The 144,179-nt window shown below is 41.3% G+C and overlaps 6 protein-coding genes and 1 long non-coding RNA gene across 16 annotated transcripts; 3 read left to right on the plus strand and 4 right to left on the minus strand.

The window, feature by feature from the left end:
* The first annotated feature begins 1,671 nt into the window (after positions 1 to 1,671).
* Positions 1,672 to 20,818, plus strand: apbb3 (amyloid beta (A4) precursor protein-binding, family B, member 3). Of its 2 annotated transcripts, XM_038300699.1 has the most exons (13): positions 1,672 to 1,999; positions 7,208 to 7,371; positions 7,455 to 7,513; positions 8,197 to 8,245; positions 8,492 to 8,641; positions 10,160 to 10,287; positions 16,560 to 16,565; positions 16,692 to 16,806; positions 18,665 to 18,746; positions 18,832 to 18,915; positions 19,119 to 19,234; positions 19,310 to 19,489; positions 19,869 to 20,818. In XM_038300699.1, exons 1-13 carry the CDS (start codon positions 1,687 to 1,689, stop codon positions 20,115 to 20,117), a joined length of 1,695 nt encoding a protein of 564 aa, XP_038156627.1. In that variant the 5' UTR covers positions 1,672 to 1,686; the 3' UTR covers positions 20,118 to 20,818. The 2 variants fall into 2 exon arrangements, with proteins under 2 accessions (XP_038156627.1, XP_038156628.1); XM_038300700.1 differs by lacking the exon at positions 16,560 to 16,565.
* Positions 20,819 to 35,478: 14,660 nt separating this feature from the next.
* LOC119793455 (GTPase IMAP family member 8-like) lies at positions 35,479 to 38,797 on the minus strand. Its single transcript, XM_038300675.1, has 3 exons — positions 38,773 to 38,797; positions 37,983 to 38,617; positions 35,479 to 36,495 (listed from the first exon to the last, which is right to left on the minus strand). The coding sequence occupies exons 1-3, from the start codon at positions 38,795 to 38,797 to the stop codon at positions 35,875 to 35,877; spliced, it is 1,281 nt and encodes a 426-aa protein (XP_038156603.1). The 3' UTR covers positions 35,479 to 35,874.
* Positions 38,798 to 52,668: 13,871 nt separating this feature from the next.
* LOC119793456 lies at positions 52,669 to 119,765 on the minus strand. Its single transcript, XM_038300676.1, has 16 exons — positions 119,612 to 119,765; positions 118,678 to 119,484; positions 114,343 to 114,705; positions 110,557 to 111,321; positions 94,046 to 94,950; positions 89,970 to 89,994; positions 87,525 to 87,647; positions 73,638 to 73,708; positions 73,307 to 73,562; positions 67,382 to 68,166; positions 60,082 to 65,339; positions 55,671 to 55,869; positions 54,886 to 55,118; positions 54,515 to 54,805; positions 54,340 to 54,446; positions 52,669 to 54,218 (listed from the first exon to the last, which is right to left on the minus strand). Exons 1-16 carry the CDS (start codon positions 119,631 to 119,633, stop codon positions 53,983 to 53,985), a joined length of 10,446 nt encoding a protein of 3,481 aa, XP_038156604.1. The 5' UTR covers positions 119,634 to 119,765; the 3' UTR covers positions 52,669 to 53,982.
* LOC119793465 lies at positions 56,731 to 58,304 on the plus strand. Its single transcript, XR_005282099.1, has 3 exons — positions 56,731 to 56,767; positions 57,377 to 57,466; positions 57,678 to 58,304. It is a non-coding gene; the product is annotated as an uncharacterized LOC119793465 (long non-coding RNA).
* On the plus strand, positions 69,924 to 87,897 carry LOC119793463 (cysteine-rich and transmembrane domain-containing protein 1-like). Of its 9 annotated transcripts, XM_038300689.1 has the most exons (6): positions 83,661 to 83,730; positions 85,691 to 85,848; positions 86,500 to 86,610; positions 86,759 to 86,802; positions 87,250 to 87,397; positions 87,472 to 87,897. In XM_038300689.1, exons 2-6 carry the CDS (start codon positions 85,788 to 85,790, stop codon positions 87,582 to 87,584), a joined length of 477 nt encoding a protein of 158 aa, XP_038156617.1. In that variant the 5' UTR covers positions 83,661 to 83,730; positions 85,691 to 85,787; the 3' UTR covers positions 87,585 to 87,897. The 9 variants fall into 9 exon arrangements, with proteins under 9 accessions (XP_038156619.1, XP_038156620.1, XP_038156618.1 ...); XM_038300691.1 differs by lacking the exons at positions 83,661 to 83,730; positions 85,691 to 85,848 and adding an exon at positions 69,924 to 69,948 and having other exon boundaries at positions 86,499 to 86,610; XM_038300692.1 differs by lacking the exons at positions 83,661 to 83,730; positions 85,691 to 85,848 and adding an exon at positions 69,924 to 69,944 and having other exon boundaries at positions 86,499 to 86,610.
* On the minus strand, positions 110,321 to 111,558 carry LOC119793462 (GTPase IMAP family member 9-like). Its single transcript, XM_038300688.1, has 2 exons — positions 111,448 to 111,558; positions 110,321 to 111,321 (listed from the first exon to the last, which is right to left on the minus strand). The coding sequence occupies exons 1-2, from the start codon at positions 111,467 to 111,469 to the stop codon at positions 110,516 to 110,518; spliced, it is 828 nt and encodes a 275-aa protein (XP_038156616.1). The 5' UTR covers positions 111,470 to 111,558; the 3' UTR covers positions 110,321 to 110,515.
* A 5,990-nt stretch (positions 119,766 to 125,755) lies between the features above and the next one.
* Positions 125,756 to 130,142, minus strand: taf9 (TAF9 RNA polymerase II, TATA box binding protein (TBP)-associated factor). The gene is made up of 7 exons (XM_038300672.1): positions 130,009 to 130,142; positions 128,176 to 128,257; positions 127,931 to 128,067; positions 127,714 to 127,848; positions 127,558 to 127,639; positions 127,373 to 127,486; positions 125,756 to 126,105 (listed from the first exon to the last, which is right to left on the minus strand). The coding sequence occupies exons 1-7, from the start codon at positions 130,042 to 130,044 to the stop codon at positions 125,948 to 125,950; spliced, it is 744 nt and encodes a 247-aa protein (XP_038156600.1). The 5' UTR covers positions 130,045 to 130,142; the 3' UTR covers positions 125,756 to 125,947.
* Positions 130,143 to 144,179: the final 14,037 nt, after the last annotated feature.

Here is a 144,179-nt window from a genome sequence, read left to right on the forward strand (position 1 = left end):
TATAATGCTTGAGAAATAATAGAGATAGATTAGTGAGCCATTAAAAGCAATTACTGAGTAAGCCGACCCTTGTTGGCCTGTTTGCCAAAGTTAGCTTAACTGCTCCTTACCACTCATTACAGGGATCACCTGCTGTTGTTTGGCTTTATTAAATCAGCACCAACTAACAGAACCTCCCACACACACGAAGAACTGCATGTCATGTTGTCTAATAATTATGGTAAATACCAAAAGCCGACATTAAAATTGCACATGAATACCAACTCATGTCGTAATTTCAATTGGAAAGTTGCGAGTTGCCAGGATGAGGTAAACTTTGACCTTTCAACATGATTTCAACGTGCGGTGACATGATTCTGTGTGGTGAATCCACTGATCTCTATTTATTTACTGGATTGCTGATTGCCCCCAAAAAAGTGAAACCAGCGCCCGCCATGATGGTACTCCCCACTCCCACCAAGACACGCAGTAAAAATGCCTATGTGTGTAGCAAAAACAAGCAGTTTGCTGGCTCTGGGAAGATGTTTCACAGGTAACTTTACAGTCAGTGGATGTACTAACCAAGAAAATACATATATATGCCAATGTGTCCTATAGTAGAGTGTGTAGTGTAACATCAGTCTGGCTATTTCAGACATTGACTGAGTTCGCCATTGTGTCTAAGCATAGAAAATAGAAAGAGTAAATATAAAGTAATTCACTGTGAAATGCAAACAGTAATTCTTTATTAAGTGGATGACGCTTTTGCATTTGCAGTGTTTGATATTTTTCATTGTCCATTCGTCATCCATCAGACCAACATGCTATTCTTTAGCAAAGACAAACCAGATATGGCTATCCCAATGTCCTTTTGTCCTTTTAAATGCTAATAGGTGTTTAATGTAAGTCTTTCCCCTCCATGTCTGTATGCTCATACCAGCTTCATAAGATGCTTCCCAAGGACATGATGACTTAGATGGACAGAGCTGGGGTTCAGACCGGCACCTCTCTCTACAGCAAGTGATCCAGCTTTCATGAACAGCACAGTTTTGTTTAGAACGAATCAGGAGGTCCAGAATTCTCTAGACAGAACCATAGGAAGAACATTATGAGTACAAAGAACATATGATAAAAAGGTCCATTATCCTTCAGTCACCCTTCAGACAGGTCAGACCTTCATCAGGTCCCTCAGGTTCAAAGCTACAGTAAACAGCCATGTTTTCAGTCCTGATTTAAAAGAACCAACATTTTCTGAACATCTTGGGTTTACAGCCAGGTTCTTCCAGAGTTCTGCAGCTGAGGAGGGAACCAGTCATTTGGATCAGGTGTGCTGTATGGAGCAGACATGAAGATTTTGTTTTGTTATAGGTTGGGGATTAATTAAAGTTCAACAATAAAGCCCATAAATGAAAAAGTCAGGTGGTGGAATTGGGCTGTAACTTGTTTTCTGAACATTTTGGTGAGAACCTCATTGTTCCTGATCTTATTATCCATTCATTTCCTGACCCAGCATCTGGTTTATTTTTGGGCCCAGGTGTTGCTAGACTCTCCTCCTCCTCAGAAAGCAGCAGCTGAATAAAGACTGAATCCTTTTCCTGCCTCAAATCAACAGAGTGGCAGTACATCAGCTCAATTTTCCTCAGCGTGAGGAGTCATCTTTTACAGTGGAGGGCGAGCGAGGCAGAGGGGCAGAGAAGGAGGGGAGTGATGATGTCATCAGGAGGAGGAGGAGGAAAGCAGCATCCTTCATCAGAGGAGAGAAAAGAGGCAAAGAAGAGGCAGAGAAAACGCTGGGACAGTGAAGAAAACCAAGGAGGGGAAGAAAGACCGATGGTGTCTGAGAGGGGGACAGACAGAGGGACAAGAGACAAAAACAGACAAAGGAGACAGGAAGAGAGAGAGGCTGTAAAATCCATCCTGTGGGCCGGAGCCGATCAGCTGACTGCAACTCACCGGGGAGGAGGAGGAGCCATGATGGGCAAGGATTACATGCTGGCTATCATCATTGTCAACTATGATGGTGAGACACCCCCCTCACATACACACACACAATGTGACAGGTTTTCCTGGGTTATGAGGTCTAATGGTTCTGATGTTTAGGAACTCCTGCAGCTATAGATGCAAACTTTCAGCTTCAGCGTGACTGACCCAAATAAGTTCCTGCTGCCAGTTTCATAGGTCTGCATTTCTCTGTTACCGTGAACCCACAGAGTTCAGGTTGTCTTGCTTTTTCCAAAGATTTATATAAATAAAGTGAATCTAATATCAGTTATTTTGAGGAACTGTGGCAGAATCCTGGAGGAACTCCGAAAGAACCTCTAGAAAAACCTTGAAGGAACCCTAGCAGAATAGCTGAGGAACCCTGGAAGAACCCCTAAGGAAGCCTGGAGGAACCCCAGTGGAACCTTGAAAGAACCCTGGTGGAACCTTGAAAGAACCCTGGTGGAACCCTGAAAGAACTCTGGAGTAACCCCAGCAAGAACCCCGAAGAGACCTGGTAGAACTCTGGAGGAACTCTGGAAAAAAACTGGTAAAAATCTTGTAAGAACCTTGTAGGATCCCTGAAGGAACCCTGTTAGAACCCTACAGGAACCCCCAACTGAGGGGATTTGTGGTTCCTTCTTCCTTAATGTGCTTCATCTTTCTGCTGAGGAACGTCTCATCCAGCTTCTATCTTTGACCTTCCATCAGGTTTATCTATAGATTTAACCTAAATGAATCTGTTATCAGTTTCAGAGCTCTCATCAAAGGGTTATTTTGGAACCAACAGATGTTCCTCCAGGCTGGACACGTGAGGAAGAGGAGGACATGTCTGTGTCCTTTCCAGGGTCATCTTGCAGAGGACAGCATGTGGACACACATCCATCTCTCCTCAGTCTCTCCCTGTTTCCACCATCAAATGAGAACATCTGCTGGTTCCTTCCTGTAACTGATGATGAAATCAAAAAGTAGAAAAACAATTTTGATCAGACATTCTGCAGAACGCCTGGTTCCGTAACATTATCCAGAACCTGGACCTGAGCCCAGCCGCTCAGATGATCCGAGGCCTCATTTATTATTCACAGATTCTCTGCTTTCATGCCTCCCAGCTCAGCAGTTTGACCTGATCGATGGAGCTGCTCCTCATGGACACATGGTGCCATCATCAGATAAGCAATATTATCCTCCTCAGAGAGCCTCTGCAGCACAGGGAGAGCACAAACCCACCAGAACAGAGTCAGAAAGAAATGAAAACAGAACCAGGATCATCCAAACTCCTGACCAGCCTAGGCTTTGGGTCAGACAAAACTCTGGTGCGTTTGGGTAATTTTTAATTAAGGTTTGGTTCACATTTATAGTTAATAATAAAAAAAGCAACAAAAAAACATCAGAATCACTGAAGGTGACATGAGGAACTTGGGTTCCTGAGACTGTCTCAGTCCAGGACATGAACGTCTTCACAGAAAGCTTTGGAAACAAAGCTAACTGGATGCATAATCACTTGAGGCTTCCATTTACAGTCAGGCCACGCCCATTAAGGTTAGTGGGATGATGTCACAAAAACTGGGACGTGGGACAACCAACAGATTAGATGACCCCTCCCTGAAGCTGAAAGCCTGTCCACTATACCTTTAATCAAACAGCATACATGTGTAGATCTGTGTGTTAGTGTGTTAGCTAAGGCTTTAGGAAAACCTGGTTTATCTTCAGTGATTTATATGAATACGATGGATATTGTTCATGTTCCGTTGGTACACTGTGATTGGTGCAGATTGACTCTGAACTGGTTTAGCCCCATCAGTGAAAATTGGCCTCTGTCTCCGAAACCTCTACAAAAACTATCTGGCTATGCTACTGTCAAAGCAGAAGAGGTCTTCATGATCAGAGCTGTCTGAACAGTGCTGCAATGAGGAGGGAGGGGGGAAGATGGAAGATGTTATATAGGAACTTACTGACATTCCTATCGCTCCCATTTGAGCTATAATAAATCCCATAATCTTTTGCCTGAAACAGCCTACCTCGCAGAGTTCAACAGCAATGTATAATTTATTCCCTGTTTTCTGTGTGACTCATGCTGATGTTTACATCTTCAGGTGTTAATGTTTGAGAACAGGGAGTTTCAGATGTTCACTTCTTTTCCTGAAGACTGTAGTCCCATTTTTTTCCAGGATCAACAACGTGCATTGTTATTTAATACTAGCTTCTTATCTAGTTAATTCAAACTTTCTGTTAAGTTAACCCTGACTTCCTATTACGGTACTCCTAACTTTGGGTCTACTGGAACACTACAAATTGTAGCTCCTAGCTCCTGTTCCCTTCACCTTTCCTTGGGTCTACCGTATATATATCTTCTAAGGGCCAAATAACAACGTCAGGAGGTTCCTTCATTAAAGGAGCTCTGACTGAAAGCATCCTGCTTCCTCTTTAGGCATTAGTTATATAAAACACTGATCATTACCTGTTTGTTTCTAGTCATCACTCTGTTATTGGTTAACTGTAACCGGTTACCTGTGTATTATTGTTTAGCTGCTTGTAACTGGTTATTTATTTATTGTTTGTTTACTATTACTTCTTACCTGTTTATTAGTGTTGACTGGTTAGATTTTTCTGTGTATCTGTTTATTATTGGTTAACTGTTTGGAACCGGTTAACAGTTACAGTTTGTTATTGGTTATGTCATAATGGGTGAAGGGCTCTAGCCCATATGCAGAACCACTCGGAGTCAGGGTAAAGTTTAAAGGTTTATTTAAAGGAATGTTAACTAATAAAACAAGTCCTGGGTTTGGGAAAGTGATCAGGATTTGGTTCCCCGCTGGTCTGGGGATGGGCAGAGGTGCAGGGGGGGGGGGCTTGTGGATCCAGAGGCTGTTGGCAGGCCGAGGGCTGAGGGCTAGCAGAGCTGAGTGCTGACAGGAGGTGAACTAATAGCTAGGCTGAGACAGTCCGAGTGCTGGCGGGCAGGTTTCTGGTTGGGAACCTTGTGCTGGCAGGAGGAGAACTGAGAGCTGGGCAGAGGTTGTCAGAATGCTGGCGGGCAGATTCCAGGCTTGGCTCTCTCTCTCTTCCTCTCTCTTGAGGACCAGGCTGAGGTGGGTGACCTTGAGGGTCCAGAGGCTGTCGGCAGGCTGAGGGCTTGGCGGAGGCAGAGCTTGGTTGAGTGTTTGCTGATTACTCTTTTTGGGTTTCCCTTCTTGATTCTACAGAGAGCGGGCAGGCAGGTCCTTGGCAGGAAAGATTCTCCAGGGTTCTTCAGAGATCAGGCGGGCAGATTTCCTACACAGAAACTCTTCAGAGTTTTCAGGTTTTCAGGCAGGTTCAATTATAACTGGCAAACACTCTGGCGCTGGAGTGTAGCTCTCCGCCTCCCTAAGAAGGGACCTCTTGATGAGCAGATGGAAAGCAGGTGTTGCAGGTGAGCACCAGCCCTCAGGAAGGGATCCTTGGCGCCCTCTGGTGGGCAAGCCTCTGGATCCCAACAGGTTACCTGTTTATTAGTGGTTAGCTATTTATTCTAGATACTGATTTGTTACTAGTTATCAGGCTGTTATTAGTTAACTGTTACTAGCTACCTCATTAGTCAGTAAGCTACATGTAACTAGTTACCTGTTTGTTGCCTGTTACCTGTTTATTCTGGTTAACTGTTACTGGTTGCATGTTTATTGCTGGTCAACTGTTTCTGTTTATTCTGTTTAACAGAACTTGTTTCCTGTTTATTAGTGTTTAACAGTTTGTTACATGTTATTTGTTACTGTTATATGTTCATTACTGCTTAACAGTTACTGGTTAGATGTCAGGTAGCAGTTACCTGTTTTTTCTGGTTAAATGTTACTGGTTACTTTTTTTAGAGCTAAGTAGCCTGCTTGTAACTGGTTATCTGTTTGGTACTGGTTATATTTTAAAACTGGTTAACAGTTAATGGTTACGTGTTTATTAGATTGAAACAGTTTTTAACTGGTTATCTTTTTATTACTGGTAAACGTTTATGGCTTATCTGTTAATTCTGGTTAAGCATTGCTGGTAACATGTTTCTTACTAGGTAACTTTTAACATGGTTACTGGTTACCTGTTAGGGTAACCAGTAACAGGCTGCTAAACACCATTAGTGTTTAGCTGTCTGTAACTGGCTACCTGTTTGTTTTGCTTATCTGTTTATTCATAGTTAATTTTGTATATTTGGTTAACAGTTACTGTTTGTAACTGGTTACTTGTTTATTCATTGTTACATGTTTATTCTGTTACCTGTTTGTTACAGGTCAACTGTTACTGACTACCTGTTTATTAGTGTTTAGCTTCTTGCACTTGATTAACTTTTACTGGTTTTCAGTTTTTTTTTTACCAGTCAATAGTTACAGTTAACCTGTTATTAGTGTTAAACTATTTCCAACTGGTTGGCCTCTATGTCATTGTTTATCTGATCATTACTGGTTAACAGTAACTGGTTACCTGTTTGTTTTGGTTACCTCTCTAATGTTTCCTGTTTGTAATTGGCCACTATTTAATCTGGAAGAACCAATAGGTAACGGGTTTCCCATTTATTACTGGTTAAGTGTTTGCTGCTACTTACTGGTGTATTAGTATTTTTTGCTACGAGTTAACTGTTAATTTCTTGTTACCTATTTTGTTTGTTACAAGTTACCTGTATGTTAGTGATTACCTGTTTGTTTAAGGTTACCTGTATTACTGATTACCTGTATGTTACTAGTTACCTGTTTTTTTTTGTGTGTTTATGTGTTTTGTTATGTGTGTGTTATGGGTTACAGTTTTATCTCATGTTATGTGTATGTTACAGTTCAATACCCTTAATGGTTACTAGTTTTATGTTCAGTTGTGTTCCAATTCTATTCCCCCTTCCTTGTAAAACATTTGATGTATATCAAATATCCTCTAAAATATAGGCAGGCTTTCAAATCAATGCTATGTCAATAGTTTCCATTTGGCCGGCTATGTGATGTAGGTCATTTTTCCCTAGATCAGCTTTCAAGCATTATTTGAAACCTGGTGAAGGTTGTAGAAGCAAATTAACTTTTTTTGCATCTGCATCTTAGTTTTCCTTTAACATCTTAAAACTGCTTCCTTGTGTTTTAGTTTGTGCTGGAACTTTCTTGATTCATATAATCTTAAACTTTTTAAAGTTATGTACAATTTTCTAACCTGCATGTAGCATTATAATATGTGCGGGACCTTACAGTGTAACTGTGACACCAAAATGTTGGAGTTTAGAATTTATTTATTTTTTATGTCCATGCAGATAATATCTGGACAGACCAGAACCTACTTCTGGATCCAGATCTTCCCTCTGGCTGGAGGACCATAAAAGACTCCACTGGGACCTACTACTGGCACATTCCTACTGGTACCACCCAGTGGCAGCATCCTCGCCTTACTGGGATACCAAAGCCTCTTGAAACACAAGTGAGACACAGTTCATTTACTACATGTAGCTTTTTCAATTTCGCCAGTGTGGCTCAGTCTGCTCTTCTTCTGTGGTGTTTCAGCAGGAAGAGGCAGTAGAGCAGAGCTGCAGTACAGAGGCACAGGGAGCTGCTGAGGAATGGTAAATGACTCTTAATGTATATCTGCTCATGTTAGGTTCTCTGGTGGTAAAACACCTTCTGAAGTCTAGCAATATAATCCCCGTCCTCATGACAGAGAAGGTTCCGTTCGAAACATGACAGTCCAGGCCAGCGTCTCACCTCACCCATGTCCATGTGGTCCCCTATGGATTTTGGAAGTTATCTGGCTCTCAGGAGCAGATCCTCAAGTCCCCTTTAGCAATGGCTCCAATATGCCCAGTTCTGCTCCATCCCACCAACTTTCAAAACTTTGCATGACTGCTTCCTTAGCTGATACTAAGGAACTGGCCTTTTCTTTGGCTCTACTCCTCTCTGATCATACTAGTACTAGTACTGAAGAAGCAGTAATGAAAATATTTGGAAATTTATGTGGTGGATCAGAACCGGGCCAAGTGGAACTGGTAGAAAATGAATCCGCCATGGTGAGAAAGATGACACAAAGTTAGGAAAGGTTGAGAGTGCTGATTGTCAGCGTTCCCAAAATTTATAGGTTGTAATCGAGGCATGGCTCCATATGACCTCCTGAGCAAAACAGTTTTTAGGTCCTAACGAAGGAGAGGGGGAGTCTCAGTGCAATGAGGACATGTACATGTTCCACAGTAAATGAGGACCTCTGGTTGTCACCCCGTTCCTGTAAAATTCACATTAACTTGTTTTCTCTCAGGTCTTCATTCCAGGATGATTACCTCAGCAACCATGACCCCGACTCTAAGGTGAGTGGAAACCAGAATCTCTCAGCCTTTAAACGTTGCTGTTTTTCTTGTCTGAAGTTCTTTCATTCCTTTTATCAAACTGGAAGTAAAATTAGAGTGATGATAAAGGACATGAGGTCAGAATAAAAGTTAAGGCCCTCCTCCACATCAGGATTTAATCTCACACTTTAATCTTTTCTAATCTCTCCCCCTCTCTCCACCGCTGCTTGATGGAGCTGTAATCTGATTGGTTCTGTGTCTCTGCAGTGCTTTGCTGTCCGCTCTCTAGGCTGGCTGCAGGTGGAGGAGGAGGATCTTTCTCCCGGGCGCAGCAGCTTAGCTGTCAGTAACGTCATCCAGCAGCTGTCTCACTGCAGCAGTCCGGAGCAGAGAGACAGGTCGGGGGCCTGGGGGGAGGTGAGAGTTCAGTGCTGCCCCCAGAGGCAAAGCACAGACACAGCAACTATATTTATCCAGGTGTTTTACTGAGTGACGTAGTCCCAGTGACAAGAGTTCCGCAGGTGTAGAATAACGTTTCCTGAATAAGTTTACAACTATAACAAGAAGCTCCTCCAAAAATGAAATTTACTTAAAGGTGTTGTAGGAGATCTTGGAGAAACAGTTCCAGCAGGCTATATTTTTTAACGTACACAACCATGCCTCTCCCTTCAGACCACCCCTTTAAAACACGCCTTCAAAACACATGAACGCACGTGCTGTCTGCTGAGGTGTTCAGATGTTTCCGAGGTCAAGAACAAAACAAGCCGAGACCGAGAGCGGCTAAAGCATTACATTGACAGCATGGGCTTTGAGGGTCAAAGCCATGTTTACTTGAACATACAGTTCTTACTTATCAGAGCCGGAGAATGAAGCCAGAATAGCGGAGAGGGATGGAGGTGGAAAGGGCTTAAAAAGCCCTTGCTGCTGTATGTGTCGTTTTTTATTAGTTATTGTCATAACTAATAAAAAACACACAGGAATCATGATTTTTACCGTATAGAACTAATGTGACAAAATGTTTAGATGCACGACATACATAGCTTTCAACTAGGCAACGGACTGAGTTCACGTGACATCACTGGTCCTTGTGCCTGCACGAGCATTGGGGGTCGATTCATTCATGTGTCAGAGTACCCGCACGGGGGGAGGGAGAAGCAGATGACCCTGATTGATGGGTCAGGAAACAATATTTGACCACTGACGCTGTTTTGTGATTAGTGGACGTTACTCATTGATTTAACACTGTAGCTGGGACTATTTTTTTTTTTCGTTTCACTTCCATACCTTCTATTTCACTTCTTACTACGCAGCTTTGGGGAGATCTTCAAGATACATGGTAAAAAAATTGTCAGAAAAGATCTCCTACTACACCTTTAAATGAACAGTGGAGAAGATTCTCCTGAGATGTTCTAGCCACCAGGGGGCTCCTTTACCTTCCACTGCACTTTAATTTAGATAGCTTCTGACCAAACACTATTAATTCATTTTATAGTAAAACCCATCTGTATATTATGCTATTGTACATAACTGTAAAAACCTTTTTTTTAATAGTAATATCCATCTGTATATATTATATTCGGTACATATCCAGCTGTAAATTTAGTTCATAACACTAGTGATCTATATATTATATTCATTATTTATAATAGTATTCATCTCTATACTCATTCAGTAGAAAACCCATGTCCCGTATTTATGGAACCATTATTTATTCTGCACTTGCTGCTATTGCACTTCTGGTTAGACCTAAACTGCATTTCGTTGCCTTGTACCTGTACATGTGTAATGACAATAAAGTTGAATCTAATCTAATCCTTTGGCAAATACCTTGTATAGCCAGGAGGAGAGGAAGAATGGAAGTTAGAGAAACTGACCAAATAAAACCTCTAAAGAGTTAACAGGATTTAGCATCATAATATTTTATCTCATCTGCAGGGTCGGGAGATGATGCTGGTTCTAAAGAAAGATACCTTGACCCTGTTGGACCCATTAGACCACACCCCTCTCCACTGTCAGCCAATCATCAACATTCGTGTGTGGGGGGTGGGCTGTAACAATGGCAGGTGAGTCAATCAAAGGTGGTGGCTCGTTTACGTGATTCAACCTCTAATAACTCTAATAACTCGTAGTTTGGTACCAGCTTCAGCTTCAGCTGCAGCTGAAACTGCAACTTTACTGCAGAATCCCAGCTGGGTAGAGTTTGCAAAAGTTTTAGTTCAGTTTACAGGAAAATCGGCACAAAATCCTCTTAGTGTCAGAGGGGAATCCACTCAACCTTGGTAGCTGACAGACATGGACCCAGTCAGTTTGTGCAAACAGATCAATGCTCCAGCTGCAAAGAGATGTGGGTAGTGACTAGGGGTGTAAATAATAATCGTTTTGAATCGATGCATCGATCCAACAGCCGACGATCCGATGCATCGATACGTCCGCAAGAGTATTGATTCATGTTTTTTTTTCCCTCCGGTCTATTTTTATCCATTTGTTCCTGGGCGTAATTCTCCCTCCCATGCTGCAGTGGCGCCAAACCTATTTTGCCCTCCTATCTCGCTTCCTGGTTATACTCCTGCAGCAGTGTGTTGCAGTGAGCTTGACACAGACAGTTTTTATTTATGCTTAATATGGAAGCGTGGTCTGTGCTACACACTGTGGGTCTAGATACGGCCGAGGCGGTGAGGAAGTGGGGGCGAGTTTGTCCAACAACGGAGGGACATGAGGGCCAAAAAGAGCGGAGATCCAGGTGGAAAAAGGGTCCTAGCGTTCTTGCGCACCTCGCTCTTCTAGCGGGTCAAACTTCACGAGTTGTTTTCCACAATTTCGGTCATAAAAACAAAACAAGCCGGCCTCCTGTCTGCGGTCAGCTACAATTTGGGAAAGGTGCAGCGGAGTGTCTGTGGAGGGGGCGGGGACGTCTGGAGCCGAGGTATTGCATTGCACTCATTGCGCTGATTTTGTGCAGTATTTTTTGATGCGAGGCCTTTCAGAATCTATAACGCAGGGGTATAATTATTTTTCAGTGAATGAGGTTTTAATAGGAATAGGTGGAGTGAAACTTTTCTACTTCTGTTATTTGCTGTTGTTTAAAAAAAAAAAAAGCATAACGTTATTGCAGCTTTCATAGATTTTTTTTCAAATTTGAAACATTGTCTAGCCTGTAAGGTGTAAACCAGTTAATCGAATCGAATCGTATCGTGGCGTATTCCAGAGTATCGAAAATAATCCAATCGCTGGGTCAGGAAATCGATACTGAATCGAATCGCCATGATAGGTGTGATATACACCCCTAGTAGTGACTGAATGATAGAGGCTCAAACAGCTGAGAGTTAATTTGTAAGAAGAACACATGCAAAAAAAACAGCAAAATATGGAGGGAAACCTAAATAATTACTGCAGTGATGAAAACACAAATACTAGAATATTTAAGACTAAAACCATAAATACGGAATTATATGGTTTAACTAAATGTTAGTTTATTTATTTAGACTTGGTTCTGTTAATGAAAATTAACCTGTAACTATGTGACTTACATCCAATATCGGATCAGGAGCAATATCCCAAAGGATTTTTTTTACACAGCTTTTGTTTTCATTTCATTGTCACAAGTACAGAGCAACAAAATTAACTCTCTGCATTTAACCCATCAGCTTGTTGAGCCGTGGGCTGCCATTGTGAGATGCCTGGGGAGCGATGTGGGGTTAGGGTCTTTGCTCATGGACCCAGAGTGTATTCTGTGAGTTTTGGGCTCAAACTCAAGGCTCAGTCAATCAGGAAAAAGAAGCAGAACTCCCTTGTTTTCACCAGATTCTGGTAGATTTGCTCTTAGCTCTCATAGCTGTGCTATAAGAACAGGATTTGCCCACAAACACTTTATTACCGTCAATGGTTACGCATGGACCATGTCTCCAATCCCAGGCTTTGTTCTTGTTTTGGGAATTCTTAGAAGCCGATGGGCCTGGTTTTTAGTGAAAAGAACTATGGATCTTTGTGAAGGAGAATCTCTAGGTTTACGCCCAGCAAAGGATGAGCTTCTCTGGCCGAGTCTGGTGGCTGTGTGGCCTCTAGTTGTTACCATAGCATGCATGCAGACAGGGCTGGGTGCCGGCTCTTAATTGTGTCCAGCTGAAGCCAATCAGCAGGGTTCTGTTGACTGACGCTAGATGGCAGCCGGCTCTCCGTTTTGGAGGTAATTTTCCATGGGTGAGACACTTGTCTTCCCTCTTTGCCATGCTCTTCTCATTACCATGCTATGGCATCTAAGGAAAAATCATGGGATTATTAACCTTACTGAACAAAAGCTCCTGCTGGCGCTTCAGGGTGAATGTAAGATTCGGCTGGTGTTCAGTAGTGTCATGCAGCCACAGTCATGGGAGGATGGATCAGCACATGCAGGTGGGTCACCCTGAATTCTCTGGGTCTGAGAGGAAAGAGCTGATGCATTTTCTGGGAAGGGAAGCAACTACTGCCCATTTGAATGGACTGCAGAGGAGCAACCCTTTTCCCCGCTGTGGTGTGTACCTTTGGTTTGAAGGAAAGCACGGTTGGACTAGGAATCAGGTAGTCTGGAAGTGGGTGAGGCTATGGGACCATAGAAATGGGTCAGAGTGCTGGCAGTTGCTGGACAACATAACCAGGATTTATGAGTGAGAATGCTTATTTTGTGTGGTGTTTTTTCTTCCGAAGTATCATGGTTCCATGGTACCTTTTCATTGGTGGCGTTCATACCTGTTGCATTAGAGCAAGCATGTCCCCACAGTGTTTCAGCACCATGTTTACCAGTACATGGTTTACATGAAAAAAAAAACTCAGCGGGCTGCAGGCTTTCTCAGTCCATATTTGTGAACATAATCTGTTCCATACAATGCAGTATGCAATGTGTTAGGAGGGACCTGATTTATCATCATCTGATGGTAAAGCAGGCCAAGGAAGACCGTGCCATCCAAAAGGAGAAGCTGGTCCAATGCGAACAGCTTTTCAAGGTCAAAATATCGATACTGTTGGAGGAGCTGACAAAAGAACCATCCTACCAGTTGAGGTCCCTTTTTTAGGTACTTTAGTGCATTCATCTCTTGCATATTTAACTACAGGCTTGGGGTCCTAAGAAGTCCTGGATTGGAAGCCAAAAAGGCTTTTACCTAATAAATGTGCGAAACAATAACATGAAAAATACTTTTGAGATTGCGCAGATCAACCTTAATGAAGATGAGTTCACTAGCTGGAGAAGTTGTTGGAGATCTGTGAGAGGGACTCCCCATGCAGTGTCCTTTGTGTTCTGCCTTGGGAAAAAATCTACCTAAAATTACCTGGTCCGCTTCCTCCAGCAGGCATGGGTGGATATGGGCTCGGATGAAAAAGTGACCTTCACAACCATCCGGACCATCGTTGCTAACGGGGCCAAAGAGGCCCACTCATCTGATGTGCGAAGCCATTATGCAGCCTTCATTTGCCATGATATTGAAACAGTTTAAAGGTTTTGTGTACTGCACTAGAATTTTGCTCAGACAGCCCGGCTGAGACACCTTTTCGAGGGGTTTACATGTGGTGACAATATTTCCCCTGTGATTATGTCTGCTTAAAGCAGGGCATACATTGTACGAGTGGAAAGGAAGGTGAAATGGACCTCTGGAAATTTAAAATGTTTAAAATAGTTTAGTTATTTATCCTAAATTTTTTTGATGTGCAACACCATATCAGGGTCACAAAATTTGGTAAAACTGTTGCAAAAGATGTTCCCAGAGAGCCAGGACCACTTTGGCCCACGGTGGGATAGGTTAGATGTTTTTGTGTGAATTTCGGCCTAGAAGTGCTACTTCCAGGGGCTGGCTCCCAGGGGCCATGCCAGGCCTCCTATCTAGCTAGGGTTAGCTGTGGTTTGGGAGGAAATCTGGCCCTTCCCCTGGCTTCCCTGAAGGTTGTTGTGGTTAAGAGAAAAAGTATGAACATTCTGGACCCTAGTATGGTATTGAACGTTTTTTTTTCAAATTGTCAACACCATACCATATGTTCAAATTATTTGTGTGAACCCCATACCAAGGTCAAAGCTCTTCAAAATTGTGAATGTCGTACCAGGGTCCCGAATTTCATAAATTTTTCTAAGTCTCCTTGCTATACACTAGGGGCCTGGACAGTCTGCAACGCGTGTTGCTTGGTTTAGTCCATGGGGGTTGTTTAAGAGGACCGGCTCGAGATGCTGGTTAATGGAGGAACCAGGGAGGGGGAGCTTGCCCCAAACAATGCCGAGGGAGGAGCCACTCTGTTTAGGCAGAGCCATGGAGAAGGCAGCCCCCCTGGAGGTCTGCTCAGGCAGAGTGCTCGCGAAGGCAGCAGCCTCCCCAAAGTTTATTGCCTCACCAGGCAAAGTTCAATACCTGGTGAGGCATTGAACTTTGGGGGTAGTCATGAGAGGCTAATTACCCCTCCTTACCCCCTGTATGCAACACAACGCAGGACACACGATAAGGGGAAAATTCAGCTAAATCCAAAAAATTCCCGCACTACTGGGAATTTGCACGACTAGAGAATTTGCCCACATAGGGCAAAAACTCATACAGTGTATGCCTGGCTTTAAGCACACATAATCACATGGCAAATAGTGTCAGAAAGACTTTGACTTTCAGCTTTATCTTATAAGAGGAGACGATGGCTTAAGGTGGGACAGGGGCGGTACATGAGTTAAGTGGATTTCCAAGCAGTTCTTCCTGAAAACGCCCTAATATTCCTCAGTAAGTAGTGCTTTACTTCGTCTTTAGTGATGTCTTCAAGGGCCAATCATGAGAAGGTTCACAGAAGACGTATGTCTCCGCCCCACCTGTCAAAACACATTTTGCTTCGAATTAGGAGAATATCAGCCTGAGCACAAAGGCACTTTCGAGAGCGAGGCCATCTGGAAGGGAGATGATTATGACAGAAACTCGTGCTTGTGTAGAACATCGTAGCACACACCTGGTGAGGTCACAAGTGTGCATGAGGAGTTAGTTCTACTTCCGAAGCTGCAGTTTCTAGCGCGTGTGGGATTTTTTCCGTGACAGCTGATGGACTCATGCTCAAAAGTAGTTTAATATAAACTATATATTTATTTTGCTGTTGGAGGTTTTGACATAAATGTGATTCAATATATTTGTACTTGCGCTGCTTAGTGTCGCAGTGGGTTAAATTCCTAGACCGGGGTCTTTCTGCATAAAGTTTGGGGCGACAGTGGCGTCGGATGTAGGAGTTTGCCCTGGAATCGAAGGATTGACGGTTCAAGCCCCGGCTCCGACTTTTAGTGTCGTTTTGTCCTTGGGCAAGACACTTTACCTGCATTGTCTACTGATGGTGGTCAGAGGGCCCGATGGCGCCAGTGTATGGCAGCCCCGCTTCTGTCAGTGAGCCCCAGGGCAGCTGTGGCTACAATGTAGCTTGCCACCATAAGTGTGTGCGTGAACATGTGTATAAATGTAGTGTAAAGCGCTTTGGTCAAGTCTCCTGACTTGAATAGAGGCGCTATATAAGTACATGCCATTTACCCTTTACCAAAGTTTGCATGTTCTCCCTGTGCATGCGGTTCTCTCCGGGTAATCCAGCTTCCTCCCAGTCCAAAAACATGACTGTTAGGTTTATTGGTTTCTCTAAATTCTCCTTAGGTGTGAGTGTGTGTGTGAATGGTTGTTTTTCCTGTTTGTCTCTGTGTTGCCCTGCGATGGACTGGCGACCTTTCCAGGGTGTACCCCGCCTTTCTCCCTAGACAGCTGGAGATAGGCACCAGCACCCCTCGCAACCCCAGCTGGGATAAAGCGTGACTGAAAAAATATATATATATTTGTACTTCTGAAGTGGTTAGGCTGTTGCTCTCTTAAAAAAAATCTGCTTAGAAAACTCCCATTCCCTTTCTCTTTGTGACTTTATCAGAAATAATACACAAATAAATGATTTATATGCTCTCTATAGTGTCTTCTGTTTGCTCCCCCTACTGGCTGTCCTGTGCGGCTGTCAGTGTTTTCAGAGAGCTTGATGTGCTCAGTTTTCTTTAGATTTCCTGATTCATCTTCCTGTCCAGGATCACCAGTCTTTCAGCAGTGAAACAGAAACCAGTTTGACCATTCTTCCTGCTTCAGAGCTGTGCTCTGAGACGCCACCATATATGTTTCACCTGCCAACATGAGACATACCTGATGCTGTTTCAACAGAGATTTGGTCTCTGAAATGTGTTTTTCCCAGTCTTTGCGCTAAGCTGTTCTCTCTCCTGCTTTATAGATCCTGCATGTTGAGAAGTTAAATCAAGCTCACCTCTATGTTTTCCCCTCCCACTCTAACGCTGTCGCTCTCTGTTTCTCTGCCACGCCCACCCTTACCTGTGCAGGGACAGGTAAATCCCCTCTACACTCACACTGTTGGCACACAACTAAAAGTCAGGGTCATTTATGGACTTGGTCCTCTGATCATCACCTTCTCTGGTTGATCAAGCTCTTTTTTGTGTTTGTGGTGCTTTCAGGGACTTTGCCTTTGTGGCTGGAGATAAGGACAGCTGTGTTCTGAAGTGTCATGTGTTTCGCTGTAACGCTCCAGCCAAAGCAATCGCATCAGCTCTCCACGAGATGTGCTCAAAGGTGGGAGCCTCCAAACACTCACAGTAAACCTTCTTCTGTTCTAGTAGAACTGACTGGGATGAGACCTCAAGTCATTGTAAAAACTAAGTCCATCACAGCTGCTGCCTCCAGCTTAGATATAGACCCTGGAGCTCCTAAATAACAGCAGTAGCTGTGGCACATTGATGCAGTGGTTGTCAAGCCTGGTCCTCAAATACCACTGCTCTGTATGTTTTAGATATCTCTGTTGCAGCACGCCTGATTAAAATTATTCCATGACCTTCTCAGCAGCCATCATGTGCTGCAGAAGCCTGTTAAACATCCCTTCATTTAAGTCAGGTGTGTGGCACCAAAGAGACACCTAACACTTGCAGGACAGTGGTACTGAAGGACCAGGATTGAGAACCACTGGTCTATCTATCCAGTTCCAGTGTCCTGCACATTTAATCTGTGTCTCTGCCTACACACACCTGGACACAATAATGCCCTTATCATGACTGTGGAGAATTTTTCAGAATACGGGAAAATGTGGGAGTTTTCTTCACCTTTCATGAGGTCAAAACTAAAACTATGTCCAGGGTAGGAAAGGACCTGCAGACTGCGGTGCTGAAGCCAGACAGAGAAGGTAATTTAGACATTTAATGCAGGTGTGTCGAATCAGAGAAATGGTGAATTGAAGACTCCTGCTCTGCCGCATCTAGGTGGGTAAGAACAGTGCTAGAGTAAAAAGGCCTCAGAAATAACATTGAAACAGCAATTGTAGGGGTCTAACAATGTAGGTAGGGTTATAAGGTAAGTCCAGACCATCTTACGTTCATCATTCAGCAGAGAGAAACAGTTATACAGAGACGAGAACATCTCAGACATCATTCAGAAGTGGACTTCCCAGAAGATTCAGTCAGAGGTCAGAATTAGATGAGTTAAATGAGCAAAAAAACAAGAGCTCCAACCCAGACTCTACAGCAGGAATGCTCAAAGTCGGTCCTCGAGGGCAGCTATCCTGCAGGTTTTGGAGGTCTAAATGCTTTAGCACAGCTGATTCTGATGATTGCAGTTCAGCAAAAGCTTGTAAATCAGCGTTCATGAAAATCAACTTTGCCGGAGCAGGGCATAGCAGCTTTACAGGTTAGCTGGCTAAAGGTCAAATTCAGTAGAAAAAACAAGTGCACCCTCTTTGAGGCTGTCCTTTTATTGGCTGGAAAGTTTGCTGGGAGGTGATCCGACTTCAGTCTGAGTGTGAGAGAGGGAGTTAAGAAAGTCCTCAAGTAGAGCTGACGGGTTTGCGAGGGTATCTCTGACTTGAGTAGAGACTCCTTTGGGCCCGAGGACAAGGGGAGGAGAGAATATCTGTGCTAGAAACATCTGACCTGAGAGCAGAAACAAAGATTTGATGGAGAAGGGAAGAGATTTGAGAGAAAGCAGAAGTTTTGAATGTGAGGATTACAAGTTTTAAATGCAAGTAGATGAAATCCTGCTCTCAAAAAGAAAATGTGTGCTCTTTGTTTTTGGTAGGACAAATCTTCCATATAGCTGAGCTCTGGAGTATGGTAAAGGAAGGATGATGATGATTGTTATGAGCTGTCATTGAGTAGACCTAGGACAACCACAGTAATCAAGAGTCCAAAGTGAAGAGAGTCAGAGCTGAGCGTAAAAGTCTGGTAAAGGCAAGTGAGATTCCTTACAGCTCCTTTGTGCCCGACAGGAATGTCAGGAGGCCCCAATGCTGAAGGTTTCTGAGGGAGGGCACCTCTTCTAGGTCATGGGGTGGACTCAGTTTTTCTCCTGACTACACTGAACATTATAAGAACATCATTCTCCTCCAGACTTCAGTGTTGATACCATCAGTTGGGTTCTGACTGAAACCTTTTTTTCCATGTAGATGATCTCAGAGAAATCCGTGATGAGGCCTTCACGCTCTCTCACCATGGAGAGTATCTCACCTGAAGACCTACCCAGACAAGGTGACGCACCTGCTGAGGCACTCATCATCTAATCTCATCTCATCTCATCTGTTCTCAGCTCTGTATTAATCATCTGTCCTTTCAGTGGAGTTTTTAGATGCAGTGCGGCAGCAGGTCCAGAAGTTTGAGGTGCAGTACATCGGAAACCTTCCAGTGTCCAGAGCTATGGGTATGAGAGACACCTGGTACCCTGAAGTTAATCCTTGGACAGTCAGAGGGCTCCCCTATGTTCTCTATGTCTTTGCCTTAGTTTCTAGACAAACAAAACGAAGAAAAAATATTTGAACAAGCAACTCCTCAGACCCAGTAGACAGTGCTCTGACAGACGGGAGGTTCTGTAACTTACGAACTGGTCTGCTTGCTTTTTCACAGGGATGGAGGTTTTGAACAGAGCCATCGAGAGCATTATGAACTCTACAGACCGGGATGACTGGGAGCCAACAGTGATTCACATCAACGACAAAGTTCTTTCTCTGTGGAAGGGGGAGGTACCGTCCTCATCATTGCTGGAGCTCAGGTGAAACCTCCTTCAACTGTGACTAACTGTTACATCTTCCTGGCAGGCTGGAGACCAGCCCCTCTGGGAGTGTCAGGTACGTTTCCTCACCTTTTTGGGCGTCGGGCACGACAGCCGCACCTTTGCCGTGATTGTTGATGCCGGCACACAGCAGTTTGAGTGTCACGTGTTCTGGTGCGAACCGGATGCAGGGATCATCTCCGAGGCTGTCCAGGCTGCCTGCATGGTAAATAGAGTAAGCCTTTACAGGGAATCATGACACGACTGGTGCTTTGTGCCATCCACGTTAAACAGTTTATTTTGTACATTTGAAATCTCTTTGGAATGACAGAAAACAGCAGCTAGAATTGGCCTTCTTTTTGTGTCTGCTTCCTGTCTCTCCATCCTCAGTTTGAATGACTGGGTAGGGGTTTGGGCCAGTCTCTTATGAACGGCCTCCATCTGCCGTCCCCAACACCAGTATATTTAGTTTTGTCCAGTGATAGGATCTATGTGTTCTCAGTACTCAGCTTCTAACTGTCATAAACTATGTGATATTCAAGCGTTTTTAGGCCATGGTGTTGCTGCCCACTACTGCCGGCTCACCATTTGTTTCCTTCCATTAGGTCCAGTACCAGAAGTGTCTGGTGGCTCAGACTCCACCTCCTAGAACCAAATCATGGCGTGTGACTCCATCAAAGGTGAAACGAGCAAACTCGATGGATGGAGCTGCCTTTCCGCCACTCTCATCGCATCACATCAGAAGCAGCAGCTCCAGCCTGATGAGTGCAACCAAGGGCGGCAGCAACAATGTCAGGAAAGGGATGATGGCATTCTTTGAGACGTTCCGCAACAAACAAACTGCCACCTCATAGTGATGGGGGCAGGACCGCTGGATGCTGTCGTTCCAACTGGACTGAAACCCCCAGGCCAGCATCTAAACCGGCTGAAACTCTGGGGCTAGGTCCACCAGAGGAGCAGCTACTTGATGAATGTCTGCAGATGTCTGACCAATCAGAACCATTGAGTCCTGCACTTCTTCCCTTATAGAGCAAACCAAACTGTAGAAAGAACATAAACTGAACTGACTCAGGGTCTTCAGGTTTGAAATGTGAATTAAAAAAACCTCTCCTTGACAAAAACAACTATGAACCTTTTGGTGAAGTGATCAGGAATCAGAAGGATTTCTGCATCTGATTTTCCTGAAATGATCTTAAAAGCAGAAATGAGGAATTAGAGCAGACAGATTTAGTTTGTATGTTTGCCCATGCTTCAACTGGAGTTGGACCTTAGACTCAGTCATAGAGCTAAAAGAAGCAGGGAGGGCTTCTGTCCACCAGGGGGCAGGAATTAGCCTGAAGTTATGGCACCATTAGGGCGGCTGACATAACAATAGAAAAAGCTGTTTTTTCTCCTGGATGGTTGAAGGTTTTGCAGGTTTAGTCTGTTTTTAGGTTTCAGAAAGTTATAAGCTGTAGAGGCTTGTTTTGTCTGTAGCTAAGATCAACCAGTTTAGCCCAGAAACATTTAATGATGTCATGTATAAAATAACCTGAATAAAATAAAATAAAAAGTCCATCACCCTGCTCCTGGAGCAGTTTATGTCTGCTTCTTTTTTGTTATTCTTTTTTTTTTTTTTTTTTTTACTTATTTATGACTTACAGATATTGGCGCACAGGGGTAACATTCAGCATAGGAAGCAAAGGAAGATAACATGAGGCAGGTCCGCAGAAGAAATCCGATTTAAATACGACAACCAGAGGGCTTATACAAGACATGCAGCCGATCATGTGACACCAGCTACTCCTCCTCATTGGACACAACCAGCTGCTGTTCTCTATTTTACCTTGAAAACTCCAACAAAAACATAGTAATCTGATGCTTAGCTTATGTGTGAACCACCTGAAAAGGAAGGAAGGACAGCATCTTACTTTATCGCCTCTCTAAAGCCGGGCATACACTGTGCGATTTTTTTCAATCGCTGCACACAGCTACAGCTAACATTGTACGACGACACTACAGGTTGAGTTCACAGCTCACGATGCATGTTCTCACATTGTGTGGCCCGACGCTCTGATGCGATCTACTTGCTCACACTGTTAGTGTAAAAACCACGTCGGACTCAGATCCGCAGTGAGATGGCGCTATCAGACTCGTCAAACGATTAGAAGAGGAATATGAAGCTCACTGGAGTGAACCGCGCTGCCTTGGTAATTTGTGCAATTTTGTGCTGAAAGCCCTAAAAAGAAAAGGCAACGACGTATTTGGACAAAGACATGGCTGAGCAAACGTGCCTACTACGGTCTGTCAATTTTACAGAAAGAACTCCATTTCACTCACACCTCCACCATGCTTCCGTGTTTTTATCTGAGAGGAAGAAGAATGAGAAGAAGAATCCTTGTTTGTGCATGCCTACTGAGCCGACTGAATGCCGACTGTATTTCAAACATGTTTGATTTTCTTCTGACCTCACAATTCCTGATTAGGAGGTGGTCGGGAGAGACTGATCGCCCCTCGTTACCCCCAGTACACTACATGACGCACGATCAGACTGAAAGTGGGCCCAAAAAGGGCAAAAAATCATACAGTGTAAGCCCGGCATGAAGACCCAGAAAGGTGAGTCCTTGGCCTTAAACGGCCACAGATTCTAGCAAAGCAGTAGTATTCCTTGCAGTTTCGATGGTCTAACTTTTCATGTAGTGTTGATTGAAATACTCACGCATAAGTAGCAGCCTCCCCTTTCTAGCTGGCTCCATACCTATCATCTCCACTATCTCCAAGCTTCTCTATCCAAACACTCAACTGACCACAATTCTCCTGCAAACGCCCATCTTGATTGAATACTGAGCTGTGTAAACACCTGTAATGGTTCATGGCCTACCTGAACCACTTCCCGAAGCGGTCATGTGGTATAGCCGATTAGCAAGGTCTCAGACATCATCAATTTCAGCTCCACCTCTACATTTAGTGGGGAGTGGCAGGCTTGGATTCCTGAGGTTGTGAGTTCAAAACCCAATCCCACAGACTGCCACTCTGGGTGACTGAGCAAGACCATTATCACCCTATTGCTCCCTGGGCACTGCTCAGTGGCAGTCCACTGCTCCCCAAAGTGGACAGGTTAAATGCAGAGAGTTAATTTCTCCATTGTGAGATCAATAAACTTTAATCAAGCAAGCCTCGATAAGTGCTTTTTCGAAACGGCCTGTGCATTCCCCAACACATGCTACGAAGCTTCGGCTCATCTCATAACATCACTGCAAACATCTGTTTTTTCGATCTAACAAGTCAACCAAACATAAAATAAGTGAATTTAATGTCTACACATTAACAGACAGGAAGGCCAGTCATGCTCCACAAGAACCTCTCAAAAATGTCTAAACAGAACTACAATAAAGAACTCAAACCACACTACTTTCAACATTGTCTTTACAACAACAGTTTGGTTTCTGCAAGTATAATAACTGTTCCCTTTGTCTAAGTTTTCATTATAGCGTTGCCTGGTAACAGCGACCTAATACAGCTTTCGACAATGCCACAAAATATGCCCTTCAGAACACTACAAACCAGGCATCAATCCTGCATCTATGACCGGCAAACCCTGCTGGAGCTACTGTCACAAAATGCTTTAAATACAGCCACTCTTGACTGCTTAAAAAGCTGTGGAGTGCTACAGACGGATGTAAACAAAATAGCGTGCGAGCTCAGCAGGTCAGGTCAGAGAAAGCAGGGTGCTAGGCGGCGTAGGCAGGGCTACAGAGGCAGGCTAACAGTGGGGCTAAGAAGGAATCCCCACAAAACACTGATCCCATTAATCCTGCTCTCCGACATCTGCTCACTGGATAACAAAATGGGTAATATCCAACTCGAACTCTCTTCCAAAAAGGATATTAGTAACTGCTGCGTCATCATTCTGTCTGAATCTTGGCTTCATTCAGTGATACCGGACAATGCTAATAGCCTGGAGGGCCTAACATTGTACAGTACCAATAGAAACAAAGAACTAAGCTTGGAGGGGTGGGCTCTGTGTGTATATTAACAGCAGCTTGTGTAAAAATGCTAGATTGGTCGCCAGCTTCTGCTCACCAGACATGGAGTTTCATCATCTGCCCAGAGATTTTAGTGTGGTTAATATTACTGCTGTTTACGTTCCCCGCAGCGCTAATACAAAAGAGGCCATGAAGACTATATCAGGCTATCTCTGAGCTTCAATCTGCATACACGGAGGGCATTGTCCTCATTGCTGGGGATTTTAATCAGGCTAACTTCAAGAGTATTCTCCCTCATTTTATACCAACATGGACTTTGGACCTTGGGGTGAAAATCCTTTAGACCTACACAGGTCACCTCACTCAATGACAACCGGCCTGTCGCACTGACTCCAATCATGATGAAGTGCTTCAAAAGGCTGGTTAACGAACACATCATCTCCAATCTGCCGCCAGCATTCGACCCGTTCAAGTTTGCCTACCGACAAAACCGCTCCACTGAGGACGCCATCTCTGGCCTGGCACACCTGGAGGAGAAGAACACCCACATGCGGATGCTGTTCCTGAACTTCAGTTGAGCTTTCAACACCATCATCCCACAGCATCTGATAGGAAAACTGGAAGAGCTGGGATTCAATACATCCCTCCGCCATTGGCTGCTAGACTTCCTCACCAATAGACCTCAGTCAGTCTGGGTCAGACAGAACACCTCTGATGTCATCATCCTAAGCACAGGCTCCCCTCAGGGCTGCGTCCTGAGCCCCCTGCTGTTCACCCTGATCACACATGACTGCGTCCCCAGATTAACCACCAATCACATCGTGAAGTTTGCAGATGACACCATCAGTGATAACAACAACCGGGGTACAGACAGGAGGTAGAGCAGCTGGTGCAGAGACAAAAGCCTGATCCTGAATGTGGAGAAGATGGAAATCATCTTGGACTTCAAGAAGAACCGTCCTAACCACAGTCCACTGGTCATCAACAGCTGTAGAGGTGGTCAGCAGCGCATAAATCCTGGGGGTGCACATCACAGACACCCTCATCTGGAATGTATACACCACCTAACTGATCAAAAGGGTAAAAAAAGGGCATTGACGGGCAGGGCCACGAGCAGATCTGACCGCCCAAGCAGTTCTGGTACCTACACTGGTTCTCTTCTGTTCAGCAGCTGCTATGTGAAGTTGGATACTGTGTTTTCCCGGTAGGAACAAGGTAGGTTTTAAGTCTGCGTCAAGTCTGACCTGTTCGTCAGGGCTGCCCTTTGTCAGCGGTCCTCTTCAGAATCTTCATGGACAGGATTTGTAGATTTGGTCTGGTTTGGGGACCAGTGGCTCTCGTCCTTACCTTATAGGGATGATGTGGTTCTGCTGGCTTCGTCCTCCAGAGACCTACATCTGTTTGGGTGGTTTGCAGCTGAGTCTGAAGCAGCTCCTCCAAGTCTGGGGCAATTATTCCCGTTTATCAACAAGAAAAGTTGGCTTGTGTCCTTCTGGTTGGAGGAGAGTTTCTGTCTCTAGTGGAGGAATTCCAGTATCTTGGGGTCTTGTTAATCATTGAGGGTAGAATGGAGCAGGAGATCAATAGATGCAGACAGTGATGAAGAGAAACTTGATTGAAAAGGCAAAGCTCTCAATATTGGGCCGGTCTACGTACCTACCCTCACCTTTGGTCATTGATCTCAATCCTGTCCCAAAGAATGAGGCCCCATCCACACGAAGTCAAAACAAACACGAAACGCTAATATTTTCCAGAACGTTTGTCGTAGAGACGGAGACGTAAAATAAATGTGATCGTCCACACGATTGCATGAAAACGCTGCAAAATGTATGCCAGGCCTGTAAGTGGCGCTGTCGTGCCAAAGCAAAAATAGGCGACGAAATGTTGGGCATTCGCACTAATATTTATACATGGTTGCCCAGCGGGTCCATTTTCGTGGTTCAGTCAAATTCAGGTGCTGAACTATGTCGTCTTTATTGCTCTGTTCTTCCTGGAAATATTCCGGAAGAAGAAGATTCTGTTGTAAGCCCGACAGCAGGGTGAGTAGCATGAGCAGCAACCATTCAACAGAGTACGGCGCCATTGTTGTTGTGATACTGTGTCGCACATGCGTGTTTAGAAGCGACGCTATGACGCATGCGTGTAAAAAAAAAATGCGGTTAGAGCTTAAAGATGGAAACGCGAAAACGGCGTTTCAAAATCTTCCCACTCTGAAGGCTGAATAAAAAAAAGATCGTTTACAGACCCCCGAAACGCCGGCTTCGTATGGATGAGAGGCTGGTTTGGTGAAAAATTTGTGCGTTTAGGCCAGGGTTTGACTTCGTGTGGACGGGGCCTGAGAACCCAGATACAAACAGCTGAAGTGAGTTTATTTCTACAGACTGACTAGGCTCTCCCTTACAGATAGGGTGAGGAGCTCAGGCATCAGGGAGACGCTCAGAGTAGCTGCTGAGGAGGATCAGACACGTATAATATATTTATGGAATTAAAGACAACAATAGTTATAGTAAAAAAAAATAATAAAACATTTTCTTATTGTTGGTTTTCATTTTAAAACCATCATCTAAAGACTTAAAGGTTGCTGCGGTAACATGGGGCCCCAGTAGCAATTTCTATTTCAAGGCAAAGCTTATGCTCCAGATGGAGGAAGGCTGTAAAATCTCTGTGCTAATAGGTAAGAGAAATAAGAAAAGGTAATGAAAGTGTTTAGAATATTTTTATTGAAAATTTTGTGTTTGCTTCTGAAAATAATCAGAACAAACAGATTAGAATCACAAATTAAAATCAGACTCGAGAGACAAGGATTAAGGTTCAGTCTTTGTAAAGAGTAAGTTTGACATATTGTACAATCCACATGGACCCCATCTACCAGCACGAGGGCAGCCCCAAGATGAAGAATCTGGAGAAGGGTGACTAATCTTAGCAGAGCACTATCTCTGTAGAAGTTATGAAAGCAGAAAACGTAGGTCCTGTAGGTGTGGGGTGACTCCCCTCTGTAGGAACAGCCCTCTTGATGTTGTTGGTTCCAGTCGGGTTTCTAAATGGTCCACATCCAGTTTCCATCAAATTATTTATCCCTGGCATTTCCCTAACTACTGAGGCAACATCCTGTTTTCTAAGGCTACGCCTTAGATGTTTCTGACAGCTGTACAAAAGCAGGAACTCTTGCTCTTAAGCTGTTAAGACCAGACAAACTAAGAAGCACTTTCTGCCTAAAACATGAAGGTGATATAAAGCAACAGGTCCTTAATTATACATGAAACATTTCTGTACTATTTCAAATGTCAGAGATAAATTCTAAATATTTTTTCAGGAACTGCTATTACAGCTATTACTATGTCTGTCTTATTTGTGTTTAAATTCAAATAATATATATTTTTGCCTAGCCTAAAGTTTCTTTTTTGAATAACAAAAAAAACCCTCCAAAGTACGTAGGAGATTTATTAGATTGTATTGGTCCTTTTTTTTTTAACAATAACCAACTAATTAGAACTTGTACAAAACACTACAGGATTTGAGAATAGAGATAAAATGAAGCAGAATGATGAAAATGGGTCCCTATGTCCTCCAGCAGTATAAGCCTATAGCATCCTATCTATAGAGAGATAGCTCAGGATAACCTGAGCCACTTTAAATATAAGCTTAATCAAAAAAGAAAGTTTTAAGCCTTGCCTTAAAGGAAGAGAGAGTGCCTGCCTCACAGACTTAAACTGGTTGTTGGTTCCACAGGAGAGGAACATGATAAGTAAATTATCCGCCTCCCATTCTGCTTTTAGAAATTCTAGCAACCACTAGTGGGCACTAAACCTGCAAACTGAGAGCAAAGTGCTCTTTTACTAACATAAGGAGCAATCAGATCTCTGATATCAGAGGGAGCAGCCCCGTAACCAGCATTGAGGTCATGTAGGGTGACCAAACGTCCGTATTTCCCGGGACTTATCCGTATTTCACGTCCTGTCCCGGGCGTCCCGGGTTTTTTTTTAGAAAGTGAGGAAATGTCCTGATTTCACTGCGCACGACGCTGCGTGTGACGTAATCCCTGAGCCGCGTCAGTGCGGGCAGCCCTGTTCTTAATCAGAGGCTCTTGCTCTGTTCGAAAACCTGGGCTGCATCCTCCAAGGACGCGGTCTACCTAGACTGGATCCTTCGAAGTCCTTGAAAATAAGGAGACCGGAAGAGTTTTGGCTGTAAATTCGAACAGGTCCACCCTTCGGCGGGTTTTACCGCCGTATGCTCTGTTGCTTAGCAACCGTGAAATTGACACACAAAGCAGGAAAAGAATGAATACCGAAGTTTTCAAAACTGTTTGTTTATTTATTTATTTTTTTAAATTTCAAATATCCATTACTGTAAAAATGTCCATAGCTGCATATTGGTTATTAATTCTCCAGTTTTATATTGTTAAAACACTTTACAGAATTGTATTTTTTTTTATTTAACTCTTCCCTATTATGTTATTCTTATACATTTTTCTAAGGTCCTCATTTGTGTGACCATTTTCAATAATCTTTCTGCTGCTGTAAATTTGCCCATTGTGGGACATTAAAGGGATTTTCTATTCTATTCTATGAAAGGGTTAGAAATATATAAGTAAATCTAAACAATGTATCTACAAAATATATCTGCAAAATCTCTAATATTTAACAACAAATATACTTAGTTAAGCATATTGTGCAAAACAACAATAAATAAATTAAACTCCTATAAGATTTATAGTTCCCACTCTGCAGATCTATTAGAATCTGTCCTTAAATTACAGCCAAACCCATTTACACAGCAACAGATAAAAACCTTTAGATAAACCAAACATTACCGCCACATATCTGACTCAATAACCATTAAAACAACTATTTTCATTCATTTCAGACGGAACTATTCACAGAGTTGTATTATATTAAACTGAACTTCAAATTTTCACCACTGATCTGCGCCAAGTAACATTTCCTCTGATCACGGCAAATCCCGATGATTCAAACACCAACCGCCCCCCCCCCCCCCCCCCCCCCCCCCCCCCCCAGCTCCAAGGTGTCCTGGTTTTCCCAAATGAAAATATGGTCACCCTAGATCATGCCCTCTGTATTTTCTTGTTTTTTATTAATTTTTTATTTTTATTATTATTACTATTATTTTTTTAATTCAGAGAAATGTCAAACTATATGAGGAAAACTTTTCTGACTTTGATTGCTGTAAAGATCAGCATGCATTCTCATTTTTTAAAAAAAATAATAAAGTCAACAATCACCTCATAAAATCACGTTGTTTTAAAACTGAGCGGAAATTGCATCAGATATTGCATTCTATCATATGACGCAGCTCCTCCGGGAAAGTCAGCTGCCCACGCTTTGAACATCATAAGATAAAATAGGCTACCAGTTTTTAGTGGTGGAATCTGGAAATGGAGGCAAGATGAAAAAATCTATGCTGAAACAAACTAAACTCAGCTTTGCACTGGTGTAACTTTCTGAAGGACTGGTGTGGACATGTCCCCATCAATAATTTCCGCTTTCCCCCACCCTTTCTGCTGATACTTTAGCCAACAGTAACTGGGGTTGGGTGCAGCTGTCTGTTTTCAGAGCGTTTTCAGTCTGTGTTTTTTCCTTGCTCTCCTTCTGCTCTTGAGTCCCACCTCTTGGTGAAATATCATCGGATCTGTTGCTTTGGGACATAATATTATTTAGGGTTACTATTCACTGCATACAGAGTAGCTATGTGGAGGAGGAGAGACACAGCAGCACTCAGTGAATTTTAACCGGCAGCTACTTCCATATATGTTTCAGTAAAAGTTGGGAGACTAGTTGGTTAAAAAAATTAGAGATGCCACCAAAAAATATGTTCATTACACATACGGAGCTTTTTCAGCTAAAAATGGCAACAGATTGTAAATCTATATAAGTTTAAAGAGCTGGGCTTCTCAAAAGACCATTACCCAGAGTTACAGATTAGAATTACCACATATCTGTTGTTTTCTGAACAGAGAGTCAGACTGCAGTAGCCTGGTAAACTAGCCCTACCCGCCAGCGGCCAAAATCACTTTTGCCTGCGAGTGGTCTAGCCTCGATCAATGCCAAAGAACTAGTGGGCCAATCACAACACAGAGGTGTGTTTTGAATTTTTGAATGCAAAGCGGGCGGGGTTTGAGGGCGTGACGACAAAGCTGCACGACGCTGGAGAAAGCACACAACAAAGAAGATGGCAACAACTATTGAACAGCAGCATGCACGGCAGCAGCAGCAGCTTTCAATGGAGCGTTCCATTAAAAGTTAAAGAAAGGTTCTCCTTTCTGTTGCTGTTGTTCAATAAAAGTACGTTTTAAGATCATTTAAAGCTGAAGTCTGTAAGTTTTTAAAAATCACTTTTTTGTCATATTGGCTAAAACTGTCCCTATGCCCAGACAGCAGTACATGTGATATGTAACCTGTGAAAAAAACTGCTTCAATTGGTACCGCATACTGTCTGTGTTTCAATCTGGAAAGAATAATTCGGGACGAGTCAAAACAACCAATCACAGCCAGAGGAGCGTCTGATGGAGTGTCAATCACAGCTCACACACGCTGAATCACCCCCCCCCCCTTCTGGTCGCATGCGGTAGCCGCGCAGATGCTGTGAGAGGGGTGGAGCTTGGAGGTGGGGCATGAGTGAAGCAGAGAGGGTGGGGGAGTGGCGTGAAACCTGTTTTTCTTCAAATTTTCAGTCGAAGTCTGCTCTCTCCTCAATGTTACAGACTGCAGCTTTAAGGCGAGAATATTATACTTTAAAGCATCACACTATATGGTCCAGTTACCGATTTAATGCGTAATTAAAAAAACTTTTTCCGAAGTTGAGAGCACCGCGGCAACCAGCAGACCTCCGAGGCTAATGGCAGCCCGTCTGCAGCAGCCCTCTCTCAGCATAGCCGTGTGTGAAGGACCGCTGGCTCTAATGGAGATTTTTACTCAGTTTTGGAATCAGTTTTGGAAGGATTAGACGGGGTTTTTGTTGAAACTTGAGCAGGAAGAGGCTCTACACTCATTCATTTTTAAGGAGCACATATTTGCCGTTTTACCGACAGGCTGTTTGACCAGCTTTCTGTTGCGCTTACTACGTCACAGTCAGTTGCGCTCATTGGTCATAGCGTTTGCCAATAGGCACAGACATGGTTTGAAAAACAACGGGTTTTTCTCATCAACAATCTTCCAATGTCTCGTTCATCATGGCCAGACTGAATTACACATTTATTCTCACATTTAGTCTGGTTTATCAGGCTAAGACTACAGAGCTTCTAGATATCTTGAAAATTTGTTTCTCTGACCTCATTATATTGGTAGACAGGTTCATAAATCTGATTTTAAGCAGAGCAGAGACACAATTAGGGACAGCTTCAGATGTAAAGGTGACACAGATTTACTGGGATATGCAATATGCATTAAAATATATTAACAAGTTTACAAGAAAAAAAAAAGCTGTGCTATAGTGAAATTCAGCGTATCTTACTTGTCTTCTGTAGTTCAGCAAGACTCAGAAAAAGCTGTGCTAGCCAACCCTGAGACAGCCAGACTCACAGGACACAGACTTAAATTTAAAATGTAAGAAACCTGCAATAATTAAAGCACAAAAAATAAAAATCAGTGTATAAATTATTTTGGAATATAAGGATACAATTAGGGCTGCAACTAACGATTATTTTAAAAATCGATGAATCGGCCGATTATTTTTTCGATTAATCGATGAATCGGAAAAAAAATATTTTTTATATTAACCTCTTTATTCCAAAATAAACATTTTAGACAGAACAAACAAGCACACAAGTACAGGTTGCTCATTAACTGTACTGGTGCAATATGAAAAATAAATGTTTGTGTTAAAACTACTCAAACTTACATGAGAGTAAAAAATGTAGCTGTACATCCACAAAATATAGGCTACTTTGTTTCATAAAGTGCAAAAAAAGACAGTTTTGTTTTTAAAAGCCCCTAAGGGGTTCAAACAATAGGCCCCCCCATGTCAACAAATGAGTTTTTTTAGACTAGAAGAGTTCTGCCTTTTAAGACAGGAAAGTATAGCAGTTAAAGCCACAGTGTGTAATTTTCAGCGACATCTAACGTCCAGACTGCAGACCGCAGCAACATGAACATCTCCCCCCCCCACCGCTTCTCCCCCCCAACAGTACGGCGAGCGTTACGGGACAAAATGTCTTCCATGACGTCCGCATCACCTACCTTCTCAAGTGATGAGGTTTGTTTACATAGATAATTTACAGATAGTATTTCATTAGTCTGTGTAGGGTATAGATTTCAGTACCGTTTTAGTTCATCTCTCTCAACTTGCCGTAGTTACTTTCGAGCGTAATGGGCGATCTCGCAATCGCTAGTTTGTTGGCTCTGCGCTGCCGTAGCGCAAAGATGTCTGCCTCCATGGCTGCGAGACCCGCTCCAATGTTATTATAAATAACAAATTCTAAGGCAACGCAAATATTAAGGTTAAGAGGCTGAGCTCGTAGATGATGATAAATAACATAGTTATGTATAATATATTAGATTTCTGACTGTATATTCCTGTAATTATTACACACTGTAGCTTTAAAGTTGCTACTTGAGAAAATACTGAACCATAGAGATAAAAATAGCCCTGTGATTCAAATTATAAATTGTATTTGGAATAAAAATGAGAGAACTAGGGGTGTTAAAAAAACACATCCTCCAAAGACAGATATTTACATGGGAATGTGGCATATAATTAATTGACATATTACTGATCTTGCTGGATTTTATTCTGCTTTACTTCCATAAATTGCACGATCTTCTTTACTTTATTTTTGCTAGAAGATTTAAACTTTAAAAGCTTTGCCCTCATAATTTGCAACTTCATTTATTCATAAAGTAAATATAAACGCTGCTTAAGCTAATTCAAATGAAATTAAAAGTAAAATAAGTAGCCAACCTTATCACTGTCTGTAACCTACTAACAAGGTAAGGAAAGCATCAGATGAGAAACTAACGTTACGTTTCCCCACTTTAAAACTAAACAAACATGGCCGCTCATCCTGCTGATCAGCTCTCTTCACTGCCATCGAAGGCTCCAACGTGTTTCCTTTTCAGGTGCTTCTGTGTTATGTTAATTTGTTTTTACAAAAGTTGCATGTTACAACTTTTTTCGCTTTACAAAGCGCAGGCTATTTTAATTCATTAATTGATTTACGGTCTCCGCCAAGTGACATCAATTGTTTACCTCAGGCGCGGTACACTACGCCTTTTCCACCTAAAATGGCGTCTTAGCAACAAATGTCACGTGACTGGTGGAGACCGGATCGGTCAATCCCGGCGCATGCGCACTTCATTTGCAGTCTGGACGCTGAGGGTAAACATCCTGCAGCTCTGACTGCAACGCTGAGAGGGACTCCTGCGGGAGCGGGAGAACGGGGTTGGGATGGGGGAGGCGCCTGACGGTGGCTGATGACACATTGATCGCGCGACACAACTAATCGATGATGAAATTCGTTGCCAACGCTTTTAAAAGTCGATTTTTATCGATTTTATCGATTCGATGTTGCAGCCCTAGATACAATATATACACATTGGCTTTCAACGACATATGGGACAAATTTCTAAATATGATTTTGTGAAGGAGGATATTCACAGATGCTGTTTAAAGGGAAGCCATGCATGGATGGATGGATGGAATTGAAGTTGTGTCCATACTAGGGATGGAACGGTTTATGAAAACCATCCGAACCGTTCGGTTTGACTGTCTCGGTTCGGTTTGCGTGTGTTGCGTTCGGTTCATGCGCTGCTCCTTTTTTTCATAGGCGAAGCGTTTACACTACAGAGCAGAAGGTGGCGGTACTGCGACCAAAGCAACCACCAGTAGTAAACAAGAAGAAGAAGAAGTGAAGCAGCGTAGCTGGGTGTAGCAGAAAAAAATCAACCAAAATCCAACATACTCCATCAGCGCTCCGCTCCGCCCCGCTGCGCTCCAGACCGCCTGCACAAAGCAAAGCCTACAGCCCCCACTGTGGCTCCCGTCCGCTCTGCTCTGAGTTCCTTGGAGATCGTAGAGGGCATGCGCGAGATGATTAAATTCAAAGCAGCAAAACATGCGGAAATGATCCAGGGTTTCATTAAAAATAATTACAATTCATTAATTTTTTTGTATTTTTTTCATTAATTTTATTAATTTCTATGGGATTTCGGTGTAACAATCTACATATACCGAATCGAACCAAAAACCGCGAACCGAAACCAACCATGGATTTTGTGAACCGTTCCACCCCTAGTCCATACTAGGGATGCATGATATATTGATGTTGGCATTGGAAATCGGCAGTTATTCATAATTTTTTATACATTAATGTTTTTGAGCCCTTAATAAATAAAGCATTAAAGGCGGGCATCTGTTTATAACTATAAATATCAGTGTACGGTGGTACTCTTGTGTTCTCAACAATAGGAAAGCATTCAATAAATATGTGTTTGAGCTTTGAGCATATTTGGAAAATATAAACCCTTTTGAAAGCGTTCGGGTTGAGTAGCTGTAGGTCCATCAGCCACTATCCTTAGAGCGTTCATGCCAACTTTTATCACAAAGTTACACCCTTGCAGCTTTGGAAAGCCAGCAGGTCATGGGAAAGAAAGAGAGAAGGAGGTGATTTCATTTCGCCAGTAAATATATCATTCAAAGCATGGCTAGCAATAGGATGCTCATCGTCCTCAGCAAGCATTTCAAGCAACTGTCACTAGGAATTAATTTTACTGTCGGAGCCCACATAAAACTATTGATGCACCGGGGCAAAATAATAGAATCAAATAGTACTACATTTTTCTTGAGGCAGCCTAGCTGTGTTGCTCATGTTGCATTATGAAGAATCCTGGTTACGGCCCTGAGAGGGAGCTTGGTTACTTACTTTAGTAAAGGCTCTTATTAGCAGATGTTATAAATCATCCAGCAGGATGTTAACATTAGAGACAGATTCTGGAACCTAGAGGGAAATTCCTTTCTTATCTGTAGCTAGCAGCTGCTATCTCATGATTTTTTCTGGCATCTCCTTCACATAACAAGAAATATAAAGAAGTCACTTTTTGATTTTGCAAGAACAGTTGCTTAAGCCCAGTGAGCGATGTAAACTTTTCACCTGCTAAAGTTGGTCGAATCTGCTCCTGTTTATATCCTTTAAAGCAGCATAGTTAAAATATTATCCTGAATAAAGTATTTTAACTAGTTAGATAATACTTGTAATAGATTCCACTGCTTTAGAAAGAAGCTGCTGTGTTTATGTGTTCAGCTTTACTGTTTGAGAATCTCCTCATCTGTTGCTCTATAATACCTGACCTCACCAGGGAGGCAATCATAGAACTAAAACTAGCAGAGACTGAGGGTGGAAGCAGCTTCTTTTACAGCACGTCAGGAACAACAGGTTCTGTTCAGATTACAGTACAGGGAGGGCCAAACGGTCCAACCGACCTGGGAGCTCAGAGGACCACTGCTTCAGCAGGAGGTTCCCCACCAATCACATTGTGAAGTTTGCAGACGACACCAAGGTGGTGGGCCTCATCAGAGAGGACAACGACCAGGACTACAAAGAGGAGCAGCTGGTGGGCTGGTGCAGAGATAACAGCCTGATCCTGAATGTTGAAAAAAGGAAGGACATCACTGTTGGCTTTAGGAAGAACCGTCCTAACCACGCTCCACTGGTCATCAGCTCAGCTGTAGAGGTGGTCAGCAGCACCAACTTCCTGGGGGTGCACATCACAGACACGTTCACCTGGAATTTAAACACCACCTCACTGGTAAAAATGGCACAGAAGCGCATGTACTTCCTGTGGAGGATGAGAGCCCACCTGCCCCCACCCATCCTCACCACCATAGAGAGCGTTCTGACCAGCTGTCTCACTGTGTGGTGTGGAGGCTGCAGCACCTCAGACTGGAAGAACATGAGGAGAGTGGCTTCATCCCAGTGCTGCGTGACACGAGCCCGTAACATTATCAATGACCCCCCACACCCCCACCATGGACTGATGACTGCTGCCCTCTGGAAATAGTCTTTATAGCATTTGATGCAGGTCCAGCACATTCTGCACAGCTTCTACCCCGCTGCCATCAGGCTGTTACTGTTTAACTCTAAACTGGACTCTGCATCCCACTTGCAACATTATGCTGCACTACCAATGTACCTGAAACTTTTACAACCCTTTAAAATAGAACAAAACTCAAAATTCTATTGCATTTTGTACCATATTTATTTTAAATTGCCATATTTTTTAAAATTGTTTTCCTTTTCTGCTACACTGTTTACATCCTGATCACTGCCACACTTTATAATGGTAATGCTCATTTCACTATTGGAAGCAATGTAATTTAGTTTTGTATACACTCTGTGTATAGAAAATTACAATAAAGCTCAGCACCATCAGTGTGTGAGGGAACGATAGAATGTGGTGTAAAGCGCTTTGGTCAAATCTCCTGACTAGAAAAGGCTCTATATAAGTGGAGGCCATTTATCATTTATTTGTATTCATCAGAGCACATGAGCTTCAGAAGTGGATCACAGGGAACATCAGAGTTCTTCAGACACCTTATCAGAGAAACCTTTAGTGAAATATTTGAGGACTTCCTTCTGGTTGTAGAGATGTTGCAAAACCTCTGAGGTAAACATTTATCAGCACGTCTGTTTCTTCTACCAAAAACGTCTGAATATTGAAGGTAAGGACCAGCTTCCAGACTGAGCTTCTCTCTGATAAATCAGGCTGCCATCCTGTGAGATCTCCTGGATCTTATCCAGCAGCTCCTGGACCTGCTTCCTGTCCTCCATCTTCTTGTTGTTGAACACGTGGTACTGGCCGCTGCAGCTCTTCAGCAGCTTCTGAAGGTTGGTGTCCTCCCTGATGAACTGCTCCATGTCGGTGTCTTCCAGTCGGTCTCCGTAGGTGAACAGCAGCATGGTGTGTTTGGAGACATCAGGACCCAGCATCTTCTGCAGCACCTCCATTCCTTTCTGCTCCTGGGGGGTGAACCTTCCCAGCTGCAGGGTGAGCAGGAAGACGTGAGGACCAGGAGAGCTCAGCTCCAGCGCTTCCAGCAGCTTCTTCTTCACCTGCTCTGCAGGCATGAGGCTGCTGAAGAGGCCCGGGGTGTCCACCAAAGAAACTCTGCGACCTTCAACATCACCTTCTACCTTCTGAGGGTTCAGGGTCACAGGGACGGAGCTGAACCGGCAGTCCAGCTCCTTCCTCCCCAGGATGGTGTTTCCTGCTGAGCTCTTCCCGACTCTCTCCTGACCCACCAGCACCACTCTGAGGTCTGAGCCTGGAAACAACAGACTTCATCAGAACCTCTGGGATTATCTGGGCCACTGCTCACACATCCACAGTCAGAGGAGACATGCAGCTTCAAAAATGATCAGAGTCTGGTTTTCTGAAAAATCTTTTATTAATACATCAGATACAGAAGCTGCAGGAGGAAGTCTGTCATCAACACAAACACAATGGAAGTTTGACTCCTGCGTTTCATAATCTGTCCTTTAACACGACTCCTCCTACGGAAGCATAAGAAAAAAAGCTTTAAGCCACAATTTTCCTTTTTCCAATTTATGTCGTTTTAATTTCAATTCAGTTTATTCAAGCAGTAAATATTCTCAACAAAAGTCGTCTAAGGCTGAAAACCTCCAATGTTACACAGAGACATTAAATCAGTTGGTCCAACAGTACAGAGACATGAATGAAAACATTCTGGTTCTTTTATTTCATACAGATTAAATCTCAGCTGATTGATGGTTTCAATCATTTGTTTCTGTTATTTAGGATTATTTTATGGCTTAAAAAATAATATTTAAGATTTGTTTAATGCATCAGATCTTAAACAGAAATGTGAAACAGTTGGATGAACACCTGTCTGTCTAAAACCATGTTCTGATTTATGAACATGACTTCATCAACAAACACTGCAGCCGAGTTCAGCCTGTTAATCTGATGAAACCTGACAGATTGCATCAAATTAACTCCAACAAGCTTCTAAATTAACATCATATCCCATGAAACTGTGAGGAAAAGAAAAACTCGACAGGAATCAAGTCTTGATTTTATTTATGACTGATCTTCAGCCACCAGAACTCTACTCCAAATTTCAGAGCATCAGGATCGATTAGGAGCGCTGGTCAGATGCATAAAATAACTGGTTTTAACAAGGTGACCATGTAACCTTGTGGTTGATGGTTCTTGCTGCTTTAGGACCGGTTCTACCGGCTGCTGGACTGAGTGAGGACTTTGTTTTTTATCACTGAAATTACCTGAATATTTCTAAAAATGTTTCTCTGTTTCAGATTTTTGAGATAAATTTGAAAGAAATCTAGTTAATCTATGAGCTCCTTCAGGCCGATCAGCACTAATGATCAACCATCAACCTGAAGCTTCTCTGGAATTAAACATTTAAAGTTGTTAAAATGATGCAGGAAACAAAAAGCATCATGCTGATGTGTTAATGATTAAATAGAGAAGTATAACCAAACATTCACTGTATGACACAGGCATCATTCTTCACAGCTGCAGTTATAGCTCCTACTGCCAGTCCCACACCAGCTCCAACAACAACTCCAACGGGACCAGCAACAGCTCCAACTGTAGCTCCAAGCTTTGCGCCACCAGCAATTCCTGCACCAACAGCAAGGCCAACTCCTGCAGCCCCTCCAACAACTGCTCCAACCTTTACTGCATCCCGAATAAACTGGTTATCCTCCTCCGCCTTTCTCCTTGCATCGTTAGGATCCGTACCTGGGTTGCTTCTCTGAATTCTCTCAGTCTCTGCTCTTATAGCTTCCTCGGCTTTTTGTAACATATCGTTGGTGTAGAAGCTTCCTCCATTTTTCTGAACCATTGTGTTGATCTTCCTCAGCAGCTCTCGGACATGAAATGGTTCCCGGTTTCTGTTGTTGAAGACGTGATAACCTCCCCTACACTGATTGACGAAAGCGCAGAGAGGTGAACTTCTATGAATGAAGTCCTCTATGGAGACCTCTTCCTCCTCCAAGTCATCCCCATGAGTGAACAGCACCATGGTGTAAACTGCTGCCTTCTCTCCAAACACCGTCTGAATTAGTTTGACAGTTTTTTGTTCTTCTTCTGTGAATCTATTTGGTTGGATCACAACCAGGAACACATGAGGACCAGGAGCAGCATATGAGATGCATCTAACTATCTCTCTTTTCACCTCCTCCTGGTTTCTGGTGTCAAACAGACCTGGAGTATCAACCACTGCCAGAGTCTGACCCTCAAACTCTCCGATTTCTTTCTTACAAACTGATGTTAGGGAGGAAGGAGACAGCTTAGATTCAAAAGCTTTCCTTTTTAGGATGGTGTTTCCTGTTGCACTCTTCCCAACTCCAGTTTTTCCAACAAGCACCATCCTGAGGTCTGGTTGCCGTGGTTCTGTTGGAGAACAACACATTAATGAGGATGATAGTGACTGGAGGTCAATGCAGTTCCTCTTATTAAGCTGTGTTTGACCCAGTTGACCATAGCTTGGTGACTGGTAGACCGGGACAAGGTGGGATCAGATCTGGGACTGTACAGATCAGGTCTACTTTGATCACACATGAAGTTCCCCATGGAACCGTTCTTTAATGAGTTTTAAAACTTTGACTAATTGAGCATGTAGAGTAAGAAAATATGTCTAATGATGCCATATGCTGATGACACTCACCTTTATAGCTATTAGCACAGGACCGCTGTCTCTTACAGACGCTGAGTAAATCAGTCTATACTAACAGTCAGTTGATGGGTAAATATTTAATCCAGTTTGGTGCTGAAAGGTCAGACGTTCTTCCTTTTGGATCAGGACATTTTAACATGGATAGAGACCCAAACCCAGCTTGATCTAGTGAGGCTAAGATCTACAGAGCATGTCAGAGAATTTAAAGTTAGAGACTTTGTTCAATTCTAACATCCATATAAACCCTCTTCTAAAATCCTCCTCCTGCTATCGTCCAGTGTTTGATTTATTATTGCTTCAGCAATAGATAATTGAAACACTTTCTTCTCTGGTTTCTGTAAGTTCTCAGTTGTTCTCCTGATCACTGCAATGATGTCCTGTCTTTCAAAACACATATACGCTATAACCTCGCTGATGGTCTTTAATAGAACTGAATAGTCTTTGGCATTTAAATCATTTGGATCCCATCAGTCTTTAATTATCTAAACTCCTCAGCCCTGAAACAAACTCCCTTAAAACCCTAACTTCTTCAAAAACTGTTCTTTAAATCAGGATAAAAAACATGACTGTTTTCTGAAGGTTTCCAGCAAAGATCTAAAAGTTTCAGGTTCAGCTCTTTGGACTCCCAGTGTTGATCTGCTGAGGTTTATTTATTTATTATTTATTTCATTTCTATTTATTGGGGTGAACTTTAGTGACTAGGGTACGAAAGCCCCGAAAGGAAAAAAGCTGAGAGAGAAGCAGGAAAAATTACAGCCACCTGTATACAGACTTAAACATTAAAGTTGTTTTTCTGTTGAGTCCTTAAAGTCAAGAAATAAATTTATCCTGGGGAGGCTTATTTTCTGTGCTAGTCTATGTTGTAATACTTTACATCACCACTAGAGGGCATGGAGTAAGACCTTAGGCATTCGACAAGAGCTGCATTGTTCAGATAAACAAAGGATGGGCTCTAGAATATCCCAGTTTAACACTAAATGAGAAGTTGAAAATGATTTAGTGTCTGATCATAACTCTGTCTGGTTGAATAGTAAAAGTTTATGGATTTTAAGTTCGATCGGTTTATTACGCCCTGTTTTGTCACTTATTAATGGAGGCTGAATTCTGCAAACTTGGCTTGTGCTCATTTATATGGTTTCACTTTCTTTTCACAAATGTAATAAAATGTAATTTCAATAATTTGAGCTGAATTCATCGCCCAGCTGCCATTCTGCTTTACACTTGATGGACCACACCGAGCCCAGAGGGAGATCTATTCCACACACTGATTGTTTTTGCCAGTTTACTTATTGCTAAAGGTAGAATTGAAAGCTGCTTTCCACTGTGTGATGAACTGAGCTTAACCATCTTTTTTCACCTTCCTGTCTACAGTCTTTATTTCCTGGCTGAAGGGAAAAGTCAGAAAGAGTGGAATATAGAAATTATATAAGTAGACGCCTCATTGGGCCGGCAGACGTGCCTAGGAGGTTATTATCTTGGATTGACCAAAATATCATATTAATATTAGCTGCAAATTGTATAACTTTGCTTACATCTCATCTAGTTTGAGTTCAGTTTCAATAGTTTTTAATCTGAATATGTGCAATCTAACTGAAAGGTAATTTTAAAATTTGTTTTGGTCTTTTTAGGGGTTGTAAAATGTAAGAGATTATTGTAATATTATCTCTGACTCATCTGTCTTGTGATTAAAATAAGATCTGAGGCGTCTCCTATTCATTCTGACAGCAGCTGTCTGAACTGTGTCCGATCCAAGGTGGCCGCCCTCTAGGCATGTCGGTTCTACGAATGTAATGTCTATAGAGAGGGAGGCTTAGAAATGTTCTGCCAGGAGCTCCTTCCTGGTTGCATTGAGTCTGCTTGCAGCAGTTAGAGTAAACAGGAAGTCTGTGCTCTCTGAACTGAACCCTGCAACTCTTGGGTTGAGGCACCAAGTTACAGATGTACAATATTTCTCAGTTACTAACGAGATGCAAATGTTTCAGGTGCAGAGCTTTTCTGTCTCTAGCATTTTTTTAATTAACCATAGGCATAGTGACTAAGGCTGGTAGACTTGTACTCACAAGGCATTGTGCTGGCCATGTCTGCTGTAGAAGGATGCTGATCTCTTCTGATGCTTTACAATGAAGGAGCTGTTATATCTGCTTTCTGACTCCTCCCTCTAAACCAGGGGTAACCAATTAAAAATCAGCAGGGTCCGAATAAAGAAAATCATCAACCAGTAAAGGTCCGGAGACATTTTTAATTATAATCTGTTACTTTGAACAGAATTTAACACTAAAATAAAATGAGGTGTTCATGCATCTGTGTTTTTCATTGACTTTTTAAATAAAAAAATATAAATAAATAAAAAAAAACAAAAAAAAAAAGAATATTTTTCTATTTTAAAATCTAAAGTGTTTTTTGAAGTAGAGAACAATAATTGTTCAGTTTGGTATAAAGACAATTTCTTGGTTCACATTTACAAAGCACCTGAACTGCCTTTTTATTTATTTATTTTTTTCAATTTTCATCGCTTAATGACAGCAGTGGGCTTTATGCTGCCCTGCAAGGCTTTAAACCTGGGTTTGAATGGAGGCAAAGCCATTCTAAAGCACATATCAAGGAGCTCGTTTTAAGGCCTGGATCCATGTGTATTTTTTATTATGTTCATGGTGGAGCATCCTGCTTAACAGGAGGAGGTTGTGCCAAACATACTAGTCAACACTTTCTCTGCTCTCTTTTTCTCATCATCTTCTCCTTCTTTCCCATCGCCCGGCTTGCCACAGGTTTGCCTGCTGTGTCTAAAAGTAGCAGCAGCAGCAACCCAGACTGACAGCAGCTCATTGGATCATTTGGATCAAGTGTAGCCTGGAGCCGGATGCTCCACAGGGCTTTACTGTACAAACAGGTGAAGCGGTGCAAGTGAAATGAGACACTGCTGTCGGACAACATGTGGTAATTTATAAATGTTTTAAATCAAGTTGGGTCCGGATTAGCCAGCCGGTGGGTCTGGATCCGCCCCACGGTCCGCTAATCCGTGACCTCTGCTTAAACCCTAAGGGGCGGAGTCAAATTTATGGCTCCATATTTTATTTATCAATCCAAGGTATCGAATTTAACCGTTTCAGATTATTAGGGAATTGAAGGAAAGAAAAACACAAAGAAAATCAGTGAACCAGCCTGGCTTGTTGGAAGCGCTGATGGGGAACAAGTCTTCTCTCCTAAAATAAAATGGCTGCAGGACTAAGATCTGAAGAGCTGGATGAAGGACAAGACTTCTGGGACAAGAAAAAGTTAATATTGTCCTTAAAAGTTTCATTCTAGATTATACAACTAACCCAGGGGTCGGCAACCCTCCACTCCGGAGCCCTATGGGGCTCTTTAAGGCCCTCCTTGTGGCTCCGGGGAGCTTTTTCAAAAATGTATGAAAATCCTTTGTTTTTTTTGTTTTTTGTTAATATGCTGTGCAGGAGGTCAAACTAAAATTTTGTTTTCCAATGCTGTAAACATTTGTATGATAAATAGGTGTAAACAATAATTGTAATCCTTTAGATTTTTAACATTACAATTTATATTTCTTCAAGCACACAACAGTTTAAAGCAAAGTTTAGTTTGAAAAGAATGTGCGGGAAGGATTGAAAAGCATGTTAACACGGTAATGTAGGCTTGAGTTCATTATCTGACGCATGCATATACACACCAGGAACCTGTAAACTTAAAAAATACTGAATTACAAAAAACATTTAAAAAACAAATATGTTTCATTGATATATATACAAAAATGAATATTAGGAACTACATTTATCAAACATTATATTGGGCAAGTAAAAATTGTTTCTGGGCAAATGAAATGTGAAAGTCACTTGCCCAAAGGGCAAGTGGTAAAAATCCTTTACGTCAACCCCTGACAAGGCTTTCTTTTTATTTTGTAAGGAACAAAATACTTTTTTATTTAACAAGAGACACATTCAGGAGCGACATATCATACAGTTTTGGAAACAGCAATGGGGAGATGAAATATTTTTCTCTCATGGATCTTCTCATTCTCTTGGAGTGATGGTATTTTTACGTATATTTCAAGGAAGGATAATTGTACACAAAAGTGATACAGGTGGCTTATAATGGTAGTAGAGATGAATAGTCAAAGATTTATTCTGCTTTGTGTGTATGCATATAACAACAGAACATTAATGGGGTCGCAATGCCAAATCCAAATTCATTCATAAATGATTGGAAAATCAGAAGGGATATCAAATCTGATATATCCACGTAGCATGTATGTGTCTCCAAAAGACATCATAATCAAAGAAACATAAGTTTATTTGGAGAAATTAAACGTTTATGTAAAAACACTGTTTTGGTCCATGGGCAAACAGATAGAGCAGCTCATTATCAGGGTTTTCACTGTCTCAGAGCTTATCCTGGAAATAAAAGCTTGAAATAATCTCAAGCTAAACAGAATGTCTTCCTGTTTTCTGCATCAACAGGAAGCAAAGTTTCAGCTCATTCAATCATTTTCCTGCTGCTGCTGGTCTTAACTTCTTTGATCAACCTTTTATTTCTTCAAGTTGGACTAAAATGTTTGCAGCTGCAGAATTTGACTTCCTCACCTTCTTGCACAATTTGGATGTGATCTAACCCTCTCTAAGTAGGTACTTCTGGAGAGGAAGCTCCAAGAACCTGGAGCAGGTTGGAGGGTCTGAATTTTCCTTTTGTCTAATCGCTGCACATGTTGGTAAACCTTTTCCGTGGGAAGCTGTGATGGAGAATGAGGTACAGGATCGGTTCCTGGGATCTCCAGTAGGTCTGTTAATCATAAGTGTTGTGATTCAATGTTCTTTTCTATTCCCAGAGTGATTCGAGCACTAATCATGGTCAAACAGTTAATTCTGCAAATACATGGAATAAATTCACCACAACTTCTGTTCAAAATTTAAGAGTTTATTAACAAAAATCATTCAGCTCCAAGTCATATTTCAGTTTAACACTCTCAACTAAGACTAGTAAAACTCAACTAAACTAAACTAACTACTATGTACAAAGAGGAAGGGGGAAACGGTTGAAAAACATATTACAGTTTAAGATGGATTCTGTGTTTGAAACCAAAGTTTATCTGGAAGAATCTGGGATATGATCAAATTAGCTTTTCACTAATTTTAAAGAAATTGGAATGTTTCCAGACCAATTCACAATGCAAATCCATGAGGTGAATAAAACATTATTTGGCCAAATAATGTTTTACTGAATGCTGATTTGCTTAATCAAGAACCAAAACCCTTTAGTTAAATGATTCTTAACCCTCTTTGAAATAGCTAGCAGCGAATAGACATCAGGATTCCACTAAATGACTCTTGGTCATACTTGGTAATGGAAATGTAATGAGCATTTGAGGAACACATGAACACTAATGTTATATCAGTGTTTCAATCCTTAGTGAATAAAGCTTGTCCAAGCTTTAGCAACAGCTCAACACATATTCCTGTAGCATAGCGTAGCATGCAGTCCATTCTTTAGCATCAATTAGCGTTGTCTTTACTCAGCAGTAAACACAAGATATGATTAGCTTCATCAAAAGACATATTGCTTGTTCTGTCCCTAATCATGCCAGACCTGGAAACCTTTTTCCATGTCCATTTGGGAAGCTTGAGTTTCATGCAGTTTTGCAGCTCTGCAGTCAGGGATTCTATGTGCAGGTTTTCACACCTCTGCTGGTTTCCATGTGACTTGCCTGTGGCTGCTTTTGCTCAAAAAGGGGGGGCTGCAGAAGTCCCCGAGCTGTTATTCACCAAAGCTGCGTTTTCTCCTCTGGTCATCCTATCAGGATGAAATATGATGCGCGATCACAACGCTACGGAAGCCGGCAGACCAAACCAGCGCATTCAGCTCGGCAAAGAACTCATGCTCTTCCTCAACACTGAAGTCCTCAGACATTTTTCTTTCGTTGTTTCTTTCTTTGCACAGGTAAACGGCACATTTCTTCTTCTACGCTTGCATTATTGGAAGAGCAGACGCTGAATGCGCACTTTCATCTGGTTTGGTCTGCCGGCTTCCGTAGCGTCATGATCGCGCATGTGCGCGCTTTCAGGAAATCCTATACACTACTGTTTATGCTCTACAAACATTCTAAATGACTTCGTTTCGAGTAAATTCTGTATGCTACCCACTCAGGACACTTGGAATACATTGGACGACCAGTATGGAGGAATATTGACACAATTTTTGTGGACTTTTATGGACCTTTCTGCCTCGGGCACCATGGACCTCCATTATTTGAATGTCAGCAGACAGCAAGAAGCCTCCCAGATCTCCAGATGCATTTGAGATATCAAAAAAGTACTCCAGAGTGTTGTTCAGCATGGGGGTGAGTAGAAAATGAAGGCTAATCATGTTTTGGGTGTACTATTCCTTTAAGATAAAATGGTTAACCTACTTTAAAACTAGTTAGCAATTATATGACCATTTCTTACACCTTAAAGAAAATCACATCTATGACAACTAACAAGTTAAATTTAATTAAGATGTACATGTACTGTATCATATTTTCATTTAAATAATGAATCTTTGATTATTCAAAAGTCAGTTTTAATAGTCCATCTTTGAAGTAATAAATGCATGGACTAGTTTCTCAGCATCACTATATTCTGCACATGAAAAAAGGAAATTCTAGAGACCTCTTTAAAATGGGACTTAAATGACAGATCCTGGTCAAAAAATAACAGCAAGATTTTTTTACTTTATTATCTGAGATCAATTTAATCCCATCCAAATGAAGTGACTGAGTAATCTGCTTCTTTTTCAAAGACTCTGGTCCAAAGACTATAACTTCTGTTTTGTCTGTATTCAGGAGCACAAAGTTAAGAGTCATCCAGGTCTTTATGACTTCAAGACATGCCTGTAGTCTATGTAATGAGTTAGCTTAATCTGGATTTATAGACAGGAATAGCTGAGTATCATCAGCATAATAGGGGGAATTAATTCGATGCTCTCTATTCTACTGATAGGGAGAATATATATATGTATATATTAAAGAGAATTGGTCCTAGCACTGATCCCTGTGGTACTCCACATGTAACCCTGGAGAATTGGGAAGATTTATCATTAACATGAACAAACTGGAATTTGTCAGATAGATATGATTTAAACTAACTTGGGTGAGTTTGGCAACTGTATTAAAAAGATATCTAGGATTATTCTTATTCCCCTTCTATCAATGAGGAGAAATATGCTGCTCTTTCATTACGAAGGGTCATCTTATACAGCAGTCAACTATTATTCCAGACTAGGTAGGATTCCTGTAGGCATGTAGAGTGCCATTTTCTCTCTAGTTTCCTAGCATTTTGCTTCAAAGTGTGCAGCTCTGCATTAAACCAGGGAGTCAGCTTTCTTTTTTTAAAGTTTTTCTTTTTCAAAGGGGCTTCATTGTCTAAGGCAGTATGCAGAGAACTAGCAACCCCATCAACAAAGCTATCAACCCGTGAAGAGGAGCAAGCCAAACTTTTGCCCTCTGCAGCACTCCTCAGCGACACAAAGGAGAGAGAAAGTGAAAGAGATTCTTTAAAATTTATAACTGCACTATCTGATAATTATCTACTTTTAGGGGAGGAGGACTCTGTTAAAGAAATCCTGACGGTTAATAAAAAGAGGAAAGGGAGGACAGGGTGGTGAGGAAAATACTCTTATTTCTTCACATTCAAAGCCATATGTCAGCACAAGGTCCAAATTACGAAGATGAGAATGTTTGGGACTTTTCAGATTTTTAACAAAGCAAATACTATCTAAGATAGCCTTAAAGGCTGCATTTAAGCTATTACCTTCAACTCAGCATGGATGTTAAAATCCCCCACTATGATTACCAGTACTATCAGTATTCCACACCAAATCAAATGGGAATTCTGAAAACTCGTCTAAAAATTCAGAATAAGGACCTGGTGGACGATACAAATCAACAAAAAGATGAGGTTTTGTGGCTCTGCAATTTGGATGAGGAAAACTAAGGGTTACATTTTCAAAAGAGTTGTAATTATTAACTGAACTTGGAATAAACAGTCAGTCAGACTGAAAGATTGTTGCAACTCCTCCTCCTCAACCAGAATATCTGGGAAAATGTGAATAACTAAAAGGAGTTGCCTAATTTATGCTCTATTAATCATCTTGCTGCAGCCAAGTTTCTGTAAGGCAGCATAAATCAAGTCATTAACTAACAAACTTTTTGAAGAATGAGATCTTATGTTAAATAAACCACATTTAAAGGTATTGTGTAAAATGTAGTTTGTAAAAGATTTGCCCTCCCCACTTAAAAAAAAATGTGCGTGCAAGAGCATGCATGAGGAGAAATGGGCTTGTGCATGCAATTGCATGTGCATTTTTTAGGTGTTTAAAATCTGCTGTTCTCATAGCTCATACAACCTTACTGTGTCCACATATAGTGGCAACTATATAGTGGACTTTATAGCAAACTCAGTTAACTGACCGTTTGGACAGATGATCACTGCTTTTTGCTCCCTAACTCCTCCTCCACTGCGTGGTGCCTGTGCCATGTTTGTTATTAGTCGAAGCTGTCGGGTAGCGACAGCCTATGGCGTCAGTGGGCAGCTGTGACAGCAAATCCCATAATGCTTTTTGAGGAGAGCTCCACGCGCAAAGAGGCCTCTTCTGAGGCCTTTCTTTTCTTCTCAAACACTTCATAGACACTGTTTCTATTACGAACCACAGCCATTTTCAAAAAACAGCATTGATAAAGGTGAGCCTCAATGACTATCTGAAACTGAAGCTCACCACGGATATGCGCCTGAAAGTGAGCATGCGCAGAAAAAGTTATAAAACAGGGCGAGCACCTATAACGGCCTTACATAAAAATATCACCAGAATTATTGACAATTAGGAGGACCACTTATTTAGATGATCCTCTCAGAAATAAAAGATCGTCCTCTATAACTTTATTTGTTTTAACTTTTACCCCAAATGTAGTTATTTTAATTAGATCATCAACATTTACTCCTTTGGGATTCTTTTCTAATTCTTTTTACTTTGGTCCTTTGCAAGACACTGTCTAGTTGGAGTAATGAGTGGGTAACAGAGCAACTAAGAGCAACTGCAGAGAGCTTTGTTTAACTGTTTGACTGTTTCCTGGTCTGCACCTTGGCCTGTCAGGGTTTTGGAGGACTAATAAATTTGGTCAGATTCCTAGAAAGAAGAGCTGCACCATCCAAAGCGGGATGGAGGCCGTCTCTCAAACTTAAATTTCTCATAATTTTTCACATTCTCACAGACGACCTGTGTTGGATAGATCTTAGGCCAGAAATGAGTACATTTATTCTGGCCTGTTTGTTTACTTTTGCAGAATTTTCATTGGGCAACCACACAGCCAACTAATCTCTCCAAACAGCAGTGTTGTGGACCCCATTTATCACAAATTAAACTAGTTTGTTTTTCATTGATTTTTTTATCTGCCCTTTTCTACATGAAAAAATATCAAACATCCATGGCGTGTGATACCCATATCTTAGTGGTAGCTGCTAACCCTGGGATTTAAAATCTACGGTGAACAAATAAAAATTAAAATTTTCACAACTAAATAAATACATTTGTTCCCCTTTGTACATGGGCAGTAAACCCAGTTCAAAAGCAGCCTGTCATGGTCTCATAACTTGAAATTGCATAAAGACTGAACAAAATAGCAATACAAATATATGCGTTTCGTTCATCAAACCACTGTTTGTGTGACCTGATACAGTTCAACATCAGAGATGGCAAAAGTACTCACTTTCCATACTTGAGTAAAAGTACAGATACTTGTGTTAAAAAATACTCTGGTAAAAGTGGAAGTACTCATTAAACTTCTTTACTCAAGTAAAAGTAACAAAGTACAGGCTTGTAAATTTACTTAAAGTATAAAAGTAAAAGTAGAAACCACTTTTTTCATGCCGTTGCCTACATTTTAAATGGATGTCTGCCAATAGGACTAGATCTCCGTTGTGTTCATTTTCAATCATCTCGTCGTCCATACTACTATGCTAACGCCACCGCCACCAAGCTGCAATGATTTGCCCCAAATGAATACCGCCGAATCTGTCGATTCATCTTGTAGTGGTGCGTGAAATGCAACAAAGATTCCCATCCAATTAGATTGAATTTGGTATTGAACCAAAACAAGAAAATCAAGGAAAAGAGAGAGCATTTGAAAATATATATACATGTTTTAGGCTAAAAGAAGTAAAGAGCTAAGTTAAAGCTGCAGTAAAACTTATTGTTCATATGTATCAGGGCAGATTTACAGAACAGAGTGTAGAAAACAAACAGGTGCAGATGGGAAGGCTGAGAATGACCTTGCTCCGACAAACACACAGAAAAAGCTGATTAACAGGGGAGCAGAAAGGCAGGAAGCAACTCCATATTTGGAGATAGGAAGTAGGGAGTAGGATCATTCTCTGGGACTGTCTGTGTGAAACTGTAAGATTTTCCCCTATGAAGATAATAAAAAGAGTTGGTGTTGCAGGGGGGGTCAGAGTTGCTGTTCGCAGATGCATGCTGCTGATGCTCCTCTCCCTTTGCAAAGGCGAATCGAAGCTTTGTTGTCCAGAATTTTTTTATAACACTACTTCTCACTTAAGTTATCTGCACTTGAATTAACGTACTGTCGTCTATAATTCTCTTCTTGACGACTTAAAATTGAAGCTAAGTTTTATAAAAATTCAAAGTTCTTAAAAAGCAGAAAAAGTCTCAAACAAAGATCAAAAAATTCAGGCAGGGGCAGCTGAGTCCGGGTCCAGTGTGTTTATTGCTAAACACAACACATTCACATGGAGCTGGTCACCGGTGAGCATCAGCTGAACAAATGGTGAACACAGCTCCCTTTTATACATTTCTTATCGGTGGAAAACCCCCTTCAGAACATATTTCAGTCTTTGGTAAAGGTCACATTGATATTTATCTGCAAATCACAGTGTCATTCATAGACACATCTCATTCTTGTGAGAGCAGTCTCTCAGGCCATGAAAACATCTGGTGCATTCAAATCAGAAACTTATGACAGTTTAATCACAAACATGTTGGAATACATCCTTTCCTTATTTCAAGCCATGTCAGTCTGGCCTAGTGCTCCCCCCTCGTGTCTCAGTCAAAGCATCACCCTTTCTGGGACCATTACCGCTCCGTGTGCCTTGAAAATAACAACTCTATTTATCACAAGTTGTATGGCCAAATTTTGCTGAGCTGGGCAACCTTGAGATGTCAAATATTTCATTTTTAATGAGTGGGCTTTCTTATCACTATGGGGCCTCAACCTTGCGTTTTCCTGCAGGTTCCACTCCTCTTGGTCCAGGTGCAATGGTTACACACCCTCACTGCTCTGTTTTTCTCCTTTTTGGCCTTGAATGGCTCTTATAACAGTATTTGTGAGAACAACTTTAAACTTATAAAACATTAACTTTATTTTATCTTATGATTAGTGCAGATTAATACACAACAGTACCCGGGGGAAAACCATGACAGTGTTTTTCAACACATGGAATGTAATAACAAGAAAAGGACTTTTTGTCACAATTTGAAAAATAAAGTTTGAATAGTTGGAAGGAAGCATGAGAAGCCCAATTGTTCTGTTTGTAGTCAGAAGACCAGTTTTTCTTGAAAATGTGCTGTTTACACATGTGTTGCTTTCTTAATGATAGGTCGAAATGGATTTATATCTACATTCAGAAATTTACATAGCGGGTGGACTTACTCCTTTAAACTGCATTTTTTATTTATAGCTTATGGTTAAGAAGAAGAAATGAGACTCCATTGTGAGACAGATTTTAGTTTTTTTCTTCACACCTGTGAACGACGCTATTCTTTGTGTGGGATTCTTTGCACTAACTGTTTTTCTGTGGATACAAGTTAATCTAATCCGGAAAAAAAATATATGTCTGGTTGAGTTTTTGCGAACAGTCTTTAGGAATATTTTTTCAGGAGGCATCAACTCGCCACCTACGCTTCAGGAACATCTGCAGTGTGCATAGATTTCAACCAGTTAAACGCGCCACAATTTAATCTATCACACCTTCAACTCCAAAGCTACAAAAATACTACACTTATTAGACATACTATTATCACTAAAGGTGGCAGAGGAATAATTAAACATCCAACACAGAAAGCAGGAGTACGGAAGCTGGGAGCGGTCATACTCGACTTTTTAATTTTCATTTGTATTCTCGAGATAATGACATAGCCATCTCGTTACCACGGTTAAACCATGAATTATTTTCTCGAGATAACGATAATTATCTTGTTATCACAAGAAAACAGTTATTGATTTCTTGAGATAACAAGATGATTAACCTGCATGAGTAATGAATGAGACTGGGCAACAGCCCTGGATTCCCAGTCCAGTCTCGTTACTGCTTGTGCACTTTTCACTAATTTTTCACTTCTTTTCACTCATTTTCAGGTAGTGGTGGATGATTGGATTGCATGGAATACAGTAGAAACAAATCAGATTTTTTCTTTTTTTATGAAAATTTTTAATCTGGACTCATTCTGAGGGTTAATGCATCTTATACCTGTTACTGGCGTTAAAGGTAGGGCTGTTCAGAAAACACCGCTGTAGGTACCAGGTCCCCGTGAGTTGTCAGATCTGCTCAGGCCACTGATGTTATTGATTGGCTGAACGTTGCAACAATGACGTAAAACATAGTGGTCGCCCAGACAACGATAATGACAATGCACCATCCATGTGGGAGCGTCTGTAATGTTAGCGTGTGTAACGACTGATGAAGTTTCACCTGATTGTTAACAAAATTGAAAAAATATGTTTATGGTGGTCAAAGTAACTTCAAGACCATGATATAAAGGGGGAGAGCTGGGTAGCATTGTGGCTAGCTGTGCTCAGTAGCTAACAGGTTAGCCCATTTTAGCTTGGTCAGTTCACCATATTAAGCCACAGTACTTTTAACTTTCTGTCAACAACAATCGTTTGATTTCTACAAGGAGAATAACTCGTTTTCTTTCTAAAATCTCTACCAAAGTCATTTTTAAGATGTTCCATTTGTCCTCCACTGCCTTCATATTTTAATTAAAAGAATAAGAGGAAGCACAAGACTTTTTGTGCCCACTTGTTAAATAACAGAGCTCATTCTGTTTTAGAGGGCAGTGCTTTCCTTCAAGACTGAGAATGATTATTTTCTACCTTTAGCTACTTTAGATCACAGAGAAAACGTAAAATAATAGCAAATATGTTATTGTAATAATATGTTCAGACCCCAGGAGAGATCTGATTGTTAAAAAATGGGTGCAGAGGAAAAAAAGAAGAAAGAGTCGGAAAGAGTCAAGGGAGGGGAGAAAGAGAAGCACTGTTCTCTGTTTATTCACTGGATTGCCCGTTAGTAGTACGGGCTGGAGTGAAGCCACCAGCCGCCATATTGGTACTCCCTAGTTAGACCGGTCACAATGTGAACGATATGTGTGCTACAGCATCAAACAACGATGATGTTCGCATTTTCAGGGGGGCTTAAGACTCGAGGAAGTCTATAAATCATGTAATATGACATATTATACAAATCCATTACAATAAAATTAATATGTTAATCCAACATAATACAGATGTGCCAAAAGTGCTAAATTGATGATGTACATGTAATATATATTTATTGATGACATTACTGTGTTAATTAAATATTACATATCATTACACGGTATCACATCAAAAATTAGAAGCACGTGTCTGTTTAATAATGTAATATATATATATATATATATATATATATATATATATATATATATATATATATATATATATATATATATACACAGAGAGAGATAGATAGATAGATAGATAGATAGATAGATAGATAGAGATGGGTGAAATGTTTTAGTTCAGCATAACATTGAATATATTTCAGCAAATGACTTTGTCAAAAAAGAAATACAACAAACACTACAAAAACGACAGCGTCATCCACAAAATTAAGAAGAATACATTGACATTTCACACTGAATTAGTTTATGTTTACTCTACTTTCTATTTAAACAATGTCAATGGCTAAGATAGCCATACTAATGTTACTCTACATATTATACTATAGGATACATTGGCATACATTTGGATTTTCTTAGTTAGTACATCCACTGGCTGTAAATTTACCTGTGAATTGGGTTCCCATAGCTAGAAAAAGGCTTGTTTTTGCAGCCAGATGCTACACAGGCAGGCATTTCTATGGCTCGTCTCCGTGGGAGTGGGGAGTACCAATATGGCGGCCGATTACTTCATTTTTTGGGGCTATCAGCAATTGACTGAATAAATAGAGATCAGCAGAGAGAAGCCATAGTGATGCTAAGCTGGCGCTAGCCTAGGCTAGTCAGTCCTTTCTACCAGAAATAACAGCATGTAAAAGCAACAAGTGCTCAGTAGAGAAGTGTAGCAGAAGGTGCTATGTTTTAAAGTGCTTCTGTACAGTTAGGGTTACAGAGATATCACAGAAAAAAAAGATCTTCATTCCAACAGAGATAGCCTGAACAACAACGCAGCTCCGCAGTAAAAACAGGAAGTGAACACAATACGTCTCACCAACAGAAGCAGTATTTGGTCTAGTGGCAGGGTCTGCATACCTCACATGCACCATTTGATTTAATCAACTAAATCACTTTTGGTAGAAGAATATAATAGCACTAATTTTGGTTTGCAGGCAAAAAATGGATCCCTTCACAGTCTAACTTAGAAGCAAAAAATGTGTATGACATAGATCTGCATCCATAGACAAAGAGAGGAGAAGGAACTTCAGATTGGATTCAGGGAGCTTTTAAACCTTTCTTTGTGATCCCTAACTGCTTTTATAGATGACCTCAGCCAGAGCTAACACATCTTTCCTTCTCTCATTTTACTCAACACTAGTATCACAGGTGTGAGTCCCAGTCTGTTGACCTTTGTCAAAGTCCACTAGTGCCACAAATATCCAAAGAAGAGTCTGGGACAGAGGTGGATAAACCCCAGGAAGTAAAAACCCTTGTTTTCCTTCTCCCTATTCCTTTGTTGTGGAGCTTGAAATGCAAATGCTTGTGACTGATTCCTGTAGAGGCTTTTTACTTCCTTGACCTGGACTATCCACCTCTGGTCTGACATGTAAAAACACATCTAACGCTGCTGTTGACGTCTTGTAGGTGATTGAAGCTCTTTGAGCAGTTCATGATATTCTGGTGAATTCCTGGAGTAAAGATTTGCCTTGGTCCATTGATGAAGATCATCTCTGGTCTTCTGATCAATGACTCCCATCTCGCAGTATTTATCCAACAGCAGTTTCTCCCCGATGGCATGATATCTCCTGGTTGCCTCTTTGGATATGAAGTCAACTCCTTTCTTTTGCTGAATTCCTGTGCAGACACCAAACATTAGCAGACTAATAGAAAATGATTTCAATATTTTTGACCGATAATGAAACATTTTGCTCCTGCTTTCTGTTTCTTTTAACTCTTGGACTTCTCTGCTGTGTACCTGCATCCCTCCTGAGAGACTGGGACATCTCTGGGTTGGCCACTATCATGGACATCTTCATCAGTTTATCAGCGTCACCAGAAAGCAGGACTTCTGTGAGCTTTTCCCTGCAACAAAGGAGAAATGAAGTCAGCAGAGAGCTGAGATCAGCTGATAGCTGACCTGACCTCCTCACCTGACTATCTGGGACCCTTTGCTGTTGCCAGTGGTTAGGGCCTGATGGTGATGCTCTGTAAGAACCTCTCTGCAGAGCCCACCATTACCATTCCTTTTAATCATGGCATAAAGTTTGAGGTTCTTTGATTCAATGCTCTTCTTTAGGTCTTGGTTCTCTGGTTTCTGGAGCATCTCATGAGCCATCTGGAAGGTATTTTTAGGAGGGATGTGATCTGCATTCACTGGAGAAGTGTTATTGTTGTTATTCGCTGCGATGTTCGATCTGTTCGTCTTCCGTAGACCTTTGATACTGGAACAAACAAGAAGCATTAATCAGAGAGGATGATGTCCGTGACGGAGGGCTACTGTTGTTGGACAGGGTGAACTCACTCATCAAAGCTTCCAACCAGACCAAGGTTGTAGGTTTTTATGACAGAGATGTCCTCTTCTGGTATGTCCTCCATCCCGGTTGTGTTCATTTTGTCCCTGAACTTTTCTCTGCTTGCTTGTTGCGTCTTTCTCCCTCCTCCGCTGATCTTGTATTTCCCTGGTGATGTGTGCGTTTCTTCATACCCTCTCTGCAGGTTCAGAGCTGCGGCATAGCTGTGTGTGTCATGCAGGAGCTGAATAAAGACGGCAGAAAGAATCTACTAACAATCCTTAGGAAACAGATTTAAAACCAGTCGTCCACCTGCAGGCAGACACTACACATTCCTGCCGACCAACAAAAACAAAAAAACAACCTGCGGCACATTTTATAGACAGCTTCAGCTGCAGCTGCACATTACTGGATGTACTGCACACTGCACGTTGTCCTGGATCTACATCTTTGAAATCTACTCTAAGGTTGGCTGTTAAGTATTTCTCATTTTCGTCCATCAGATTTTGAGCCAAATTTCATTATGGTGACATAATGATAAACACGCTTGATTCTAACTATAATAAATCATAAAATTGGGCCTGTATCTAGGGTATAATACCTGGATTACTGTAGATTTTGAACCCTTTTTGTGTTGCCATATTAGCTCCATTTCTGTTTTGCTGAGACACCTTCAGCTAAGGTCCTAATAGTTTCCTGTTTTCTTTTCATAGGTCATAAGTGACTTTTTGGGATGGGTGGACGTTGCTGGAAGTCTTGACTTCTTTTGTTGTGCTCAATGTTTGAAAATACTCACAGATTCCTTTACTTTGTTTCGAAGGTTCGCTGCCTCTTGTCTCAGATCACCTGGATTGTCACTCGTTGCCTGAACCACGGCGTGATACAAGCAGTTCTGACCTGCTGAGTTCACTGGGACCACAGAACCATCTGGCCTCAGAATTTCAAAATGGCCCCCATAGGGCCGTGTTTCACCAGCGAGCCGTTTCATGAGCCCCCTTAAGATGCATCAAAGACAAACAAATAAAACATTAGAAACACATAAAACTCAACTGAGGTGTCTGCACTCCTTCAGCCTAGTATTCCTCTTTTGTGAAAAAAACACTGTAAGTACAGAAATAAATCTGTAAGAATTCTTACTTTCTCTTTTGTTTATATTTGAAATGTCATTGGCAGCACAGTGGATCTTGAAATCAGTTTCATTTTTGCTTTCGCAGTTTTAATGAGAAAGTGGATTTGGGTTCTGTTTGTTTTGGGGGAACAGGAGCCCTTGCGTTCAACCATAAACTCCTTTATACACAAAAGTAGTCTAGTCTACCTGTGAATCAAAAGCCCATCTTAGGCCCCCTCCATATGAATGCCAGGCGCGGATTCAGGCGGGGGCGCGGGGGGCGCGCGCACCCCCCTTTGGGATATGGCAAGCCAATTGGGCCAATAATCGTCCGTACAATAACACGCAGTTCCAACCCGTATTTTACGCGAGCACGCGTTTTTTACGTCACCAAGCGTTTTCAGCCAGAACGCGCGGTGACGTAAAAAACGCGCGCTCGCGTAAAATACGGGTTGGAACTGCGCGTTATTGTACGGACGATTATTGGCCCAATCGGCTTGCCATACTCCAATGCCGTCGTTGCGAGCACGAGGAGACCTGGAAGGCCAAACAAGAAAACCAGACAACCATCTCTTTTTAGATTCTGGTCCAATCCAACAGAAGGGTAAGTAGAAACCAACTTTATCACTTTATTTTCTATAGGCTTATGTCAATAATCTAAATAACACAGATTGAAATGTTTATATCTTGTTTTCTATTCTTCAGTGGACCTGGCACAAATTCAGAAAATGACCACAGCGTTGAACAGTATGAACGTTCAGATATTGGAGACACACAGATAAAAGGTATGATGATTGCTAGAAAATGTAATGATAATGAGAAAAGATTATCAACATTGTTGATTGTTGATAAACAAGTTGTTTAAAGTTGCAAAGTAATGCAATTGTAGGAATACTTTAACCAGTAACGGGAAAGTTATAAAAATTGCAGTGTTTGATAAGTAATAAAAAGAGTGTACAATTAACAAAAATAAGCAACATTAGTTGCCATTGACATGCATACAATAGTTATTTTGTAGTCTGTATTTTTGGGTCTAAACTTGTACCACGTGTTGTACTGTTAAAAATAAGAATGGTATCCTTTATGAAAACATTACTAACTTTTATCAATTGGTAAGGATCCAAATCAATGAATGCTCTAAGCGCACGCTTGGAGTCTAAGGGAGTCTTGTTAACATTGTGATATGATAACTACAAATCTGGTGTTATTTGTTTTCAGTGAATTTAATATTTTACAATAAAAATACAATTTACTTTTAAGGAAATTCAATTTTGTGCACCTGGTGATATGTGTTCAGTGAATTTAATAATTTACGATAAAAACACAACATTAAATTGTTTTGTGGCTCCTCCTGAGATTACAAGGTTCACCTGATCAATTATTTTCTTTTCCAGATGAACAACAAGGACCGTGTTTCGATGTAAAGACAACTGAAGAGGCTGCGCTCAACCAAGGCGATTTGCCCCAAACAACTTATGACATAGGTTAGTAATAGTTGTATTTTTTTCAATGTCAAAACAACTAATTTTCTTTTTGTTTTACACGATTGACTTTTTTGCTTAATCTTGAAATCTTACATTTCATAATAATTATTTCATAATAAAGCAAGACTATACAAAAGCTTCATGTAGGCAGATTTACAACTCCACCAGCACCCATGCAAAATTGACAATGTAAATATCAATCTTATTACAGATATATCAAAGGCCAAGGACCGGATTAGTGAAATGGACGACTCGGGAAAATTCCAACTTCTTCAGACCAGAAAACCACCCAAATCTTTCAATTTCGCTGCCAGAGAATTTAAAGACAACCGAAGAGCCAGTGGGGTGACCAAAAGAACATGCCAGAGGGACTGGCTGGACAAGTATGACTTTTTATCGTTTTTACATCATATAAAGATGATCTACCGTCAGGATCAACATTCAGGCAGGAAGTGTAGTTGTGGCACACAAAGTGGTCATCATCAGTGGAAAAACCCAGCTCTCTCCCTGAAATTCTAAAGATAACAAATATGAAGTGCTACCCAAACATTTATATGATTCTTCACCTTCTGTCAGTCATATTTGTTACCAGTGCTTCTGTGGAAAGTGCTAACTCGGGTCTTAAAGCAGTGAAAACTTTGCTGAGGTAGACAATGGGACAGGAAAGGTTTGTGGCTTTGCTACTTTTGTATGTGCACAAAGACATTCAGTTAGACATCAACAAAATCATCGACATATTTGCCCAGAAGGTTGACATTTGTAAACCCATTATCATCATCATAAAGTTTGTAGTAGAGAACAATATTCTTTGTGTGGTTTAACTTTGTTTTTTTTTTTTGTTTTTCAACAGTGTATCTTGTTAAAATATATTCAAAACTCCTTTGTCTTACTTGAACCCAAGTCCTTGGGGGTTTTTTTTATTTCATGTTCTGTGTAAATATCATTTCTGGAAATAAAGAAACTCCTTGTTTGATTAATTGTTGATAAGGATTTTTTTTTCTTCAAACTACCTTTTAACCTTGTGCATGCTTTAAAACCGAGAGATCCTTTTTTAATTACAATAATGTAATCATGCTAATTCTACTTATGTTCATCCATTAAAATGATCAATTAAAAACCCTTGGATGAATAATTAGGGTAGTGTGAAAGAGTGAATATGGTATTCTTTGGTCTTTTAGCCTCACATTGTCTTGACCTGTGACCCCGTGACCCTTGACCCCGTGACCCGATGACCCCTAGGTGCGCACCCCCCTTTGAAAAATCCTGGATCCGCCCCTGAATGCCGCTGTTTTCCTAGGCTGTATCCAAAGAGATAAGCTGGGACACCATAAACAGACCCTTTTGAAACTGGCTCAGACTGGAAATATGTCTTAATGTTTTGTTGTGGACATTTGAGCCATGGCTTTGTTCTAACGATGACTTTGAAGCTCCCACTCACATCATAAACTAATTTTTGCCACCATGTTGGTGTGTTAAACTTGGCTGAGCCATCGGAGAGTTATTTTTGTCTCGATGCGATTCTAGGGTAGAGTAACAGCATCGTTAACGGGTCGACATATACACTTCAGCATCTAGAGCAGTGGCAATTAGGGGTATGTGTACTCCTAGTGGTCCGCGAGTGCATTGCAAGGGGTACATTAAAATATTCTTATTTCTTAGGTAGTAAAATAAAATACATAATATTTTCTTTGTGAGGACCCAATTGAAAAATTAAACAAGCTTTTATCAACCAAAAAGTTACGTTTTCTTATATAGTTGAGTTCACCCTCAGCTGAGAAACACATCCAAACCAAGCAGAGGAACAGACTGGATGTAGAGAACAACTTGGTATCAGCTGTTTTTCACACTGAGCTACTGAAGCTCATTAATGCAGCTCAGGTTTTGCTCTGTATTATGTTTTTAATTCATCAAGTTTAAATGTGATTATAAGGGAATTACTTAGAGGAGCTCTAGTTTTATAAATAAATGTTTATAATAGGATTTTATTTTTTATTTATTTCAAATCCTTACTAAATTCCAGGCAACATATTAATGTTGCTTTTTTATTTGAGATGAAAAGCACAAAATGCCTAAGAATTAAATGCTCAAATTAAAATATTATGTAAAATAGTTTTCATCTTATAATCAGTTATTGTACTTTCCACTTTTGGACAGTCATCAGTACTTTTGACTGAGAAGGGGACTCATGGTAAGACCAATGACCAAAGGGGTACACAAGTCAAAAAAGGTTGGGAAACACTGCTCTCACGTGTTGCTTTGTGCACTTGTGTAGAGGCAAAGTTTCTTTAACACCATTTATGAAAACAGGCCTTGTTAGTCTTTGTGGCTTTAGTTTATCCACTCACTGTCCATGTAAAGTCATGTCATTGCTGAACACATTGCATAGTTTGAGGTCATTTTGGATTTTATTTGAATATCCTGATACATAAAACCAAAAAACTGAGGGCATTCTTTACGGTTTAGATGGGGGGATTGCTGGAAAGTCAATGGGGTAATTTTTTTCTGAACTAATGGGATAGAAGCAAACTTAGAATCAAATTTATTGACACTTCTGGGCAATTACAGTAAAATGCTTTATTCACTGAATATGTTTAAAGTTGTCAACCATTACTTACTGTTTTGTTGTTTCTGGATCTTTCTTCAGTTGGAGGACAATGTCTTCTGCAGAACTGTCTTTTCCTGGAAAATAATCCTCTGAGAGCTTCTTCTTATCTGCATCCACAACTATCACCCTGATGCCTCTGCCTTTGATTTTCGCATTCAGAGCATCACTCTGAGTGAGGACATGGATGTCCAAAGATGAAGCAGGATGATCCACATCACAAATATCCTCAATATAACAGTGAAGATCCTGTTTTTCCTCCTCTGATAGAGATGCACATGGGCTTTGGAAGACCTTTCTCATTTGGTGTTTATGCAGCTGATTGTCAAAGAAACTTTCGGTGTGAGCCCTACCAAGTAAGTTGCCAACAGCAGTACCAGCTGCACTGTTTATTTTGGTCATGCCAGCTCTGGTTATGATGGAGGTCATGTGTCGTGAGCAAGCTTCAACAAATGAATCTGAGACACTTTTAGCCATAATCTGGAGCATGTCTGTCTTAAGTCGCTTCACATCAGATAATGTGTGTCTCCCATCCTTATCATACTTCTCCTGTGGCAGCTGATCCATGCTTTTCAACAACTTGGGCACAAATGTTTTATCAATGATCTCTTTTGTAGGAACTGACTGCAATATTTCCACACAAAGTTTGATATACTGAGCTGATTCCAAAGCCTTCATCAACAATTTCATCTCTTTCTGCTTCTCCATGCGACGCGTTATAGAACCACAGACATCTGAAAGTGTATCAAGAACTTTGCTGAGCTGGGTACAGTCCATCATCAGGCAAGGGATTATGTCTCGTGTCATAATGTCCACTGACAGACGCATTTCATTCTCACATTGCATATCTATTTTGAAGTCAGTGAATCCCTCCTTAATGGCAGTTTTTGGTACTGCTGAACAAATGAAGTTTGTTAGAGCAGAATCTAGTCGGCCATTAGATTTAATCATCGCATGGACTTTGTCCCTGAAAGCCTCATTCAGGATCTTTTCAAGTAACGCTGTAAGTCCACTGTTAACAGCATAGCTGAGAGCAGCGACACAACCCTGCTTGCCAAGTTCCTGAAAAGCATATTTCCCTGCATGCTTAAAGCACTCTTTCACTGTAACCACAGAGCTACATTTAGCCCCAGTCATCAGACCTTTAGCCCCACTTTTCACAGCACTTGCAGCTCTGCTCAGTTTGCTCAATCCACCAAAGACAAGAGACACTCCAATGCTGATAGCTTTGGCAATTGCCCACTCTGCCCAGTCAAAGCCTCCTTGTAGCATCCCCTTTATTCCATGAATCATGTCGGAAACACCTTCACTGATTAGTCCAAATCCAAACTGACTGGCACTCCCATAAGACAGAGTGCAAACAAGAACCCCTAATGCTACTTGGAGAACTCCAAGACAGAAACAGGCAAAGGCATCGATTGAAAACTCTGGCTTCTTTTTAACCTCAAAAACGATGCAGAGGCCAAATTCATGAAGTACCATTAATTCATTAGTGGTAATGGGGTCTTTGTCTTTGGAAAGACTGTAAACACTGGAGTCCTCTAAAACTGGCTCTCCTTTACTTTGTTCAATGTGCTGGAGGGTGTTCAGGGCATTTTCAATGTATCCTTTCCAACATTTAAAGACATTCATCCTGGCTTTCATTTGGGTCTGCAGGTTACTATCTTTGTGGTGGGGTAAAAAGTCATTAGTGACTGCAAGACTGCAAAACATCATTGTGTTTGTTGATTCTGAGAGGTACACATCTACAGCAGTCTTTGCTTTTTCTAACAACTGCTTTGCTTCAACTTTGTAGCCACTCCTTTGCAGGTTGACTGTGATGTATGCCTGGTTGTAAAATGCAACAGCACCATAGAAAGGATCACATTGCTCAGCACTCTGCCAGTAACATAATGCTCCAAAGTCACTTTCCTTTCTGTTGCTGCGGTGAAGGTAAGTTCTACTTTTTGCCAATTTGATATAATCATAGAAGTTTTTGCTTCTCCCCTTTAAGATTTGATCAGCAATTGTCTCTAGATCTGTGATCAAGCTTTGTTTCATGAGATTGATATCCTCATGCTTCCTGAGTTTCTCTTCATGGAGGATGAGCCACAGGCCCCATGATTCTTTCAAAACATTAATTGCCGTCTCATAATCAAACTTTTGACGATGGCTCTTAAAACACTCAGGAAGATCTTTCATCTTCAGCTTTGAGATGTCCATTCTCTCCTCCTCTGTGTAGTTGTTATCAAAGGCAGAGAGAAATTCAAGAAATGTGGAAAAAAGATTTTCCTTCATTTCAATTTGAAACAGTTCATTTTCCTCCATACCGCCTAAACGTCTTTCTTCGTATTTCTCTCTGAGTCGTCTCATGGTTTCCACTGAATGGCCTTGGTATGCTGGTGCAAGAAGATCCTGGTGGAGAATCATCTGCGCCATCCCGGGGTTTCCTTTGCGGGCAGTGCGTCCAAATACTTGTCTCTCCACACGATAACTTCCGGAGAAGTATGTGAGAAGCACAAACAGACCTCCGCACTCATTGACTTCTCGGTGAACAAGTATGTCGGTCCCTCGACCTCCAAGATTTGTAGCAATAATGATGTGTCCCTTTCTGAAGGTTTCATTTTCAATGTTGTGCTTGGTACTTAATGTATACATGGTGATCTTAGCAGGTTGTCGTTCTTTAACATCTACTCTACTCCTTAGCTCCTCGGCAGTCTTGACATCCTCACAGATAATCAAAACAACTTGGCCTCGGTCTGCAGCTTGCCATGTCCTTTCACAGATCACCTGGATCCACTCAGTTTTTCCTCCACTCACCTGAACTGCTGGCAGTTCTATACGCTTTTTATGACGGTGAGGTGGAACGATGTAACTGGCAGTGTTGTACTGTCGTTTTAGAAAAGCTTTCTCAGCTTCACCTCCTAACGTCCCAGAGACTCCAAATATGCCATTGTCAGTGAGGTACTTTTTAAAGAAGTGGACATTTGACATGTAGTTTGTTACATTGGTCAGTTGTGAAACTGCCAGTTGGTGTTTCATCTCCAAAAACTGTTGCAGACCTTCACCCCAGCGCTTATTTTTCTCCAGTACCCCGCTGGCCTGGAAGTCCACTGGAATTATGGCATCATAATGATGAGTGTTTTCATAGCAGAAACCGGGTCTGTCTGCTTCAGGTGCCTTCTCAATCATGTACTCTCTTCCTGGTGCCATTTGAATGGCTCTTAAGGCATTCTCTACAAAAATCGGCAATTGATTTTCAACATATTCTTTTAAGAAAGATGGTATAACAATACATCCTTGAGTTTTCTCCACTGAGTTTAAGGAACACTCACTGGAATACTTAAGTCTAGAGTTCAGTTCTTTAACTGTCGATTCCATAAGGGATTTCTCAGACATGATCTCACAGGCACATCCTTTCTGAAGAAGAAGCATTTGGACATCGGGTTCTCTGGAAGAATTTTCCTTACAGTACAGCTTTGCTTTGTTGTTTACAAGTGAGTAACAATCTACTGTCACACCATCGAGCACTGCTGTCTCAAGCTCCGTGAACAGCTTATACTGCTCTCGATGTCCCAGCTTGGCCATAAATTGTCCAATAACTTCTCTCTTGGCATCTTCAAGGCTTTCATCATCTGTCTGAGTTTGATTCATTGCTTTAATTATTTCATTGAAATCCTCATTTGAATAAAGGCCTAGCTGCACACCCAGTAAGAGTATGTCAGTTTCTGAAAAGTCTGATTCTAAACCAACCACAGCCTGCTTGGCCACCTTGTGACAGTACTGGATCCTTGTTCCCCATTGGATCTCACCTGTTTCAAATATTTCTATTGGACGGCAGGCAGACATTATGGCCCAGATGCTTGCAAGAACTTGTTCCAGATGCCTCAGTCCATTGGCTTGATGTGACAAGAAGGTTACCTGGACTCCACTGTCCAGCGTCATATAGTCAACTTCATCCACAATCACACAATCAAACTTCCTCAGTCCTCGGGTCTTTTTCTTATCAAACTCTTGCCTCAGTACATCTGCAGCAAAGGTACAAACAGTACCATAAACTATTTGCATGGAATATGCTTCCTGAAGTAGCTTGTCATGATCTTCAAATGAACTTTTAGCATGATGCTGTGGAGGAACAGTAGATGAGGTGACACCAAATACCTCATAGAGTTTCTTCCACTCATGTTGATCACGTATTGCAAGCAAAGGGGAACTTGTCACAATATCTACTGCTGTACCTCGTATAGCCTGGATTGTGGCAAACATGGCTAGAATGCAGGTCTTACCTTCGCCTGTTCCAATTTCCAGGAGGCATCCACTTTTATCCTTGGACTGTGGTAGCAGCAGTAGCAGTAGCGATGCAAGCTGAGTCAGCCTGGGGAAGTAACCCTGAACTTCCTCTCCACTTACACTGATGAAGTTTGTGCACTTCTTCACAGCTATGGACATGACTACGAGGATGGTCTTTAACATATCGTAGTTGGGGTTTTCAAAATCTATTGAAGCTATCCAATTTTTACAGTCTTCAATCAAGTCGGACTCCAGTTCCACTCCTTTACATCTGGGCAACACTTCTCCAACATATTGAAGAATATCTTCTAGTTGTGAGAGAAGATGCTCTGGGTATTTATTTTCTTTCATTTCACTCAAGATACTCTCAAGGTCCTTGTCCATCTCAAAGGATATACAGTCTTGTAAATATGTTAGAGGATCTTTGTGCTTTAGTGATTTGAGAGCCTGTATGCAGCTTAGACTAAAGGTGCATATCATCTGCAGTATTTTTGAGACTTTGTCCTGATCCATGCTTCTTGTCCGTCCAATAAAGAGTTTAATTTCTTTCGAAGTCCAAATGTTGTTAAAAAGAATTTGACTGAGAAATTCCTTGCTTTGCTTTGGCAGCACTGAGGTCATTTCAAGAGTGTTAACTAAAACCTGTCTAGCGAGAGTTGGGTTAGAAATCTGCAATTGATCTTCCAAACAGAGAAGAAATTTGATTTTTCTGTCTTGTCCAGTTATTGGCTCAGGCTCAAGGTCAGGGATGCCCTCTAGAGTAACCTTGACCACTGCCTCCAAGACACTAAACCGCTCAGTCAGGGAAAGGTGTACATATCCAGTGGCCTGATCCAAAGCCCACTGTGACCAGATGGGTATATTGTGCTCCGTTAGGTAGTTTGATAGTAGCTCATTTTGGAGAGACTTCATTCTGTCCTCAAGGCTAATGTTTGTTTTTTCACTCTCTGTGATTTGGTAGCTTGATAGAAGTTTTTCAAATCTTTGCTGCACATCTCCAAACTGCATGAAAGATTATTAGCATAATGTAAATGTCAAACTTAAAATTTCAAATTTTACAGAACAAATCCATAACCTCTGTCGTGGGTAGATGTTAAATATCCGTTTGCCTTTAAAAAAGTAAATAAATAAATATTCCAACAATTGGGTAAAGGCATATATTTATGGAGCTAAATTGGTCTCATTTTTCACAAATACACATATGTGATTCATACATGAACTGGACAACATCCATACACACACAGCACGATTCACGCAAGCACAAAAAAATCCACACACAGCACGATTCACGCAAGCACACAGAAATTCACGCAAACACTGTAAAAGATTCACACACAGCACCATTCATGCAAGCACAAACAAATTCACACACACACAGTACAAGGTCCACACACACTCAGCACCATTCATGCAAGCATGCAAGACTTACTCATGCACAGCACATGATTTACCAAAGTATTTCTGGTCCATATGCAATTATATATTCAATTACAAAGTACCAGTGGTCTTTAAACTTCACTGCATTTGTGTGGATTTTTGAGACTCTCCCGACGTTTTTTTAAACAGGGATGTTTTGCAACCAATCACAGAGCTCCCTTGTATAAGTCAAGTTTTTTTCAGAGTTTGTGCATAAAAAAAAAAAAAAAACAATTCACTAGGTTTGTTACACACATTAGGTTTAAAAACAATTATAGGGAGAGGATTCTACAGTTGACAGGATATGAGATTTATTTGTTTTTAGTTTATTTAATATAAGCGACATGCCGATCATTTATTTATTTTTACAACACATGAAGAACTACTGAAATTATTTTCAGATTACACATAAATATATTAATTAATTCCGCAGGGGGAAGGAATTTTTGTTTTTAAACCTAATGTGTGTAGCAAACCTAGTGATTGATTTTTTTTTGTTTATTGATGCACAAACTCTAACAAAAACCTGACTAAATCACGAAATAAAACAGTGTGATTGGATGTAAGGAGTGCAGAGACAGGGGAAATTCTATGTAATACGTATTACTAAGATTATGCTGCCCTGTATATTGACAGAACACCGGGCTGGAGTGGAGCAACTAATCATCACACCTGGATTACTTTCTTGTGATTGGCTTATACAATGGAGCACTGTCATTGGTTGCAAACCATTCCCTGTTTAAAAAAATGCATTTGTGTATTGATGCACGTCAGGAGAGTATGGGAGAATTATCCTGCCATAATGCAAGAGCACATAATTTCAATTTGAGAAAAGAATTTCATCTTCTTGTCCTCAAAACTTATAATGCTCACACTCAAAACATGCGCTCTCTCTCAAATATTTTCTCTTCTCTCTTATTTCTTCTCTCAGATTTAATGCTTCTTGCACAGATATTTTCTGCTCTCGCTTGCCTCCTTCTCTTTGCGCACAAACCGCGCTCTGCCCGAGTCTCAGATACGCTCGCAAAACCGCTGGAAAGGTTGCTAGACGACGATCCAACTGCAATCCGAGAGAGAGCAAAAAAATCCGCAAGCAGAGCCTACGGGTTTGCGAGCGTATCTGAGACTCGAGCAGAGTGCGGTTTGTGCGCGAAGAGAAGGAGGCAAGCGAGAGGAGAAAATATTTGTGCAAGAAGCATTAAATCTGAGAGAAGAAACAACGATTTGAGAGAGAAGAGAAAATATTTGAGAGAGAGCGCATGTTTTCAGTGTGAGCATTATAAGTTTTGAGTGCAAGAAGATGAAATTCTTTTCTCAAATTGAAATTATGTGGTCTTGTATTATGGCAGGATAATTCTCCCATAGTAGAGTCTCAAAAACCCACTCACAAATGAGGTGAAGTTTAAAGACCAATGATCCTTTTTTATGGATCAGAAATATTTTAGGAAATCATGATCTGATCATTGTAATGTCCTGTGAGGCTGGACTATCTGCAAGGGCATGTCAAGATGGGGAAAACTGATCTTAAAACAGACTTTGCTTACACCCACTGTCAAATTCTGCTAGAATTAATCCGATTTAATGTTATATCATGTGGATAAACCCAAAAAAACAAAGCGGAACTTTACCTCATCCATCTCAATGTGAGCTGTATGGTCATCCAACAGCTGGTGCAGAACTTCAGTCTGATGTTGTTGCTGTACTTGTTCTTTCACTTGCTGGTCTTCCTGAAGTCTTTCAGTAGCTTTTTTGATTTTCTGCTTGGAGGCTTTATTCTCCAAATCAATCAGCTCTTGTATTCTTCTGGTTTGCTCAAGCTCTGCCTGGCGTCTTCTCTCCTCTTGCCTTTTCTTCTGCAGTTCTCTTTGCAAATTCTTTCTTTGTCTTTCCAATTCTCGTTCAAGTTCTCGTTGTTCTCGCAATTCTCGTTCTTGTCTCTTACGTTCTTGTCGTTCTCGTTCTAGTCTCTCCTGTTCTCGCCATTCTCGTTCTTGTCTCTTACGTTCTTGTCGTTCTCGTTCTAGTCTCTCCTGTTCTCTCCATTCTCGTTCTTGTCTCTTACGTTCCCGCCGTTCTTGTTCTAGTCTCTCCTGTTCTCTCCATTCTCGTTCTTGTCTCTTACGTTCTCGCCGTTCTCGTTCTAGTCTCTCCTGTTCTCGCCATTCTCGTTCTTGTCTCTCACGTTCTCGTCGTTCTCGTTCTAGTCTCTCCTGTTCTCTCCATTCTTGTTCTTGTCTCTCACGTTGTTGTTTCTCCCATTCTCGTACCTGTTCTTGTCTTCTTTTTGCCTCTTCCTGTAGCTTTCTCTCCAGCTCTGCCTGGCGCTTCTCCTCCTCTTCCTTCTTCCTGAGCTGGTCTTCTCGTTTCTGTCTTTCGCGTTCTTCTCTCTCTCGTTTCTCTTCTGCAATTCTTGCTGTGAAGAGTTTAAGAAAAAGATTCTTGAGTTATTTCACTCCATATTTATTCTAAACACGTCCATGCAGCACAATCTATATATAATATAAATATAAATATCTTAGCTAGTGGTGGGCCATGGTCACTGTTAATCTATTCTCAAAGTTGGGTTGGGAGCTGGGTCTGTACTAATGATGCCTTTGCTTTGATATTGTAGCATGTTTGCCAGCAGGAAAGTAACTCACGCTGAAACTAAGGTCCAGTCGCAAAGCTCTTTATTTATGCAACACAAAAAAACAGAAAATGCTTCTTCCTTTATATGCAACTGGTGAAACATTCTTCCGATGGTGCCAATGTTAACACAACAGACTACCAACATAAAAAAAACCCTCTTTAGCACAAAACCAAAACAAACTAAGCTAACTTTTTTGGCTTTGGATTTAGTCTTATTGAGTTTTATGTTTTTCTTTTATGTTAACATTATAGTGCATAAACAAAAGAAAAAAACAACAAAAAATGCAGATAAACATGGTTTAATCCTATTTTGCCGGACTACTCTGAATATGTCAGATGATGACGTCACACAAGCATTTTAACAGAGAAAATGTAAAAAGCATCAAAATTGTCTCAGAAAAAGTCATAAACATACATTCTTAAAGGTGTGTGTTAGCATTCTTTAGTGAGTTAAGGATAGAAATAAGTAATTTTAGTACCATAATTCCATTATTTATTGAAAACCGGATGTGTATCTGGTTGCGCATACTCAAAAGAGCCGATGGTACGGATCGTACTTCCGGGACGGATCAACTAGTGACCACCACTTATGCTACGTTCAAACCGCAGGCACTAGAGAAAGCAGAAGCAACTAGTTTACATGCAAAGCTAATGGCTGAGGCGAATCAAGGCGCAGCAAAGGTCCAGCGCAATTAAGCAGTTGAAGCAATGCGTCATTAGCTTCTGAGCATCTGACTCGCTGTGAAAGCAGTAGCTGCTGGAGTTGGAAAAATTGAACTTTTGCTGCTCAGCACGCAACCAATCAGAGAAGCTGATCTGGCAGGGAGAGAGACACAGCACTGCTGATGCAGATTGCTATGATAACTCATCTAAAACTGTTTATTAACGCCTTAATTAACTTAAAATTTCGAAACCTGTCGGCAAAATTTGTTGGCTTTTATTATTGTGATGCCTGCAGTTTGGATTATGAACGTGAAAAATAACAGTAGTTAGAACAGTAGTGGAAAACTGTGAAGAGGCAACCGGGCCAGTGGCTGCCGTTGAATGGGATTTCCAGTGGCAGAACACCAGCGGTCTGAGCGGTTCTGAAAGCAAAATGATATTTGAAGGCAGGATCATAATCTGGATGAACTGACTGCACAGATGAAGTTTCAGGTGGACTTTCTCACTTAAAAAAATTAAAACTACTTTATACCCACTTATAACAGCAAATATAGCAAAGTCGCTCCCTACCAATGAACACAGGAGCAGCAGAAGCATCTCATGCATGTAGATACACTTTACTGAATGCGCCCTGGGAGCATCAAAGTCACTCTTGACGCACATCTGACCTTAACTTGCACAAGCATTAAAAATGAAGCAACATAAGCTTTTTTGTTGCTTCCAGTACTTGTGGTCTGAACATAGCAAAAGTGTGCATATCCAACAGATAAAAGCAACATGGGTCATTTGTTGACCTCTGACCCTACATGGGCCCAATCCACTCAATCCACACAAAACTTGAATTTGCTGCATTTTCTGCTTCAGTTTCTAGAAATCCATCCATCCATCCATCCATCCATCCATCATCCTTCCATTCATCCATCCATCCATCCATCCATCATCCTTCCATTCATCCATCCATCCATCCATCCATCATCCTTCCATTCATCCATCCATCCATCCATCCATCCATCATCCTTCCATTCATCCATCATCATCCTTTTAATCCATCCATCCATCCATCCATCCATCATGCATCCATCCATCCATCATCCTTCCATTTATCAATCCATCTATATATCCTTCTTCCTTCCTTCCATCCATCCATCCATCCATCCATCCATCCATCCATCTTTCTTCCATCCATCCATCCATCCATCATCCATCCATCCGTGCATCCATCCGTCATCCATCCGTCATCCATCCATCCATCCATCCTTCCGTTTATCAATCCATCTTTCTTCCATCCATCCATCCATCATCCATCCATCCGTGCATCCATCCATCCATCCATCCATCCTTCCGTTTATCAATCCATCTATCCATCCCTCTTTCTTACATCCATCCATCCATCCATCCATCCATCCATCCATCCATCTTTCTTCCATCCATCCATCCATCTTCCATCCATCCGTGCATCCATCCATCCATCCATCCATCCATCCATCCTTCCGTTTATCAATCCATCTATCCATCCCTCTTTCTTCCATCCATCCATCCATCCATCCATCCATCCATCCATCCATCCATCCTTCCGTTTATCAATCCATCTATCCATCCCTCTACCTTCCATCCATCCATCCATCCATCCATCCATCCATCCATCCATCCATCCATCCATCCATCCATCTTTCTTCCATCCATCCATCCATCATCCATCCATCCGTGCATCCTTCCGTCATCCATCCATCCATCCATCCATCCATTATCCATCTATCATCCATCCATCCATCCATCCATCCATCCATCCATTTATTCATCCATCTATCCATCCCTCTTCCTTCCATCCATCATCCATCCATTCATTCATCGGTCCGTCCATCCATCCATCCATCCCTCGTGGCGTGATATTTTTAGATAGTTAGAGGAAGCATCTGGAGGGAACCAAGGCATTTGATTGTAGAAGACAGGAAAACAACAAAACAGACAACCCAAAACAAATCCATCATTTCTGTTCACTCTGGGCCGGTTCTAGCCCTTTGGTTGCCCTAGGCGAGATTGAGTTTTGCGCCCCCCCCTCCTCACTTTTGCCATGCGAAATACCAGCACTGTTTTCAGCATCTGTTTAGTGCTTCATTGAGTTGTGTTTACAGTTCCACAAAGAGTGCTGTGCGGTGAATTGTGCCTACAGTTGTGCAAAGTGTGTGTTACAAAATTGCAAATTGAGTGCAAAGCAGTGTTTGTTCTTTTAGTTTTGTGAACTCAGTGAGTGGATTTGCTATAAGTATTAATAGTTTTAGAAATTGTGCTATAAGAATCAAGGTTGTGTTTAAGCATTCAGAAAAAAACTGTAACTTAGCATGGAGTGATGCATAGACAAATACCAGAATAGGTTTCAGTACCTTTTCTTTTTTATTATTTTAAATAATTTATTACACACTCAAAGTTAGGACTGTGCAAAAACACTTTTAACCATCTGTAAGGACACTTAGGTAAAGTATAACTAAAAAACTGGATTGAATCAATGAATTAATTTATTTCAGACAATTAACAAATTTAACACACATTAAACAAATATTAAATAAATCAATTTCAGAAATTACCAAATAACAATAAAAAATAATAAATTTAAGAAATTCTTCAACCAAGGACTACATAAAAAAGTAATTGATAAACATTAAATTAAATTTTCTGTTCCAGTTCAATTAAATCATTTGAACATAAATAGAAATGAGATAAACAAAATTTTCCTCTAAATAAAATATATCAGGTATATTTACCCTGATTTCTGACATTGATTAGTGATTAAAGAAAGGATTAACCCTCTACAAACAAAAGGGCTTTTATGAATACCATTACAAAATTAAAAGTTTGAAGTTCTTGTAGTTCTATCTATCAGTTGTTTCAGGTATTTCTATTCACCTTCAAAATTGATGCAGCATTAAAATTTGACTCGTCTGGACTTCCTAATGGCAAATTCGTTGATGGTATCATCAAATGAGATTTTATTTGAGACCTCTTGGTTGATGCTCATCAGTGCAAGCCCATTTTGATGATTATTTGATGATTATAAATCAAACGCGCATCTACACAGCACAGCGTTCACAGACCAGTGAGATGCATAAACAAACAAAAAAAAATACAATACAGTTCAGTTAAATACAGTTCTGTTTTATGCCTCATTCTTGTAAGTTTAAAATGTTCCAATGCTCCTGAATGCACCATAGCTTTCTGACGCGCAGCGAACGCATCTCACTGGTCTGTGAACGCTGTGCTGTGTAGATGCGCGTTTGATTTTCCACTTAAGAGAAACCTTTGCAAACTCCAAACTCACGTCGGCTATCACGGTTTAGTGTTGTGTGTAAATAACAAGAGACCACAACAAATAAATCAGCCGTACCATGGTCAAAATCTTTGGATTTAATGTTGTTCAAAAAATCTGTAATTTTGTAAATTAATCTGCCAAATAACCACAACTTTTTTCCCACGAGAGGTATTTTTAAACGTTTTTACATCATTAATATAAGAACCTAAGCTCCATTGAACATATTTTAATCCGTTTTCCTCGTCGATATGCAGTTCAACAGAGCGAGGCGCGCTCCCGCGACTGGGGATGCATATTTCGGCAGGCATGCACTTTTGGGCATAACACCGGCCGACGTCCAATCTCCACTCATTGTCCGACTCGCTGTTGTTCGTCCGCTGCCTTCTCTTCATCTGAAACATCTGGGTCGAACATGTGAGGCTCCAGACACAAATATTCTTCCTCCGATACATCAGAATGGTCTCCTGGTAGGAATCGCTCGGTTGAAGTCGAAATTTTGCTTTCAGATTTCTCGTTTTGGCTATCGCATTTAGTGCAGTAGATCGCCATGAACGCTCCCGTTCTGACGTCACGACTTCCGGGTTGGAGGGCGCTTGAAAAGTGATCAGAATCTTTTCCGATTTTCTCTTAAATGTGAAAAAATAAATAAAAAAAACTGTGGTATATTTATTTGTTCATATTTTGCTATTTATATATACGTAAGGTTAAGTCAAACTGACGGACGCTTCATAACCGGTTTAATTCGCTTTTTTTTCTAATTCTATGATTAATGGGAAGTAAGCCTAAGGGCGACGCTAGAGGGCGCCCCCAACACATTTGTCGCCCTAGGCAATTGCCTATCTCGCCTATAGCAATCGCCGGCCCTGTGTTCACTCCACTTAGTCAAAAAATAATGAACGAGGATAATTGCACAAACAAAAGCGCCAACACGTTTAGGGAATGCATCAGTAGGACTTACCATAATTGGGACAGCGGTCGACTACCTCATCAGAACTGTTGACCAGTTCAAAGTCCTCCCGATCATCACTCTCTCTTATAGTAAAATCATCAATCCGATTTTCAGACCGGAGGTCCCAGCTGGAGTGGTTTCCATAGCTTAGGTAGATCCCTCTATCCAAGACAGCATCAAACAGTCGGAAGGGGTACTTTAACAAGGAAAATCCTAAAGGCCACGTACCAGTCACTGTACGATTTGCCCCAAGTCTGCTCCCATTCTGAGGAAAAGAGGGGAAGCATTAAGGCAAGGTCTTCCAAGGGTTCACATCTCTGTGTAACATTGAGACACTTACCCCATCTTTTTCATATGAGAAGTACCAGGTGTATGGGGTGTCATTAGTTAGTTTAATGGTGATGCCCATTTTTCAACTGTGGAAAAAGATAGATGAATTTATTAGAAGGAAGAATTAAATGTTCCTCTTTTGAAACTTCTGGCCTCATTTAAGCAAAGCATTTATTTTCTGGAGTTCAGAGTATTGCGCAGCTTTGTTTTTGATTGATTTGTATTAAGATGATAATTCAACAATAATCCAATAATCTGGACTCCAGTTATACATTAACAAAGGGAATTTCAGGGAATCTCTATCAGGCCATGGATCATTAACATCATCCAAAGCCGTCCTGCATCAGCACCTTCAGGAGCAGTTCAGCTCATCTTGTTCTTGGTGTAGTACCAGAATTGTTTACCTAACTACCTGGAACTGGACTAGGTCAGACAAACTCTTGGGTTACATTTACACTGCCGACATTTATCCTCAATTCCAGATTCCTTTGCTTGGTTTTATGTGATCTCCTGTGTGAACTACATTCATACAATTTTAGTGTGGTGCATATGCAGTAGAGGACGCATTGACGTCACAAGCGGGCGTGCTCTGTGTTTATGGATGGTGGTGCTGGAGCGCATCTTGCAATCTTTAGTTTCTTTCCCAGCCTCAGCCAGTGTATTAACAACACAATCTTTTCAAGGAGGTTGAAAATAAAGACTGCTCTCATTGTGTGCTATGGTTGTTGTTTTCTTCCCGCCTCTCCGTAGTCAGTTCAGTCTTATCAAGCCTGACACACCGAAGAGAAATGAACCTGGAATAGAACACTTTCCACACAAAGCTTTCAATCTATCAGAACCCAAACTTGCAGTGGAAAAGTCTGGTTCTTCATGCCAACCCCTGGAGGAAAGAGAAAGAAAACGATGACCCAGATTGTGAGGAGAAGACCTACAGCCAAATTAAGTCCTCTCAGATGATCAATTTCATTATTCTGAACATTAATTTGACATGATTTTGGCGTTTATTGCTGACTTGATTGATCATTTCATTCACTTCCTCTAATTATACTCCTTGGTCCCAGCCATTACTGCCAGAGTATTCTTGAGCCTTTGGTGTAGAGAGTTTTCGAACGTTACTTACAGGATTTTCCTGATCCTGACCTGTTTCTGTATTCGTACTTTTGAACCTCTCTGCCCCTTTTCTGATCTGTTTATCCGGGTCTGATCTCCTGGTATTCCTGCAGACAACTAGACTCCTGCATTTGAAACTCTGGCAGCGTCTGCTGTGTCTTGTCAGCCGACCGACGGGAATCGACCTGGTTCTCTGGGCACGGACTGCACAAACTGTCAAACCAGCTTAGGGAGTCAGCCATTAATAATCCTCCTTTATCCATTATTTCCATTATTGTGGTCACTAACCTGTGTTTCTCTCCTATAGACATTCCTGTGATAGACGCCCTAGCTGCTGCTTCTGCAGACCTGCGTGTTTTAGATAAATGCTTGAAGTTATTCCACTGTCTGTCTTGCCTGAATTTTTGGTCTTCTGTTCTGATTCCTGACATAATCATGTATCAGCATCAAATGTCACACTGGTGAAACAGAACTACACATGAGAACCTGCAAAATAAAAAGGCCTACAAGAGCAGATACCCAGATCAAAGTGAGTCCAACACCCTCACCTCCAGTGATCAACATGGTGACTACTACCACAAATCAAAATCTGAATATAAAGAGGTGTGGGGCGTAAACACTAACTGCTGTAAACATTGACTTCTATCAGTGAGCACCTGGGCAGCTTTGCCTACAATGTAACTTTCCACCATCAGTGTTTGAGTGTGCGTGTGAATGGGTGAATGACTCTAGTTTAATGTGCTTTGGTCAAATCTCCTGACATGAAACATTTTACCAATGGTAATTGGTAAAGACCATTGCCATTTTAATTTAACCTCCATAATGCTGAGGGCTGGATGCTTTGGCTCTGCTGGAAATTGGAGATTCAGCAGGAAACATCTTTTAAGGAATCAACATGGTTTCCTGGCCCATGGTTACTAGTTTAGAAGGATTAGACCACTTTTCACTGATATTATTTCTGTTTGATAGCTTGGTGAGCAGCTTGTTTATATGCAATTTCATTTTTCTAACCGCTGTTTTCTTGGATGTCCTTGTTAAACTAAGTTTTTCTTCTGCTCTTTTCCCTGTAGTTGTCATGGTAACTATGAAGTAACACTGATCAGGTGATTGATTTACATACACAATGGCTGTGTCCGAATGTCCGCCCTGACCACTATATAAGGCACTATATAGTGGTTATGCCATTTTAAATGAGTGTCCAAATGTCTAGTAGACTCGAAATTTCCCACAATGCACCTTGAAAAGATGTGATCATCCATGGTCAATAGATAAGCAGATACATCCCGGAATGCTTCATCGGATTTGTTGTCACAGCGGCCCGCTGTCGCCTGCGGCTGTGTGACAAATAACAAAGATGACACAGGCAGTGTGCGGGGAGGCGGAGTTACGTGACGAACGGGGAGCAAAACATATTGATCATCTGTCAAAACGGTCAGTTAACTGAGTTTACTATAAAGTCCACTACATAATTCCCGCTCTATTTAGTGATTGAGGGATTTAGGGGTTCGGGCGGACACTTGGACAGTTGACTATTTAGACAACTTTTATTGTCATTTTGTATACACAGGTTGTATACACAGAGCTGTATATTTGTATACACAGAGCTGTATACAAAATGAAATTTCGTTTTGTACAGCTTTCAGACATAAAGCTATAAACTATAAAGGTAATTTAAAACAGTACACAACTTTAAGTAGTGATATATACTTAAATCTATATATGTCATTAAGTAGGCTACAAACACTAGAGATGAAAACACTTAAGGATGCAGGATTCACCCACTGAGCTCTATTTACTCACTGGATTGCTGATTGCCCATTGGTAGTAAGGGGTGTAGTGAAGCCACTGGCCACCATTTTGGTACTCCCTATTTAGATCATTCAAATATAAACAATATGTGCACTACAGCATCGAACAACAACAATGTTCTCATTTTCAGGGGCTTAAGAGTTTTAAAATAAAGAAAAAACTTTGACAAACACTTTCTGTTTCATAGCATAAGTAACTTAGAACTTTAACTTATAATAAAAAAAAATAGGCACATCACATTGCATAGTCATTATGAAGTCAAGGAAGGTCTCTAAGTCATGTAATATGACATATTATAGAAATCCATCCCAATAAAATTAATGTGTTAATGGAGCAAAATAATACATATGTGCCAAAAGTGCTTACGTGATGATGTATATGTAATATACATGTATTTATTATATTGTTATAGTAATTACATTTGATAATTTGAAACAGCTTACATAATTTTCATGTGTGTATATACACACACACACACAGAGACATTATCTAGTGATTGAATTACTTTATATTAGTGCTGTCAAAATTATCGCGTTATTATCGCGTTAATGCGAGGCCATTTTAATGGCGATATTTTTTTTAACATGAGATTAACTCTATGTGGTTTTATGGTGCAATTTTCCAAGTACATCCCGCTGCAGCCTGCGGGAAGGCGGGTCTATTTTCCCCCAGTCTATGCATTTTCCATAGGCTTCGAGAGCGGAGCTCCTCAAGGAAAAAAGACGCTCATACACTGGGTGGCGCTAGTGCCTTTTCTTTAAGCCCCACCACCAACAAACAAGTTGAGTGTCTGGTGCAGTATCGCAGTCAGTATTGTGTGTGTGTGTGTGTGTGTGTCTGTGTGTGTGTGTGTGTGTGTTCTCATTTTTGTTAAGAGGCTGAAAAGTAACTTTCTAGAGCATAGACTTCCTCCATCTAGTGATGTCGGTCTATTGATTTTGATGTATTGATGGAAAATTGTTCATTATTACCTTGGTTAATTAACATCTAATGTTAACTCTACTGCATTTTATAGCAGTAGGGTAAAATGCTTGTCTTTGTTCAAAATACTGTATTAACTGTAAAGACTGTCTTTTACATCAGCCTGTTTTCAGGGCCTTTTTTTTTGGCTATTTGTTATTTTTTGCTACATGCCTCCCCATCTTCTTGCCATATGTTTCTATGGCATAAATCAGTATCTGTGACCTGTTTTCATTTTTAAAAAAGAACATTGGCACAAACCTAGCCTGTATGTATTTTTTGTATGTCATCGAGAGTATTTTAATGATTTTCAATCAGAAAAAAAATGTGTGATTAAAATGCGATTAATCGCGAGTTAACTTAGGCATTGATGCGATTAATCGCGATTAAAAACATTTAATCGATTGACAGCACTACTTTATATATATATATATATATATATATATATACATATATATATATACGTATATATATACACATATATATATACGTATATATATATATATATATATATATATATATATATATATATATATATATATACGTATATATGTGTATATATACGTGTATATATATATATATATGTATATATATATACGTATATATATATATATATATATATATATATATATATATATATATATATATATATATATATATATATATATATATATATATATACACATATATATATACGTATATATATATATATATATATATACACATATATATATACGTATATATATATATATATATATACGTATATATACACATATATATATATATATATATATATATGTGTATATATATACGCCATTGTGTCTAAGCATAGAAAATAGAAAGTAGAAAAAATGTTTAAGTTGTTTTTTTCTCTCAAAATAAATTTCAATATATTTTAGCGCATAACTTTGAGAAAATGCCAAATATCAAACACTGCAAATGCAAGAGCGTCATCCACTTAATAAAGAATTACTAAATTTGCATTTCACCGTGAATTAGTTTATATTTACTCTACTTTCTATTTTCTATGCTTAGACACAATGGCGAACTCAGTCAATGTCTGAAATAGCCAGACTGATGTTACACTACACACTCTACTATAGGACACATTGGCATATATATGTATTTTCTTGGTTAGTACATCCACTGACTGTAAAGTTACCTGTGAAACATCTTCCCAGAGCCAGCAAACTGCTTGTTTTTGCTACACACATAGGCATTTTTACTGCGTGTCTTGGTGGGAGTGGGGAGTACCATCATGGCGGGCGGGGGTTTCACTTTTTTTGTGGCAATCAGCAATCCAGTGAATAAGTAGAGATCAGTGGATTCACCACCAAGAATCATGTCACCGCACTCCACCATGTTGAAAGGTCAAAGTTTACCTCATCCTGGCAACTCGTAGCTTTCCAATTGAAATTACGACATGAGTTGGTATTCATGTGCAATTTTAATGTCGGCCTTTGGTATTTACCATAATTATTAGACAACATGAAATGCAGTTCTTCGTGTGTGTGGGAGTTTCTGTTAGTTGGTGCTGATTTAATAAAGCCAAACAACAGCAGGTGAGTTTTGGTTTCTTCCCTGTAATGAGTGGTAAGGAGCAGCTAAGCTAACTTTGGTAAACAGGCCAACAAGGGTCTCCAGTTTACTCAGTATAATTGCTTTTAATGGCTCACTAATCTATCTCTATTATTTCTCAAGTGTTATATATTTATGTTATTTATACATTTCTTTTTGTATTTGTAATTAACAGGAATGATCCTCCATAATCCTGTATTGATGAAACTCTGATGCTTATACTGAATAAACAGATTAAAATAACACACACTGAATGGATGATAGGATAAGTGTTCTGCTGAAGCTGTCTTATTTTACAACATTAGATCAGATTGTCAAATTCAGTGACAGTCTGATCTAACCATGGTTATTAGATGCATGTAGAGAATTATCTCCAATTTCAGGGTTCGTCCTTCCATTGTATTTCCCAGCAATGAATAACAGGTAGAAAACAACCAAAGGCTGAATGTTCAGGAAAATTATTCATGGTTTCATCACTCAGAGACTCTGATCCTGGATCAGTTTATAACAGTTTATAACAAAGACCAAACTTATCAGGGAACAATAAATACTGTATTTCCTTTGACAAAATCTGAATGTATCAGAGAAAAACTGAAGAAGTGAGACAGATTATCACAGAGCCACCTGTGGATGTTACAGAGGATGTAATAAGCTGACAATTTCAAATCAGACATGTTAAAAAGTAGTTAGGAAAAGAAAGCAAACTGAAGATGGTTCTTAAATGGAGCAAAAAGTTTACTTCTCTTTTCTAAAGTTACAATAGTTTTCTTTTTTTTTTAAGGAAGTTATTCTGCTGTATCCAGAGACACCAATTAGATTCTGTCTATCAGCCCAGTCAGTCAGTCAGAAAGGAGGAATAAGGACAGAGGAGAGCTGGGCCTGCAGCTTTAAAGGGAGGGGGTCAGTGACAGGCTGCAGCCCCCAAAACAAGCACGTGGTTTACAGGAAAAACGTAGCCTGCTCAGGCTCAGCTGATTTCTTTGAAACTGCAGTACTGCGGACTGGAGAAGCCGCTCCGAGTCAGAGTTAAACTGTGGATTGATATTACCCACAGAGGACAACTGCACAGCTGGTTTCCTTCTGGTTGGAGCCTTTAGACTGGGGTGCTGCCTGCAGCAGGAATTTGACCCACTAATCAGTTTTAACCAGTCAAGCCTGAATCTTGGAGAGGATCTGAGCAGAAGGACACTTACTGTGCTGAAGCTGCATGCTGGGTCCAGCTGAGGTCTTCTGTGTCCGAGTCTGTAGCTGTAGGAGGAGAACACATGCTCTGCTGCTTTATAAAGTATCCACAGGGGACCAATAAGCGCACAGTACACAGATGACATCATAGTTTAGATAAAGTTATTAGGGGGGTGTCAGTGTCTGCTCCTGCCTTTATTGGCTCTTGAAGACATTATCAGAACAACAGCTGAACTGTGATAATCCCCCATGTTCAAAGTTAGAAGTTAACACGGATAAATAAATGTAAATTGAACTTTATTGATCTTACAATTAAGAAATGAACTCTTTGCATTTAACCCATACTCTTTGGGGAACAGTGGGCCGCCCTATGAAGCGCCTGCAGAGCAATCAGGGGTTAAGGGCGTTTGCTGAGAGAGCCAGAGTGGAAGTCTGTGGGAGTGGTTTTCAACCTCACAACCTCAGGATTCCAAGCCCTATGACCTAATCACTAGGCCGTCATTCCACCCTAGGAACTAAGGTTGTCAAATGGTTACAACCAACACAAAGGCTGCACGGTGGGGCAGTGGGAAGCATCCTTGCAGCAAGAAGGCTCTGGGTTTGATTCCTGGCCCAGGGTTTTTCTGCATGGAGTTTGCATGTCTCAGTCTCAGTACATGGGTTCTCTCCAGGTACTGTCCCAAACATGACTGTTAGATTAATTGGCTTTTCTAAAATTTACCTTAGGTGTGAATGTGTGTGCATGTTTGTGTTGTTTGTATATATATATATATATACAAAATTGCCCAATCGCCCGGGGCAAGCTGTTTTTATTGTCGGGAGAGTACACATTTTTTTTTTTTTCATTTGCACTTGCCCGGCGGGCAAATGCAATGATTACAAAAAAAAAAAATGTATCACTCAAAATTACTTTAAAATCCCCGACATTCGCTGAAAACGACCCACAAGCGTTGCCGGCGCCATTTTTGTGGTTTTGTACACATTCTGGCGAGATTTGAAAAAGCCGCGTGATTTTCCGCTAGATGGCGTGATTTTTCCTCTCCTTGGGGAGAGCAGCTGGATGATGAATTTAATCTATACTATAAAACTTACTGAATTACAAAAAAAAAACATGTTTTATTGATATATATACAAAAATGAATATTAGGAACTATATATATCAAACATTATACTGGGCAAGTAAAAATTGTTTCTGGGCAAATGAAATGTGAAAGCCACTTGCCCAAAAGGCAACTGGTTAAAAATCCTTAACGTCAACCCCTGTATATAAACGCTTTAAGTGTATATATATAAACACTAAAAAAACTTTTTTCACCACTGGCCCCCTTTAACAAGAGCATAAACTATGGCATTAGCAATGATCTAAAATACAAATTCAGTGATCTTGCCCTGATAGCTGGGACTGAGCCGTCTATAAAGAAGCAGGAGCAGGTGGATTAGATGAGTAGTACCATAGTTTCATAATTCATTGAAATTGGATGTGTATCTGGTTGCGCATCGACAAATGAGCTGATGGTATGGATATCCAGTGACAGAGCACCACCGGTGTACGGGGGTCTAAGCGGATCCGAGAGTGAAACAATATTTGAAGGCAGGATCATAAACTGACTGCACAGATATTAAAACTACTTTTTACCCACTGATCACAGCAAATATAGCTGCCATTACAGGCAAAAAAAGGATAGGGTAGCTCCGCCAAACGGGCATCAGATGGACTTTTCGACCGAGCTGCTAGAGCAGCAAAACTAAACTTGTACAAGCATCAATAATGAAGCAGCATGCGCGTTTTTGCTGCTCCAGCTGCTTCCGTAGTGAACGTAGCATTAGGCAAGTGAAATAATTAGCAATTAGGCCAGCTATTAGAGCCATGATCATCACTATAATATTTTTACACTTTGTTTATTAGTCAATGTTTTTTCCACTGCTGAAAAGTCACAGCAGAGAAGAGAAGAGCAAACTCAAAGAAATTCTCACGGTAGATAAGACGATAGACAAAAAAACATGAAAGTTATAACGATTATATATCAGAGTAAGAAGGTTATAAACTATACACGAGAAATCAAGGATAAAAGACCACAAAAGCATGAAAAAAAAATAAAATGAAATTATTCAAAAAGAAAATAGTTAAGTATATCCACATCCGAGGAGTTAAGCTAGAAATCTCCATCACTTTGTAGGGGAAGAAAAGAGAAGAGGGGTAAATAAAACCCCAGCATATGTTATATTAGTCAGCTCGCTATAAGAGAGTTTAGTCTTTTTGGAAAAAAAAAAAAGGAGCCCTCATTTTTGTGAATCTTAAAGGGGCAACTATTATGTGAAAGTTGGATATATATTTTGAAAAGTAAGGCAGTTCTATTACACAGTTCAGTACACAGACAATTCCAACTGCTTAACATAATTTAGACAATAAAATAGAAGAAAAATAAAAAGAGAATAAAAGGAAGTAAAGATTAAGAAATATGATGAAAGCAGGAAATAACTCAATTGGACCAAAACATTTAACTCATGATATCTCAGTTAACAGTTTAACTTGAACAAAGGCAGCTCTAAACAAATGGGTTTTAATTTTGACTTAAAGAACTCAGGCTTGCAGAACCGTTACAGTCTAATGGGAGTTTGTTGTTGTTCCAGATAAACTGGAGCATGAGAAAACGTCTCTTTAACAAAATCTGATGCATTTCCCTGCTCTGCCCCCAGTATTTATAATTTTTTACATGTTTTTACCATTTAAAATTCATCAAAATAGCATAATGTCTGTTTGATTATTTAAATATGTTTATTTACTTATGGTTCCTCTTTTTGATTTAAAGCTACAGTGTGTAATAATTACAGGGATATACAGTCAGAAATCTAATATATTATACATAACTATGTTATTTATCATCATCTACGAGCTCAGCCTCTTAACCTTAATATTTGCGTTGCCTTAGAATTCGTTATTTATAATTACATAGGAGCGGGTCTCGCAGCCATGGAGGCAGACATCTTTGCGCTACGGCAGCGCAGAGCCAACAAACTAGCGATTGCGAGATCGCCCATTACGCTCGAAAGTAACTACGGCAAGTTGTCCCGCGGTGGGGGGGGGGGGGGGGGGATGTTCATGTTGCTGCAGTCTGCAGTTTAACCGCTAGATGTCGCTGAAAATTACACACTAGCTTTAATTGATTAAAGAAAATTATTGGTGAACTTTAATCAAAAATACTACTAAGATAACGCATTAGATGGATGGATGGATGGATGGATGGATGGATGGATGGATGGATGGATGGATGGATGGATGGATGGATGGATGGATGGATGGATGGAGCACAGAGAAGAGGAGGAGCTGATAAGGATAATGAGGAAGGAGGAGGGCGGTCTATGTCCCTCTCTGTCCCTGTGTTTCTGTCCACTGTCGCTTCAGTTGATTCATGGATCAGTAGATCAGCGTCTGATCAGGACAGCAGAGGTTTCTTCAGCTAGAGGTGAGTTCATGTTTAGAAGAACTGAGCTGCTTTAATGAAACTAACCCATCCCATCAGAAGGACCCATTAGGACTCATGAGGAGGACCATTTGGACTGGGTGGACTGCGTCTCCGTCTGATGATGTTTTTTTAACCTTTAGCTTTATGACATCAGCAGCTTGTCTTTTTTTTAATTAGACGTCTGCATCACCAACCTGCTGCCTAACAGCTGACCAGGTCTGATTTGGTAACTTTTGAATTATTCTGAAGTTTTAAACCGGGTTGTAGAAGGGTTCTGATTGGCTGAACATGTTCGTTTGAATAATCAACATAATAACTTTATGATTCGCTTTTAATCTGGAAAGCAGAACGTTAAAGGTGGTGAGGAGATGTTCTCCTAGCAGAACCAGGCAGTTTTAACTGGAACCAAACAAACGACTTCTGTCATGAATAGACGGCTGTTTGTGTCTACATGCGAGTTGTCATGGAAACCAGTTATTAAATCAGAGCTGGTATGGAGGCAGCTCATCTCCTCAGCTAAGTGTCATTGAATGTTTCTCATCAACAGAGACACAGTCATGTCCAGATATTTCTGCAGGAACTCTTTTAATAGAGTCCCAGGATCTGATCCAGAACAGTTCTGGAGATGAAGTTCTTTAATACTGCCTTCTACAGAAGATCACTGGTCTGATATTCTGCCTCATGTTGATGAAAAAAAAAACTAATTAAGATGTTTATTTCTTATTAAAGTTTAATTTACCACCAACAGGATCCTGTTTGGGTTCTTTTTTATTTTTGTTTCCAGCATTTTATTGAATGAATGACACTGTTACAAGAGCAGCACAACAAACTTCACTCTGCATTTAATCCATTCCTTTGTGGAGCAGTGGGCTGCCATTTGGGGTGCCCAGGGAGCAGTGTGGGGTTAAGGGTGTTGCTCAGAGAGCCAGAGTGGCAGTTCTTAGGAGTGGGTTTCGAACTGTTAACCTCAGGATTCCAAGCCCTATGCCCTAACTAGGCCGCCACTCCTGCATAACGTGTTTGGGTTCCCACAGAACGTTTTGGGCGTCAAAGCATCTGATTTAAATGCAAAATCTATAGTGGACGGCGCAGAGAAGGCCATGGATACATCCCAGCATTTGACACTGGAGTTGCACGCCGGAGCATCAGCCAATCAGAGAAGCTGATCCAGGAGTTTGTTGGAGAGACAGAAAGTATATACAAGCTGTTATTGTTTCTGCAGACATTCTGCATATGAAAAATAAATACATATTAAAGGGTTAAACAGCAAAGCTTAAAAAAAGATTGGATTTTGGTGGATAAGGACAAAAGAGAAACCTCTGATCACTTTTACTGCACTAAAATAATTTTTACGATCAAAAAGGAAACTGTTTATAAATACCCAAATTAACTAAAAATATTACAATCTGCCAATGAAAAATATTTTATTGTATATCCGGATACTTTACTAGTGTTGCGCTGATGCTATTTTTTGGCCCTGATACCGATACCTGATACCTGGCTGTGCAGTATCAGCAGATACCGATACCATCTGTTAAAATTGATGTTTGTGTGTGTATATATGAAGAACTAATACCTGGATGTAAAATAATTGCCATCATGGCTTTGTCAAGCTGCTGCCTACCTTAGTAAAGCAGAAAAAACGAATACAAAGTGAATCCAGTAGAACTTTTTATTGCCTACCTGGAATGGGTGACAATAGTTGAATAAACTTATGGCTCTCAAAATGCTATCGTTGTCCTATTTGTTGGTACTCGCCGACACTGGTTTTACGGCCTTCCCGATACTGGTATCGGTAGTAGTATAGTTTTTATCTCAAACTATTTATATTCACTTGCAACCTCTAAAGGGCTGGTTATCCTCCCGCAGCAGTGTGTCGCAGTGAGCTTATCGCAGATATTTTTGATTTATGTCCAATATTGAAGCGTGATCTACACTGTTATTCCACGCCACAACGCAGGAGGGACAATCAGGAACTAGCTGTGGGTCTAGGTACGGCTGTGGCGGCGAGGAAGTGGAAAAATGCAAGGGGCAAGATCGTGCGACAACGAAGGGACATGAGGGTCCATCTTCACCAGTCGTTTTCCACAATGGCGGCCATACAAACAAAACAAGCCGGTAAGGTACCAAACAGGAAATACGCATAGAGTAGAGCGGATGTAGATTTGACCAATTAGAGGCTTCGTCTCTGCGGTCACCTACAATTTCGGTGCACCAGAGTGTCTGCGGCAGGGGCGGGGGCACATTTGCATTCACTGGGAGACACACGCAGACGACCTGATTTCTGAGTATAAATCAGCCTTAAGAAGGGCAGGAAATCCCCCACAGGCTGGCTGCAGAAGGGAGCTTTCATTAGAGATTTCCAGCGACGCCTTCTGGCGGTATGCTGGAGATCTGGCGCTCCAAACAAGAACTGCATATTTTAGTAGGATTATAATCCTGATGAACTGACTGCTCAGAGGATATTTTGAGGTGGAATTTCTCTTAAAGAAATCCTTTAAAACAAATTTTCCAACTTATCAAAATAAATAAAGCCAAACTTCTCTCTAGCTTGTTGCTACATATTTCAGTGTTTAAGCATTTTTGATGCCCAGATCGTGTTTGGTTTGAACATACGGTCCTGGAGGTCCGCTGACCTCCTCAGTCTGCAGGCAGGTTCTTCAGAGTCCAAAGTCCAAACAAACACTGGACCTCCGCAACCGTAACTGAATAATGGAAATGAACCTGAGATCTTTCATATAGATAGACCTGTTTTCTTTCAGATCCATCATCCATCCATCCATCCATCCATCCATCCATCCATCCATCCATCCATCCAGATGAGTGAGCAGCCTCCTCCCTATCGTCCTTTCTTCCCTGAAGGACCTCCTCTTTCTCCAGGTTTGTCACATGAATTTTCTTTCGCTCGGAACTTTATCAACCACTTTATTTATTTTATTAATTTAAACATAGAATATAAATTATTTTATAATTTCTCAGCCTCTTTATTTGTTTTGTTGATTATGTGTCTTTCTGCATCTTCTCACAGGTTTCTGCCCACCGCCCACCGCCTATCCCGGCTCCACCTACCAGGTACCCAGAATGTCCTGCAGCAGCTTCCTAACAGATAGACGTCATGTGACTGCTCCAACTGCTAGGAGGATCTTTGGCATCAATTAAAAGTTATTTTTATTAATTATCAGTATATAATAGAAAACATCTGGAGGATTTCAGCAGGTTCAGCTGGTTTTTCATGGTAATTTTGGTCAAGAAGGTCCATCTCTAAGTCACTTTGTTTGTTGCTTAGCAACATGGATGGATTGGTGCATTTTTAACCAGGTGTTTGTGCCGATCTCAGAACTTGGGGCTGATCCAATGTTTCGTTTATGAACCGATCAGCTTGGTGAAGGTTTGCGCTGAGTGTTTTCTAGAATGTAAATATTTGATATTAACATGTAAATGTATCCAGTCTGAGTCCATTAAGCTACAGATTCAGTTTAAGGTCACAGAGAAGCTCCAACCTTCTCATCTCCTCCACAGACCTTTCCTCAGAGCTTCCCTGCATCAGATCACACCATCTACCAACCAGGACACGTCGGACCACCGGGGGTCTCAGTGATACCACCTGGTTACTACGGAGATCACCGTGGAAACCAGCATCATCCCTCCCACCCTCCTAAGCCCTCAGGTAGACCTCCAAATCCTTCCAGCAGGTTTTGATCTCTGTCCCAGATGATGACAGGTTGATGATGTCATCAACAGTGATGGTGGTTGACCAGCGACCCGATCAGCCGCAGGGCTCTTTCGGCTCCTACCTAGCGGCCTGCTCTGCTGCTCTGTGCTGCTGCTGCCTGTGGGACCTACTGCATCGCTAAAGATCTCCTCATGGCCGTCCTCCTCCTCAGCAGCTGGAGACGGACCGGACCACTGGGCGTGTTCTGATGAGACCAGAATTATGTTCCAGCAAATTCTGCCATGTTTGGGTTTCAGATGAAAAACTCTGCTTTCTGATTAGATGATGAACAGATCTGGATGTTGATGAGAGCAGCTGAGCTTGTTCTAACCTCTGAGTTTAAATAAGTCCATTAAAGATCTGACCTCCAGAACTTCCCATCAACTGCTGGTTCCTGGTCGCTTAATGATCTTTTGGTCAAAGATGATCCATAAATAAATTCTGACTGATAGTTATATATGCATCATTTCTCTATGAAGTTCTATTTTCATTATATTTTTATTTACATTCATCCAGAATAAGCTCATGTGAGCAGCTTGGGTCTGGTTCTTTGATTCCTGGACCAGAACCCACACAGATCCACACATTAAACAGGTTTTATAATCTGCTTTTATGAACTTGTCAGAAATGTTCTTAAATGAAAACTAATGTAGTGGATCTGAATAATTCAGAGTTCTTCTCATAAATGAGTCTTTTAGTTCAGCCAGGATCAGAAATAAATCACAGAAACAGATTCCGGAGAAGTCTGCAGATCAGGGGATCCTCAGATTCCATCAATGCTTAAAGGCAGTTCCAACATTCCCTTCTGATTCCACCTGTTGTGCAACTTTAACGAATATATTAATTTCCCGTCCCAGTAGAGGTGGCCAATATGTTATTTTATCATATTCTGACTGTTGTATATCGCTTATGAACACACGCCTTATTGGCTGTGTTTTAAGAACAACAAATTGAAGTGTGAATCAAACTCAAATCATAGTCTATCAGAAAACTCTGCACATATATGAAATAAATTCACCACAACTTCCATTCAAAATGTAAGATTTTATTAACAAAATTATTCAGTTCCAGGTCGAATTTAATTCATTTAAAAACTCTTTACTACAAACTAGTGAAACAATAAACTAAGCTGCTATTTACAAAGAAGAAAAAAACATAATTATCAATGCAATGATGCAATAATATCACAGTTTATAGCATGGATTTCATTATTTGACCAAATGAGGTTTTATTAAATGGTTTGCTTAGTCTGAAATCAATAACCCCACTGGAAAAAAATCAAAATCTAGATGAGTCATTTTTTCTTAAAATAAGCAGAGATGGGAAGTAACAAAGTACAAATACTTCGTTACTGTACTCAAGTAGATTTTTCTGATATTTTTACTTTACTTTACTACTTATTTTTATGGCGACTTTTTACTTCTACTCCTTACATTTTTACACAAATATCTGTACTTTCTACTCCTTACATTTTAAAAAATTGGCTCATTACTTTAGTTTTGAATCATTTCAATGGAGTTACCGTTATTATTTTTCACGTCATCAATACCAAATTCAATCTAATTGGATGGGAATCTACGTTGCATTTGACGCACCACTACAAGATGAATCGACAGATTCGGCGGTATTCATTGGCGGCAAATCATTGCAGCTTGGTGGCGGTGGCGTTAGCATAGTAGCATGGACGACGAGATGATTGAAAATGAACACAACGGAGATCTAGTCCTATTGGCAGACATCCATTTAAAATGTAGGCAACGGCATGAAAAAAGTGGTTTCTACTTTTACTTTTATACTTTAAGTAAATTTACAAGCCTGTACTTTGTTACTTTTACTTGAGTAAAGAAGTTTAATCAGTACTTCCACTTTTACCAGAGTATTTTTTAACACAAGTATCTGTACTTTTACTCAAGTACGGAAAGTGAGTACTTTTGCCATCTCTGAAAATAAGTGCAATTGTTCTTGGATTGAGGAGGTTAAAGAGACATTTTGCCAATGGAACAAGACAATTTACATTTAAAGTTAGAAAACAGAATTGCATTGTCGTATTTCAAGTGCATATTATCTAATTATCTTATTTTAAGACTAAAACCACTCATTCCATTAGCAAACTATCTCATTTACCGACTCAAATTAAGGGTAAATGCACTTAATTTAAGCCATTTTTACTCATTTCTAGATCGTTTTTTCATGGCTTTAGTTAGCTTGGTTTAGTTCCCTCTTTCATTGAGCTAGTAGCAAACACGAGGATTCCCATAATAATACTTTTGATCATTATTTGGTAATCAAAATGAGCATGTGGGAAATCACATTGACTTTAACATTATAGGAGTGTTTAAACCATTAATGAAACAAAGCTAGTTGTAACAAAAGCTCAGGCATGTTACCATGCAGTTCATATTATTAGCTTTGTCTTTACTAAACAGTAAACACGTTTCCCAGAAAGCCATTTATCACAGAGATCAGCACAGGCAGAGATCTCTGCAGAGGGTGTTTTTATAAACAAATTCCTGCAGTCGTTCCTAACTGGGCTGAACTTGGTACCAGCAGTCCTGAGCAATAAAAACATATTGGAGCTGAACTTCAGAAACTTCTCTAAAAAGTTCTGTTGTAGCTCAGAGATTCTCTACAAGTAAACATCCAGCAGATAAACGCTCAAACTCTCCAAACAGAAGTAAACAACCTGTCCTGTTACCGTGGAAACCAACATGAGGAAGCAGAGCTGCTGATGGATCAGATCCAGTAGATTTCCCTCCAATCTCCACATTCAGTCAAATTTAAAAAAAATAAATGAAGGTGAAAGATCAACTGATCTGTGGTCAGAACAGAGTTTAGGATTTCTGCTGGGAACCAGAGCTTCTCCTCAAAATCAACTCTGTGTGTTTCCACTTAAATGTGACAGAAAATAATAAAGAAACAAGTTATTCAAATAACAAAGTAGTCTGTTTATCTGCTGCTTTAAGAAATACTCAATAATAGAAATTCAGAGACCCTATGGTAAATAATTAGTAGTTTGACTGTTTTGTTTGGATCCACATTAGCTGTCATATTAACGACCTTTGGTCTTCCTGAGGTCCCAAAATAAAAACTACTGATTAAAAACAGTTTAAAACAACAGAGTAAGTCATTAAAGGGAAACTATAGAATCAGTATCATACATAAAATACAGCTTAGTTCTTAAGTCATGTGAGAATCTCAGAGATCCTCTTTAGTTCGGACAGTTCTGGATTGTCTGTGTGGGTATAGAGACAGATCCTTCCAGTTAGAGGAACTCTTGACAACAAATCATGTGTCTCCATCTAGAGGCCACTTTTTTTATGTTCTTTTTGACAATATAGCCCTGAGAATTGTCTTTGTGCTGCATAAAGCCCAACAGATTAGCTTGTGCTAGTGGAACATCATGGCTGCTAGCATAAGGCTCCACTTAATAATTGTGTATGAAGCTTTATTAGAAGAGGCTATAAAAACATCATATGCAACACATACAAAGACGGAAAGGGAGAAGAGAAAGGAAAAATGATAAGAAAAGAGAAGAAAGAAGGAAAAAAAGAAAAAACAACAAAAGAAATAAAAAAAACTACAAGTAGTTAGCTGGAGGAATAAACAAGACCCCTCCCCTTTTTTTCATGTTGATATTAACTAGGGTGACCATATTTTCATTTTGAAAAACCAGGACACCTTGGAGCGGGGGGGGGGGGGGGCAGCGGCGGGGGATCTCTGTTCCCATGCATAGGCCTAGGTAATCCTACAATAACATGATATTAACAGTTGATTTATTAAAAATGCTTTTCAGTAAAAGTCAACAGCAATAACTCCAATAACAAATGATAATTTTATTCAAAATGTATTTATTAAAAATGCTTAACAATTCCTGTAATGAATGAATAGCACAATGAAAGAAATAATGTCTCATCTAAACATCCCTCACTTAACAATAAAAGTTAACAATAACTCTCAACTCTCAATAACAGATGATACTCAGCCTCAGCAATGAACGAAATAATGTCTGTTCTGTAGGTTATTGGAAAAAATAAACAAATGAGCTAATTAACAAAAAAAATACCTCTTTTGTAGCAAAAATAACTCAAAATGTACCAAAAACGAACAAACATATCAATAGAATATCTTGACTTTCGGAGTCCAGGTGGCTTTTCAGATCCCTTGCACCTGCCTTGGACACCGAGACATATGTGCCTGCTTTGCACATTGTGCAAAGCAGGCACATATGTCTCGATCCGGTCTGAAAGCGGGGAAACTCTTTTGTAAATTGTTGGTAAACATACATTTGTGCCTTTGCATGTTGTTGGCGTACTGACAACCACGCTATATTCTGATTAAGAACAGGGCTGCCCGCACTGGCGCGGCTCAGGGGTGACGTCACACGCAGCGTCGTGCGCAGTGCCCTAGCGTCTGTAAATTTAATGGTACAATGAAGGTAATTTAAAAAAACAGGACATTTCCTCACTTTCTAAAAAAAACCCGGGACGCCCAGGACAGGACGTGAAATACGAACATGTCCTGGGAAATACGGACGTTTGGTCACCCTATATTAACCATGATCACTGGTGTAGGAGGATGCAGTTTTGCTTTGCTACTGGAGTCTCCTCTCCAGACGAAACAAGAAGAAGCAGACTTGTGTGTTGTTGGCTAAAAATAATAATCAAAATAGCCCTTCTTTTTTTGTGCCATTTTTAAGCTGACGTTCTTTACAGGTGGAGTAGATTTGTAACACAGGGGTTCTACACATCATTTTATTTGGTGGTTTCTGAAAAGTTACAAGTTCCTGTAAAATTACTTTGTAAAAAAAGACCATTAGGATAGTCCATATGATCTATGTGCTTGTTAAAGCCTAATATCATCTGCCTGTTAAGTGTCAAGACTATTAGGACAGCTGATCAGGATCTAATTAGGATATCTATATCTATCTATCTATATTATAGATAGATAGATAGATAGATAGATAGATAGATAGATAGATAGATAGATAGATAGATAGATAGATAGATAGATAGATAGATAACGATATATATATATATATATATAGATATATATATATAGATATATATATAAATATAGATATATCTATCTATCTATCTATCTCTCTCTCTCTCTCTCTCTCTCTCTCTCTCTCTCTCTATATATATATATATATATATATATATATATATATATATATATATATATATATATATATATATATATATATATATATATATATATATAATTAGTATTGTATAATTAGTCTTATATCTGCAGACTGATTGAAACTATGAACCGGGCTAAAGATCCATAGTTCAAAATGTTTTCCCTTCCTATATGAAAGGTGCATCTGTGATGTCATTTCTACTGGGTTTCTTTTATATTTTGTTTTATTTGTTTTTTTTTTTCACATCATTACCGGTAGTTTTTTTTTTGTTACAACTTTTGTATTTTGTATTTAATATAGTATGTATAAACAGGCACTGTTATGTAATCAGCACAGGGCTGTTATAAGCGCTGCACTATCCTCCTGAGTTCCACAGTGAACAGCCTTCTAGCCTCACAAAGCACTGATTTTTGTGCTGAATCCAGAGAAATTGGATTCGGCACAGAGACCTCTTGTCTCTTTCTAACAAGCTGCATGGCTATCTCTGTCTCAGCTGCTGTTTGTGGCAGCCTGATGATTGTTGTTGTTACCATGTACTCTGCTAAAGGTTTAGGTGGCTGGAAGATCATTTACTAAATAGAACAGTTTAGATGCAAAAGGTCTATTTTGTTCACGTCTTGCTGAAAAGCTCTTTTCTCCAAGAAAGGTGGATTTATTCCCTGCATTTTTTCATTTATTTTTTTGTTTTTCTGGCTGTACTGTTTAGGCTGCTGTCACTGTTTAGAGTCACTAGCAGAGTTTCATTATCACTGTACCCAGAATGAACCTCCACTCTCACTGCTAATCATCTCCAAATTATGTTTTGTTTTAGGCTCAGCCTAACCTCAGATTGAGTCTGTACTGTGATATATGATAAGATTATGAAGAAAAATATAATCAAACAGATTTGAATATTTGAAAGAATGTTAGAACTTAATTGGCTGTAGGTTCTAATTGGAAGATGGTTTCTCCTCCTCCTGCTCCTCCTGGAAGTTAAAACTAAAACACTGCTTCTTGGTCTTAAGTTTATCTCCATATAGTGTAACGATTAATGATGTCCCAATAAATCCACTAGAGGAAGAGTCCCATTGACTCAGAAACTTTACAGACTGTTAATAATTAACAACCCACTGAAAATACAATTTGCTCAAGTTTTAAAATTATTAAACCCTAAACTACAAACAAAAGAGAAACAAATGTATTATGAAGCTTTTTAACTGCTTTTATGAACAGAGATTAGAAATTATTACATTCAGAAACCAAAAGCCTCTTTTCATCTCATTGTATTTAAACCCACAGCCAGAATAAACAAATGAAAGTTACACAGAAAAATAGAAATAATTTAGTCCGATTAAGCATAAAAAACAATTAAATCATTGTTATCAAACAATTATACAATATGATTGAAAATGCTTCTTCCTACGGAAGCCCAGCAGGTTGTTTGTTTCAGTGATCCCTCTGATCATAGCAGCTAATTACTGGATTTTACAGCCATTCTTCTTTACTGCTAATGCTATACCTGCTACAGCCAGACCAACTCCCACTCCAACAGCTGCTCCTACTGGTCCCCCTAAAGCTCCAATGGATGCAAAAACAGCCACTTCTACACCCACTCCCACTCCAGCTCCCACTCCAGCTCCCACAACTCCAGCTGCTAGAAGTTTAAGGACAGGATTTTTGCGCTCTGCTCGTCTTCGTGCTTCATCAACCGTCATGTCAGGGTGCTTCCTCATAAGTTTTTCCATCTTCTCTCTTATGGCTTTCTCAGCCTTATCTAACAGATCATTGGTGTAGTATTCATCTCCATTCATCTCGATCATCCTGTTGATCTTCTCCAGCAGCTCTCTGACCTGTTCAGGATTGTTTCTTTTGTTGTTGAAGAAATGATATCTTCCACCACAGCGAGAGACGAACGAACGGAGAGATGGATTTTTAGAAATGAACATCTCCATGGAGATGCCCTCCTCCTCCATCTCATCTCCTCGAGTGAACAGCACCATGGTGTACGCTGCCGACCGTTCTCCAAAGACCTCCTGAATTAGCTCAACTGTTTTTTGTTCTTCATTAGTGAATCTGTCTGGACGGAGTATAACCAGGAACACATGAGGACCAGGAGCCAGGAAGGAGATGCATCGGCCGATCTCCATCTTCAGCTCCTCCTCCGTGTTAAAGGTGCCATAAAGACCTGGAGTATCGACCACGGACAGAATCTGACCTTCAAACTGCCCCATCTCCTTCTGACACGCTGATGTTACAGAGGAAGAAGACAGTTCAGCCTTAAAAACCCTCCTGCCTAAGATGGTGTTTCCCGTTGCACTTTTTCGAGATCCAGTTCTGCCAACCAGAACCATCCTGAGGTCTGATCCCTCGGTTTCTTCTGAATCTGAGAATTTTAACACATAAAAATGAACAGTTTGTTATTAATAACGATGAAGGCCAAAAAAAAAGGGTTTTTAAAGCCACATCAACAACCTGCATGAATAAAAGGATGAACCTTTTATCTGATTGAACAACTTCTATCATTTATATCCTGCAGCGCAGTCATTCACAGGATCCGTTCTGTAAATGCAGGAATACAGGCTTCCTGTTTATGTGCTTCACTAAGGTCTACTACGTGCAGTTTGCATATTTAACCATAAAAGGAAATATGTTGTATTTGAGTTTTAAGGAAGTCAGATGTTCAAATGTCAACAGGAAGCTGAACAAGCTGGACCTCTTTAAAGATTTTATCTTTAAGTTTGAAACTAAAGAGAACCTCCAACAGAGAATAGGAACAGACTCTCTTAAAGGAGCATCACTATTTAACCTTCTTTTAATCTACTGTTTCACATTTAAAACACACGTGGGGTAGGAGACAGAAATACTAAATAAAAACTTTAAAACATTTGGAAAACAGGGATGAGCAAAAAAATTACAGAAACTCAAACAGCTGAGAGGGAAAAATGTCAGTTTCATGATGGAAAAGGGGAAATATAACTGTCTGTATATAAAGAGCCCTTAAATAAATCAGATTGTTACTGAAAAACCTTTATTTTACTGACTCCATGGATTAGATTTTGATTTCCAGCTTCTTTTCCATCCATCCATCTTCCTCCGCTTATCCGGGGTCAGGTCGTGGGGGCAGGAGCTTAAGAAGGGAGGCACAGACTTCCCTTTCCCCAGCCACTTCTTCCAGCTCTTCAGGAGGAACCCCAAGGCATTCCCAGGCCAGCCGAGAAACATAGTCTCTCCAGCGTGTCCTGGGTCTTCCCCGGGGCCTCCCCCCGGTGGGACTTGCCCGGAACACCTCACCAGGGAGGCGTCCAGGAGGCATCCTAAACAGATGCCCAAGCCACCTCAACTGGCTCCTCTCGACATGGAGGAGCAGCGGCTCTACTCCGAGTCTCTCCTGGATGACCGAGCTTCTCATCCTATCTCTAAGGGAGAGCCCAGCCACCCTAAGGAGGAAACCCCTTTCGGCCGCTTGTATCTGCGATCTCGTTCTCATGACCCAGAGTTCATGACCATAGATGAGGATAGGAACGTAGATCGACCGGTAAATCGAGAGCTTCGCTTTTTGACTCAGCTCTCTCTTCACCACGACGGACCGGTACAGTGCCCGCTTCACGGCAGACGCTCCACCAATCCGCCTGTCGATCTCCCGCTCCCTTCTTCCCTCATTCGTGAACAAGATCCCAAAATACTTAAACTCCTCCACTTGGGGCAGGACACCCCCCCTGACCCGGAGAAGGCACTCTACCCTTTTCCGGCTCAAGACCATGGCCTTGGATTTGGAGTCACTGATCCCCATCCCGGCCGCTTCACACTCGGCTGCGAACCGATCCAGCGAGAGCTGCAGATCACGACCTGATGAAGCTAATAGGACCACATCATCTGCAAAAAGCAGAGATGCAATCCTAAGGCCACCAAAACGGATCCCCTCAACACCTTGGCTGCGCCTAGAAATTCTGTCCATAAAGGTAATGAACAGAATCGGTGACAAAGGGCAGCCCTGGCGGAGTCCAACTCTCACCGGAAATGAGCCCGACTTACTGCCGGCAATGCAGACCAGACTCTTACACCGGTCATACATGGACCTGACAGCCCGTATCAAAGGGCCCGGCACCCCATACTCCCGGAGAACCCCCCACAGGGCCCCCCGAGGGACACGGTCGAACGCCTTCTCCAAGTCCACAAAGCACATGTAGACTGGTTGGGCGAACTCCCATGCACCCTCCAGAACCCTGCTGAGGGTGTAGAGCTGGTCCAGCGTTCCACGACCAGGACGGAAACCACACTGCTCTTCCTGAATCCGAGATTCGACTATCCGACGGACCCTCCTCTCCAGCACCCCCGAATAGACCTTGCCGGGGAGGCTTAAGACTGCGACTCCCCTGTAATTGGAGCACACCCTCCGGTCCCCCTTTTTGAATAGGGGGACCACCACCCCAGTCTGCCAATCCAGGGGGACTGCCCCCAATGTCCATGCAATGTTGAAGAGTTGCGTCAGCCAACACAACCCTATAACATCCAGGACCTTGAGGAACTCTGGGCGGATCTCATCCACCCCCGGGGCCCTGCCACCAAGGAGCTTTTTAACCACCTCGGCGACCTCACCCACAGAGATTGGAGAGCCCAGTCCAGAGTCCCCAGGCCCAGCTTCCTCAATGGAAGACATGTTGGTGGGATTGAGGAGGTCTTCGAAGTATTCCACCCACCGACCCACAACGTCCCGAGTCGAGGTCAGCAGCACACTATCCCCACTATAAACAGTGTTGGTGCTGCACCGCTTCCCCCTCCTGAGACGCCGGATGGCAGACCAGAATCGCTTCGGAGCCGTGCGGAAGTCTTTCTCCATGGCCTCTCCAAACTCCTCCCTCACCCGAGTTTTTGCCTCAGCAACCATCCGAGCCGCATGACGCTTCCCCCCCCTGGTACCCATCAGCTGATTCCGGAGTCCCACAGGCCAAAAAGGCCGATAGGCCTCCTTCTTCAACCTGACAGCATCCCTCACCGGAGTTGTCCTCCAACGGGTTCGAGGGTTGCCGCCACGACAGGCACCGACAACCTTGCAGCTGCAGCTCAGATAAGCCGCCTCGACAATGGAGGAACGGAACATGGTCTTCTCGGACTCAATGTCCCTCACTTTCCCCGGGATGTGTTCGAAGTTCTGCCGGAGATGGGAGTTCCCAGCAGACCCTCACAACACGTTTGGGCCTGCCAGGTCTGACCGGCATCCTCCCCCACCACCGGAGCCAACTCACCACCAGGTAGTGGTCAGTGGAAAGCTCAGCACCTCTCTTCACCCGAGAGTCCGAGACATACGGCCGCAAGTCCGATGAAACGATGACAAAGTCGATCATCGAACTGCGGCCTAGGGTGTCCTGGTGCCATGTGCACATATGGACACCCTTATGCTTGAACATGGTGTTCGTTATGGACAATCCATGACGAGCACAGAAGTCCAACAACAGAACACCACTCGAGTTCAGATCAGGGCGGCCATTCCTCCCAACCACGCCCCTCCAGGTCTCACTGTCATTGCCCACGTAAGCGTTGAAGTCTCCCAGCAGAACAAGGGAGTCCCCAGGAGGGGCACCCTCCAGTACCCCCTCTAAGGACTCCAAGAAGGGTGGGTAATCTGAACTGTTGTTCGGCCCGTAAGCACAGACAACAGTCAGAACGGGTCCCCCCACCCGTAGGCGGATGGAGGCTACCCTCTCGTTCACCGGGGTAAACCCCAACGTACAGGCGCCGAGATGGGGGGCAACAAGTATGCCCACTCCTGCCCGGCACCTCTCATCCTGGGCAACTCCAGAGTGGAAGTCTGTCCAGCCCCTCTCAAGGAGACTGGTTCCAGAACCAGAACCATGCGTTGAGGTGAGACCGACTATTTCTAGCCGGAACCTCTCAGCCTCACACACTAGCTCCGGCTCTTTCCCCACCAGCGAGGTGACATTCCACGTCCCAAGAGCCAGCTTCTGCAGCCGAGGATTGGACCGCCAGGGTCCCCTCCCCCGGCCACCACCCAACACACATTGCACCTGACCCCTATGGCCCCTCTCACGGGTGGTGGGCCCATGTAAGGGGGGACCCATGTTTCCTCTTTGGGCTGAGCCCAGCCGGGCCCCATGGGTAAAAGCCCGGCCACCAGGCGCTCGCCATCGTGCCCCCCCTCCAGGCCTGGCTCCAGAGTGGGGCCCCGGTGACCCGCGTCCGGGCGAGGGAACGCTGAATCCAAATATTTTGTTCATCATAGGGGTCTTCGGGCTGCGCTTTGTCTGGTTCCTGACCTAGGACCTGTCTGCCTTGGGTGACCCTAGTAGGGGCATAAAGCTAGCCTGACGTAGTCTGACTCAATTCTAGTCAGAATATGAGTCTGATACTGCTCCATAGAGCTGTGATTATGGGGCGTGTTTTGAACGAACCAGGAAAAAAAATGCCTCTGCACTCAATTGGATAGACCTACAACCAATAAGAGCAACGGAGTGCGTGACGTATCTTAAGCGAGGCATAGTTGTTGTCCACAAAAATCAAATCGTGCAGTTGCACGCCTATAATAAGAAGATGAGACTTGATCGCGTTTCTCTGTTCCTCTTTTAAAATTAATTTGCTGTCGATATCTTCTAGAACAGACCTAATAGCAGAATCTACTCACCTAAACTCTCCAGCGGCAGCCATTATTGTTGTCACCCAAGCGCGCTTTGGTCACGTGGTTGATAACGTTACTCTTGATCATCTGTCCATCATCGTATAAAGCCCGCCCTGACAATTTGATTGGATCGCCTGACAGTGGGCTTTAATACTCGCGCTACTATGGAGCAGAGCCAGACCGAACTTCCCCGAACTCAAACCTTGTGGGCGGGACTAAGTTCGGACTGGCACCCAGGCTAGCATAAAGCCCCAGACAGCATAGCTCCCAGGATCATTGGGACACTCAAACCTCTCCACCACGATAAGGTGGCAGCCCAAGGAGAGGTCCAGCTTCTTTTTTCCCTGATAATTATGATGATTTTATGTTGACAGCTAAACCAAGAAACATTTAATATAAAGATATCAAGTCAGACCAATACATTAAATCAAAATACTTAAATGTGGGCTTAATCAGAAGTTTGTTTAATGCTTACTCAGGGATTGTCTTTCAAAAGGTTCATTTAATCTAAAACATTGGGACTCCTGCAACATTTTTTTTAATTGCTGTCGTAAATTTCTCTTCCTTTTTTCTTCTGCCAACGCCCCACATAGGATTCAGTAAATGTTTTAGCATCAGTAAATGATCCTGGTAAACTTGATACACTCCACCTGTGTTGTGAAAATGTAAATCTGCATAGTTACTGTCCAGATGATGCCATATAAGGATACGTCTTCCCACGCTGTCAGATGGTGTTCATTCATAGAAATGTCACAGAAGATGGGGAAGAAAAACTTTAAAGGTACAAAGATGGAGGTTCTGCTGACTGAGAGCTGAGCAGCAGGATTAAAGGACCAGAAACAGGAAATAAATAACAGGAGCTGGAAATGACATGGCTGGACTGTTACAGGTAAAAATAAAATAAAAAGATAAAATGATATAAAAATCGAATAATTTAATCTGAAAACAGTTGATTAAAATTACTGATGGAGGCAAGAGGAGCAACTTCTGGTGTAAATATTAATATGATTTTATGATCAACCAACAGAACAACATTCTGCTAAATCTGCTTTGGATTCAAACACACCTGTGCTGTACATCTTCAGACCACATTTGTCATCCCTTCATCTACTCAGATATAAACATCAAAATGTTAACGATTAAACTCTATTGTAATCTGATTAACTCAGACCCAAACATCCATATTTAGTGTAATAGCAAAGCCATTAGCTGCCATGGAGGGAAATGAATGAAAGTCTGAACGTTAGAGGAGCTTTGCTGAACTTTCATCCATTTTCTGTTCCAGATGTTATTTCAATAGTAGATTGATCTCACATAGAATCACTGACTGTTCTTTCTTTGGATTAAATTAGACTAAATTAAACCAGAGTCCGGTGGATGCCGACATGCCAGCTGCATGTTCTTTGTCTCCTCATGTAAAGGTTTTTGTCGTAGTTTATGCAGTCTGAGGTGTAGTCCCTGATGCTGTCAGTATCCTGTCTAAGAAGAGCTCCTTCCACACTGGAAGTGAAACAGTTCCTCACAGGATATTTGGTCTCCTTGGACCATCTTCTAACTGTGTGTGTGAGGAACTGCTGTGGCATACAGCGTATCAAAACCTGGTAGAGCTGAAATCAGAGGCAGGACCAGCGCAGGACTAACAGATTCAACAGACGGGTTAGAAACAATCAGATAATTTTGGATGTGATGCATAAATGGATTTTTTATAAAGAAAAGCCCAGACCGCAGCCAGATGTTTTACAGATATACCCAGGTCATTTGAGACATAATAAAGGGCATCATTAAAACATGGAGTAATGCTGTAACCATAGCATATAATGCTGCCATCAACACGAAATTGCCCTGTTTTCCAGTGTAGTCCTGTTTCTCTTGACTGTGACTGGCTCCAAGTGCTCTCTTCATCCTCTGACATGGGAGCTGGCTCGGAGCTCGTCTGCCTGGCTGTGTGTTTCCTGGACAGGGCCGCCTGTGGAGCTGTTTGACAGTTGCCTTTTGTATCTCTGCTTCTTTTTCTATGTCTGCTTCAGTCAGGGTTAGGTTAAGGTTTTGAGGACCCAAATGCACAGGTGAGGAGGCAGAGGTGAGTTTTGAACATTTAATGAAGTACTCACAGGCAACTGAGGCAGGAATCCCAAAATCCAATATAACAAATACAGAAAAAAAAACAGAACCTTTAAGATATCAGGGAAAACATGCGTAAGGAGCCAGGAAAAGATGAGGAACCAGCACTGAGAAACTTCACAGGGAGAGTATATAAAGGAGACTGAACAAAAACAGGACTAATGTGCTGATTGGGAGCAGGTGTGAACAGAGGATTCAAGAAAGGAGCTAGGGAAAAGGAGACATACAAAAGAGGGTAACCAAGAAATACCTAAGAAATAAAATATATCCAGAAAACACCACAAAATAGCAATTAAACCAACAAAACTAGAAAACAAAAAAAAACATGGATCAAAGTGAAACTGAAAACTCAAAACAAAACTTGGCCATTCACGCCTGGTGAGCCTGGTTCTGCTGGAGGTTTCTTCCTGTTAAAAGGGAGTTTTTCCTCTCCACTGTCGCTACAAGCATGCTTAGTGTAAAGGATTGCCTTCGAGTCAATGAGTCGATGCAATCAACTGGTTTTCCTTAGATAGAAAACCATGAATCTATTTGACTGTATGATCTGGTTGAACTGTAAAGTGCCTTGAAAAAAAAGTCCACCAGATTTATCAATGTTCAATTTCAATTCAATTCAGTTTATTTAAACTAAATTGAAATGAAATTGAATATTATGGGTAATTTTGGTGCTAGCAAGAGGCCCAGCCCCCCATGCTGCCATTGATTTAGTGAGTTTCAGACCAGAGAGTCGGAGGCTTACCAGACTGACAAGCTATGCAATAAATAAACATGGCGCAAGTCAGGCTGACTGGCCAGGATAGAACTGTGTGACTCAGGCTACAGCAGATCCAGAGTTTCATCGCCTGTGGTGCAGCAGGTAAAACTGATGAAGGTGAGGAGCGTGAAGAAAGGGAAGCTGTGATAAAAATCCCCTGATATCAGAAAATTATCCCACATCTCTCCCTCCCCAGGTCGAGGGTAACACCAGCCCGTCTTGGAGAGGAGGTGCTGCAGTGTTTTGCTAAAGGCTGATTCTAGTGTATCCAAAGGGACTGTGGACGATTATGTGCTGTCTGGGGACAAGTGGTCCTAAATGTGTCCACCAGGTGATCAGCTTTACTGTGATGCAGTAGAGCAGAGTAAGAAAGAGCAAACATGATAAGAGTGAATTTCTGACCTGACAGGAAAGGGTAGAGGTCCTGTGAGCTCATTTGGAAGGAAAACCCTCAGAGTTGCTCAGGCGTAGAGTTTGAATAAGTACAACACAAATATCTACCATACAAAGGAAACGTTCTCTTCCTGTTTGTTGGTGTGAGGAACAGTGACCTGTGAAATGTGACTGCATTTTAAATACTTGGTTCTGAGAGCTTTATTTATTCCTCAGATCAGACTCCTTCTTATAAAGGATTCTATTTTATCTTTACAATTATCTAATTATACTAAGCTAGGAGTTCTAATCCTGACATTAAAAATGATGAAATAATTATTTTCCCATCAGGTAGACAATGAAAAAGTCAGAAAAATGCTCACCAACAAGGGGAATATTATCGGCCATCTCTGGTTTTTAGAAGTTGCTCTTTGATGATATCGCTGTTGATGATCTGCACTTTATAGTTCCACTCTTAGGTCAACTCAAAGTTAAACTGTCACGTGTTGTGGCTGTGTACGTGTGGTTTATTGTCGTTAGAGGAAGAAGAGTCCCACCAGTGGCTGATTTCTGAAGTAAAAGAATGCAGAAACGTTTACAGGTTCCATTTTGAACATGTCTGTCTCAAAGTCTGAAAATCAAACCTCCTCTGGGTTCTGTAGTGTTGCTTCAACCACTGTTTCAACTGTAGGAAGCTGTTCAGTCAACAAACAAAATATGTCATCTCTCTAACTGAGAATCCTGTAAAGTCAATGCATGGATGATCTAATTGATCTGGATCTAAATAGTGATCTAAGATGATCTGGTGGAACTGGATCTATAAAGTGACCTGAGATGTCCTGATGTGAAGTGCTGCTATAGAAATACAATGAACTGAATTGAATACAATAGCGCCCTCTTGTGGAGGATTTGTGATCCTGTTTTGGTCAGAGTCAGTTTGATTTCACAGAGATAGAGAAATGATTCAAAAACCTTTGTGACAGAAACAACAGTAAAACAGTCAAAAATATGTGTTGCAAAGAGACAAAACGATTTTATCCAGATGGGTAAAACAGAACTACAGCTGTTCTGATTCTTGAAGGAGGCGGTTGCATTTTACTGCTCCTCTGCATCTCCCTGATAGATCCCTGCTTTTTAAAAATCCTGTCTTTTCTGAGCCCTCTGTTAATATCATCCAAATTCAAAACATGGATCTGGTCAGCTGGTCTCTCAATGCAATTGATTAAATTTTCTCAACTGGAATTCAGGGAGAAGGGGACCCTTCCTGTCTTACCAGGACATACTTCGTGGGATACACCATGGATTCCTGGAAGGCTTGGAGGATGGTGTGTTTTACTATGTTGTCAGTGGAGGATATCGGAGATTTATGGAACTTCGGATTTATGATACTCTTTGTTTAGATTTGAAGGATACCTAATGTATCTAAAATTACAGAGGATGCAATTTGGGCATTGATCAGGCTGCCGGCAGCTTTCAGTTTTAAATAAACCTACTTTAAATCCCCAATTTCATCTTCAGAAATTTAGAGACAGTTGATTCCTCTCAGCTCCACAAACATCTCAATTCTATCAGGTTTTTGCCCCTTCCTCCCACAGCACTGGAGCCTTTATTAGAGTCACCAGTGACTCGCTGAGGTCCAATTCTGCATCTCTGCTCATTCTTCTCTGCCTTTCTGCTGCATTCGGAACGATAGACCAAATCGTCCTCCACTGTCTACAGCACTAAATCGGCCTGTCTGGTACTACCCTTCAATGTTGATGGTCAGACAGCGTGGCCCTGGAAATGGCAAAATACAAACCTCACACAGTCTCCTTTGGGGCCCCCCAGGGTTTTGTACTTGACCACATCCTGTCCCCCATGTACATGCTTCCTCTCAGTCATGCCGTCAGCAGGCATGAAACTAAGGTTCATTGCTACACTGCAACAATTTAAAAAACATTTTCTTTAAATAAGTGTGTTTGTTCTAGAATTGAGGAGGTAAGTGAGACACTTTGCAGGTGGAAAAAGAGTATTTACATTTAAAATAAGAATTGATTTCTCTTATTTCAAGAGCATATTATAAAATTATCTTATTTTAAGAGTAGGAGTACTCATTCCATTGGCAAATCATCTTATTTACCTACTCAAGTTAAGGGCAAATACGCTTAATTTAAGACATTTTTACTAATTCCTAGATTGTTTTCGCAGTGTATGCTAATGAGAAGAAACTCTAATTCAAAATCATCCCCTCTAGCTCCCCCGCCACGTGAGTTAACTTCCTCAGCTCCTACCTGGAGAAAGTTAAGGGATAGATAAGTTTAACAGTCCTAAAACAGAAACCATGTTAACTGGAACGACTCGTCAGTTCTGCTGTTTTCTTATCATCTGATAAACCAAAAGCACAGTGTGGCCAACACTGCTCTTGCTACTGAAGTTTGCTGCTAATAAAACTGCTTGAAGTGAACTTCTTGGTTGGATGTTATATCTTGGCAGGTCACACTTGTATGCTGGATGCGAATTTTGAAGCTGGAGTGAAAAATATCCATGTAATCTCTATGTAGATGGTAGATCTGGAGCAAAGAGAAGTGAAGCTTATTAATAATAATTGAACATTATTGATCTCACATTGGGTAAATTTACCTCTGCATTTCACCCACCCCCTTGGGAAGCAGTGGGCTGCCATCGTTGGGCACCCAGGGGGCAGTGTGGGGTTAAGGGTCTTTGCTCAGGGACCCAGAGTGTCAGTCTGTGGGAGTGGGGCTCGATCTCAGAACTTAAGGATTCCAAGCTATACATCATAATCACTAGGGCTCCACTCCCCATGTTCCTGCCCCATAGCAGTGAAGGTTGAGAATAAAGTGAGGTAAATTGGCCCGATTTTGGCAAATTGTATGAAATTTGATTGCGACCTTGCCTGCGAATAAAGCCAAAGGGTGGTTGAAAAATCTTAACTTTTGTTCACATGACTGCGATGGACTAGCGACCTGTCCAGGGTGTACCCCGCCTATCGCCCATAGACAGTTGGAGATAGGCACCAGCACCCCTCCAACCCCACTTGGGATTAAGCTGTCAGAAAATGGATGGATAAATGTTTCCATGAGTGTTCTGAAATCCAATCGGGAAGCAGATGTAGCTTTGAGCTGCAGTAAAGGAGTCGGCAGAGACAAGGAGTTTTAACAAAAATTGGAAGATAGAGAAAAAGAAGTAAGGAATGTTCTGTTTTGTAGGCGACTAAAAAAAAGGTTTTAATTTAGCATGCTACTTTCAGTGCAGACACCAACCAGCTGATGCTCTCTCTCTATCGCTCCGTCACTCTGTCTGCCCGCCAGGCTCCTCTGATCCTCTGCTATGCTCTTTCATTGTCCTGCAGTTGCGTCTAGAGGCTACCTCCAGCCAACTGTAGCCCCTCCTAGGTTTGTCTCCCTGGTACGTTTCTCCAATGTACCACTTTCTTTCTGCCAGCTACCCCCAGCCTCTCCCCCACCTTCTGTATCTGTAAAGGGATGTGATGATCAGCTAGACTACTTGGAAAAACCAGTCTGGAAAAATAACACGAACAATGGACTTTGTCTGGATAAAGCAGCAGAAACCTGGGAGAAACAGAAGGTAAGTTAAAAGAGTTTATCATTAAAAACTAAAGGGAGACACTCCGGTGGAGACCGAGTGTGTGTACAGAAATGAGAAATTTAGAAGTGAAAATGATAGACTATTGTTGAAAAACATCTGCACTTGAAAGACCAGCCGATCCTGAATCAGACCCCAGCTGAAGAGCTAAGAGCCTAATGTAGAAGTCACATGTTTGGAGGTTCATATTCCCCATGTTAGACCAATAAATGTGGGCTTTATAAAAGGGCCACCAGCTTTGAATCCGCTGAAAGTAGATGGATGAACTGTGCTTTCTACTTACAAAGAAATGTATATGTCAGGGGATTTAAATATTCATTGGAGTCTAAAATATCCCCACTAAAGAAATGGTTTATGATTTAAAACACCCAGTGAAACGACCTACTCGGATTTTCTGTGAGAAATTAGGGCACATATCTTTAATGTGCAATGATCATAATTACTCCAATTACAGTGCTGTTTGCTCTAAAACAGATTCTGCACACACCTTAGTGTAGTTATATGAAAGTTAAGGCACTAAAAACTGGGAAAGAAGAGATGCTGTGGGAATGTTTGTGAAGATTTTCAGTGACAGGGATAGGGATAAAAGGTATAGACCTGATTGTCAATCTTTTCTATAACCTGTTTTTTTTCTGTTGTAAATAAACATGCACCGCTAAAGAAGGATACTGTCAAAGGTAAGAAGGCTTCATGGATTGATGGAGAGCTCAGACACAGGATGGCACACAGACTCATTGAAAAAGGAAGCATGTGCTTCAAGGAAAACTGCTCAGCCTGAGAAATGGACAGCCTGCTGCAAAGACAGGAACAGAGGATATTATAGACACAAAAAAAGAACGATGGGAGAAATCTCTGGAATACCTTTATAGGAGCAGATAACAGAACTTTTTAAAGGCAAATTAATTAAACTTAGAAACTTCGCACAGATAGTCAGATAGTTCTGCATCAGGAGAGATGAACGATCGGTGGTACACCAATGTTAATAAAATTTATTCCAGGTGCTGCTTTTGACTCAGGAGATCATGATTTGATCTGCCAATAGATTTGCTTTCACGCCACTAAACTAGGTAAGACGCGACTTGACCTGTAGAGCAGAGGTCACGGATCAGCAGACCCACCTGGACCCACCTGCTGGCTAATCTGGAACAAACCTGATTTAAAACATTTATAAATTACCGCATGTTGTCCGACGACAGTCTAACTTTACTTGCACCGCTTCTCCTGTTAATACGGTAAAGCCCTCCAGAGCGTCCAGCACCAGGCTACACGTGATAGAAATTAGCCAATGAGCTGCTGTCAGTTTGGGTTGCTGCTGCTGCTGCTTTTAGACACAGCAGGCAAACCTGTGGCAAGCCGGGCGATGGGAAAGAAGGAGAAGATGATGAGAAAAAGAGAGCAGAGAAAGAGTGGACTGCTGGAAGAACTGCAGTGAAATGGTGAAAGAAAAGTGAAATGGTGCTCAAAGATGACCCTGCACATTTAGAGGATGTTTGGCTCAACCTGCTGCTGTGAAGCAGGATTCTCCACCATACGGTAAAGCTAATTACAAATGTCTCTGGACCTTTACTGGTTGTGGATTTTCTTTATTCAGACCCCTTTGATTTTGAATTGGTCCCCCCTGTCCTAGAGGTTATAACTCCATTATAGAGATACATAGTGTGTTTACACAGGACAAACTAAAATGCACACACATACTTATAGTACAATTTGAAAAGGCCAATCAACCCGGCAAGGATGTTTTTGAACTGCGAGGGAAACTTGGAGTACTTTAGGAAAATCCATGTAATGGTAAAGGTAGTCCCATTACTCCATGAAATATGATTATTGATTTTGTATTATTTAGTATTAAATGAGAAGAAATAGTTGGGTTGTTTAAGTTCTTTATTGTAGTTTTGTTTGAACTTTTTTAATGCATTCTTGTGAAGCACAATGACTGGTCATCCTACCTGTGGAAAGAAGTGTAAACATTGGTGTCAATAATTTTTCCTTAGTTTCTGTTTATGTAAAGTTAAAGTACCTACCTTTTCCTGGTCTGGCTCCTCAGCAGGGCGTGTCAGAAAAAGGTAGAAGTGCTCCAGGTGTTGCAATGCACTTGGAGCAAACCAAAATGTTCAGCAGGATACTTTTGGATTAGTTTTTTAATTTGATGGGGTTTTTGTGATTGACTTTATATTTGTTTAATTGTTTTGACTTATAAGTAAATATCACTTTGGGTGTATCGTTTATTGTTTTGGTTTACGTTTATATGTATATTAATTTAGCTTCTTTTTCTTAATAATCCCTTTTCAGGGTTCCTTCCTTCATGTCACCTAAATTGAGGTTGGTATAACATGCTGTTTGTTCTTTTTAGTGTGAAAAGGTGTTGGTGTGCTCAAGCTGGAGTTCAATAAAACCACCATAACTTCAGTTTTGTCTTGCCTCTCCATTAAATATTGGGCCTCCCCCGGTCAAACTGACAACCTACTTATGCACAAGCATGACAAAAAATGTTTAAATGTTTTATGCCTTATTTTCTTAAACCCTAAAAAAAAAAAAAAAATAAAATACTGGCATCGTGGTGCTGTGCTCTTTCCTGTAGCCAGGTGGAGGTGATGATCCAAAAGAAAATTCAATTCAATTCAATTCAGTTTATTTATATAGCGCCAAATTCACAACACATGTCATCTCAAGGCACTTTACAGTTCCACCAGATCATACAGTCAAATTGATACAAAGTTTTCTATCTAAGGAAAACCAGTTGATTGCATTGACTCATTGACTCAAATACAATCCCCCACACTAAGCATGCTTGTAGCGACAGTGGAGAGGAAAAACTCCCTTTTAACAGGAAGAAACCTCCAGCAGAACCAGGCTCAGTGTGAGCGGCCATCTGCCGAGGCCGACTGGGGTTCAAGGAGACAGAAGCAGAGATACAAAAAGCAGCTGTAAAAGGCGGCCCCGTCCAGGAAACACACAGCCAGGCAGACGAGCTCCAAGGCAGCTCCCATGCCAGAGGACGAAGAGAGCACATCCGCTCAGTCACGGTCAGAGAAACAGGACCACACTGGAAAACAGGCCGATCTCCAACATCTATAAACAAGGGTGTTTATAGAAGCAGCACAGCTGATGTTTCTTTCCAGGATGACGTCACAGCCAAACAGGAACAGACGAGGCAAAGCTACTCTGAGGAAAAGCAGAGAGAGCAGAAGGTTAGAGAGTGAACTAACAGATTCTGCAGAATAGGAGAACAGAGAGAGAATGAAGCAGAATGATGAAATGGGGGTCCCTATGTCCTCCAACAGTCTAAGCCTATAGCAGCATAACTATAGAGATAGCTCAGGATAACCTGAGCCACCCTAACTATAAGCTTTATCAAAAAGGAAAGTTTTAAGCCTAGCCTTAAAAGTAGACAGGGTGTCTGCCTCACGGACTAAAACTGGTAGTTAGTTCCACAGGAGAGGAGCCTGATAACTAAAAGATCTGCCTCCCATTCTACTTTTAGAAATTCTAGGAACCACTAGTAAACCTGCAGATTGAGAGCGAAGTGCTCTGTTAGGAACATAAGGAACAATCAGATCTCTGATATCAGATGGAGCTTGGCCATTTAAGGCTTTATATGTGAGAAGGAGGATTTTAAATTCTATTCTTGATTTAACAGGAAGCCAATGAAGAGAAGCCAGGATAGGCGAGATATGATCTCTCTTTTTAATTTTCATTAGAACTCTGGCTGCAGCATTTTGGATCAGCTGAAAGCTTTTAACTACAGTTTGTGGACTTCCTGATAGTAAAGAATTACAATAGTCCAGCCTTGAAGTAACAAATGCATGGACTAGTTTCTCAGCATCACCCCTGGACAGGATATTTCTAATTTTTGCAATGTTCCTCAGATGAAAGAAGGAAATTCTAGAAACCTCTTTGATATGGGATTTAAATGACAGGTCCTGATCAAAAATAACACCAAGATTTTTTACTTTATTATCTGAAATCAGTTTAATCCCATCCAAATGAAGTGACTGGCTAATCAGTTTCTTTTTCAGAGACTCTGGTCCAAAGACTATAACTTCTGTTTTGTCTGCATTCAGAAGCAGAAAGTTAAGAGTCATCCAGGTTTTTATGTCTTCAAGACATGCCTGTAATCTATGTAATGGGTTAGCTTCATCTGGATTTAAATCAAAGTATTGTCATCAATGATTGCCATTTTTTATTTTCAGAAAAAACACAGCTTTCACAATTCAGTTAATACACTTTAACAATGACAAATATTGAATTTGAAGGATCTTTAATCACTTCCTACGAAATTGTTAACTATCGGTAAGACCTTGATAGAACAAAGAAGGAGCTTTATTTATATTTTATGCCAGGTAGCCTCTTTATAACTATGCACATTCCATTAGATATATGTAAGATAAAATATAATATATTAAATTAAACAATAACAAGTGTAAAAGCAGTATGTACGGCTACAGATAAGTAATTTTCTGACGTTCTTTAGCTGTTGTCTTTTTTAGGTGCGATTAACCATCCGATACCTTTCATAACTGCGGCACCTCCTAGTGCTGCCATTTGTGTGGCTGACAAAGCTGCAGCTTCCCCTGCCATCATTGCACCACCAACTGCAGGTGCAGCTGCTCCTGCTGCTGCTAACATTAAAGAACCTCCTGCATTCTCCACACGTTGTCCAACCTGAGCCCACCACAGTTTCTTCTGGGCGTTTTCGTAAATCTCGCTGGTGTAATGACCTCTATTTAATTCTACCACCTTGTCCATAATCTCAAAGAGATCATTCACCTGAGTGCGATTTCCATTGTTCTTATTCTCAAACACAACATATCTACCTTCACAGTCACTAATGAGCTTCTCCAGATCCTCACTCTCTTTCAAATAGTTCTCAATGGTGCCTTCAAGCTCATCACCTCTGGTGAAAACAACAACTGTGTACTTTGAGACTCCCTCACCAAAGTTTGCCGTGATCCACTTGATGGTATTCTTCCCCTCTTCTGTAAAGACTTCAGCAAGACTGATGACAAGCAGGAATATATGTGGTCCAGGAAGAGACATCATGATACATTTCTCTATTTCTGTTTTTAAGTCTTTCTCAGTAAGCTTTGTGTCGAACATCCCCGGAGTATCGATGACGGTCACTGTTCTGTCATTCAGGAGACAAGTTCCTGATTGACATTCCTTAGTTACAGATGAAGGAGACTTGACGGCAGTAAAAGCCTTCCTTCCCAGGATGGTGTTCCCTGTTGAACTTTTACCAGCTCCAGTTTTTCCCAGGAGGACAATTCTTATGTCTTTGAAAGAACCAGAAAAAATGTGTTGGAAAAAGTCACAGTTAAAGACTGGTTTAGATTCAGGAAGTTATAACTACGGCCTGTCAAATACATGGATAAGTTACTGAGGAAGAAAGACATACTGACCTTTAGCTGAGTCTGAATCCATGTTGGACAGGATATAAAAGAAGATCTAGATAAAGTAGATCTGGATCAACTTTAACTGCAGAAAAAGTTGTTTTGCTCTCGGCTCCAGCTTCGGGCTGTTTATGTCCTTAATTCTTATTCCTCCACCACAATAGTAGTCCCTCCCTTTTTCCTCCTTAGTTAGGCCAAACCTTCTTACAGTGAAATGAAACTGTCCTGTGTGTTAACCTAACCTGTTTCACCAATAATGAACCTCAGAGAACAGTAGATAAGTTAATGGACCGGTTGCAACACACACTTATGGGAAACGTGGCATTTTAATAAGAGGTTTAAAATAGTTTGACTAGTTTTCTTGAACTCCATATTTTGGATTGGAATTATTCTTTATTTTATGTATAAGCTTGTTGAAACCCATATGTGACCAACCTGTTTACTTTATTACATAGTTTTCCAACCCATAGTGTAACATTATAAAATATAGAAGCTAATGAAGCGGAAGATTCAAAGGTGATGATTTTTAACAGAGAAAACTCTGACAGCAAGCAGTGGAATGTCCTTGATCTTAGAACGCTGTGTATCAGGGTGTGACTCTGCAGATCTATAAAAAGATTCTCTCTTTCTTTTTTTTTTTTAAAGGTTATTTACAATTTTTTGGGGGGTCATTCCTGTCAAGCCCCTGTATGCCAGTTGTATATAACCCCAGCCATTTCCTTAGTCTGAGAAAAATTAAAGGAGTGTTTGATCCCAGTTATCACATCTAAAAAATAAAATAAATAAAACTGGGGAAAAGAAAGAAAAATAGGCATCTTTAGAAGAGCATACATATTTCCTGGAAACATGTTTAGAGTCATATTGTATTTCCCTGGTGTTAAAACAGTAAAACCTTTCTTTAAAAAACAATATAGCTTTTGCAGTTTGGCTGGCAAACAAAAGTTTATCTGCCGTAAAAACACAAATAACAGACATTTTCCACCTTATTCTTTAGACCACAACAGGGCTTTAAAAGGATAAACTATATAGATGAATATAGGGAGGGAATTCCTTAAAACATTCAAAGAGAATCTGACGAACAGAAACAGGAGGCGGTTTCTCTATTGCCACCACGGGAAAACAATAGTTTGGACTTGAATAACAATACTCTGAAAGTAACCATGGGTTTGGAGCTTTCTAACATTTTGATGTCAGGACTCCAGTCTCAGTGTTTGTTTTTGTGTTGTTCTCCCTTCCACCAACAGGAGGCGCCTGGTTCTGGTCTGCCTCCTCACACACCTGATGATGGTTGCCTCGTTAACGGAGTGCTCTTAAGCTGCTGATTGCCACTACCTCGACGCCAGAGTGTTTGCTAGTTTTGGGTACTCTAGCCAAGCTGAGTTTTTGCTGAGTAAGACTGAGTTCTTGTCTACCTGAGTTTTAACTTCATTTTTGTCTTTGTCTCTCGGCAGGAAGTCATCCTGCAAACTGGACCTTTTCGGACCTCCTCTCCCAGGAGGGATCAACTGAGTCTCAAACCGAGCTGGGGATTCAAACTGGAGGTCTGGATCCAGTTTCCTTGAGAGGACGTTGAGTTTACTCTCTGAGCAAGGGAATCATCTCCACAACGATCCATTCAAGTACAGCAGGAAATCTGAGTGGCAGTCAGTTTCTCCATTCACCAACAACCATCAGAGTTCTGGGTAAACCCTGTTCCGCCCTCCACCGAATCAGAATAACACTGGAAAACAGCACACAGATTGGAGTCAAAGATCCTATAGCTTCTCTGGAAACGTGAGTCAACAACCAGATCCTCTTCTCCAAATCCACGGCTGAAATTTCCCACTGAGCCTGAACTAATCGTTTGTCTTCCCTTCACCTTCCAGTTCCGGTCGAGCAGAGTTCAGAGCAACTCTGCACCGTGACTTATCTCTTCAATAAACCTGTTAAACCTTTCTCCTGGTGTCTCTCTGAATTGGTTTCTCTGCATGTGGGTCCGAGCTTTAGATAAAACCATTGTCATGATTGGTCTTGGGATTAAACCCACATGCAGAACACCACTGGAGACTGATAAAAAGTTCAACAGATTTATTTAAAGGTTTTCACAACAATGACATGACTGGATTCAGGAACTGGACCGGGCAGGATTCTCTGGCGTCTGCAGAGACGGACAGATTGGTTAGCCAGGTTAACAGATGATTTGTTGAGTTTCTGATGTTTCTTAGAATACCTGAAGGGGTCCAGGTTTTCTTGTCTGAGAGAGGGAACCGGTTGGGTCCAGAGACTGTTGGTTCAGCAGAGTGCTCAGCAGCAGCAGCGTCTAGCTTCTGACTTTGAAAGGCAGACCTTGATCAGAGTTTCCAGCTCTTCTCTGAGAGCAACAGGAGGAATCCAGACTGGAATCTTCAGGTTTGGCTCACCAAGGCTGGAAGGCAGGTTAAGCTCATCCAGAGCTTCAGACTTGAGACAGGTTTCCAAACTAAGGTCAACACTGCGGCGTTGAAGGAAGGCCTGGCAGCTGCTTAAATAGGCTGGTCTCCTGATGGGCTGATGATCGGCAGCTGTGCTGGAGGGCTCCAGCCCAGGAGATCCACAGCGCACCCTGCTGGAGACAGGGGCGTCTTGTATCCACCCCCTCACGGGTGGATACAAGACGCCCCAAACTAGTCCAGAAAAAGGAAAAAACACAATACAACCCACCCAGGGAGGGCGGAGGGGGCACCAGGCAAGGAGGCCAGGAAACAACAAAAACAGAGTCCAAAACAAAAAACAACCCACCCAGGGTGGGCGGAGGGGGAACCAGGCAAGGAGGGCAAAAAACAAAAACTGAATCTAGAACAAAAAACGATCCACTTACGGTGGATGAAAGCAAAGAAAGTCTCAGAAGATTTTTTGGGCAGAGTCTCAGGTGGCCAGTCGTAGGACCGGCAGCGGGGCAGAGTCTCAGGTGGCCGGGCGTGGGACCGAAGGCATGGCCGACGTTCCGGGGGCCGGCTGCGGGGCCGGAGGCGTGGCAGAAGTTCTGGAGGTTGGCCGTTGGGACGGAGGCGAGGTAGACGATCTGGGGGTCTGCCGCGGGGCCGGAGGCGAAGCTGACGATCAGGAGGTCGACCGTGGGGCCAGAGGCATGCAGCTTCTCAGGAGGATGACGCCCCAATTCCAGTAGGTAGCCCCATGGGGTACCCCATCCCCTCTTCAGCGGCTCTTGAACAGGCTCAGAGGAGACTGCCGACTGTGGCTCCTGGACTGGAACAGGCTCTGAGGAGAGCGCCGACTGCGGCTCCTGGACTGGAACAGGCTCTGAGGAGAGCGCCGACTGCGGCTCCTGGACTGGAACAGGCTCTGAGGAGACCACCGACTGCGGTTCCTGGACTGGAACAGGCTCTGAGGAGACCACCGACTGCGGTTCCTGGACTGGAACAAAGGAGTCCGCCGATTGCGGCTCCGGATCAGGAACAGAGGAGCCCGCCGATTGTGGCTCTGGATCAGGAACAGAGGAGCCCGCCGATTGCGGCTCCGGGTCAGGAACAGAGAAGCCTGCCGATTGCGACTCCGGGTCAGGAACAGGGGAGCCCGCCGATTACGGCTCCAGGTCAGGAACAGAGGAGCCCGCCGATTGCGGCTCCGGGTCAGGAACAGAGAAGCCCGCCGATTGCAGCTCCGGGTCAGGAACAGGGGAGCCCGCCGATTGCGGCTCCGGGTCAGGAACAGAGGAGCCCGCCGATTGCGGCTCCGGGTCAGGAACAGAGGAGCCCGCCGATTGCAGCTCCGGGTCAGGAACAGGGGAGCCCGCCGATTGCGGCTCCGGATCAGGAACAGAGAAGCCCGCCGATTGCGGCTCCGGTTCAGGAACAGAGGAGACCACCGACTGTGGCTCCAAAACCAGCATGGAGGAAACCGCCCATGGAGGCACATGTTTAGTCTCTGAGGTGGCTTGAAGTGCCTGCAGAGGGTCCTTGGCGGTTTGAAGTGCCTGCAGAGAGACCCTAGGAGGCATAAAACCACATACCCCGAATTCTGACACCTCTTTAAAAGTCTGCTCAGGGGTCTCTGGACGGCACAGAGCTAACTCAGGGGTCTCTAGACGGCACAGAACTGACTCAGGGGTCTCTAGACGGCACAGAGCTGACTCAGGGGTCTCTAGACGGCTCAGAGCTGGTTCAGGGGTCTCTAGACGGCTCAGAGCTGGCTTACAGCGCCGCCGTCTCTTACGTCGGGGTTCTATGGAAACTGGGCTAATAGGTTCGGAGACTGACTGAGGCAAAAGGTTAACAGGTGTGCTAGTGGGTTCAGGTGCTAAACTAACTGGTTGGTAGGAAAATGAATGAGGTGGCATGAAGGGGAATAGATCATCTCTATCCCCATAGAAAAAAATCCAGAGATCAGATTCCTGGATTACGGGGGCTCTGACTGCCTGGGTTGTGAGTTGTGGTTTGAAATTTATCCTTTTAACGGATGGTGCTAGCTGGCGGTCATGTAGGTGATGGCTGAACTGGATTGAATTGTGCGGAAGTGGACTGAACAGAGCTGTACTGGACTGGACTGAGCTGGACTGGGCTGGGCTGGACTATACTGGACTGGACTAGACTGGACTGGACTGGACAGATCTGGACTGGACTGGGCTGAACTGATTTCCTAGACCTGGGTTTGACTCTTGTGTGTGGATTATGATCATGATATTGAGCTGTGTAGATGAGTTCTTCCAGGGTTTCAGGTTCACCCATTTCTGCTAGTTTGTCCCTAATCTCTTTATTTAATGCGTTTCGGTAGATATTTTTTAGCATAGGTTCAGTCCAGCAGGAAGCAGCGGCTCTAACCCGGAAGTCGATTGAAAACTCCTCTACGGTTCTATTTCCCTGTTTGCAGTTTGACAGACCATGAGACTCAGCAGGTTTATCAGAAAATGTTCGAAAAAACTCATCTTGAAATTGATCAAAAGTACAGGTTATACTGGATTCTGGAGAAAAACGGGTCTCTTTCCACTCGTAGGCTTTACCGAATAAAAGTGAGAAAATGAAAACTATTTTTCTCTCATCGTCGGGAAAATTGGACGGATTGAGCTCGAAGAACAATTTACACTGCCAAAGAAAACTTTTGCATTCACTAGATTTGCCAGAAAATAGTGAAGGACGGAAAACAGGAAGTGACGGAACTGGTTCTGACCTTGGAGGCGGGTTTGGCTCCAGAATCGGAAGTTGAGCTGGCGCCATCTTGTGATTCCCACGAAGCCTTGAAACGTTTGTTTTCTTTGACTCAGAATTGGTGTTTAACTCACGGAGGGTTGAATTGATGTGATCAGCTTGCTCCTTGGTTAAGCCCTAAACCCTAACCCTTGAGACAGGTTTCCAAACTAAGGTCAACACTGCGGCGTTGAAGGAAGGTCTGGCAGCTGCTTAAATAGGCTGGTCTCCTGATAGGCTGATGAACGTCAGCTGTGCTGGAGGGCTCCAGCCCAGAAGATCCACAGCGCACCCTGCTGGAGACCGGTGGCAGATCTCCAGATCCCAACAACCATGACATTTGCATTTTATGAGGTTATAACAAATCATATTGTGATTGTATATGATATAGGAACGCAAAGAAATATATTATTTTTAAGTCAAAGAAAAATGCAGAACCTTTACAACATTACCAGAATAAAAAATAAATATACACATATTTTTCAGGTCACGGCAACAAATTTTATAAAGTATATCACCAGCTTTGCCTGTCTACCTCAGCTGTTAACATTTTCCTTTACAAAATAGCTGAAGCACCCTTAGTATTGATGGACTTGAGAGCGTGTGGTAACATAAATGCTGAAGCATCACTGCACATTTACCATTGGATCTGGTCTGGGCCATTTCACATTAATTTAATTCAGGTCTGGCTATACTGTATGTTCAGCATCCCCATCATTCAAGTGTTTGGGATCAGAAATGGAAAGAGCAGCAATACATGCACTCCATGTGACCTCCGTGGAATCATATTTTTCCTTGGCCTGTTTGTGAGATAAATGTTTAAAGTGTGCCTTTTCTCTGCCTGAATAGGGGGATTATTCAGAAGCCTTGTTCCATTTTCTATGTTGAGATGTGGGAAAAGGAAGGAGGTTTGAGAAGAAGTTTCCTCCTTAGTTTAGATAAGAAGGAAACCTAGATGAGCATGTCCTCACTGTGTTCAAGGTTCTCACATGTGAATGGAAAACAGTTGTCTGAAATGTTTATCTGACTAAGTTTATGTCTTTGATGAACTGAATTGTTTCTCTTGGGAAGACTCAATGCTCAAGTGTGAGAATTCTCTTTATATGCAGGGGTGGGCAGCCACCTCACCAGAGCCACACTGAGAGCTGTATTCAGCTGTTTGTGTCGTTGTCCTCTGCAGAGTAAAATAAAACTTTTTCTTCATTGCGTATTGCATTTCAGTGCTCATTTTTACTTCACACTTCAATGAATGGCTGCTAAAAGCATTAATGAATCAGCCAAGTATCAGCCAATACCAATACAAGAAAAAAAATCCAATGATCGACATAAAATATCGGCTAGCTGTTGTGCTGGTTTATCTGTAAATGAGACCCCTGCTGCCTATCTTCAGTGGTAACTGGGAGGAAGACCTGGTACACTCCTGGTATAGAGGTTATGAATGTATTTTATAGATACATAGTGTGTTTACACAGGACAAACTAAAACGCACACACGTACTTAGAGTACAATTTGAAGAGACCAATCAACCCAGCAGTGGTTTTTTTGGACTTTGAGGGGAACCTTGAGTACTTTAAGAAAACCCAATTATGAACAAGCATGACAAAAATGTTTCAAATGTTTCATGCCTTATTTTTTTTTTTATAAAAAAGAAATCTGGCATCATGGTGTTGTGCTGTTTCCTGTAGCCAGATGGAGGTGATGATACAAAAGAAAATCAAAGTACTGCCATCAATTTTTGCTACGTATATATTATTTTATTTTCAGAAATAAACAGAGAAAAAAACTTTGCTTTTACAATTCACTTATTACACTTTAACAGCACTTTCACTCATACACTTTAAATGATATTGAATTTGAAGGATCCTTTATCCCTTTCTGAGAACTTCTTAAACATAGGTAAGACCTTGATAGAACAAAGAAGCTCTATTTTCATTTTACAGCATGAAAGGTAGCCTCTTTATAACTGTGCAAGTCCCATTAGATATATGTAAGATAAAATACAATATATTTAATTGAATAATAAAAAGTGTAAAAGCAGTATGTACGGCTACAGATATGTCATTTTCTGACGTTCTTTAGCTGTTGTCTTTTTTAGGTGTGATTAACCATCCAATACCTTTCATAACTGCTGCACCTCCTAGTGCTGCCATTTGTGTGGCTGACAAAGCTACAGCTTCCCCTGCCATCATTGCACCACCAACTGCAGGTGCAGCTGCTCCTGCTGCTGCCCACATTAAACAACTTCCTGCATTCTCCACACCTTGTCCAACCTGAGCCCACCATAGTTTATTCTGGGCCTGTTCGTAAATCTTGCTGGTATAATGGCCTCCATTTAATTCTACCACCTTTTCTATAATCTCAAATAGATCATTCACCTGAGTGCGATTTCCAATGTTCTCATTGTTAAACACAACATATCTACCTTCACAGTCACCAATGAGCTTCTTCAGATCCTCACTTTTCTGCAAATGGTTCTCAATGGTGCCTTTGAGCAAATCACCCCAGGTAAAAACAACAACTGTGTACTTTGAGACTCCCTCACCAAAGTTTTCTGTGATCCACTCTATGGTATTCTTCTCCTCTGCTGTAAAGCGTACACCAAGCCTGATGACAAGCAGGAATATATGTGGTCCAGGAAGAGACATCATGATACATTTCTCTATTTCTGTTTTTAAGTCTTTCTTAGAGAGCTTTGTGTCAAACATCCCTGGAGTATCAATGATGGTCACTGTTCTGTCGTCCAGGCGACAAGTTTCTTTTTGACATTTCTCAGTCACAGATGAAGAAGACAAGTCGACATTGAAAGCCTTCTTCTTCTCTCCCAGGATGGTGTTTCCTGTTGCACTTTTACCAGCTCCAGTTTTTCCCAGGAGGACAATTCTTATGTCTTTGAAAGAACCAGAAAAAATGTGTTGGAAAAAGTCACAGTTAAAGACTGGTTTAGATTCAGGAAGTTATAACTAAGGCCTGTCAAATACATGGATAAATCTCCTGAGGAAGAAAGACATACTGACCTTTAGCTGAGTCTGAATCCATGTTGGACAAAATATAAAAGAAGATCTAGATAAACTAGAACTGGATGAACTTGACTTTAACTGCAGAAAAAGTTATTTTGCTCTCGGCTCCAGCTTCGTGCTGTTTATTTCCTCAATTCTTATTCCTCCACCACAATAGTAGTCCCTCCCTTTTTCCTCCTTAGTTAGGCCAAACCTTCTTACAGTGAAATGAAACTGTCCTGTGTGTTAACCTAACCTGTTTAACAATGAATGAACCTCAGAGAACAGTAGATAAGTTAATGGACCGGTTGCAACACACACTTATGGGAAACGTGGCATTTTAATAAGAGGTTTAAAATAGTTTGACTAGTTTTCTTTAACTCCACATTTAGGATTGGAATTATTCTTTATTTTATGTATAAGCTTGTTGAAACTCATATGTGAACAACCTGTTTACTTTATTACATAGTTTTCCAACCCATAGTGTAACATTATAAAATATAGAAGCTAATGAAGCGGAAGATTCAAAGGTGATGATTTTTAACAGAGAAAACTCTGACAGCAAGCAGTGGAATGTCCTTGATCTTAGAACGCTGAGTATCAGAGTGTGACTCTGCAGATCTATAAAAAGATTCTCTCTTTCTTTTTTTTTTTTAAAGGTTATTTACAATTTTTTGGGGGTCATTCCTGTTAAGCCCTGTATGCCAGTTGTATATAACCCCAGCCATTTCCTTAGTCTGAGAAAAATTAAAGGAGTGCTTGATCCCAGTGATCACATCTAAAAAATAAAATAAATAAAACTGGGGAAAAGAAAGAAAAATAGGCATCTTTAGAAGAGCATACATATTTCCTGGAAACATGTTTAGAATCATATTGTAATTCCCTGGTGTTAAAACAGTAAAACTGTTCTTTAAAAAACAATATAACTTTTGCAGTTTGGCTGGCAAACAAATGTTTATCTGGCGTAAAAACACAAATAACAGATATTTTCCACCTTAAAAGGATAAACTATATAGATGAATATAGGGAGGGAATTCCTTAAAACATTGAAATAGAATCTGACGAACAGAAACAGGAGGCGATGTCTCTATTGCCACCACGTGGCAACAATAGTTGGGACTTGCCTAACAACTGTGTAAGTATTCATGGGTTTGGAGCTTTCCAACATTTTGCATTTTATAAGGTTATAAAAAATCATATTGTGATTTTATATGATATAGCAGAGTTCACCGATTAGCAGACCAGGGTCTGGATCCGGACCCACCTGCTTGCTAATCCTAACCCAACCTGATTTAAAACATTTATAAATTACTGCATGTTGTCTGACGACAGTCTCTAACTTTACTTGCGCTGCTTCTCCTGTTAATACGGTAAAGCCCTCCAGAGCGTCCGGCACCAGGCTACAGGTGATCCAAATGATCCAATGAGCTGCTGTCAGTCTGGGTTGCTGCTGCTGCTACTTTTAGACACAGCAGGCAAACCTGTGGCAAGTCGGGCGATGGGAAAGAAGGAGAAGATGATGAGAAAAAGAGAGCAGAGAAAGAGTGGACTGCTGGAAGAACTGCGGTGAACTGGTGAAAGAAAAGTGAAATGGTGCTCAAAGATGACCCTGAACATTTATAGTATGTTTGGCTCAACCTGCTGCTGTGAAGATTTTAGATTTTAAAAAGGAAAGAAATTACATTTTTTATTTATTTATATTTTCTATTTAAAAAGTCAATGTATAACATGGATCCATAAACACTTCATTTTATTTCAGTGTTAAATTCTGTTTAAATTAACAGATTCTAATTAAAAATGTCTCCAGACCTTTACTGGTTGATGATTTTATTTATTCGGACCGTGCTGATCTTTAATTGGTTAGCCCTGCTGTAGATATTAATCTGTGTTTTTAGGACATCTGTGAAAGGGTAGTGCAACTCTATGCAGATGATCCTCTATGGAAAACCAAGAGCCTGTTGTTTAAATCTACACATCAGGCCATTGATGAGCTTTATATTTCACTCAGGAGGATGGAAGCTAAGCATGTGAAGCAGGTTAAGCTCCTCAGAGTATTAGCTGATGATCTGCTGTCATAGGAGAAACACTTTCACTGTAAAGAATATAACAGAAAATCCTTTTATTGTCCCACAGTGGGGAATTCTGTTTTTACAGCAGCAAAAAGATTATAGAAAAAAACGTCACACAAATGTGGACCTTAGAAGAATGTGTAAGAATAACGCAATAGTGAAGAACTAAAAGATAAATAATACAATACTGTACTATAAAGTGTTTTAACAATATCAAACTGTAAACCTGGAGAATAAATAACCAATATCAAGCTATGGACATTTTTACAGTAATGGTTATTTGAAAATAGCAGCAACATCAGAGATGAGCAAAATGACAGCAGCATGTTATTTAACTGACAATGGTAGAAACTGTGAAAAATAAGCACGAATGTAACAACTTGTTTAAGTTGTTGGGAATAGTAGTGGTTATGGAGTCTTACAGCTGCTGGGAAGATGGATCTGTGATAACGCTCCCTGGTGCATTTAAGGTGCATAAAGGTAGGAGTATTGTTGCAGCTAAAAAAAATGCCTGAAGTTCAGACTTAAAGAATAAAGCTGCATTGTCCATTGGATCGGAGCTCAGCTGTTCTTCATAAACATCCATCATAGCTTAGGGTGGTAGAAAGACTAAAGCTAAGCTACACGCTGCTTCGTTAGAAACATTTCAGAGCAGGCAACCTGCTTACTGAAACAAATGTTTACACTCTGTGAGAGATCAGCACAATTATTCCACCAGAGAAGCTTCTCATGGTCTTTTTGTCCCACCAAAGCCCAGGACTGAGGTGTTCAGAGGTGTAGACATGTGGTGCAAGTTGACCTCTGCTGTTCCTGTAATAAGCATTGGAAATCAAATCTATTATTATAGTTGTCTAATTGTAAATAAAGTCATATAACTCTGGGATTTTTAATGCACTTCTTTATTTAGGACAGTTTAATGTTTACATGCCTCCCTTCAGTTAACACTATAATTATGTTTTAGGGACAAAGTTTCTAAATGTGATCATCTTCAGTTATTTGTATTAACATTTATCTGGTAGTTGTATGTATTGCTTCTAACTCTGGAATATGTTATAACATGAATGTATATTAGGTTGAGCACTGGTTATGCAACACTGATTACTGATAAGGTTGGATGCCATGTTTCAGTCCCTAGAATTATTTCCGCCTTTAGTGCAGTAAAGGTATTTAACATTTATAAAATGTTCGGAACCTGCTCTGTTGTATGTTCCTCATTTGTGTTCCTCCCATGCAAATCTTCAGAATTTGAATAAGATGAACAAAATGAGCCGACAGTGACCTTATCTACTATTCTATCAACATGTCCATGAAAAGGTGGTCCAACGAAAACCCAAATACTTTCTTCAAAGGGTTAATATCCATCCGAGATGTAAAATGACACATTTTATATTTACATGAACTTCATATTAGTGTCAGAGGTGGGTAGAGTACCCAAAAATTGTACTCAAGTAAGAGTAGCACCGCTCTAATATTATTTTACTCAAGTAAAAGTAAAAAACAAGTATTTAGTAAAAAGCTGGATAATAACATCAGATTTAATATTTATAAATTATGCTGGCAAACAGATTGTATGTGCAATGACTAAAGAATAAAAAAAAATAAAAAATCCTGAACATGGAAGAACAAATTTTTGTTGAAAAAAAACACTTTTATGATTTTTTTTCAACATAAAACTTAGAAAACCAGTCCCTATAATGAGAACTGTTTATATGTTAGGACAGGATAACGAACTTCCACTGTTAATATCTGTTTACTTTATGTTTACCTGATTTTGGAATAGTTCCAATTACGCACAGAGGACAGAGTCAGCAATTTTCCACAAAAGTAGGAGTAGTGATACTTTACAAGAATATAATTCAAGTAAAAGTAAGAAGTACAACACAGTAAACCTGCTCCTAAAAGTACTTTTTTTTCAAATCGTTACTCGAGTAAATGTAACCAATTACTACTCACTTTTATTAGTGTTAACAGGGTTTAGCATTTATTACAAACTGTCTGATCATAGACAAAAGTTTCCGTTTTATCCAGTGAGGGATTATTATTATTATTTTTTTTTATATATACTTCAAATATTTAAGTATTTCTTATTTTCCTTTTCTCACACAACAGTTTAAATTTTGGTTTAAAATGATACCCTCATCATCCTCATCAGAATAAAGGGAGCAGATCTGTTGCTATGGAGTTACCTGGCAACCCTGGGGCCATGGGTTGCCAGTTTGAGGAGAAACACGGTGAGCTAGATCAGCATATAAAGCTGATTCTAAAATCGTGTTCAAACTACAACAGCTCCAGATTAAAGCAGCCATGAATTGAAAGAGTTAATATTCAGTGGAAGAGATTGCTGCTAAAGGTGTGATTGCTTTAAAAGGATTTTTAATACCTGGCAAATTTATTAAAGATCAAAATGTTTTCATCCTCAGCAGAGAAGGAAGCTGACATCAGGATTGATGCTGGTGGAAGGTGAGCGAGGAGGAGAGCTTCTAGGTTAGGAAGGATTTGAAGGTCAGAAATCTTCTGGACATCAGAAGGAACCAGCAGAGTCTGAGGATAAAACTGGCTGTAGTTGATGCTCCAGGTCTCCTGGTGGTAAGCGGAAGGCAGATATCAGTAGATCCATCTCAGCGTTTCTCCTGGTCCTCATTCACAGATTATCCAAATTCACAGATTAATGCAGTTAAAATCATCTAACCCAGGGGTCTTCAAAGTTTTCCAGACCAAGGATCCCCAAACTGATCCCCAAATAAGATGGAGCAGGGACTCCCTCATTTTGTATATATTGTATGAAATTGCGTTATATCAAACAGTGGTGTCAAAAGTACACAAATTTGTTACTTGAGTAGAAGTATAGATACTGCAGTTTAAAAACACTCTGGTAAAAGTTGAAGTATCAAATTGACCTCGTTACTCAAGTAAAGGTGAAAAAGTATGTGCTCCAAAACCTTTAAAATAAACAGCCAGATGCCGCTATATGAACTGAAAACTAAATTTTTCGACCATTTTGAAAAATTCTTTAAGAAAGGGCCAAGGATGAGGGAGGTCTTGTTGGTCTCCATCTCCCAACACGCTCTCGCCTGTGTCCAACCTTTCAGACATTTCAACATCTTTTTCTGAATCCTACATTGTAGCACGGCATAGACAATTCACAGTTTGAAGAACACCTGCTTGCTTCTGATGATTTCCTTTAGCTAACCAATGAGTGTTTGCGTTATATGACTCATCCAATCACACTAGTTTTCACTAGATGTGGATGGAGCCAATGATCTGCACTGGATGGGGCACATGACGTGAAATAAATATTTAAAAGAATTAAACCGAAGCCGAGAGTAATGAGTAACGTTTGTTTTAAAAATGTAAGGAATAGAAAGTACAGATACTTGTGTGAAAATGTAATGAGTCAGAAGTAGGAAGAAAAATACGTAATAAAGTACAGATACCTAAAAAGTGTACTTAAGTAGGCTACAGTAACAAAGATTTTGTACTCCTAATATCAAACTGGTCCTATAGTCACTCTATCACATTTGGAGTAATGTAAATAAAGTAATTTCTCCCTTGGATTATTAAAGTATTTCTGATTCCTCATTGATGGGACAGGTGTTGTGAATGAAACGGTGCCCAGCTTGAAAGAGCTCCTGTGAGTCGTTGAATGTGTGCATTGATGACTGAAAGACATCTTCTGCCTCCATTTATCTGTTTACTACAGTGTGTTGAATTCATGTTAATGTGGATTTAAAGATATTTCTATTAGTGGAAAAAATTGTAGGGGGGAATATATATATATAAAAAAAAGTCTATAATCAACCAGAACTTTTGCGACCCCCTGGGGGTCGCGGACGCCCTGTTGAAGACCTCCGATCTAAGATGTTAGGGACAGGAGCAGCTGGTCACATCACAGCTCTAATGACTAACATGAAACCAGAAGAAGTCCATCTTCATCAGGTGGACGACACCAGACCTTCAGTATCAGATGAAGATCAGAGCTGCTGGACACGAGACGTTCAGGAACAGGAACCAGAAGCTGGTTCACATCGTCCCTCTAACTTAAAAAACCTTTCATTTCTGTTTGGAATCTAAGTTAAATAAAAGCGGTTCCATCTTCAACATGTCAGAAGGTTTTTATTCACAATATTCAGGTTTTATTTAAAGTTTAATGAAAATCACAACAGAGGTATGGAGCTTAGAAACGGTTCAGCTTCTACTGGGATATTCTTTGCAGGTTCCTCTGTGGTCGAAGGAACCTTCTACAGAACATCATCAGTCCACTTCAGTCCTTATTGCGATGAAGACGTCATAAAGCGTCGTAGTCATCGTCGTCTTCGTGCTTCCTCTTCAGAGAGTCTCCGCCGGTGCTCTGAGACACCATGTTGGTGGTGATGAGGATGTTCTTAGAGCCGATAAGAGACTGGTTGATGAGGACGTTGGACACGGCGGGCGTGGAAGGCGTTGCTATGGAAACACAAAGGAGTATTTCTTATAACTCTGATGTTTTGAAGCAAGATGAAATGTGGATTAAATAAGATTATTGGACAGTTAAGAATAATATTTGCTCTATAAACAGTTGTTTTATCCTTCTGCAAACCTCAAGAAGTTTTGAACCAATTGTTTAATTTCTATCCACGCGTATTTTTAATACCTTTAAAAACAGATTTTCATTTGCTGTGATGAGTCGGAGGGAATAGTTAAAAAGATATTTTTGAGCGAGAAGGTCGACCTGAAAGCTCCGCTTCTCTTATAGGTTGATATTCAGTTCAGATTTCCAAACTCTGGTGTCGGTCCCTCTGGAGGCTCTGGAAGCTGGACAGACATCAAGCTGCAGACGCTCACACGGCGTCGTTAGACCTCTTGGCGCACCTGGACTGCATGTTAATCAGACGCTCTGATGCTGAAAACACTTTTTTTTTTGTTTGTTTATTTGTTTTAACTTCTCTTGTTTTTTTTTTATGCATCTGTGTGTCGTTACTAACATCCCTCCCCTTTAATGCTAACACCTTTTAAAAGCCTAAGCAGGGACGAAGGATGCAAATTAGCCCATGGCTACAAGCCTTGGACATCGGCCACCTGTTTGGTTGCAATGTTTAATTGTACTGTCCCTGTCAAATAAACAAATAAAAAATTAAATGTCTGATCTGAACGCATCATAACTCTGAGACGAATGGAGATGTGTGGAGTTATATTATCATCATAATCATCTTCTTCTTCTTCTACAGCAAACCTGCTGTTAGTTTGTTTCTTTAAGTTAAAAATAAACTCTGTTCTTCTACTGATGAGTTTTCTAGGGAACCTTTAAGAATTTGAACAAACAGACCAGAACCTGATCTGCTGGTGACATGCTGCCCCCTGGTGGTGACCCTGTTACACTTTTCATCGTTTCTCTTTTTGGGAGTCAAAGTTTTATTCTATAGTGAGAAATTGACCAAAAATGCTCATAGAATGGCAAACTTTAGGATCTTATTTCTGAACTGGATGGATTCCTCCTGCGCTGAGACGCTCTATTGGTTTCAACAAATCTTTAGATTTTTAGGTAGTTAAACATCTTTAAGCGTCGCCTTTCCTCCTCATCAAACAGCTCTGAGAACAGCTGCTGAGGGACCTACGCCTGCTTCATCTTCATGGTCCGTCTGACCCAACGGGACAGAGGCTCTGAACCAGGATCAGAACTCCTCACTGGTTCTGTTCTACAGCATTTAGTCAGCGGGAGAAAGGAGGGGCTTACTGGGTTTGGTGGTGGCGGTCTGGGAGGCCGATGGGATCTGAACCGTGAACCTTTGACCCGTCAGAGACACTGGAGCTCCCACCTTGGTGGAGACCGACTGGACTGAAGGAGTTCCTGTGGAGCAAACATGGGTCGGTTAATGTGGTCTAAACCGGCTGCATGACGGCGCCGCTGGAGGAACTCACCCAGAGTGGGAGTGCTCGGCCTGCTGGAGACGGCGCCGACGCTGATGCGAGGAACCGTTATCCTGCCAGCGGACGAAGACACCTGGAGACGAGAGCAGATGAAGGTCAGAGGATGAGGGCTGCTGCATAATGAGGGTGAGGAAGAGGAGCCTACACCTTCTTCTGGATGGACTTCAGTCGGTAGTTTGGCGCCGTCAGACAGTACCGGTCCGGAGGAAGTCTGGGCCCGGTGTAGGGCTTGATGAGAGGAAGGGGAGTCTGGTTCTTCTGTCGCGCCACCTCCAGCAAGAACTGAACACAGAGCAGAAGGTCTTCATCAGACCGGGGGGGACAGGAGAAGTCCTGCAGGTCCAAACCAGGAGGAGGAGCTTACATCACGTGGAGGAGGGGAGGTGAAGGACTGGTCCATGCGGCACTGGATGGCCAGCTTGATGTCGTCTGCGTCAACGTTGGACTTCTTGGCGTGCGTGGCGTAGATTTTAGCGTCTTCTATGATGGTCGTCACGTATCCTGAAGACGCAGCAGAGCAGGACAACTAAGACAGCAGAACCTGGAAGCACTTTGGATCCATCAGAGTTTCACTAGGAGAATCCACCAGAAAACCTGAGCAGGACTTACTGTAGGTGAACTCCAGCATCTGGTTGATGACCCGGGGCTCGTACTCAGTGACACCCATGTCCTTCAGGATCTGCATCATCACCTGGAACAGGGTCAGAACAGCATCAACAGTTCTGTCCTGCAGGAGGAGAGCATCTAACACCGACATCCAAATTAACGACCCTCGTTAGGCAGCTAAGCTGCATCGAATGACGGCGTCAGAGGAAGACCAATAGAAGACTCCCTTGTTTCCAGGTTTGCAGCCATGAGGGGCGGGGCATGAACATGGCCTTGTTCTCGTAGCGTTCACCATGTTTGGTGGTGCTTTATAGGCAGTGCCGTGCCAAGATGTTTATTTCACCAGAATTTGTATCCCCTCCCAGGGAGCACGCACAGAGTTCACGCCACCGATCGCCGGATTGGTGACATATTTCCGCCCTAAGGCGCAAAAATGTTAGCTCCTCTGCAATACAGAGGTATAGAAGAGCTGTGAGAGCACCAAAGCTATGCCCTGAGGTGACAGAAACTGTCCTCACATTTGCTGTGCGAATTATTGATGGGCCGAGTCGTGGAGGGGGAAGCAAACTTATCAAGAGAAGCTGGAGGTGAAACCGTTTGGACCTGCTCAGCCGAACATGAAGATTAATTAGCAGTCCAAAGACAGAGGGAGACGATGACTCTGTCTTTTTGGCTTGACTAACTGCATGCAGCGAGGCTAATGCTTTGTTCTGCTGCCTTAACTGCCTGCCTTCTTTTTCAAACGTCAGGATCTGACCCAGCATGGATAAAGACAGACAGGACTGATTTAAAGCACTTTTTAGAAAAGCCAAAGAAGAATAAACAATCTGGGATTCACATGAAAAATAATATAATATAGTGTACTTTTTCTAGATGTTTGTTAATTACCATAGTTGCGCTTAAACAAACACAGTTTTTCTCTATTAAAAGAATATTAAGCTGAGTAATAGCTTCTCCATTATTAAACTGGTAGATTATTTTTAGGTTTGTTACACCATATTGGAGCATTTAAAACACTGATTTTCCTTCACAAAGCCTCAGAAGGGCAAGATCTGTGTACAGAAAGTAAACCTGTACATGAAATTATGTTTTGTTTTTATAAAGTGTTTTTATTTTACTTTTTATTGGTTTTTGGTACATCTGGCCACTGTTTTTCACCAGTTTGAGGAAGAAAAGGTGACAGAAAACTGAGGAGCAGAGTCAGATCCATCAAACCCTCTGGAAACGTGATTTGCTTTGGTTTCTTTGGAACAAGTTCTGGTTCTGGATGAAACAGTGATTATTCAAAGAGCAGAGACCCTGAGAACAGGCAGCTGATGCTGGACATTTACAACCATCATCCTCAGGGCTCCTCTATGCTAAATGCTCAAACCTGCTCCTCTGCTCTGATCATTTTTCATTTATCTGGTTTTCCAGAAACCATAAAAACATCAAGAACTTTAAACTTTATTTCAATGAGATGGAAAAAACTAACTAAAAAATTTACTCAGAATTAAAACATTTCTAAACTCTTTACAATTGCCGACAGGTGATTAAAGTTGAGCTATTATTGTCTCTATTATCACCTTCCTGTCTAAGGATTTTAACCTATTGCATTAAATCATTTTTTATTTGGATATTAATCCTTTTTTAAAGCTGCCGTTGGTTAGAGGCCCATGTTTGATTCATTGCGGAAGCTAAAAACAGCGCGGAGCTAAATGCTAACGGCTAAGCTAAAAGCTAAACAGCGACTCCGTTCCTTCTAAGCTTGTTTTAAGCAAAAATTTCGTCTTATCCAGTAGCTTTCGGAGTTCAGCCAAATAAAACATTTTGATCAGATGTGTTCTTTAAAGTTACCTGAGCATCTTTGGGGATAGTTTTCGGAGCAGACATCTTAACGCCTACTGCTTCTGCTGCTCCGCAAACAACAACAACAGAAACGGAAACAGGGTGAGGTGCTGCCACCTACCGGTAGGAAGGTGAAGGTGAACAATCTGCCCCCAGTGGTAAGGAGGCTGAAATGAACACGATGTTTAAAAGATCTAATCAATAATTGAATCGAATCTTTTTTTAGATAATTTAACAAAGCTTTAGAGCGACCAGTTGTTGGATTCCTCTATAATAATTTAATAATTATTATGTCCAAAGGCTGTTATGTTAACTAGGTGTCTCATTACATTTTGTTTCTCTTATAAAATATGCTCAGTAGTTTAATCTCCTCCACAATAATCACATTTCTTTATGTTTTTTCCTGTGATAAAAATGTGTGTCCAAAGCTGTGATGTTTCCTTCCTCCTCTTCAAAAACTCTTTGAAACTCCTGCTTTCATCTGAATCATTTTAAACCATCTTATGCAATATTTCTTTCCATCACGTCTTTCTTTATAATGATCTTTTACTGTTTTCTGTTCAGCTGAATCTGATTTTTCTACTTAAATAAAAACAAAAGAATAAAAAAACTAGTTTCTAACTTTGGAAGTTTGTCTGATTTAATGTCCTTGTAAAGTTATTTTAACTTTTATATTCTAAGCAGTGTTTTCTGTTTGCTTTAATATTTTTTCTCTTTGTTTTGTTACTGATTTTTGTTTAACTGGAATCTGAATGAGTTATTAATCTGAGAAGCCTATTTTCTTTATTCTATTGCAGAACGTTTCCACCATTTCAGGCTCAGCGTTAATGACCTAATCTGCTGTTTTTTAATGTGTCTGTAAATATTTAACAATTTATTCCTTTTTCTGTGAGTATGAGAAGCCTATCTGATACTATTTGGGTTGGACAGTTTTATTTTGGGCCTTTTTAGATTTAAAGCTGATTTAACTGATCCTCCATCTTAAGGAGATTATCTAGTTTCTACCAACAAAGATCCAGGAAATCTTCAAAACTGTCAGATGTTTTCATAGCCTGACTTTAAATTATATTCAGTGATTCAGGTTCAGAGATATACAAACTGAATCTGTTTTGATGGGATCCATCCTGTGTTGATGGTGAAGTGACTTCCTGTCTGCTTTCCAGTCTCTCCCACTTTTACATCACTTTTCACCTTTATCAGTGAATTGTTCAGAATCAGGCCTCCTGCCTGCAGTTCCTAAACCGAGAGTCAAACTGTTAGGATTTTTAAAAATCAATTTCAAAAAGGATTTTATGTCACAATTTGATTGTTTTATATTTACTTGATTTTATTGTATTTTCTATTTTTTTCATCTTATACAAATTTAATTGTTTTTATTATGTTTTATCTTATCCCGATTTAGCTTTTGGTCTCACTTAGTCTGTTTAACAACTTCCCCAAATAAACTTTATTGGTTCATTTCTGTGAGTATTTATCATCAAATTAGATCCAAAGAAGCTCAAATCATTTTACTTTTTCTATTTTTCTATCAATATAACCTGACTTTATGGTCATTAATAATATTTTACTTAAGAAAAGATAAGATGATCTTTTTTATTAAATCCTGCAAATTTCAGATCCTTTTATTTCCTCCCCAGCTAGGTTATATTTCCTTTTATATTTTTTTAAACATAAATTCTAAATTTTCCCTGGTTTTTCACAAAGGGTCGTCATCATCAGTCAAAGTCTTAATCCACATTTTATTGTCAGATGTGTTGTTTGAATGGTACAACTAAAATGTGACAAAAGGAATAACTTAATAAGTCAGAAAAAATGAAATAAGCAAAAGTAATAAAACAATATTTGAAACAAGAGATTAGAACTTTATAAATGAATAATATAATAAAGCATAAATATAGAAAAATGTTACCACTGAAAATGCTGGGGAAATATATTTATATCTAATAAACAGCATTTTTAAGTTTATTTAAATGAAGGGAGAGTCAAACTGGGTCCTTTTTAAACATAAACTTAAAGACTTTTTATTGAGAGGTCAGACATGTGAACATTAATAATCTAACTGACCTGATCTTGTATCTGTGATGCTTTAGTGTGTAATTTTTTTCTGTTGTTTCTTGTGTACAGTCACTGTGTTTTGTGTAAAAGCCTAACTGGGGACAGGCATTGAGAATTAGCCTTGGCTAAAATGTTGTAGTGTGTGACATGATTCATGAAACATACTTGTCCCTATCAAACAAACGAATAAAAAAAAATCACAAGATACCAACAATTATCATTAGTATTATTATACTATTATTACTAGATGTCATTATATTCAAATGCATAATTTTTATTTTTTCATATTCTGTTGATGATGATCAAACTGTAGAGTTTGGTTCCAGCTTTCAGGAACATCTGTCTGAGATTTTGGCTCTGTCAGTTTTTTGTTGACCTTTATTTGTTTTTCAGAAATGAAAATGTTTTGAAGTTTGCTACTTTAGACCCAAAAGACTCCAAATACAGACTCCAAATAAAATGTTTTCCAAAAGAGGGAAACATTGAAACCTGAAGCTTTTTTGGTCAAATTACTGAGAAGCCTGCAGGTGATGCTGAGCAGCCTGCAGGGGGCGCTGCAAGCCAGCGAACGTCATGACAAGAAGTCTCTGCGTTTTCTCACGTTTCGGTCACCTGAGTTATAAATCCTTTAAAAATCTCCTACTGAGGAAATTCAAACTTCCTGACCTAATCTCCTAATGAATAATCAATATAACATTAATCAATAGATGATCAATAAAACATAAATAAACGATCAATAGATGATCACTAAGAAATAAATGATCATAAAATCACCAATAAATCATCAATAAAAAATAAATAAATTAGCATAAGATGATCAATAGATGGTCTATAGATTATTGATAAATGATCCTTAAATGATCAAGAGATGATTAATTACAAATAAATTATCATAACATTATCAATAGAGGGTCAATAAAAAGAAATAAATAAATGATCATTAGATTATGAATAAATGATCAATAAAAATAAATAAATGGTCAAAAGGAGATCAATAGATGTTCCTCTCAGAGTGGATCCATGTCTTGCTGTCTGCTTGGGATCAGAGGAACCTTAATAAACGGATCGGCTCTTCGGGCTGAGAACATAGAGCTCCTCTTTGTTCCTCAGAGAACCAGGAGAACCTCTGCAGTAGAACGGACCCAAACCTTCAGCAGTAGTAGAACCATTAGACAGGTTCAGAGTATTCTGAGTTCCACAGGGGCCAACCTCAGTGGACCTCCTGATCCATAAAAACATCGGGTCAGAACCTGGATCTGATTTGGGGAAAGAAAAAAAAAAAGCATAAATATTAAAATAGAAAGAAAAATCACCTGCTGAGGAAACCTGTCCTCTCTCATCCACTCCAACTCGGATGTTCTCCTTTTGCTGTAGAACCAGAACTTCTGCAGCCCAGATGCTCCTGCAGGAGACAGGGGCCTCTGTATGTGGGCCCCTACGTTATGGAACGGCCCCCTTCTCTAACTCACTGGTCTTCATCCAGTTGAGGTCAGATTCACCTTGAGACGTTTTATCGTTTCTCTGAGATGTTTGAATGGTCCTGAACCTGAGTGTCTCCTCACAGACGGCCTCTTCAGCAACACGCTGGTATCTGCTGACCACACTTTCGTCACTCGTCCAGATCTTCATCTCAGAATGTTCTTCAGAAGGTTCTACTTCGTAATCATGTCCACCGACCTGAGATCAACACGCGGCACAAAAACCCAGAAATGGAACCACTAACCCAGGTTCTGTTCCTGTGGTTCTGGAGGTTGTGTTTCTGTGGGTCTGGAGGTTCTGTTCCTGTGGGTCTAGAGGTTCTGTTCTGGAGCTCAACAAACCCCAGAAATCAGCATCACCAAGCAGGGCTTGCTGTGTGGAAACCAGATGTTCTACAGATGTTGATAGATTATTTATCTTCAGGTTTTTCCTTTAAATCTGGTTCCCTGATGATGATGATGATGATGATGATGATGATGATGATGATGATGATGATGATGATGATGATGATGAAAAGGCGATTCTCCTAATAAATAAATAAACTTGACCAGTTAGATGTAGATGATCATGGGGGAAGAACTTCCATACTGGTTGAATTGGATCAGAACCGTATGGGTTGGTTTTGGACCTTATAAAGCTGAAGGTTCTGTTCCTAGAGCCACGTCTCTAAATGCTGGAATAAAAATTTTTCAAGTAGAAGAAGAAGAAAAGTGTTGTGACAAAGGAGGAACTTCCTTTTTGGTTCTAGATGATGTCACTGAACAACAACATCTCACCAATCAGTACTTTATGCTCCAAACTGACCCTCTGGGTCTGCAGGATCACGTGACATTAGAGGTCATGACCCTGAGGTCAGCGAGAAAACTCACACCTCTGCTTCTGAGATGCTAATTCCTTAAAGCATGCTAATGGTTGGTTGGGGTTTACCCAGAATGCACCTGGGATTCAGCATGAAATTTGTTGCCATGAGGAAGGGAAGCAGCAGAGAGTCATTGTTCTGGCTATTCCAGGCACGGTGGAGGAGGTTTATGATGTGGGAATGTTCTGAGGCCACAAGACCTGCAGAATTTTTCAACCAGAGGATTCTAGAGTCCAAACATAAGAGGTTCTGATGGTTGCTGGACCAATGGATGGCCATGGGTTCTGGTTCTGGTTCTGGTTCTGCAGGTGGAGCCGCAGCGCTGAGGGTTCTCCAGCTGACCTGCTTCCTGATGAAGTCATTCATCAACTCCTGCTGCTGTTTGCCCGCAGCGTTTATTGGCACCAAGCAGGTCATAAACCCATGAGAACCAGAACACCTCCTCCTCTGTGAGCTTCAGAATCATTAACCTTTATGACCGACAGCTCCTCCTGATCCGCCCGTAAAGAACCACCTTTCTCCTGTGGAGGGAACCGGGCCCACTGGATCAGAACCAGGTCCCTCATTGGGAGGAAGGTCCACAGGCTTCTACCTTCATCATCCAGAGGTTCTACATCAGGCCTGTTTGCGGACAGAGTCCCTGGGGTCCCTGGGGTCCAGCGTAGTAACGCTATGTAAAAGTGATCATGATGATTTGGTTCTGGAAGAAAATTCAGGAGAACTTTCACTGGAAGCTTAAATTAATTAACTACACCAAGAACCCAGTTCAGAACTCTAACCAGTAGTCTGGTACTGATTCAGTTCAGGTTCTTCCTGGTTGGTTTCAGTGGTTCTGTTTACCAGAACCGGCTGGCTGTCCCCCAGATGGACCCGTCTAATGTTGCTTAGAAGGTTTGAAGATGAGAAGAGAACGATGTTCTGAGTGCTGGTCAGGCCTTAGAACCTTTAGAACCTTAGAAGACAGATAAAACAGCCTCTGAACTGGGCTCTCCAGAACCAAACAGCTGCAGTAATTTATAGTTTCCTGCTTCTGTTCCTCCTCCCCTCAGTTCTCCATGTTCTGGGTCGATTTCAGCACCAAACTCAGAAGAACCAGACCAAGGAGCACAGAAGGTAAACGAATTCTGAATGATCCGAATCAGGAGAACCCAACCCGACAGCCCAGTACCCGGCCCAGACCAGATGTTACTGGGTCAACATCATGTTTATTTTCTGATGTTCTGACCCAGAAGTGGAACAATGAAGAGGCCCATTAGAGGTTCTGAGGGGTGCCATGGGTCCAGATCAGCTAATCTGGCTTTAGGTTAGCAGAACCACCCAGGATTCTTCCAGCAGGCTGGGTCAGAACTTCCTGCCCCAACGGGGTCAGAATGAGGACAGCAGCATTACGACAGGTGATGAACCCAGATGTCAGGAAGCCTTCTACCTGCTCTGGTTAAACATTGACGGCGTTTAACAGCCTGCGGGTCGGAGAGGAAGAACAGAACCTGAACAGATAGAAAACAGCACAGACCCAGTTCATCTAGAGCTGGGGAACAACGCTGAGGGAGGGTCCAGAGAGGTGGAACCGGACCCTCTGCCTGAGCCGCCAGCATGCCAAGGGTTTAATCCAAGGTCCAACTCAGGTTCAGGTGTTCTGATCTATCTGGTCTGGTTCTGTCAAAGAAGAAGAAGCGTTGAACTGGTTTGAGGCCTGAACTTGAGAAGAATCAGGAATCTGCAAAGTGTTGAAACTTCCGCCATTATCAGCAGGACGAAGGTTAATGAGGTCGAAAGGTGAAAGGAGGCGGCGCCACGCTGAGCTGCAGGAAAACCCAGGTGGAAAGGTGAAGGGGGCGGAGCCACGCTGAGCAGCAGGTAAACCACAGTTATGGAGGGAAACAGCCTCAGATTTTCGCATCGTCATTAGAAACTGGACTGGACCTTGAGGTTCAAAATAAAGCTTGATGTTCGATCAAGCAGAACCGGGTCGAGCTTGTCCTTCTCAAAGATGTTTGTCCTGTGCTGATCTGGACAGTTGGGTCATCTGCTGCAGGAAGCGGTTCTGATGATGAAGACAGTTTATGATGACCCGTTCTGCAGAACCTCTGTGCTCTTCAGTTGAACTTAGACGTTTCGACGCGAACGTTCCTCAGGATCCAAAGTCAACCCAAACTGCTCCTGCCAGAGTTCTGGCCAGCACCAGGAAATGGGTCATATCAGAACCAGAACACCATCATGTTAGTCAGCCAGGCCTCAACACATACAGAACCTCACGGTCTGTTGCTGAACCTGTTTCTGAGCTGTGGGTTCGGTCTGGCCCAGTTAGACCTCAGGTACCCAGAGACCCAATTACTCCTAGTCCCCAGAACCGGAGAGGCAGCATTTTGTTTCTGAGCTCATAGAGTCTGGAGCAAACAGTCTGAGACTCCGGAATGTTCAGAACCTATAGGGTTCCTTCAGATGTGGGCTTTGTTCTGATGGTTCTGTTGTTCCTCAGTTTGTTCTCAGCTTTGATCCAAAATTCTGCTTCTCCTGCAAAATCATTCAGTTTCTTTCCAGAAGTTCCTCCATGTTGGATCCAACCATCCATCCTCCTCAGCAGACCAACCTGTAGGTCGTAGTAGATATGATGGTCCTGAAGGTGGCGCCGTAAGGCAGCCACTGAAGGACACTACTGACCAAGGAGGACATGTGGAGCTTGGAGCTGTTGGTGACCTAGCAACACATGGGGGAGGGGTTCGGTTGGACTCTTCTAAGGTTCTGGCCTGGAGTCAGATGGATGTTGGTGAAATCAGCTCCAACTGTTCTACACTTCGGACCCAAAGTGGTTCTTCTCAAACCATCATGGCAGCTAAAACAGAACCCTTATATCCCAGTACCAACGGGTCCACATGATGGCTCCGTATCTAAAACTGAAAAGTTCTGATCATTCAGGGATTATGATCAGATGAGGGAAGCAGAACCAACTTTCTAAAGCCCATTTTAGTTCTGCCTGCTGTGGCTCCTTGGTTCCGGTCCAGTTTGGAGGCACCGAGGAGGAACAGAGAAGCTGCTGCTTTCAGGTCCGAGCTTCTCTTATTTACTCTGCTTTATGGCTCCTGATGTTCCCCCACCGCCACTGCAGCTTCCTGTTTCCCACGGCAACAGCAGAATAGAACAGAATAGAATATAAAAAAAAAAAGAATAGAACGTTCTTGTATTGAGGCGTCGTCTCAGCACCAAAGTGAAGACTTTAGAACCTGGGCCAGGTTCTACAGAAGGACAAATTATCCAGCTATGGAAAAACACTGACCAGAACCCAGAGACCTGAAACATGGCAGGTTCCGTCAGGTCCATGTCCCTCTGAGGAACTGGTTTCAGTTCAGAGGTTCTGCTCTTTAGTGGATCTTAAAATGATTCTTAGAAAATTCATCAAGAACCAATAATAATCCTAAAACCAGGAAGGACATAAAATAAATATTTTTCAGCCAAAAGTCATGAACGAAATTATTGAAATATTGAAAATTAAAAAATTTATTATAGTGAAATGAAATTAATTAAATGCTTAATTATAACATAAATTGATAATAAAACAAAACAAGTTCTGAATTGTTCACTTAGAATAAATGTAACTAAAGTAACTATGTTAATTTTGCACCAAATTTAAGAGGTAAAAATGTTAAAAATATTGTTTTGTAAATTAAATAATTCTAAAGTAAAATGTAGTTTATTATTATTTTGTTTTTTCTTGAAGTAAATGGTTTTTAATTTTTTATCAAAGTTTCAAATATTAAAAATCCAAATTTGTATTTTACTTTAAATGTAGTTTTTATTTTTAACTTATTTTAAGCATTTTTTAATAAAACAGTTTGAAGTTTTAATTTTTATCAGGATCTAAAAATGATTATTGTTGTTGAAATAATTTATTGAAATAACAACAATAATAAAATATACCTTTCATCTTAATTAACATGTAAGAAGTGTTTTATAATTATTATAGATTTTCTAACTTTTATTTTATTAATATTCTTATGATTTTTAAAATGACATTTTTCTAATTATTCTAATTATTTTTCAATTCTATTATTATTTTTTCTATTATTATTATTATATTTATTGTCTTAAAGTGAGAAAATCTACATTAATATTACATTAATATAATAATGTATTTATTGTTATTAATAATAGGCTGTAAATTAGGAGCAAATTTGAAACAACCTTTTCCTGCAATAGTAAATCCATAGAGAGCAATAATTGTTGTATAATATCCATGTTTAATAAAGAAAAGTGTGTGACGGCAGTAAAGTGAAGATAACAGGTAGATGATGATGAGGAAGATGATGAGGAGTTAATTGGGAGCTGATAACAGAGAGTCTGACGGAGCTAAACGAGGCTGAGGAGGCCAGAACCGGCCGGGTCCATAAAGCTCTCAGACAGGAACCGGGCCTCCTGCTCTCATCTCCCCGTCCGGTCCTGGGTCTGATGTGGCCTTTAATGCCGCTCCAGCACAGCTCCTTTACAGCTCCTGTGTTTATCCAGGGCCGATGGGCCAATAGAGGGGTGTATTGGGGCAGTTAGTATATTGTAAATGAAAGTTTATGGTAAAATGGCTCATAAACAGACGGCTGTATAAGTCTGGATGATTCTCAGCGTGTTTATGGAGGAGTCCCTCATCTACTCGCTCTGATTATAGTTTATGGAGCCCAGCTGTAAACATCTGGCGGAACCTGGAGCAGCTGAAGCAGAAGGATTGAGATGTTTCTACAGCCCAGCGCCGCTCGGCTGGCAGCCATTTTGTTGGAGGCTCTGAAACGTGTCATAAAATGGCCGCCACCCGCTGGTTATCTTTAGCCTCCTAAGGCTGCCGCCGCTCTGCGGCACCTAACCTTCATCATGGATCCAGGCGCACCCTGAGACGCAGTGGAGCCAGGAGGAAGTTCAGAGAGCGGCGTTACGGTTAAAGACGGACAAGCCGCACTGCGTCTTACTTCCTGCTAGGCCTCCGCGCTGCTGCCGGCTGAACATTTGACCTCAGATAACAGACAAGGATGTTGTTCCTCATTAACAGAGAGCAGTTAGCCACCAGGCCTGCTCATAAAGCAGGCTTTTATGGCCGGGCCTGGACCTGTTCACCAAAGGCTGTGGGCGCCTTCCTCCTGGAACAGAACCAGGCCTGAGCTTGAGCCCAGGTCCATCGTCCTCCGCTGATAAACTGTCTCCAAGTCCAAAGCTTTGTTTGACACTGTACCGCCTGGTTGGCGCCTCTATAAGGTTTTGATCAGGCTGGTTCTGATCCAGTTACCCGGTAAACCCTGGATGATAAAAGGCTCGCTCCATGTTTCTCTGTATCTGTCTTTCCATTCGAGGTTAGCATGTTTAATGCTCTAATTTAGCTTTCCAGAACACTGACTGGACCTGAAGGCAGCGGGCGTGGTTCATGCTAGACCTTTCTGCATCCATTCCCCCAACACAGAAGAAGAGCTGATCCAAGCCCAGACCATGACACTACCTCCGTTGAGTGGACACCTGTCTCGGCTGTAGGACCATCAATGTGTCTCAGATGGGTCTCTGGAGCCGCTGTAGGGAGGACAGCAGGAGGCGGCTAATGGAGTATCATGGAGACGTTCTCAGTCTGGTCCATCTGCAGCAGACAGCCACTGCTCTGACCTCAGGCCACATCAGGCTGAACTCATGACTTATGTGTTTCATTCTTGAAGGACCGAAGGTCTTCAGAACATCCTTCTAATGTCCTCCATCAGAACCAGAAGAGTTTCCACCAAACATCTGCAGAACTGATCCATCTGCTCCATGATGGTCCATCCCAGAGAGGCTGTCAGCTCCTCTGAGGACAATATCATGCTTCTTCTCTGCTCAGTCAGCTCCATGAATGTGGCGCTGGGTATGGATCTCTGCTACATTCATTTAGGGATAGTTCTGCCTGGTGTTTCTGCAGGTTCTTTCAAAGGTTTCCTGCTGTTTTAAATATTAAGGATATTCTGTTCTTCAGAGATGTTTCACTTAATCAGGACCAACAAACAAGATTTGCTGATATCAAAATATTTCATGTTTTTTTTACAAAGATGAGATTTTAAGCAGGAACATATAACTGATTCTTCTCTAGGATGTGTTTCTCTGTAACTCTGAGATCTCCACAGGTCCAAACTCTCCTGCTCCAGCTCCTCCCGCCTCCTCTACAAACATTTCTGTGTCTCTGTGGTGAAACCCTTTTTACTGCATCCATCCCATAATAAACTTTATGGCCCTGAAGAGGCCAGGCTGAGCGGCTTCGCTCTCATTACCTTCTGTTTGCCTAAAAATGAGAGCAGAGTGCAGCTGTTGCTGTCCTCCTCTCAGGTATTTCTGTTTCCTCTGTGGTTCCGGGCGGATAAGCGGGACTTTGGACTCTGGTCCAGGTTCTGCAACAGACATCAGATGCATCTTAGGCCCGTTTGCTTCATTCCATCATGCTGAATCCTTGCTAAGATTTGTTTAATCATAACCAGTTGTTAAGGTTTCAGCTCCTGTTAAAGTGGACTGGGTCTCTCTCGTTCCAGATGTTGGGTTGTGAAGCCTGCCCCGGCACCACTGTTGACTAGTGCAAGAAGCCCAGAGTGTGATCAAACCCCTGATGAAATCACCTGTATAAGCATCCTGGATGTGGACCAGGCTTAAAATCCAGAATCGTTATTTTCATAAACTCTCTTATCGACGATGATGATGGTGCTGGTTATGGTAGTGATGATGGTGGTAATGATGGTAATGATGGATGTAATGATGGTGGTGATGATGGTGATGATGGTGGTGATGATGGTTGTGGTGATGGTGATAGTGATGGTGATGATGATGGTGGTGATGGTTGTGATGATGGTAATGATGGTGGTGATGATGATGGTGGTGATGGTGGTGGTGGTGATGGTGGTGGTAATGATGGTGATGATGGATATGATGATGGTAGTGATGATGGTGATTAGGGTGGTGATGGTGGTGGTAATGATGGTGGTGATGATGGTGGTGATGATGGTGATGATGGTGGTGGTGATGATGGTGGTGATGATGGTGATGATGGTGGTGGTGATGATGGTGATGATGGTGGTGGTGATGGTGGTGGTGATGGTGGTGATGATGGTGATGATGGTGGTGGTGATGGTGGTGATCTTGGTGATGATGGTGGTGATGGTGATTATGGTGATGATGGTGGTGGTGATGATGGTGATGATGGTGGTGATGATGGTGGTAGTGATGATGGTGATGATGGTGATGATGGTGGTGGTGATGATGGTGATGGTGATGAGGGTGGTGATGATAGTGGTGAAGATGGTGTTTGTGATGGTGGTAGTAATGGTGATGATGATGGTTGTGATGGTGGTGGTGATGATGGTGGTGATGGTGGTGATGAGGGTGGTGGTGATGGTGGTAGTGATGGTGATGATGATGATGGTGGTGATGGTGGTAGTGATGATGGTGGTGATGATGGTGATGATGGACGTGATGATGTTGGTGATGATGGTGATGATGGATGTGATGATGGTGGTGATGATGGTGGTGTTGATGATGGTTATGATGATGGTTATGATGGTGGTTATGATGGTGGTGATGATGGTGCTGGGGATGGTGGTGATGATGGTGATGATGGTGCTGGTGATGGTGGTAATGGTGGTGATGATGGTGCTGGTGATGGTGGTAATGGTGGTGATGATGGTGATGATGGTGGTGGTGATGGTGGTGATCTTGGTGATGATGGTGGTGATGGTGATTATGGTGATGATGGTGGTGGTGATGATGGTGATGATGGTGGTGATGATGGTGGTAGTGATGATGGTGATGATGGTGATGATGGTGGTGGTGATGATGGTGATGGTGATGCTGGTGGTGATGATAGTGGTGAAGATGGTGTTTGGGATGGTGGTAGTAAAGGTGCTGATGATGGTTGTGATGGTGGTGATTAGGGTGGTGATGGTGGTGGTAATGATGGTGGTGATGATGGTGGTGATGATGGTGATGATGGTGGTGGTGATGATGGTGGTGATGATGGTGATGATGGTGGTGGTGATGATGGTGATGATGGTGGTGATGATGGTGATGATGGTGGTGGTGATGGTGGTGGTGATGGTGGTGATGATGGTGATGATGGTGGTGGTGATGGTGGTGATCTTGGTGATGATGGTGGTGATGGTGATTATGGTGATGATGGTGGTGGTGATGATGGTGATGATGGTGGTGATGATGGTGGTAGTGATGATGGTGATGATGGTGGTGATGATGGTGGTAGTGATGATGGTGATGATGGTGGTGGTGATGATGGTGGTGATGATAGTGGTGAAGATGGTGTTTGTGATGGTGGTAGTAATGGTGATGATGATGGTTGTGATGGTGGTGGTGATGATGGTGGTGATGAGGGTGGTGGTGATGGTGGTAGTGATGGTGATGATGATGATGGTGGTGATGGTGGTAGTGATGATGGTGGTGATGATGGTGATGATGGACGTGATGATGTTGGTGATGATGGTGATGATGGATGTGATGAAGGTGGTGATGATGGTGGTGTTGATGATGGTTATGATGATGGTTATGATGGTGGTTATGATGGTGGTGATGATGGTGCTGGGGATGGTGGTGATGATGGTGATGATGGTGCTGGTGATGGTGGTAATGGTGGTGATGATGGTGCTGGTGATGGTGGTAATGGTGGTGATTATGGTGATGATGGTGGTGGTGATGATGGTGATGATGGTGGTGATGATGGTGGTAGTGATGATGGTGATGATGGTGGTGGTGATGATGGTGATGGTGATGCTGGTGGTGATGATAGTGGTGAAGATGGTGTTTGTGATAGAGGTAGTAAAGGTGATGATGATGGTTGTGATGGTGGTGGTGATGATGGTGGTGATGGTGGTGATGAGGGTGGTGGTGATGGTGGTAGTGATGGTGATGATGATGATGGTGGTGATGGTGGTAGTGATGATGGTGGTGATGATGGTGATGATGGACGTGATGATGGTGGTGATGATGGTGATGATGGATGTGATGATGGTGGTGATGATGGTGGTGTTGATGATGGTTATGATGATGGTTATGATGGTGGTTATGATGGTGGTGATGATGGTGCTGGGGATGGTGGTGATGATGGTGATGATGGTGCTGGTGATGGTGGTAATGATGGTGATGATGTTGGTGGTGATGGTGGTAATGGTGGTGATGATGGTGATGATGGTGCTGGTGATGGTGGTGATGATGGTGATGATGGTGCTGGTGATGGTGGTAATGGTGGTGATGATGGTGATGATGGTGGTGGTGATGGTGGTAATGGTGGTGATGATGGTGATGATGGTGCTGGTGATGGTGGTAATGGTGGTGATGATGGTGATGATGGTGATGATGGTGGTGATGATGGTGGCGATGATGATCATCATGATGATCATGATGATCGTGATGATTATGGTGATAATGCCATTTTTTTCAACAGATCAAAAATCATCATCAGCTCTCACTTCAGACTCCCCCATCTCATTGGCTGCAAGGGACTGTTAGGACAATTATCCTTGATGATGTGTGGGTTTATTACATCTTAATATTAGCTATTTCCCCAATAGCTTATTTAATTAGGACAGTTCCTCTGTTCGGATATACAGTTATAATCTTCATTCTATATTGGCAAATATTTGGAAATGGAATGAGAGCAGTGTCCTTCAGCTAAGAACAAATTGTAATATTGTGATAAGGCTGGAGCCATGGATGTCTCCTCATCTGCTAACATGTATGATGTAAAATGTGATGATATGACAGACTGGAGATGTATAAATTGCTTTAACTGTTTATCTGGGCCACT

The sequence above is a fragment of the Cyprinodon tularosa genome, unplaced genomic scaffold, assembly GCF_016077235.1.
Source record: "Cyprinodon tularosa strain WSP-4 unplaced genomic scaffold, ASM1607723v1 ctg453, whole genome shotgun sequence".
NCBI classification, from domain to species: Eukaryota; Metazoa; Chordata; class Actinopteri; order Cyprinodontiformes; family Cyprinodontidae; genus Cyprinodon; species Cyprinodon tularosa.

Coding starts and splice junctions, on each gene's coding strand:
- LOC119793456 (XM_038300676.1), bottom strand. CDS start 119,633: ATGGATTCAGACTCAGCTAAAG. Junction 119,485..119,611: donor GGATTCAGACTCAGCTAAAG/GTCAGTATGTCT, acceptor GTTCTTTCAAAG/ACATAAGAATTGTCCTCCTG. Junction 111,322..114,342: donor GAGACTCTGCCCCGCTGCCG/GTCCTACGACTG, acceptor GTTCTTTCAAAG/ACATAAGAATTGTCCTCCTG.
- taf9 (XM_038300672.1), bottom strand. CDS start 130,044: ATGTCTGCTCCGAAAACTATCCCCAAAGATGCTCAG. Junction 127,487..127,557: donor GCCGAGCACTCCCACTCTGG/GTGAGTTCCTCC, acceptor TTTGCTCCACAG/GAACTCCTTCAGTCCAGTCG. Junction 126,106..127,372: donor GACCGCCACCACCAAACCCA/GTAAGCCCCTCC, acceptor GTGTTTCCATAG/CAACGCCTTCCACGCCCGCC.
- LOC119793462 (XM_038300688.1), bottom strand. CDS start 111,469: ATGGATTCAGACTCAGCTAAAG. Junction 111,322..111,447: donor GGATTCAGACTCAGCTAAAG/GTCAGTATGTCT, acceptor GTTCTTTCAAAG/ACATAAGAATTGTCCTCCTG.
- apbb3 (XM_038300699.1), top strand. CDS start 1,687: ATGATGTCATCAGGAGGAGGAGGAGGAAAGCAGCATCCTTCATCAGAG. Junction 7,372..7,454: donor CAAAGCCTCTTGAAACACAA/GTGAGACACAGT, acceptor GTGGTGTTTCAG/CAGGAAGAGGCAGTAGAGCA. Junction 7,514..8,196: donor CAGGGAGCTGCTGAGGAATG/GTAAATGACTCT, acceptor GTTTTCTCTCAG/GTCTTCATTCCAGGATGATT.
- LOC119793463 (XM_038300689.1), top strand. CDS start 85,788: ATGAGGGTCCATCTTCACCAGTCGTTTTCCACAATGGCGGCCATACAA. Junction 85,849..86,499: donor CATACAAACAAAACAAGCCG/GTAAGGTACCAA, acceptor TTCAGATCCATC/ATCCATCCATCCATCCATCC. Junction 86,803..87,249: donor ATCCCGGCTCCACCTACCAG/GTACCCAGAATG, acceptor TCTCCTCCACAG/ACCTTTCCTCAGAGCTTCCC.
- LOC119793455 (XM_038300675.1), bottom strand. CDS start 38,797: ATGGGGAACTTCATGTGTGATCAAA. Junction 38,618..38,772: donor GAACTTCATGTGTGATCAAA/GTAGACCTGATC, acceptor GTTCTCCAACAG/AACCACGGCAACCAGACCTC. Junction 36,496..37,982: donor TAAGAGCAGAGACTGAGAGA/ATTCAGAGAAGC, acceptor CCAGGCTCAGAC/CTCAGAGTGGTGCTGGTGGG.